General features: G+C 42.6%; 1 protein-coding gene and 1 long non-coding RNA gene across 4 annotated transcripts in view; one reads left to right on the forward strand and one right to left on the reverse strand.

Annotated features, from left to right (window-relative positions):
* LOC115074408 overlaps window positions 1-2,541 on the forward strand; it is a 9,576-nt gene extending 7,035 nt beyond the window's left edge. Inside the window, exon 2 of the long non-coding RNA XR_003852237.1 lies at window positions 1,921-2,541. This is a non-coding gene — a long non-coding RNA (uncharacterized LOC115074408). The remainder of the gene's footprint in view (window positions 1-1,920) is intronic.
* A 14,753-nt stretch (window positions 2,542-17,294) lies between these two features.
* Window positions 17,295-112,758, reverse strand: ST14 (suppression of tumorigenicity 14). Of its 3 annotated transcripts, none has more exons than XM_029572791.1 (19): window positions 112,339-112,758; window positions 73,297-73,456; window positions 66,747-66,874; window positions 65,044-65,114; window positions 62,490-62,644; window positions 57,068-57,103; window positions 55,913-56,153; window positions 54,291-54,430; window positions 49,079-49,176; window positions 46,440-46,549; window positions 43,216-43,346; window positions 42,959-43,063; window positions 41,625-41,735; window positions 40,425-40,538; window positions 38,692-38,814; window positions 31,718-31,907; window positions 27,092-27,366; window positions 23,345-23,481; window positions 17,295-22,412 (listed from the first exon to the last, which is right to left on the reverse strand). In XM_029572791.1, exons 1-19 carry the CDS (start codon window positions 112,381-112,383, stop codon window positions 22,251-22,253), a joined length of 2,532 nt encoding a protein of 843 aa, XP_029428651.1. In that variant the 5' UTR covers window positions 112,384-112,758; the 3' UTR covers window positions 17,295-22,250. The 3 variants fall into 3 exon arrangements, with proteins under 3 accessions (XP_029428651.1, XP_029428652.1, XP_029428653.1); XM_029572792.1 differs by lacking the exon at window positions 112,339-112,758 and adding an exon at window positions 111,709-111,791; XM_029572793.1 differs by lacking the exon at window positions 112,339-112,758 and adding an exon at window positions 111,468-111,597.
* Between the last annotated feature and the right edge of the window lie 17,389 nt (window positions 112,759-130,147).

Genomic DNA, 130,147 nt, shown 5'->3' on the forward strand with positions numbered 1-130,147 from the left:
TGGCAGAAGGAGCATGGCATGCATAACATAATAAATGACAGCATTTGTGATACTTGCAGATATTTAAGTCTGTATAGAAACATGACAGCAGAAAAAGACCATACAATGCAACTTGTCTGCTCAGGATTACAATCCTTACCATCATCTCGGAGATCCCCTGTGTTGTCCCATGCTTGCTTGAATTCACATAAGACCTCCTCACCACCACCACCACCTCCACAGAAAGGCTGTTCCATGCATCTTCTACCTCCCCTTTGGCACAGAAATACTTCCTGGGATTGCTCCTGAGCCTGCCTCCTTTCACTCTCATCCCATGACCCCTTGTTCCAGAGTCTCCTTTCCCATGAAAGAATCCTGCCTCCAGTACATTGATATCTCAGAGGTATTTAAATGGCCCTACCCTATCTCCCCTATGCTACTTTTCCTCTAAGGGAAGGTATGGGCAGCCTTTCACACATCAAGAGCCACAAAACCAGAATTCATAGTAACCGAGATTCTCCATATCTTTCACAAATGGGAGAGGGGTGTGTGTGAAGCTGCCTCAACGATCCTCTGAAAGGAAAGAGCAACTATCTCCCAGAAACACATACACACCCCACTTTTTTTCTCTCTCTCTCTCCCAAATACACACATACAACCTCCCTCTCTTTCTCTCCCAGACAGAGAGATGCACACAGCCCCTTCTCCTGTCTTTCTCTCTGACACACATGTACCCCTCCCTCTGCCCAGACACACACGCACTCCTCCCTCTTTGCCCTTACATGCACAGCCTCTCTCATACGAACACACACATACATAATTCTAGAGATGTGAATCGGGACCGGAATCTGTTCCAATTCAGATCGTGACTTTTTTTTTGTGCGGTCCGATCTTTTTTTTTTTTTATCGGCTGCGCCCAAGCCGATAAACAAAAAACCCACCCGACCCTTTAAAACAGATCCCTTAGCTTCCCCCACCCTCCTGACCCCCCCCCAAAAACTTTTTAAAGTTACCTGGTGGTCCAGTGGGGGTCCTGGGAGCGATCTCCTGCTCTCGGGCCGTCGGCTGCCACTAATCAAAATGGTGCCGATGGCCCTTTGCCCTTACTATGTGACAGGGTATCCGTGCCATTGGCCGGCCCCTGTCACATGGTAGGAGCACTGGATGACCCGTGCTATTTTTTAAAGATCATTTAATTATAGAAGCCCCTGAGGCAGCTCAGTTTTGGCATATGTTTTTTTTTTTTTTTTCGTTCTGTCCTACTACAAAATTCTTCTTGTTTCAGTAAGGTCTTATAGTACACATCCCATTCTCTCACTATACATGTTCCAATTTGACTTTCAAAATAGTACCAGAAAGTTGGCCATCCTAGCATAGAAGGATAAGTGGATTGACTATTGGGTCTTTTATGCACATAAAATGTCATGCCTAGCGTAATTGTTTCAGTTGATCTTCGGTTAATTAAGTACTGATATTTCATAGCTTTTTTTTTTTTTAAAGTAAATATAAGCTAATTATGATTGCTTATTCATTTGCAAGAGGCTTAACATTTACTGATTCAACATCAAAGGTTGCAGTAAACTCCCTAATCCCCTTCCTCAGAAACTCTTTAACCTACATGGGACCTTCCAACTTTCTCCTGGAGACTGATTACATTTGGGTGGGAAGTGAGTGACCGGAACCTCCTAGGCAGAGATCTCACCATTTATTGCCCCAGCCCTAGAGGGGACGGGAGGGAGGAGGCTGAAAGAGGAAGCAGAGCAACAGTTATCTGCATGGCTATGTCCACTCTAGCCCCGTCCCTCCCTTGTTACCCAGATAGCGGGTAGAGAGAAGCAGGAGAAGGGAGCAGAGTAATCTCAGGGTGATCACAACTCAACATTTCCCAGGTATGCTCTTTATTGCTGACTCACCTGTCCTCCCCCCATTATCTATTTACAGGTGGAAGAGCGCTTGGCTAAAAGGGACATCGAAGGAGCTAAGAGCGCCTCACTGACCGCAAAATCATTCAACTTCATTGCCTTGCTGATTGGGTTGGCAATCTATGGCTGGCTTATTTACTATATTGTCCAGACCACTGTGTCTGTCGAATCAAAGGAAAATCAACCATCTCCCTCTTTTGGTGGATGATATTACAGTGGAGGTAGAAGGTTCAGAAAGATGACAAAAAAAAAGTGACTTCCTCAGTATTGCCATTTTTCTTTCCTTGGTGCACCATCCTTCCTAACTCATCTGCTGCAGGAAAACATATTACAGCATTTAGTTTTGTTTGCTTAAAAATAAAAATGAAATTTAATGTAAATATGCCACCTATTTAGCAGGAGGGACAGATTTAAAGATCAGGCAAAGTACATAGAGAAGGCTTGGAAGTCTCTTTGCATGCACAGTTTGAAAGTGTGCCATCCTGTAACTTCTGAAAGGCTGTTCTAGTTTGATTGTAACTGGCAGGGTGCTTTTGTGATAGCAATAGATATTGCAAAAAAATTCTGATTGGCCAGATATGGCCAATTCTAGAACCCTAGTTACAGTTCTAAAAGAAAATAAAAACAGTTAAATAGTGCACTAAGTTTGAGTGGTTATTCCAGCAAAGTTTTTCATGTGATGGTTATTGAGTCGCCTATCTGTACTATTAAATGGATTCCCCCTGCCACGTAATTTCATAGCCTTCCCTACCCACTCCCCAGGTAAGGGGCCGGTCTTAGGGGTGGTGGTAACAAGTGGCAGGAACTGAGGCAAGGTGTGATCGCAGGCCCCAGTGCGTACACGTCAGGAGGGTGCGGAGCCACTGGGGGAGCTATGAGCACACCTTGGCTCAATCCCTGTGTGCATTCCTGCCTTATTGTCACTGCCGTCAGAAACCTCCATACCAGCCCCTGCAGTTTCCTCTGAGCTGCCCATGAAATTGTCTAATTCGTCCCAGACCGAATGCACATCCCTAATACACTTCAGCTAAAATAAAACTAAAACATGGATCAAAATTCTGCACCCATAATTAAAACGCTCACGCTCTCAATTATTTTATCTGCTTGCCTAACAACCTAGCTTAGTCCCTTCAGTATACTTCTACTGCTCTGCTCAACCTCTTATAGCCCCTGTCCTACAATTTAATTAATGCTGCTGCTCATCAGCCACGTTTTCAGCCCTCTTTCAGGCCGATACAGTAAAGTGTGCTCCAGTGTTTAGAAGCGCATTTTCGACACGCTATTTTTACCCCTTATACAGTAAGGGGTAATAGCGTGTCGAAAATGTGCGGCCAACCCCCCCCCCGAAACTAATAGTGCAAAACGGACCACCTATTCATTCTTCACAGTGGGAAGAAACAAGGGGAAGTGGTCACGCGGGCGATCATAGCCCGCTGGATTAAAGAAGTAATCAAGGTGGCCTCCATAGAGGCAGGAAAGCCCTTACCTCTACAGGTTAAGGGTCATTCTACGAGGGCCCAGGTAATCTCCTAGGCGGAAACCAAACTGCTGTCGCCCGCCGAGATCTGTCGGGCGGTGATGTGGTCCTCCATACACATCTTTTGCAGGGTCTACCACCTGGATGTTCAGACCCAGGAGGACACAGCCTTTGCAAGGGCAGCACTAAGTGGGCCACAGGCAGCCTCCCACCCTATCTGGGAGTAGCTTTTGTACATCTCATTAGTCCTGAGTCCATCTGGCTACACGCTAGGAAATGGAGAAATTACTTACCTGATAATTTCGTTTTCCTTAGTGTAGACAGATGGACTCAGCATCCTGCTGTCCCAGAATTTGAGAACCTCTGGTAACAAACCTTGAGACTAAGCAAATACGGGTATGCCATGGCCTATCCCTAGTTCAAGACACCTACAGTTTGTCTGGTGTCGGCATTAATTGGTTGAGTGCACTGTCCAGTGTGAAAATCAGTGCAAACCAGTTCAAGTTTAATCAAGTTACTTAAGCAATCATATATCCACAATGGCTTTTCGAGGAGAATGCTGAAAAGCTAAGCTCGCTGCATGGGTATATATAGAGTGACGTCAGCTTTGAAATCTGACTCAGTCTCCCATCTGCTATCAGGAGAGCACAATACCATTGGTCCTGAGTCCATCTGTCTACACCAGGGGTGGGCAATTCCAGTCCTCGAGGGCTGCAAACCAGTCGGGTTTTCAGGATATCCTTAATGAATATGCATGAGAGAGACCTGCATACACACTGCCTCAGTTGTATGCAAATCTATTTCAAGCATATTCATTAGGGTTATCCTGAAAACCCAACTGGTTTGCTGCCCTCGAGGACCGGACTTGCCCACCCCTGGTCTACACTAAGGAAAATGAAATTATCAGGTAAGTAATTTCTCCATTACAACTATCACCTAATATTTTAGTGTGAGGGCCAGATTTAAGGATGATAAAGGACATGAACTACTGCTGGAAGTGAATATGCTTGCTTAACTTTGCAAGTCCTAGGGGTGTGTTCCAAAGATTGGATTGAGAATCAATGGGTTAAGCAGAGGTGGCAACTCTGCTCCTTGAAGAGTATCAAATGGCCACATTTTCCACAATACCCTAATGAATATACCTAAAATAAATTAGCATAGATTGGAGGCAGTGCATGTAAATCTATCTCATGCATATTAATTTCTACGGTTAGTATTAGTCTAACTTTACTCCAGTTCTGACCCAGGAGATACATTTCCAGTACTTTAATGTACCTTCCTGCAATTGGGGGAGTAATCACTAATCCCTTCATTAATATGGGATTTGCACTGAGATGCATTAATTTGTGCGCACATTTGACTAAATCATGAGTAAAGCTATGTGCACACAAATGTGACTGAAACTGTGAACTCAGACCAGTGCACTTTATTATATCAGTCCCACCCTGCCTATTCGCTCTGGAAGAAATCCACTGCCTCAATAACAGACACACACCCACAGCATATGGCTTCACTCTCTGCCCCCGCTTCAAACATTAAGATTCACACACTCTCTCCTCTTCATATCTCTCCACTCCTTCCCCAGCTCATGCAAGGGATTAATGAAACCCCCCCCCCCCCCCCCACCGAAGAGATTCCAGTAACAGGCTTCAAGAACGCCTCACTTAAGTACAAAGGATCCATAGCTGTGAAAGAGAAGCCAAAGAGCAGCTGGGGTTTCTGGATCAGTTCTGGATGCGGGCAGGTCTTGCACCAGCGGCCTAATTGGCTGGAAGGCTGGTGCTCTGAGCCACTGAGGAAATGAAGCTAATGCCAAGGTAGAGACCTTGGTGTATTCTGGGAGAAGCAGCAATTCCACCCCCAGGCTTGGTACACAGGACTAGAAAAGAGCTTGCTGGGAACAGAGGAGCTGTTCTTAGCAACTGGCAAGCTGCTTAGGTATGCTGTTGAACCCAGATCCAGACAGCTGTGATAAATGAAGTTGTAATTGGAGTTCATCAAATTGCAAGAACCAGTTTTCTTATGTGAATTACCTGAGGTTAGAACTGAAGGTACTTGGAACTGTTTTTAGACTTGTATATATTATAACATACAGTTTCCACCTCAATTGAATCCTTGCAATAAAGAGAATCTGTATGCTTGTGATATTATTCCTGTGTTTAAATAAAGCCAGGCTTTGAATCTGAAAGAGATTGTGTTTCACTGTACTGTGGCTGAGAACCAAGCACACTAGCAATGCAGCAGGAATCAAAATGGGCAGACTTTATGTACCTAATGCTCCTTATCTGCCATCATATTCTATGTTTAATTATATTGCTCGTTTAAAGGTCCTGCCAGAATCTCCTTAATTAAAAGTGCCTGTTGGCAATCCTATCCTGGTCCTCTCCAGCCAGTGGTGAGACACTTGGCAGATATGTGGTTCCCCTCTTGACTTTAGGACTAGACCTGTACCTAGTTTGCCTATGAGTTAATCTGGCCCTGTATGGAATGACTAGTAATGTATAGCCTCAGTCCCCGGCCCTTGACACCACGCACAAATCCTAAAACTAGAATTGGAGATATATATCAGCTGCTTGTGTTAGTTTCAATTCATATGCAATGGTCAATGTGCTACCGAAAAGGCCGAATTAATATTATTTACACAGAGCTAGTTACACATTATCCAGTAAGTCCCGAACATTATTGATGAAAACGGAGGCAGCCGTTATTCCAAGCAATGCCCTGGAATACCAAGAGCAAACCTCACATCGATTGCAAAAGATTGCAACATTCTTCCTGGAAATTGTTGGTATGGTGAAATTATATTCATTGTAAGCATACTTTTGTACTGTGTGCTGGATACGTTATATAGGTCCAGGGCAGAAGAAGACTGGTTGACCAAGAGTTGTACTCCATGGCTCAGAAGCACCCTAGCCAATCGGCTTTTTTGATTATTGTGAGAACATTTGTCTCAAGCATATTTATTATTAATAATCATTTGTATAGTGCATACCAGATGTACACAGTGCTGTACAGAGACACACAAAATACAGTCCCTGTTTCTTAGAGGGTACAAGGCACATAGAACAAAATACAAGCCCGGTTTTAAATTAAGAGAGAAGCTGCGTGATTGCATTTGCTTGTAACTTGTCCAGTTTTCTTTCATTGTGTTACATCAGCTTCAATGGTTCATGGGATCCTTATGGGTTTAGAGGGAAATACTGTGAAAATTTGTTCCTAGTTTGAATTGTAGTTTGTTTTGCTTTCATGTATTCACTGTTGCTTTATCTCTCAGGTTTCTACTTGATGGAGTATCATATAAAATATAATAAAGTTCCCTTAACGTGTGCAGGGTTGGTACCCTAATTAAGCAGAAAAAAAAATGTGCAGATTGGTGGTTTTCAATCACTTAAATAAATAACATTTAAATTCCCTGGAGACAGGGGGTCATGATTTCTCTTTTGCAGAAGATGCATGTTTCTGATCACAATAAATTGCTAAGGGAATGGGTGGGACAAGTATTCTTTTAACTCTAAAAGCAGGGAAGTATGAATCCTTGTACATAAAAATTGCCCACTCAATGCTGCTAAGTCCCTATCAGACCCAGAGGGACATTTTATTGCTATTGAATGCTCGCTCTATGACAAAACAGTTTGTATTAGTTAATGTCTATAGGCCAAATAATGAGCAGAAGCTCCCGGGATTTTTCAAAACCAGCCCATGGGGACTATGTCTGACTTCTTTGCGTGTTCCATGCAATGTCTGTTTCAACAGTTCCCAAAAGCATGACAAACTGACCTTTCAGAGGTATATCATGTGACCTGGAGCCTGACAGAACTAAAGCAAAATATCTTCAACATATATTTCACATTTTTTCCTAACTAATGGTGCACACCCAAGACCAACGGTGAGCTGCAGGCCCCTTCCATCCATTCAATCAGTTCCACCCCCCAAATTTGATCACATCTCATATATATATATATCCTGGTTTCCTAATCTATTATTAGAGACTCTTGCCAACCAATCAGCTCTTGAACCAGTTGCCAAGTAATGCTAGCCAGTGTCAGTCTCAAACACAGTCTTTCAGATAAAAACACCCACATACACTCTTTTAAACACCCACTTTGAGCTTGAGAAAGTGTGTGGGAATGTCTCTCTGACACAGACACCCAATACACATTTTCTGTGTCTTGTCCAAGAGAGAGAGTGTGAGTGTGTGTGTCTTTCTGTGTCAGAGAAAAAAAAAAGTCACACTCAGATACAAAGGGCCGGATATTTAAATCACGTTTAGTGCTAGATAGCTAGATAAATAGGACTTAACCAGCGATATAGCAGCCACTGAATATCTGGTTTTCTGTGCGGCTAACTTAGAAAAATGGTTAGCTTTCAAATATCTACCCCAAAGTGGGGCAGATTTTCAAAGCCTAGGCATGTAAATCCAGGTGGATTTACACGCGCCGGGCCTATTTTCAAAAGGCCCGGCGGTTCGCATAAAGCCCCAGGACGCAAGCAAGTCCCGAGGCTTGAAAAATGGGCGGGGCAAGAGGCCTCTCCACTGCTGCTGGGCCAGGATGCAGGCACAACTTATGAAATAAAGGTTGGGGGGGGGGGGGGGGCAGAAGGAAAGTTCCCTCCGAGGCTGCTCCGAGTTCCCCTGCTCTGGTACCACCGCATCCTTATGTAAAGTTTTTTTAGCTTGCTGCCAGCCCTTCTCCAGCCTGCCCTTTCCCATTCCCACCCCTTCTTGGCACCCCCACTCTCCAGAAGACTCACTGGTTCCTTAGCCAGCCACCCCTTTCAGAGGTGAACCTAGCAGACAGTAGCCTCCCCAACAGTGTACAGGCACTTCCCCTTGGCTCACTCCATCCTTTTCTGTATCTTGCTTTCATTGCATTCCCATTGACTATGTGTTACAGAGTCTGCTCTACCTACTCTAGGGGAGGGAGGGGACAATCCTACGCTAATATTCTCTATCAAATTTCTTTTGCATCCAACAGTTCAAGTAACAGTTTCTGAGATACAGGGTAAAGAGGCAGATGAGAGAATAGTTATGTTTTTTGTATTTGTTTTATTTTATACAGTTTTATTTCTGTTTTTGTTGTACATCACTTTGGGTGATTTTTAATCTGTAATGTGATTTATAAATACTGTTAATAAAAACAAGCTGGACGGGGGAACCAAGATGGCCACACGTATTGAGCCCTAAGCAGGAGCGCTCTGTCGTTTCACTTTTCCTGCGGAAAAGTGCCTGCCAAGAGGAAGGTTTCCATTCATGCCAGCTAATCCTTGCTCTACCTTAACAGTGGCTCTTTACGGTCTCTTCTGCCATCAATATATACGGTTGGGTTTCTGGGCCCCCTCCCCCCCTACCATGGCTCTATTGGCCTGCCTCCTTGCCCCCCCCCCCCTCCCAACACCCTTCAGGCAATATAGGACTGATCCCCTCCTCTCCTCATCACCGTGGAGGCGGGAAACATTCCTGCCATCTCTTTTCACACCAGTCCTGGCATCCTGCCAATGTCTCGGTCACGGACGTTTTCTCCTCTGTTTGTATTTGACTATGAGAAACATTTTCCTGCATCCCCCACTTACACTCCTTTCTCGTGGCTGTTAACTCCCTGTGACTTTTCAAGTTTAAAACTTTAACACTATTAATTGCTGCTACAGCAACTAAATCATCAATATCCCCAATAGAGGAGTCCCTGGGTTCCCCCGTGACCCAATTCTGAATCCCTACACACTTGTGCAAGTCTATTACAAGTGTAAATTGAGACTGTGCTGCAATTCCTGGATCTGAAGAAGTTCCCTGCTTCTGGAATTAGGCAGACAGCAGTTCTTCACTGCAAGGGCAATCAGACAAAAGCAAACAGTTCCTGACATTTGCCAACCTTCTCTGGAAGAGACAGCTAATCCCTGAAAATCAAATCAGAATTTTGGCCTAATGCTATAAACGTGCAGTGTCTATTTGATTCAGTAATTGTTCTGGAACATTAAACTGTTTATAACTAGTCCAGCCAGACATACTGTCAAAAACTTGGACACCAGGAGTAGCACTAGACTTACAAAGGACACATTATTTTTGTCACTTTCTGAATATAACTAACACTCTGGAAAACAATCAATCACTAGTGCAGTCCTCAATATTGTGTTACCATGATATAATATGAACATAATCCTGTTCATGATGCCAAATGGGCACAGTGGCTGTGTGAAGGTATATTTTATATTATGTCATAGAACACTCTACACACAATCTGGTAGAGCAAAATGTAGTTTACTAAATTTTGTAAATACATGGATAATAAATCAGCAAAGTAATATAAACATTGAACAGTATCACAGTAAGCTGAACATAACTCAAAGGTAAATAAGAGACAGACTGATTAATGTTCTAGCTTTATTTCCAAGAACAGAAGACCTGAACACTTCCCTTATACACCCTCCTCTATATAAGCCAGCATTCATAGGAAATCTGGATGACTGCAATCCGGGGTTTCTGAAAGAACTACTTGCTCTGTGTTCTTCTCAGCTCATCCAAATAAAATAAGTAAATGCTATGCTTTATATATCCCTCTCTGCAACTTAGGTGCTTCAATTTGCACTTTTACCCAGGAAGGAATTTTAATACCAATCTTTTGATCTCCCATTTGGTAAGACATCAATTGTTTAACTTATCAGCTTATTGGTATAAGTACTAGTCTTTAGTATTTGATCTTCCCAGGTGATAAAGAAATACCAAATGGCATAGCCTTTGATGTCCCCAGAGTTACCAGATGTTCCTTGGGGCTATCCCAGCTCTTTATCAGCTCATTGTTGCCAGACTGTCTCAGGAATGAAGGGAATAGTGATAGTGTCATGCCTTTGTACAATCTTTGTACTTAAATCACATGCAATGTATTGATTCACACTCAGCCATTAGAACCTGTTTTGATCCATAGCTGTCTATTTGCGGTACAAAGTCCTCCAGAGATCTGTCTGTCTATAATGATCTTTCCACACCCGGCCACAAAGGACAAGGGCTAAAGACCTGCGATCCCCACTCTATTTCCTAAATGGGGCAAGCACCAGTGATAGTGAAGCAGCAGTCACCAAGAGATTTTTCAGAGAGCCAGTATTTGTATATTGTTTGTAGGGAGGTTTTTTGATTCACCTCTTCCCACCGCAATCCCATGTTCTAAAGACTTTTCCTGGCAGAGAAGTCACCTGTACCAACAGCGAGAAGGACCAAGATCTTGGAGTTTCCCAGTTCAAATTCCACCCCCAAGGGACTAAGACAGGCTGAGCAAGTGTGAATAAATTGAACTCAAGTAGGACTTGTTGTGTTGGAAGATTTCCATTTGGGCTGCTGGGAAAGCTTTGTGCACTTTAACATCACCATGGGAAGCTTTACCCTGATACCCGAGATAAAGGACACCTACCCCGGAGAGACAAACATCTCTGTACATCAGTCAGCTGTAAATTCACCTTCATGAAAAATGGACTTTAATGGTTAAAGAATCAGTAAACATTTAACTTAACATCCAGTGCCTTGTCCCAGCATCTAACACCACACAGAGAGAGGGAGAGAGAAAAACACACCATCACCTAGGCCATAAGCGAGAGCTTCCTCCCCACAAAAAGGATTCCAGCCTTAGGACAGAGAGTAAAGTTGTGTGAGAAGTTACATTGATTTTTGCAATTGTGAAATCTGTAGTATTATTGTTGCACCATTTGAATAAGCTAGTACAAAATGGGGAACTGTCAGTCAGTCTGTCTTCAAAACACAGCTCAGGTGGAGTTATTTATGTAAACCTGTCCTGCCAAGGGATCACTGGCAAATATAGGTGGTTTTAAAATATCATTCCTTAGCTTAGCCCAGGGCAGGCCAACTTTTCATATATACCAAGAGTCAAAAAGATCAGCCTACACAGTGGCAGAAAGCAGAGCAGGAGGGCGGGGGATCTCCCTTTTCACTGGCATTCAAGAGAACTAGGTCTTTCTACCCCCTCCTTGCCTCCACCAGTTTCTCCCTCTAACCCCACCAGTCTCTTTCTTTATCTAGATCTGCCTGCCCTGGCCCCACCAGTCACCCACTCTATTCTCTAAATCCCCCATCTTTAGAAAGGTATGCTATGTCATTGTGCTTGGGTAGGTTTTTTGTTTGGGTTTTTTTGTTTTTTAATGTTTTTTTTTTTTGTTTTATTTTGATTTTGGAAAATAGTACATGCGATTTGCAAATAGTCCACACTATTTGTTATTACCACATTGTTGCAAGGCTCCCCAAAGCACAGGACCCACTCATGCATCTGTTTTTCAGGATATCCACAATGAAGATCCATGGGAAAAGATTTGCATACAATGAAATCACAGCATGTAGATCTCTCTCATACATATTTATTGTTGCAAGCCACATGAGACTGTTGCCTGAAATTATTCACAGTCTTTATTAAATAGGAGAGTTAAAAACATCCTTCAGTAAATGGTTCAACTCCTGGTCAAAACCTAATTAAAACCCTTAATCTGGTCAGGAAGTACCCCCAGAAGTTACAAGAGGTGGTGACAAAAAAAAAAAAAGTAGTGCCTGTACACCACACCAACCCTTCAAAGAGATGCTTGAACCATCCAAAAACACATACTGACTGGAAAAAAAAGAGGGGATGAGAGAAAAGCATTCAAATATTTGACAGGCTTCAATATAATCCCAGGAAATGGAAATTCTCCATAGAAAAGGATTTTGAACAACAAGGGCTCATCATATGGCCTTAGCAGGGAAGATAGTTAAGAGGAAACATGAAAAAAAAAAATTCTACTTAACTAAGAGCAGGGCTTTATTTACCGCACAGGCAGCAGTAGATATAGGAGTGATGTGCCCCCAGAGAAATGGGAGGGAAATCCCTTCCAAAAAGGTGACCCAGCAAAAGAGGCACCACCTCATTTGTCCCTGCAGTTCTCTCCCCCAAGCACCACTCACAGCCTGAGTGGTAGTGTCCCATCAAACTCCCCACCCCAACCCCTTAAAGTCACAGGGGTGGCCGAGCCTCAATTCTATTTTAGTGCTTCGCCTTTAAGGGGATGTTTTTGATTGGTCCCTGCTGCTCAGGCTGAAGAGGGCTTGAAAGAGGAAGTGCCCCTTTCATCATCCATATTAGGAACTACCACCCAGGAAAAAGATCTAGGCATCATAGTGGATAATACTTTGAAATCGTTGGCTCAGTGTGCTGCAGCAGTCAAAAAAGCAAACAATGTTAGGAATTATTAGGAAGGGAATGGTTAATAAAAGGGAAAATGTCACAATCCTCTATAATCGCTCCATGGTGAGACCGCACTTTGAATTCTGTGTACAATTCTGGTCACCACATCTCAAAAGATATAGTTGCAATGGAGAAGGTACAGAGAAGGGCAACCAAAATGATAAAGGGGATGGAACAGCTCCCCTATGAGGAAAGGCTGAAGAGGTTAGGGATGTTCAGCTTGGAGAAGAGACGGCTGAGGGGGGATAAGATAGAGATCTTTAAGATCATGAGAGGTCTTGAACGAGTAGATGTGAATCGGTTATTTACACTTTTGAATAATAGAAGGACTAGGGGGCATTTCATGAAGTTAGCAAGTAGCACATTTAAGACTAATCAGAGAAAATTCTTTTTCACTCAACGCACAATAAAGCTCTGGAATTTGTTGCCAGAGGATGTGGTTAGTGCAGTTAGTGTAGCTGGGTTCAAAAAAGGTTTGGATAAGTTCTTGGAGGAGAAGTCCATTAACTGCTATTAATCAAGTTTACTTAGGGAATAGCCACTGCCATTAATTGCATCAGTAGCATGGGATCTTCTTAGTGTTTGGCCTTTGTTAGAAACAGGATGCTGGGCTTGATGGACCCTTGGTCTGACCCAGCATGGCAATTTCTTATGTTCTTATGTGGCATCTTTAGACAGGTATCTGTTCTACTTAATTAGAAATCCTGGCCAGTGTGAGAGGCAGGTGATGCATTGAACATTGCAACCCACAAACAGTTGTAGTGGAATCAGTACTGTGACAGAATTCAAGCATGCACATGGGAGGTAGCAGCTATGTTCATCCTAACTACTGTCTGTCATGGACTAGAGGGTGGACTCACAGCAGCTGACACCAGGACCAAGGCACCAGAACAGAATCAGGAGGCAAAAGTGTGGTCTGACAGGCAGGGTAAAGGCAGGCAAGAGTTCGTGCAACATCAGGAGGCAGGCTAAGGTCAGAGCAGGTGGAGTTCAATTACAGTCAAAAAGCAACAGGTTGGGGCAGGCAGGGTATGCACAAAGTTGAAGGCAAGCAATGGTCAGGGTAGGCAGCAGACAAAGCAGTCAGGAATCAAGCCAGATCACAGAAGACAGACAGTAAAAGAACAGGAAGGCATAGAACAACCACCTGTTGCTCAGGCATTAGCTTCAAGGACACAGCTTCCTTTTATAAGAGAGATGTAATACTGTCATTAGGGGACACCAACAGGAATTTCTGTGCACTGGGCCTATATAACTGAGTTGGTGAGGCCTGACAGAGCTTCAGGATACATCAGAGGGTCAATATGCTGGGGACCATGCTGGACTCAGGACCTAGAGGTACGGGACACTGACCACTGTGCAGCACCCCATGGTCAGCAGTGTCTTACAGCAGTATTGTGAACAATCCACTCCCCAATCCCTTGAGAACAAAGACAAGGGAAGAGCCAATAAGGAGAAAATAAGGGACTGAAAGAAAAGCCCACAATGTCCTCATGTTGGAACCAGCATTCTCAGAAAGCAACCTCATTGGTGCCAGCAGGTAGATGGTGGCAGAGTATTGTTCAGCAAGGCCACAGGGACCTACAGTGATCAAGCCACAACCTCATTCGTATTCTGGTGTTGGTAGCTGATCAGATTATTACAAAAGCTTGCTAATATAAAAGTTTTTAGATGTGGGAGGGGGGGGGTGGAATTTAAAAGCAGGGAGTCACACCCATTCAGAAACAGCAGTGATTTATAACCCTAAAGCCCACAGAGAAAGAACAAGCTTGGTTTTTAGGATATACATAATGAATATGAACAATGCAATTAGATCAAATGGGCATATTTTGGTTACCCTGAAAACAAGACCCAATTGGGGGTGCCACGAGGACGAAATTGAAAACCTTAGAGATATGTTTACCAGGAGCTGGACATGGGATAGGCCTCTGTAGGGAACAAGTGAATGAATGCATCTAGTTCAAGCAATTAGATTCAACTAAACAGCCATACTCACATTAATTTATTTTTATTACCCAAAATTAAACAAAACAGGATTAATCTAAACAAATGAACAGAACATTTTCACAAATCATCATGGTCACTTTTGCTTTTTTAAATAAAAAAAATAGGAAAATCCAAATATTTAGCAAATTTTATCCCAGATTTGCTCAATATAACAGTATCTTTCCTATATTAGGAATCTAAATTGTAGGGATCTCAAATCAATGTATACACCTTAAAAGACACATGATAAATTAGCATCAGTGCTAAGGAGCTCGTCTGAGAATTCTGTCAGAGAATACATTTGGCAAGGAAAAGGCAAAGTTATCCTACTATAATTACCATTATCCTATGCTAGAAATAAAACATTTTCTGCTTTGTGGACTTCCTGTGGACACAAATTTCATCAATTCAGTTTCATTTAATTACTTCTTAAGTTCTTATTGTTATAGAGGATGACTGTAATGGCCAACCATTCAAATTGCTGAAGACATACTAACCACAATAATGGAAACTCAAGGAAACTACTAGGTTAACAATCCTGTCTTGCAATCAGTTTAAATAGTATGGATTTCTTTACCAATCTTTTCACACAAATCGCAGATGGAGCTGTCCGGGCAGCCCGTACATTGAAAGACACACCATCAGGCTTCCTGATGCGTGACAAGATTAGTAAAGAAATCCATGCTGTTTAAACTGATTGCAAGACAGGATTGTTAACTTAGTTTTCTTTATTGTGGTTTGTATCATTTTATATGGAAATTCTTGGTGCTTTTATTAGATATTTTGACAACATACTAAGAACATGCCATACTGGGTCAGACCAAGGGTCCATCAAGCCCAGCATCCTGTTTCCAACAGTGCCCAATCCAGGCCATAAGAACCTGGCAAGTACCCAAAAACTAAGTCTATTCCATGTTACCGTTGCTAGTAATAGCAGTGGCTATTATCTAAGTCAACTTAATTAATAGCAGGTAATGGACTTCTCCAAGAACTTATCCAAACCTTTTTTAAACCCAGCTATACTAACTGCACTAACCACATCTTCTGGCAACAAATTCCAGAGTTTAATTGTGCGTTGAGTGAAAAAGAACTTTCTCCGATTAGTTTTAAATGTGCCACATGCTAACTTCATGGAGTGCCCCCTAGTACTTCTATTATCTATTTGAAATGAGATCAACTTCTGCATTCTAAAATGGGGCACACAGTCCACTATAAGTTCTAAAATAAATACATTAAAAATATGTATCAAGTATATTTCTCATGGGCACAAAATGGGGAAAGCCTTTTGGTACATCTGGCCCTAAATTTTGTATCCATGATATCTAATGCACAATCAGCCACACAACAGAAAAATATATATTCTCATTGAGGCTACCGACTTTTAAGCAAACCAAAATGATCTTCCTCTTAGTATGGGAAGGAAAGTCTAAAAATTAAGTCTAACAGGTTGATTTCCCTGTTAACCACTACAGAAATATATGCATAAATATATGCCACCAACTTGAATTTCAGTAGAAAAGTGTGGCTGTCCTTATAGTATATATTATACACAATAGCTTCTGAAAGATGAGTCCCTTTCAGAAGAGACAGCTATGAAGCACGAGCGTGGCATGAAATGCAAATCTACAGCAGGCTAATCCCTAGATTCATCATTCTGCTGTATTTATAGGAGAATGATGTGTCACGAAAAAAAAAAGGGGCGATGCAGTTTCGCCCGCTGCAGTGCAGCCACACTGCACGCTGTCGCCCCCATAGGCCACGGGAAAAGGTGTAGTTATTAGAGATGTGAATCGGAACCAGAATCGGGTCGAATTTCAGTTCTGATTCACATCTCTAGTAGTTATTTCCCAGCGGTGCTGCCAGCGATATTGGGAAACACATTATTGCCCGCAGCACTGCTGGGAGATAACTCTGCCCAAACCCCACCCATACTCCTCCCCTTCCCCTGATTTTAATACCACTGCGATACGGATGGTATCGCGTGCGATACCGGCACATCACACAATAAAGAATGACCCTATAAGACTGTTACACTATAATACGTACAAACATTGTATTTACATTTAATGCTTTCAGGAGGAAAAATTGATTGTCCATCTAAACTAAACTTTATTAAAATGCATCTTGAGCAGGTCCCATATTGCATTTACTGTCTTTGGTACCAGCATAACAGGTATTTCTATGTTCCCTGTTGGAGATCCCTAGTGGGCCTTTATTAAGAGCCAGACACCACAATAGGGATGCAAAATGAAAGCTCAGAAGCTGCTGTGCATCAATACAATGTACATGAAAAAATGAGAACAATGAGCGTATTCTGCTGTTTGTTCTCAAGCTCTACAAAATCACTAATATCTACCCCCTCCTTTGCATAGAAGCGTTATAGTAAATAAAGCCCATACTGCTCATCTACTCTGCCCATCCACACAAACCACGCCGCTTTACAATTCCTTTCACTCCCTCAGAGATCCTCTGTGCTTATCCCATACATTCACATACTTTCCTTATCTCCACCTCCTCCATCTACCACTCTTTCTGTAAAGATAGTTTACTCCCAAGTCTATCCCCTTTCACACTCAGTCCATGACCTCTCATTCCAGAGCTTCTTTTCTGTTGAAAGAGACCCATCTCCCAAGCATGGAAACCTACACATATAAATCAACTCCAATGATATTGGCCTAATTATATTAAATGTAAGACAGGAATAAACAACTTATTTCCATGTGGGTCAGAAACCAGGTGGGAATTTAATAATGAATAATAAAAGTTACATGCAAGGAATGTCCATGAACCATTTTCAGTTTACTGGGATTCAGACTTAACATGGAGAACTACTTCAAGCTGAATTGTATCATATCCGCGGATATAGTCAGCAAGACAAATTATGGTAGCCATGCTTATTCCACGGAGAGTCTTGGTGAGAATTCTTCTGAAAACGTTTTATTGTAGTTTTAAAAAAAGAGTGAATAAAAAGCAGATTTGTAATTAAATGCAGATAAGACCTGCATGCAAGTGCAAGGTATTAACATTTGGCTGTAGTACAGTGGTTGCCAAATATGTCCTATTGATTTCACAACCAGTCAGATTTTCAAGATATTCACAAAGATTATACATGAAGCAAATTTACATATACTCAGTGCTGAATATTTCATATTCATTCTGGATATCCTGAAAATCCAACTGGCAGGGTGCTGAACGATGCAGGTTTGGGAACTGCAGCTGTAGTGTTAAGCCTTGGGTTTCATATTCTCAGGACCCCATAGTACACTGTGCTTCCCTACATTATCTAATCTGAGCCTGGCCTCAGACAAGCAAGTTTTAGAAAACAGCCTTGGAATTTCAAGGAGTTCCTTTAAAGTGCTTACTCTTCTACACAAGTGTCCCATTTCTATCAAACATAATGTATCGGTGCAGAGCTTTAGCATGAAGCCGACAGGCGTACAGAAAATCACAAACACTGTACACACCATCTAAAAGTTACTGTGCCCTTAAAATTACAAAAAAAAAAAAAAAAGAAAAAAGTAGAACCCAATATCATACCCTGCTTTCAAATAATCAAGTCTCAGTACTCTAAATTACACCCTTTACATATTTGGGGGAGTAATTTTGTAACAGCTGCATAAGTTTGCAGGCTGCTGCATGCATAAATTACACCAATTTTCAAAACAAAATTATATGCATAAGTTCATTTAGAAAATTAACCCAGCAAAACTCCCTGTGCAAGTTACATCTGCTAATTTGAGAGTGTGTGTGTGTGTGGGGGGGGGGGGGGGGGCCTGAGAAAACGTATGCGCACACTTTTCAAAACCAAACAGTATGCGTAGAAACCCAGACTCCGCCCCCAGAACACCTGCCCACTGTGAGCATAAAGTTACGCACATGCAGGCTGCTTGCACATAAATTTTGTGCACATATCGGGCGGACAATTTTCAAAAGGGCCTGTGGGTAAAGCACAGTTTTACCCCCAGACCTCTCTTTGAATAGGAGTCCCTCTAGGTAGGAAAAGACAGCAACGTTCAAATTCCATCGTTCGCTAGCGTATTCACAGAACCGCATGATTATAATTTACAGAAAGACACCAGTAACTGATTGCCAATAAGACAGCTTCTCAAATTCACATTTGCAGAAAAGGCCTGGGATTGCAGTTTTCCCAGAGAGCAGGAAAAGAAACATACCATTTAGAGGTTTTCGACTTTATACAGACTTGACACCAAGTTGAAAGCCAGAGAATAGACCGTATCTATTACCAGCTGTGCTGCTTCTTACAGCAATAATACTGGCCAAAAAGGATTTTTGCTGGTCTGGCAAGTGGAGAAATGTATTCCCATTATGCCATTGTCCATTACATTTTAACAGAAAGCCTATCAACCAAACCAAGAAGGCACTAACATTATCAAAAAGACTGAAATCAGAATTTAACACACTTTTCACATAGTTAAGAAGTTCCTTTTTTTTCCCTACTAAGGCACATATTGGCAATGCCAATTCAGCCTAACACTAGGCTGAAATAAAAATGATTTCATATATATATATATTTGTATGTTATCTATATACATATGTACACAGCAGAGTAGTGAGCAGTAAATGACTGTTTCCTCCAGACCTTGTCAAGGCTATAATGTGTCCTATCTTATACTGTCTTCACAACTCAAAGAAAGGATTGAGGAGATGATTATGGCGTGGTAACAATGCAAATGGATTGACTTTTCTCATTTAGAGTAGTAAACCCTGTGCGGTACGTTCTTGCTAATTCACATACTAACGTTAAGAGGCAACCAAAGAGTACAAGACGACTTTTGTTTGCTGCTGTTTTTCAAACATAGGCAGTTTATTCCTCCCAGTCTGACCAGGGTCCTGAACAGCTTCATGCATCGTTACCTCTCCTCCTTGCTGCACATCACATACAGTTAACATAGTAATGACAGAGAAAGTCCAACTGGTCCATCCAGACTGCCCAGCTAGCTTCTCATCACTGTCTCAGCCAAAAGACCAAGAAGGGACCTTCCTGCATTCATGACTCAGACCTTGAACTTTTTTTTTTTTTTTTAATAAAATCAAAAGGGCCAAGAACATCCTATGGTCCCGCATTCACATTTGAACTGAGGAGAGACCATGTAGTGTTTTACTACCTCTGCGTTTAGAGCAGATATTGTTAGCCACAAGAAAGTCCATGGTGATTATTTATTCTCACGGTTAATCTTTATAAGCATGGGGTAATATGGAAGGAAAGGGGAAAAAAGTGCACAGATGATACCATTATAGGAGCCGCCTTCTTCACCTTTCATACATTATTGCCCAACCTGGCTGTGTTTCTTGCCAGGCACAAACCACCACAGGGAAGTAAATATAAACTCTAATGAGCTTACCCCACGCCCACACTCTCTCATATCTTTTGTTTTGTTTTTTAATATGTTTAAGGTTTATGCATTTCATCTTCCATATACATTTAAAACTTTTCTATATTTAATATTAAAATTTTAGAGTTCTTCTCTCTCTTTTCACAAGCATTGATGTTAGTCCTTTACTTGTTGCCATTGTTACTGCTTGTTGCCATAGTTACTGCTAACCTACAAGCCATTCTAAACCAGGCCCTTTAAAATTTCTCATTGCTTTCGTCCTGCAGTTAAACTTTCTTTCTGCTCCCTCTATAATCACATGGAAACACTTATCTGCAGTTACAAGGGTGTGATGTGTAAAGACCTCAACTCCCAAGGCTATGCCAGTCCTAGGCAGGGCCTATCAGGCCATCCTTCCTCTTCCCATCTCAAGGCTATGCCAGCCTAGAAACTCTTAAGAGGAATGTCAAGACTGAACTAGGAGTTGCCATTAATGAACAAACTGGCCCCTACCCCATACTGGTTTTAATAACTGGCACAGTTGTCTTAAGAAAATTGAAACCAAACCATTCATCTTGGATGTAAACAAGAAAAAATTTAGATCCATAAACAAGACCTTTAGGAAGATTATGTTAAAATATAAATAGATGCCACTGCAAGGATCACCTGAACTGTAAAATAGTGATTTCTTATTTTCATTACCAAAACATTCATAATTAAAAAGAAAATGTATGTTCTCCTCAACTATGAAGTGTATCCCTTGTGCAGTACTTTTGCATTGCTAGGGAAAAAATAAACCCTCATACCTCTAGATCCAGTGACATCATGCCAGTCAGACTAAAGTGGGAAACAGCAGCATATTGTATCCTCTGTGAAAATAAGATTAATGCAATATTCACGATAGTTTGTTATAGGCCTGAGGGGAGAAAAACTGAGCTAAACCTTAGAAAACATTCCATTATTCAGTTCTGTGGTTCTATTAAGAGGGGATGTAGAAGAGGAATTTAAAAAAAAAAAATAAATAAATTCACAACAGCCTTAAGTAGGCATACGTTCCATATACCCTTTTCTTGTGTATGGATTAATAATATGTATGATTGCCCAGGGTGAGCACCAACACAGGCAGAGGTGGCTGAAGACGCTGCTTGCACAACCCTGCTCTGTACCATGCAATGGGGGCCATGGATTGTCACAAAAGGAAAATAATTAGGCACTCTGTCTCTCCTGTGTGTGAGGCTAACAAGCTGATATTCACTCCAAGGGCCTCAGCGACCTCACCCTGTTCAATATCAAAATCAATCCAGGACTACCAAAAGCTACACAAAAATCCCTCTCCGACTCAGCAGGTCGAGAGGGGTATGGGAAAAGGACAAGGGGAGGAGAGACATAACATGACCCGATAAACTGGGGATTTCCTGTTCTCCCATGCTTAACGAGAGAATAAAATCTTTGGACAATGCGTACCTTGCCCAGTGTAAATGTACCGAGGCCTTCCATCACAATTCTCAAATAGCTCGGCATCATTACTGGGTCCCGCCGAGTTCAGCTAATGCACTGCTGACTAGATCATTAACAGTATCTCCTGCCACCGTCCTCATTAACCGTTGTTAGAGAGATCCAATCATTCCTGCAAACACAATAGCTACCCACAACTCCCACACTCTACAAAAAATAAAAAATTCTGGTATACAAAATTTTAATATCAAATTAAAATAAAAATAATAATTCCCAAAGCTTTTTGTTATTATTTTGATTATAAAGAACTGCGTTTATGCTAATCTTAAAAGCATCAGATCTGTGTGGTGATCCTTATAAGGAAGACATGGTTAAATCAACCCTCCTGTAGCTGAAGGCGAACTTTTACTTCCAAATCTCCCTATTTTAAAAATGCCTCAAAATGTTTGGTACCTCAATTATACCCAGCTCTCCAGTCTCTGTTAGGTTTACATACATATTTAATAAAGACCATTCTCAATGTTTTTTTTGTCTAAAATGTCCGCTGAGATCTGTCCATAATGAGGTAAAGGTTCAGTTCTTGCCAGCAATTTGCGACTTCACACGAGGTTCTCTGTGCTCTTCACCTGTAGAATCAGGCTTGCGCAGGGTAGCCCCGTTAAGGAGAGTTCAAGAAATGTACTTTGCTGAGAGTTCAGCCATCTCTTCTCAGCCACCTTTGAAACAAAGTGGCACATTTCATTGCTTCAAATAGGAAGGGAAGAAACGTAATCCCCTGTTTGTCCTCGCATTGGAAGGAAGTCACTTGACCAAGCGGCTTTTAAAATCTGACAATGACATAACAAAACCAGCTACACACACACACGAGGTTTACACGCAGTTCCAGGACCTACAATCCTGTCTGGTCTGTTATCCATTTCCTCAGTGTGGTGACCAAGGTGTAGAGGCCCGGCTTGTCCCGTCTGGCACAACCTTCTCCCCAGCTGACCACTCCAGTCAAGTACAAGCGATTATTTGCTTCCACGCTTGACAGAGGTCCACCAGAATCTCCCTGAAAGACATGCCAGTAATAAGATGATTAGAATTATATTAAAACCAACCTTGCCGAGCTCAATGTAAATGCAAGTCAGCTTGTGATTACACTTCTTTCATGTCTGTTCAGTGTCTCCCCCTGTCTGCCACCTTTTCCTGTTTTTTGGCCTGCAGTTTGTTTTTGTTCCTTTGAGTTTCCAGCTCAGATTAGAACTACTGGAGCTACAGGGTCATGAGCCTTCAAATCATGGATTTTTTTTTTTAACCTCCTGTTTTTACTCATCTCTCCACTCCTATTTAGACCAGTTATCACTGCAATAGCCTGTGGCCACAGACTGCAGCTCCTCAACTTCAACCAGTCTGAGGAGAAGTCGGGGTTTGGGAATCACACCTAGTCTTCCCATACGGCAACATGCAGCAATGCCATGGAACAATCAGGCCAGCCTATACCAAACAAGATAATGTCACTATACTAACTGGAATCCAGGGACAATTTGATAAATTTCATGTGAAGGACATTTTTATAAATGAATAGTGATGTGTACATGTAAATAGGCTGTCGAAAATTGCCCTCCCTCAAAATGGCTAAGAGCCACACATTCTGGAGCATCTTATGTTATTTTTGCAGCTTTTATGGGCGGTGCTCCTGGAGCAGGACTGAAAAATAATGCATGTAGATTGCTTTCTTCAAGTTTACAAGCATTATTTTCCAAAGAAAAGATAGTTACACAAGAAGCAAGTACAAATGTCAGCTGGTACAAAGTTTCAAAGCAAAGGCATGCACAAAATTTCTCTTTGAAAATCAGTGCAAAGCCCAGAGTTAAAATTAACCAAAAAAAAAAAAGTGGCCTCTGTCCCAATGTAAGCAGTTTGCAAATTGCTCCCCTCAGCATCAGTTTAAAGCAACAGGCTACAGAACAAAGGGAAGTGTGAAGGCAAAAAGCTCCTTACCTGACAGGCATCAATGCCTCCACTGAGGTATCCAGCGCAAATCATCCGGGGAGTCACCGCACCGCTCAGGATTTTGTTGCATTCAGTCTGATTGATTATACGAATTTCTGCCTTCTGCAGCACTGCAGCCCCAGGACCTGTCATGAGCACAACATTGAGACGAACATAAGCAATTGCACAGATTGCACATTAGAATTAGAGGACAGTTAAAAGCTAAAGTGTGCATCGACAGAAGTCCTGAAGCACAAGTTCCAATCTCAGTTCTGTCAAGTAACTGTAATTGGGTAACAAGAATAGTGGCTCTTTCTATACTGCTCCATTTTAGAAGCATTGCAAACCCAGCATCTATGGAAGGACACGTTTCCCTTAGATATAAATCTGTTATCGTCATGGCAAACATTTTACTTTTTTAATTTTATTGTTTGATGTTTTATGAAGAACAGTGATGTTTGTTTTTCTGTTCTTGTACTGCAACAGTGTCTGGCATATTGTGGTTTCCAGTTCATTTTTTATCTGCATATTTCTAGTTATATTCTATGGTTTCTTTATTCTGTATTGGGTGAGGGTCGGTCTGTGTTCTGCATGTGTGACCGAATTGAGGTATTCTGCTAGCATGTAGTTTCTATTTAGGAATCTATAGCAGAATGGTTTGTTTTGCTTTACTAATTTGAGCTGCATTGGTATTTCATAGGGATATGCAAACGTTATATCTGTTTGGTGGATACGCATGCAGCTTGCCAACTTTCTAGTACATGCGGAAAAATTAATAGTATGTATGTATCTCATTATTAAAAATATTCACATACTCTCCATTTCCTGCATGTTCTAGAAAGTCTGAAGTACACATGTGAAATGCATATCCCTAGTATTTTAGGGCCCGATATAATATTTGCAGTGGTGCCTTTTGATAAGTAGGCTTGTTACTATTTGAGAGCTGGCATTTAGTGCTATTTTGGTATGGGAGACTTCCTATATTCCAATTGCAATTCCATTTACTCATGGCTTTCTGAGGGCCAAGCCCACACCCAATAGGCATTACAATAGGCTTAATTCTACATGGGCTCCAAGTATCTGTTTTGCAGGGCTTTGCAGTTGCCACCACAACAGTGCATTTAAATATAATGTACATAATGTTGTGATAATTTTACCTCCGAGGACTATTTTGAATGTTATTTTTCATGTAAAATCTATTATAAATACATAACTTAATTGCCTATGGAGAGGGCTGTGGGGCACAAGGCTATAAGATTTGTCTGGGGCACCCAATACTCTTGCACTAGCCCTGTACCCACCCATCCTCGTCCCCCAAACCCATCTTATCCCGTTCTTGAGTCCAAAATGTCTGACTGGGTTAAGAGTGATCCCTAGGAGTTCTTGCTCCATCTGTTGATATGTAAATGTGCTTCTGTTCAACAAAATGGTACTGGTCACGGTCACAGGGTTTAGTGGGCACCATTTTACATACCAGCAGATGGGGCAGGAATGCTGGGGGATTGTTCCTGACCCACTTAGGCTTTTTGGACCTACCGATGGGGATAAGATGGGTTCAGAGGGGGGTGTCAATTTTTAAACTTTGGATCACCACAAGAAGTTGGTCTTTTTTTTTGGCAGAGAAATGGGGCCCATGACAGAGACTGAGATGGACTTTTTATTGCATGTTGGTTATTGAACAAAGAATTAAGCATTTAAAAAAACCAAAAGGCAGAACAAGAGGGCTGCACAGTCGTTGTCCACACAGGAGAATAAATCTAATGCCAGCCCTACAGCCCATTGCAGGATGAATGCCAAATGTTTGTCATCTCCCAATAACACATAGAAGATGCCATGGCCACAGAAATGCTTGGGGGTAATTTTGAAATGACAAAGAAAGTCAGCAAACACACATGCAAGTGAACTTAATTTTTAAAGCAGACCTGCACTTAAGTTCAATTATCCCAGCAAAACTACACACACAAAATTATACCTATTATTTGGTGCCTCGAGTTTTGTCAAAATAATGTGTGCATACTTTTTAAAATAAATTATGCATGCAAGTCCTGAAATGCTTCTGCCCTGTAGTACGTGCTTAGGGAGCCCAATTTTATAACAGACATAGCGCTCAGACTTAAGCCATAATTTTCAAAGCGGACATATGCACACAAATGCACTTTGAAGACTAGTTGGCATGTATTATGAACCCTTGTGCAGCATGCACATGCATGGGAGCAAGTGGAAACGCACGGAAATGGTTTGTCCCGCCCTAACGCCGCCCTGGGAATGGCTCTTTCAAGTATACGTAAAAGTACACAAGAAATGGCTGCTGTGCATAAACTCCTGGGGTGTGTAATTTTACGCATCTATCAGTAGTGCAATTATCTAAAGGGCCATTTCTGTGGGGAAAGCACTACTTATCTAGAAAGATTCCTTTGAAAATTACCCTTTTGCCATCACAGTATATAATATTCTTAATAACCAAATACCTTCTTACCCTTACTACAGCAGCCCCATAAACTGAAAACCCAAGAATGCCAACAGCAGTTTCATTGGTCTGTTCACTCGTTAACAACCTGGATTCATGTTACTGCCTCAATGCAAGGCTTGGAACTTCTTTACATTAAACAGGGGTCCCCAAACCTGTCCTGGAGGGCCACCAGCCAGTCGGGTTTTTGGGATATCCTCAATGAATATGCATGAGAGAAAATTTGCATAACATGCAAATTTTCTCTCATGCATATTCATTGAGGATATCCCAAAAACCCGACTGGCTGGTGGCCCTCCAGGACAGGTTTGGGGACCACTGCATTAGTAGGTGTCTCCTGAAAACACATCCAACAGTTCTTCTAGAAATGAAGAAGCCTACCAAGGGGATGCTTTTGTTATCTGGTACATGAGGGATTTGGCACTATAGAAGCATCTTATGATTACAAGACCGTAAGACTGCAAAATGGTGTTTTAAGGGCCAAGCTTTGGAGCTATCCAGGTAGAGCAGAATGTGTTTCTCAACATGAGGAAACTAGAGTAATTTACTAAAGAAAGTGGTTGAAGCTGACTCAGCGTCCTTCATTCAACAACGGCCAAAACCATAAGAAATAATCAGAGTTATCTGTGAGGTTCCCAGGTGCCATAACATTAGTGCAGAAACTCATACTCTAATCTGTTTGCTACTTATTAGTTTATATTCACTGTGAAAAGAAAATTCAGTGAAACTGTTACATCGTGTCTAGATGCAGCAGTTTGCCTTGCAGCGCTATAGATTAGATGGTACATTTGCATTCTAGGGGGGTAATTTTATAACTGCCTGAATTGCTGCAAAGTCAATTACCTGCAGATTTTGCACCCACTTTCTCTTTGCAAACCATCCCAGGAAAAAACCATCCCATACACATCTACAGCTAATTCATACAGGTAGTTTTTCCAAGAAAACATGTGTACAATTTGGAAAATTCAGAAGCCTGCACCTAAGTGCAAGACCCTTCCCCAGCCTCTCTCCCGGGGATGAAGTTAAGTTGTGTGTGTAGTACACGCGCAAGTTTTACCCGCGCACAGGGAAGGAAATTTCCTTAAAATCCACTTCTGCCGATAAGGCAGGTCTTACCCACAGACATGGATTTTAAAATTAGCCTCAATAAGCTTACTCAGCTAGGACACATCCAAATATTACACTGAAATGTTTGCTAATAGACAGATTTGGTTACAAGCTGTGCCGGGGCTTCACCCTCCTCTCTCGGGTAAAGGGTACGGTTTTTGGTGACGATTTCTTCCTCTTACCGCCTTCCTTGGTTGCACCCCATCCGGTCACCCAAAGAGATTTCCCCACAGGGAAGTTATGGGTGGCATCGGGTAGGCAGATCGGCTGGATGGTGTTACTGAACTGGATGGCGTTCTCCAGCTCCAGCACTGCAATGTCATAGTCATAGCTATAGTCGTTAAAGTCACGGTGAGCAATGATGCGCTTAATTTTCACTGCCACGACATTTTTGCTGTTCAGGCTGTTCTGGTCATGAAGTCCAAGGTAAGCTGTCCACTTGGAGGGATCAGAGTATCTGCACAAAGAATATAGAAAGTATACCATTAACTCAGTTTCACATGGTACAAAATAGGTTTTGTGGTATTCTGACATACAACCTTCCACTTGGTTTGAAATCAATTATCTAGCCCATCCTGCTGCATATTTTTGCCTCTCCATATGGCAATAGCTACTTAACCCAGGTTTCTGTTCCATTACGGAAGGAAACTGGAGCTTAGGAGGGCACTGCCCAATGTTTTCTCATTTTAAACTTAAAATGCAAACTTTAGTTATATTTTCTTCTGTATTGTTCTAAGGTTTGCTTGGAAAGGAGGCACATTAAGGGCACTGGTTTAGATGTTAAGACATCATTATTGTGAACTTTGCTGTTGATGATCTAGAATACCCAAACAATAAAAAGGGTACATTTAAGGCAGACAAAAGGCTGCTGATTTACTAGAAAAAGCCAAAAGCATATCACGATTGGCAAGCCATACAGGTGCCAAGAGGAAAACAAAAATAAGTAATTTAAAAGAATGGCTTTACATCATATTTTTCAGTATGGCAAGAGCTGCATGATGGATTATTAGCCAATTAATTTTATTCTCAATGGTTTAGATTAACTTAATATATATATATATTTTTTTTTTTTAACTACTGCAAATACTGGGATTTTAATAAATAACTGCTGTAAAAAGATTTTTTTCAGATATTTTGATAAAAAAAAATTGTCATGATTTGAAAGAAAAGGATATTTAGGGTGTGCAGTAGGGATGTGCAGAGCAAAAGTTTAAGTTCATATGTCCATATGTCCAAAGGGGGTCCCATTTGTGGTCAATATGGACATAAACAGAATTCAATGAGTTGAGTATATGTCCATATGTGCAAATAAAAATTTAAACCCCTCACCCTCCTTAATCCCCCCCCCCCCCAAGACTTACCACAACTCCCTGGTGGTCCAGCGGGGTGAGGACGCCATTTCTGACCAACTTTGCAAGGAGCACGTGACGTCGGCGTCACGTCGGAGTGACGCGGCGTCACGTGATTCCCCGCGGGGTCGCTTCCGGGATCCTCGTTCGGCCCAAAAGGAACTTTTGGCCAGCTTGGGGGGGCCTCCTGACCCCCCCAAGCTGGCCAAAAGTTCCTTTTGGGCCGAACGAGCGTTCCGGCGCGAACCCGCGGGGAATCACGTGACGCCGCATCACTACGACGTGGCGCCGACGTCACGTGCTCCTCGGAAAGGATTTCAGAAATGGCGTCCTCACTCCTCGCTGGATCACCAGGGAGTTGTGGTAAGTCTTTGGGGGGGGATTAAGGAAGGTGAGGGGTTTAAATTTTTATTTTGGATCAACAATCGCGATTTCCAACTTATTCAACATAGCTATGTTGAATAAGTTGGAAATCAGATCGTTTATGTCTCATCACTTTTTTAAGTTAAAAAAAAAAAAGTAGCGTTTTACATTTATGTTCAATACGAATGCACATCCCTAGTGTGCAGACAGTTCACTAATGCTCTCAACTTTGCCCACAGACTGCACACAAAGACCGAGTCACCCAAGTACACGAATGCCACGTATTCAGCTCTGGGAGCTCTCAGACCATGAACTTCTGCAACCAGGAATTTGCCATTCATTTCCAACAGCACGGTTTTTACTCCCAATGGCATGCCGGGGTGGCTTACTCACCCTCAGTGGCTGCCAGGCTTTCGGAGGTGGGCAGGGGAGTGTCCTCAAAGACTGGCCCTCAGTGCAGTGCTGTGGCCAGCAAGAGTCACCACTGGATGAGTTCTTATCTTCCCTCCTTCCTCTGGCTCAAGAACGCCACCCTCCTCAGATCTCTTTTAGCCCCATGGTTTATCACTTCATAAAGCTTTCTTTGATTTTTAATGAAGGCATATTCTTGCTCTAATCACAATCTCTAACCCATCTAAAAATGATACAAGCTGCTCACACATTTAAAAGCCTTCCTGTTTCTGGCCTGCCCAAGCAGCTTTTAAAGGGGGCAGTGCTATTTCATGCCATTTTGGGGATTCTTGCCTTTTTAATTTGGGACTGGTAATTTCCTTCCACTCCTGATTCAGCTGGAAGTATGAAGAACTAGGGGTGGGATCTGGATCATTTGCAAATTCCCAGAGTAATTTCCCCCAGTTTTATATTCCTTTCCATCAGCTATGGCAGCAACAAACCTTAGCCAGAGTTCATACAACCACTCTCCATTTAGTGCATGCAACTGTGGTCATCCAATATGGCCGTCAAGAGACACTGCTGAACAGCAGCAATGGTTTCCTTCAGCCTGGGCGCTGTGAATGCTCTCTCTGAGGTATCCCCAACCCTGGCTGACCTAGGGAGCAGAGTTTTATTCTGGGACATGAACCTAGGTCTTCTGCATAACAGTACTGTCGCTGAGCCACTGGTCTGTCCCTGGGATACTTAAAAGGTTTTAAAGCCGGTCAGAAGCTCAAAACCACCTCTTACCTTCCTCAAACTCTCCTAGAAAATTTTCCTAAGACAAGCCCCTATATTTTGAGTCACACATCACCACAAAAGCATTTAATCATACTTTTATGAGCACATTTTCTATAGTAGCCCAATCTTACCCTTGCTAGCTATCCAGTGGTAAGGTATAAAAGTATTTGTGTATTACAAATACACCCATCACAAAGGTTTCCGTCCTTTCTGTACTGTTCATAATCAGATATTTATGATAAAACAATATCAATCATTTCATGCAGGAGACACAAGAGCTACATAGGGGCTGTGATGAAATGGGAATCTTTGTGCCTGTTGAGATTTCTTATTTTTGTTTCTGTGAAAAGGCCTCCTTTCCCTTGCAATCCTTGAACTGACAGACAGGTAAGCAACCTAACCCCTACGGGGCTCTAGGGTTTATGGCAGCTAAGAGTGAGCAGCTTAACCTGCTTTATACCCAGTGAAGCTTGGAATGCACATTCCCCTAATAATGTTGATCAGGAAGCTTGTGCCTTGGGCTTTCACTAGTTGTACAGTACCAGGCCCAGGGTGACCCAGCCCACAATTTGACAGAACTCTCCAGTCTTGGCTGGGCACCCAGAAAGACCAGATCTGTGGTCCTGTCCCAGCTCTACACATCCTTGCGAGGACGGCCTTTCCTGAAACTTCCCAGGGACTGGCTAAGTATAGTAAAACATGTCCTGTTAGTATTAACTGTACGAATCCATGCTATGTTTTCAAATTAGGTCTTTTTTTTCCATTCCCTATTCTGGCTATTTGTTAATAAACTCTTTAGTTTGCTCTGTCCTGTTACTGTTTATTGATCCCAGGATTTTTTTTATATTTGGTCTGTATGTGCATTTCTAGGAACTGCATGACCCTTGAGTTATGTGGTGTTTCACGGTCCCTAGAAACCAGCAGGGCATAGTTTATGGGCGAGAAGCTGCCAGGTCAGGTACACATACACAGATGCACGCAGGCCTGGGCAGTGTGTGGCAGTGTGTGGGTACTATGAGTAGTGCCACGACATTACATGAAAGGGGATTCTGTGACAAGTTAGTTTAAAAGAGTTTCAAAAGGGTAAGTTTAACATTTGGATTGGATTTCCTCCATGCTGATGTCAATGCAATTCCTCTATCCCTATTTCAGATGTTGCCAATGTCATCTAGGGGAAACACATATTGCATAAGAGATAATGAGGCCCATATATGATGAAACGGATGGTGTATTACACTATTCAGAGGGGATGGATACATCCTGAAAAGCTGCATAAAGGTAGTTTACAGGACTCTTCCTAAGATATGCACAGCCTCGGAGCAGCATTCTGTTTACTGAAGTTGGCAAATATCTTTCTGCTGGAAGAATTTTTAGGCCCTGAAAGTAGATTGAGCCATCATTGCTCAGATTAAGTGTATCTCCTTCCTGTACGGCTTACTCACATGATACAAGCCTAAACAGGAGAAGTCTTACTGATCTTTCAAGAGGTGTCCCTACAGGGCACAGGAGAACAATCTTTACATCACTGCTACAGAGTCAGAGCCCAGGATGTTATCTGTTGACTTTCGTCTCTGGCCCTCTTCTACGATATAAAAGGATTGCCGTTCCTTAGTGAATATCATTCTCCTTTGCTAGGTCCTGATAGTCTAAATAGAGAGAGAATGGAGAACCATCTCCCACAAACCTGAAGTTTAATCCATGCTAAACAAATCCAAAAGGATGCCATAAACTGTCCCAATCTGTGAAAGGTTCTCTATCTGCCATTTTGGAGACCAGCTGAATTACAAAAAATGAGCTTCTCAACAAAGGTAAAAAAATAAATAGCAGAAACTATGGGAATCTCTAGCTCCGTATTTGAATTGATTGATAAAAACTATCCTTCCCACCCCCATCCCTCTTATTTCACATTTATCCAACACCCACCTTGCTCCTGCAGCATTTTGAAAACAATGTGCCGCTGACACCAGCCACTTGTTTGAGACCACGGAAGCACCACAGATGTGTTTTCCATCTATCGAGGTGTGCAGACTGACCTGCCACGGCCACTCTCCTACATATGCATTGACACCACCTACAATGCGACCTTTCGTGGTGATAGGTCGGGTCCCACAGCCTGTTGGGGGTGGGGAGAGAAGAAGAGGCAAATGCAAATGAGGAGGCAGAGCTTGTTATTCACTGCATGTACATAATAGCGAGGAACTGTTCCTCTAGCACTCTTCATGATATTCTCAAATAAGCTGCAAGTGTCTCTTGATTTGGACTCCCACTAGTACTTATCTTGGCATCAGTTATACGCTTTTTATCAAGGTGCTGTACATGACACAACCAAATTAAAAGGGCATGAACAACACACCTTAAATTCAAAGGCAAGTTAATCAAAAAGGGTACAAGAGAAACCAAACAATAAAACTAAGACAATAGCAAGCTTTCTTACCGGTAAACAGGGTTCTCCATAGTTCACAGGATAATTTGTCATAATGGTGGACGAGGTCATCAGATGGATCCAGTTCTCAAAGCTCAGTAAAGTCTTTGAGCTTGTGTGGTAACAAGGCTGGCTGCTAGGTGGCTCCCTGCCTGCAGGGGTCCTCAGTGGGCCACTTGGACCCACCTCCACCTTGAAGGCCAGCCCTATTTAAACCCTCCCTGACAGTTTACTCCCCATCTCAGCGTGGAGTTTCTTCTCTGACTTTGGCCCCTAATCCATGTATTCTTTGTCTGGTATTCTTATACCTTACACCTGTGTATACTTTGCCTTGATCTTGCTCTGTTTAGGCCGCCTGGTGGCCTTCCTTGCCTTGTGTTCCTTGTCTTGCTCTGTTTAGGTCTCCAGGTGCTTTCCTTGCTTTGCTCTGGATTAGGCCTCCCAGGGGCCTATATCACCAATGTGTTCTAGCTTGCCCTTGTCCTGTGTTTGGGTCACCCAGTGGCTTTCCTTGGCCTGCTAGTGGTCCCCTTGTGCCATCTGTTGTGCCTGCATTGTCTAGTCCTCATCTGATTGTGGTCCTATGTTGCTCTGTACTTGCCTGTCCGCCCCTACCTTGTTGGTGCACATCCTGTTTGTTGTCCGTGTGACCGGGGCATTTTCGTGTCCCGTACCTCTCCTGCTTGCAGTTTCCAATTGGAGTCCTCTCCCTGATCCTGTGCACTGCCCTCCATAAGACATGCCAGCCACTAGCACCGGAGGGCTCAGCCCACAGGGAAGGTGGTTGGTCAGGCAAAAGATCCCACACCTGACCTGCCTGCTCATGACCCCTGCATTTTCCCACCTAGGGAGCATCACCAAATCTGCCAGCATGGCCCTGACAGTGTGGGAGTTCTGCACATTGCTTCATGAGTCCCTCAGTCTCTTCTACAGCTTAAGCTTTAGTGAGGTAGTCAAACTCCCAGGGAGGCAGGTGGGTTTAAGTATGGCTACTTTATCCTGCTGTCTACAGAGAACCCTATTTACAGGTAAGTAAACTTGCTTTTTCCATCAACAAACAGAAATGAATTAGCCATAAAGTATTGGGAGTCCCAAACTGAGCACTGCAGAGCAATTACTTAGAAAGGGAGAGTGAATACGCTGCGCAGAACTGCTTGTCCAAAGTTACTGTCTCCTCAGGATATGTTGTCCAGATGACCAAGTAGCAGCTCTGCAAATTTCGTCAGTAGAAATGGTCCCAAGATGAGCCACTGACCGCCATAGCTCTCACTGGATGTGCCCTGTAAGGGGAATTGGGGAACCATCTCACACTTAGGTTCCTCCTTATTCTATGTGCCCAAAAGCTGCAGGATCAGCAACCACAGACTAGGAAGTGAAAGGCAGAGGTGGCTGTTGACTCTGAGGGGCATAGAGGCATTCATCTGCCAACCAGAGATGCTGTCCTGGAAGGAGTGCTGTCTGCCAGGTGCCAAGATCTGAGACATCAGAGAGACTGCCAAAATCATCAAGCCTAATGACTATTATCCAACGCTGCTCATCCATGTTGGCATGAATGAAACTGTTAAGTATCCCCTGGAACATATCAAAAGTGACTTCTTGAGAGCGAGTGAGAGCGAGAGCGCGAGACTGAAGCAGATAGGTGCACAGATAGTTTTCTCCTCCATTCTGCCAATAGAGGATAAAGGCAGAGGAAAAAAATTAGCATTCTGGAGATGAATGAATGATTGCGTAGTTGTTAAAGAGTGCATTTTAGCTTCCTGAACCATGGGATGGTATTCTAAGTATTGCTGATCAGAGATGGTGTCCACCTATTACAGAAGGGATGAAGTGTCTTCCAGCACAGACTGGCAAATCTACTGAGGGCGGCTTTAAACTAGGATTGTCGGGGATGGGAAAAAAAAAAAAAAGCAAGCATTCAAGTAAGTAAAACATTAAATACTTGTATAGTAGCCAGAAGAAAAGTCAACATCTGGAAAGCTATATACTAATACCCATAATATGGAAAATAAAGTCCTAGATTTAGAGGGGGTCATGGAAGAGGCTGACTTGGATGTAGTGGTTGTCACAGAGACTTCGTACACAGAAAACCACAATTGGATTATAGTTATTCCTGACTACAACCTATTCAGGAAGAACAGGATAGGAAGAAAAGGAGGTGGAATGGCACTATATATAAAAATATTAAAGCAACAGAACTGCAGAGTTTATGAGGTAAGAAAGAGGCTCTGAGACTTAATCAGGAAAGACAGACTGGAACATCAATCTATGCTGGTGTGATATACAGACCTCCTTCGCAGGCTGAAGAAATATATAGAGATTAAATGAGGATATTAAAGTTGCTATGCAGGGGGGAGGAGTTATTGCTAGGGGATTTCAAACTGCCAGATGTTGATTGGGACATCCTGGCTAAGGTGTCTTCTAGAAGCATGGAGATCCTTAATTCTCTGGATCATAAACTTAGAGAGAACTCTTTCGTCAACTAGTAACACAACCCACATGGGAGGGGGGGGGGGGGTGTTACTGGATCTGGTGCCAGGCCCCATTTTAGGTATAGGCAACATAGGCAATTGCCTAGGGTGTCAAATACCCAAGGCAGCTATGCCAAGGAGGAGTCTGTTCCGGTCATCCACTTCAAAGTGATGCTATGGCACTCTGGGAGCTCTATCTCCCCCCCCCCCCCCAACTGCCCATTCCCACTCTCCAATTCTACCTATGGGCACCCAAATCCTAAATCCAGTTCTGCCTGGTGTTTACCAATGGGGACAGTGCTCCTGATGTCATAGTGGATGATCATCTAGGATCCAGTGATCACTGAATGGTGTGGTTCAGTATTAGAATGCAGGCATTGAAGGTTCATTCTAAGATGAGGGTCCTACACTTCAGTAATTTGAGGGTGTATTGAAAGCAGAAGATTTTGCTGGTGGTGAAGAGGATCGGTGAGTATTGCTTTGCTGGATAATTTTGGTTCTTAAAGTTTGGAGGAGAGGTGAAATTGTGAGGTAAATTAATCTTTAGTTTGTGTGCTTAATTAAAAAGGAAAAGTGGGTCATTTTTCAGTGTATGTGCCTGACTAAAAGAAAGGAAAGGTAGATAATTTTTAGTGCTTCTTTCTTTACTTCCCACTCACCCCAAAGCACATTCTTTGATTTATAGACTCTTATCCCATATAAGACAAGTGGAGGAGTAGCCTAGTGGTTAGAGCAGTGGGCTACGAACCAGGAGACCAGGGTTCGAGTCCTGCTGTCGCTCCTTGTAACCTTGGGCAAGTCACTTTTTACCCTCCATTGCCTCAGGTACAAACTTACAGGCCAATACAGTAAAGTTTGCGGGCCTACGGTAAAAGGAGGCGTTAGGGACACTAGCGCATCCCTAGCTCCTCTTTTTGGACATGAGCAGCAGCTGTCAGTGAGTTTGACAGCCGCTGTTCTCAAACCCGCGGCTGTCAGCGGGTTCTCAAACCCGCTGACAGGCACGGGTTTGGAAACCGGCAAAATTGAGCGTCCGACTTAATATCGGCAGAAATTAACGCCTACCTTTGGGTAGGCGCTAATTTCTGAAAGTAAAATGTGCGGCTTGGCTATACATTTTACTTAGTGAATCGCGGGGGAATAATTAATAGGGCCATCAACATGCATGTTGCGGGCACTATTAGTTTCGGGGGGTTTGAAGGCGCGCGTTTTCGACATACTATTACCCCTTACTGAATATGGGGTAAAGCTAACGACGGAGGAGAAGAATCCGGAGCGCACTGTACTATATCAGCCTGTGAGATTGTAAACCCTCTGGGGATAGGGAAATACCTACAGTACCTGAATATAATCCACTTTGAAGCGCTGAAAAAAAAAAAGTGTGAAAAGCGGAATATAAATCTAAAATTAAAAAAGACATTTTCACACCAAAAATTAATCAGGGATTTATCTAAAATAAAGGAGCGACCCAGCCCTTATCAATAGATTAATTTTGCAGGTCATTGCCAAATTGACATTAAATACACTACATACATTTTAATTTATGCATCCCTACTCTTTTAGCAAACTAAACTAAGTACTCAACAATATGAAGATGCAGACAGTAGTCCAGCATGAGATGGAGGCCTTTCAGTCTTTTGCTCAGAATGCTACTTGTATGATTATCTACAAGTTGGCGAGAGGTTGTATGTATGTGTGTACCCAGTGCAGTGTAGCCCACTAGCAAGAAGAAGAGGAATGGGAGATTTCAATTACCCCAATACTGACTGAGTAAATGTCACATCAGGGATATGCTAGGGAGGTAAAGTTTCAGATGAAATAATTGACTGCTTCATGGAGCAGCTAGTTCAGGAACCAACGAGCTGGGCATCCATTTTAGGCATCTGGAGGAAAGGTATGCTGAGGTAATCAAGGGATCTGAAGGAATCCTTGTGGAAACTTCTCCTCACCCAGAGTGGAACACTGAGCCTTGATCCTGACAATGAGATCTCTGCCAATCCTAGAGGGAAATGTCAGGCAGGAACTCAGAATGAACCGATTCTACTTCTTCCCCTTCCAATTTGTGAAAGGACCTGAGAAGAATCCACAATGTCAGTGCAAGAACTTACTTCCAGTGCTAGAAGCTCTTGAGGAGAGGTATGCACAAGTGTGGGACTTTGGAAAGCCCCACTATGTAGGAAAGTTTCCTCCATCTTGGAGAGCTGAGGTTCTAATCTCCCTCTAATCTTCAGGGCTTAAGGAAGCAAATACATTTCTTCACTAGCTCTGACAGCTGGGTTCCCTCTGCACTGCAGCTGGAGAAGAGAGATATCTTCAGAAACCCAGACTGACTCATCCTCGCAAAGGGCTGCTGGTAAACCCCCAGGGGGAGGGGACTAGGGCCAGTACTATGGAAGCAGCATCTGCTGTGGTGTTCTATGCCAGTTGTGTTGATAACTCTATCGAATGTCATCAGTCAATGGATAGCACAGGCATTACCTCCTTCCATGCTATAGTGCCCATAGCACGACTCGGGTTTATGGGTATACGTACTCTGCTCTGGCACAATTTATGGCATGTTAGTATGCAGCACCAAGACTTTGCCTTAAATGTAAGTTCCATGCAATGACAGAGATGGTATTTTACCCAGACTCTGATCAGTCCCCAGTCTGGGTAAAACAAATGGCTCAGCACCATGGAGATCTTCCATGCCATAAAGAATGATTGGATTTACTCCAATGAGGATATCTCCCACTTTGGTGTCAAGGAGGGGCCCGCTCCGGTGGAGTCTTGTGTGAATGGTACCGATGTTTTCTTCAGTTCCAAGAGGGAAGGCCCATTTTGTCATTTAAGTGCTCTTCTCCCAGTGCCACAGGCTTCTACACCACACTCAACCTCTGACCTGAGAACTGGCACTATGGGGGAAGTTTTCCTATCTTAAGTTTCTTCACAGAGAATGTGATGCCACTTTGTTCTTGAATAAAGAGCAGCTCTACTGCTCAGCCTCATGTGGAGGCTTCGAGCTCTTACCCACCTGTGCCTTTAAGGCCTCCATCTTCTAGATTTGTTGTTGCTACACCCTAAAAACATCCAACCACAGCTGTAGCAGATGTAGTGCATATCTATGATGAACATCTTGCACCAACAGATGTAGGCCTTGATGCTAACCATGGGTTTTCTTGGTCTTGCCCATTCTCTAATTTTTCTTTTTTTCCAAGAACTTAAAAGTTCTGTTTGAGGGGTTGCCAAAGCAGAGACAGAAAAAATAGGAAATGAGGCAATAAACTTACTAAGATGAAAATATTTGTAAGAGACATTGGAATACATTTGTATGGTAGCTCAGACTAAGACAGACTGAGGGGCTCAGAAAGCAATGTGCATCTAAGAACTGGGTCCATGTCAGTGCTGTCAGATGACATCATCCACACATTATGACTAATTTATACATGTTTGTCAATGGAAAAGAGGAATATTTCTGTAATTTTTATGAAGGACTTCTATACTCTTGTGCTCTTCCATCGTACCAATGTTTTCTGAAAGTACCACTCCCAAAATGCATTATATCCACGTATCACATCATAGTACAAGGCAATGCTGAGAGACTGACAGTTTGCCAAGAGGACCCATGAACAGGTCAGATATATGGCTTTCTTCACCCAGTCTCTAAACGGACATTGCCAACTCTGTTCGGCTTCTTATAATTCCTTGGAAACTGTTGATGGTCTCAAGAAGATGGAACCATCAAGAAACTATTCAAATACGGTCATTGGCCTTCCTCTCTTGTTCATGTTATCATCAAGTCCCAGTTGTTTGCACTGGAATTTGTTTAAACCTTTCTCTGGATGCCATTCAAGCAATAGGCAAACCCTGTTAAGATTACTATATGATATAAAACACACACGATGGTTTGGGGGTTTATATTAGAAAACCTACACTTTCTATCTCTTAGCCAACCAGCCTCCCCAATGCACAGATACCAGCACCTATAGCCCTTTCAAGCACTCTTATAGCAATATATCACCACTTACTGCAGTTTTCTTCATCTGAGCCATCCGTACAGTCCTTCTTTCCATCACACTCTGGGTTGTTCTTGTTAATGCATTGGTTGTTCTTGCATTTGTAAGTATAATCCTTGCAGTTCACTGGGGCCACTGGGGCAGATCAATGCAAGCATTGAGAAAACAAGGTAAGGCAAATTACACAGAGCAGTCCAGCTTAGGAGGCATAGCACAGACTGTGAAACCAGGTAAACAATTAGAATCCCAATGCCAACACTTTGTGCACAACCTTGAGCAAGCGGGTCAGTCTTTTTCCCCAGGCTTCTCCTCAAAGACCTCCATCCCGCTCCACTGCAGAGCAATTTTCTCACAAAATTAAATGCACCCGAAAAAGTGGTCCACTGTCTTTATGCTTCTAAAGCTCTTTCTAGCACAGATTGCGTGAATACTGCCACACTAGTGAACTGCTTTGCCTGCACATAGATTAAGGAGGCAGGTAGCTGCCAATGTGTTTCCATTTAAAAGTGTTTCCTGAGCTTTCAAATGCCAAGAAATGCTTAGGTAGCTAAAGGCTGGAAAGGAATCTCTCTCAGATGGTGAAACCTGTAATTTCTCATTTTATACTTTTCCACCTTCTCTCCCCACTAGGGTTGCCAAGTGGCTCCATTTCTGCTGATCAATTCTGATCGTATTCACTGTATGCATGGACTTGTAGCTCTGATTTCCATAAGTAAAGCAGGACTATAAGTCCATGCAGGCATGTGATAGCATAAAACTAGTGAAACACCAATATCATATGCAAACTAGTCCTGTGATCGACGAACAAAATATGTGAAACACGTTGTATCAAAGATTATCCTTTCAATATACCAGAACGTTTTCTTTCATACCTAATTCTTATATTTTGTTTTTTATATTTTATAATAAATACTTTGGACCTTCATAAAACCCCACAGTTTACAAGCTTTAAATTTTGCTTGTGTTTTCACCGCTCGGGTCATCTTTGATCATTGGTCCTTTTTGACATATCATCTCATTTCGCGTGCTGCTGCCTCTGGGACTCTCCAACCTTTTTTTTCACGTCCTGCTACTTCAAAGATTCTCCAGATATTTTCAATCATTCCAAGAAGGGTCCATTAATTTTGTTCAGACATTGCCCCCATTTTGAATCTTCTTCATTGCTTAGGCGAAACATGATATCATGTCAAAAAGGACCAATGATTAAAGATAACCCCGAGCAGTGAAAACACAAGCAAAATTTAAAGCTTGTAAACCGCGAGGTGTTATGAAGTTCCAAAGTATTTATTATAAAATATAAAAACCAAAATATAAGTATAAGGTACGAAAGAAAACTTTCTGGTATACTGAAATGGTAATCTTTGATACAACGTGTTTCACATAGTATAAAACTAGGAGAGGATCAGCCATTTGGCATTCCTGCTCCCTACCTCCCAAGGACATTTTGAACAGACAGCTATAGATCCATCAAGGACTGGAAAGGAAGCCTCATATCCAAGATTTAACTGGTCAGTAGCCCTCCTACGCTAGCAGAGGGCACCATTACAGGAACAATCTTCCTCTATCAACCCCCCCCCCTTCTACATTTTCTACTCCCTACCATTTCCATTCTCCAAAGGGAACAGGAACTTTACCCCTACAATATGATCAAAATGCCATTGGCACCAGATGCTACCCAGGCCCCGGTGACTGACAAGCCATGGACACGAAACATCAATATCAAGATATTCTTTTATTTTACTTACCAGCACCACAGTTGAACTCATCAGTGCCATCTCCACAGTTGTCAATGCTGTTACATTTCTGGGCTAGAGGAATACATTTCCCATTGCCACACTTTAGCATCTCTGCTGCGCATTCTGAAAATGAAATGACAGCACTTCAGTGACGTTCTGCTCTGCCTCAGACTGAAGGAGATGTGAAAAACCAGGCAATACTGTCTACTATGAATGTGGTTCAGTTCTGTACTGCTGTTGCTGCTCTGGGACCTTCACTGGGACCATATGGATGGACACTGCTGCCAAGGTAACATTATGGGGTGCCAGCCAGTTGAAACTATCTTAGTTCTATACAAGCTTTTAAATACCAGGACTTCTGCAGAACAAAAAAAAATGGTGACACACTTGGGTCATTTTAATAAGAAAATAAAAATAATATCTACTTTCATGGAAATCAAAATTAACTCTTTGTGCAAAGAGCTTGCAAACTTTGCAGACTGCACTACAGATGCTGGTGCATGAGTAGAGGGACTGAAAGGTGATGGAGGGTGAGTTGATAATGGAGGGAATACTCCATGAAAGCAGCATTTAAGGAATATTCAAGAATAAGATGCATGACATATTGATGTAAAATGAGCTGTTTAATCAATTAGGATTTATACAGAAACAAAAACAAAACACAATATCAATCTGCAGAAGTCCTCAGAAGCAACTCTGTGACCCAGCAAGACAGAAGTAACTTGAGTGGGATAGGGGGTGCTGACAACTAAGGAACTCCTTGAACACTATGCAAAGTGACCATGAAATGGCTAAATACTGAAAGACAGCTGAAGAGACAAGGATGGGTTGAAGGTATGAGAAAAGCAAGGGTTTCAAAGTATCAGACAGAGACCAGAGGAGTCATTGTTACCATGCATACACCACAGAAGTAGTAATCACTCAGTTATTATTGCAAACATAGATCCAAAGTGCTCTACAAACATATGCAAAGGATTTCCAGGCATATTAGTAGTCTCTGAGACTAGAAAAGGAAACAGTGAACAAACACAGTGTATCTGACCCCATTCCAAGATCACAGTGTTCAGCAGGAATTGGCAACAAGCTAACAGAAACCCAGCTGCTGAATCCAGGGGAGGGAGCAGCAGGAAAGATGGCCGTCCAATTATGTTAACAAAGAATGACAGTGGGAGTAGAGGGGGAGGAGTTTGCAAAAAGTGTTTCACTCACCACAGCCAAGTTCATCACTGTTGTCTCCACAGTCGTTCACGGTATCACACACCCAGAACTTTGGCTGACAGATCTTGCTTTCCTTGCACTGGAACTGGTCTTCTGTGCATGCTGGAGAGGAAGAGAAGAAGCAGAACTTATCTCTCTCTCTCTCATATACAGAGTCAATTCTTCCACTAGGAAAACTAAAATGGTCGCCTAAGGCACAAATGGTTTTGTTTTGTTTTTTTTTGGGGGGGGAGGGGTAAGCAGCAATCTCCCCCTCCCAGAAACTTCCAGGTGGTACCTAATCCCTTTTAAGGTCCATCACTACAAGAGAAGACAATGGATGCTAGCTAGCTGTGGAGGGGAGAGCAGGTGGAAAGACAGGAAACTAGAGGAGGGTGCTAAGCAGGTGAGAGTGGGGGTGGGGAAATAGAGGATTCTGGGCAGTGCAAAAAAGGGGGCAAAGAAACTGGGGTAATGTTGGTGTGCTGGATAGGCAGGGGAAAAGGAGGAGGATGGTGGTGAGAAGAGAGGATGTATGCCGGACAGGGGGATAAAGAAAAGGGATACTGGGTACCATGGACATGGGGCAAATGGAGGGGGAATACAGGACTTGGCAGAAAGTGAGAGACAGAGAGCAAGGTGGATGCTGAGAGGGGCAAGAAAAGAGGACTCCGTGCCTGACCTGTCACAGACAGGCAGGTGCGCAAGGGGCGCTTAATACCCTTTCATCACATACTTACACTGTCTTATATATTTAAACTTTATGGGGTAATAAACAGAGTTTGCACCTTGTACTCTGATCACAGCACTACATTCCAGAACTCCCTCCAGAATTCCCATTTTTGTTGTTCAAGCCATCATTCGGCTTCCCACATACCAGTGTGACCCGATGAGGCTCAGCACAGCCGTGCCCTTGATACTTAGATTCAGAATGGTGAGGAGGTAGTAAGTAAGCACAGGAAGCAGCTTTCAAGAAATGTAATACATGCATAAAAAGCAGGAACACAAAAAGGTACCTTTGAGGAGATCTTAAAAAATAAACCCAAGACTTTTTCCCAAAGGTACCTTTGTGTTTATGATTTTTATGTTTTGGTTTTTTGTAATATAATTTGTTTAAGAAAGTCTCTTATTGATAACGCAATCTCGGTTTTCATAGTTAATATACTACATTCACATTTCCACCACTCTCTGTTTTGTCTTTGCTCACTATGTGGTGGGTGCGTCATTTTTTAAATAATGCAAACAGCTACTAAACCTAGTAAGGCTACTGTTCAACATTCAGGTTGCCTAACCTGCTTTCAAAATAAAATATAAAACTGTGATTTTAAGAACTCCTGAAGACTCACTGCATGATAACTCATCACTGAAATCTCCACAGTCATTCCAGCCATCACACTGCAGTGCTTTGGATATGCATTGTCCTGTCTTGCAGGTGAACTGGTTGGGGCAGGCTAGGAAGAAGAAACAAACATGATCAGTCATGGGGTTACATTTCATATCCACATGGTCTCTAGTTCTTGCAAACATATTATAGTTGAAATACTCAGCCAGACCAGTGTAAACAAGCTGCCCAATCTCGTATTACCCCATGCTGATTACTTACGGTTGCTGGCCTCATAGGACAGATACTCCGCCAGGAAACCGGTGTCAGAGTACGATTTGTCAGAGTGGAACCGGACTTCAATTTTATTGGTGTTGCTTGCCACCACAAACTGGGGGAGTTCTCCACAGTACCTGAACACAGAACAGAGGCAGCAGAGTATGTTAAACTGGCCAGGGAAGGCTGAGTGGCAAGTGCTGTACACTGTCAAAGAGTACCTGGGTTTGGATTCCCAGGTGCAGCTTCTACTCCTTGAGCTGGCCGGGGATGCTATAGAGAACTAGCAGTCTCCAGGGAGGAGGAATGTTTCTGTTCTTGTGCAATGGTGACACCTACTGGCCAGAATCAGCAGACTCAAGTTTGTGACCACTTGCCAAGAACTATCATTGTGATGGGTGGGCAGAGATGGGAGGACATACAATACAGGGAAAGTCCGCAGGTGGGTGTAAATGAAAGCTCATGGCACTGTAGCCCAATAAAGGCCAGTTCAGAATGAGCTGAAAGTCCAAATGAGCAAGCAAAACCTTCCAATTAAAAAAAAAAAAGAAAGGTGCATGGGTAACAATATCTTAGTTGCAAGAGGAAAGAAACTTAGGAGGAATCACACTGCTATGAAATGGAAGCCTTTAAAAGTTTCCTGATAACAAAGATGTATAAACACAACATGTACAGACAATTCCCGTAAATGCTGATAAATCCACTGAAGAAGGTTCCGCACAATTTGTGATGAATGAATCACAAAAGATAATGTCTGCATCAAAAAAGGAGGAGCTTGAAAGTGTTGGGCTTGATGAGCAAGTTTGCTTACCAGTAATGGGGTTTTCTGTTGCTAGCAGGATGAATTAGCCATGATCATGTGACTTCATCCAGCAACACTGTACAGAACTCTCGCCCCAAACTAATGGAGCTTTGAACTCTACTGAGCATGTGCGGGAGCTCCCTCACGTGCATTGCCTCAGTCTTCTCAGTCCATATCAAAGCTGGAAGATTAGTCTACTCTTTAGGGAGGAGGGTGGGCATCTCATGGCTAATTCATCCTGCTATCTACAGAACACATAGCTTACTGTAAGAAAACTTGCACTCTTCTGTCAATAACAGGGCTGAATTAGCCATAATCTGTGGGGAGTCCCAAGCTGAGGGTTGCAGCACAGCATTTACTGGTAAGCAACCTTGATTCCACTGTGAACAGCAGACTATCTTCTTAGCATATGGTGCAGCACTGCCTGCCCAACCGCACTGTCTGGCTATCCAGGCAGTAATGTGATGTAAAAGTATGCACAGACGACCAAGTAGCGGTTTTTATATGAGTAAGTTGACTGCTTTACACCAAGGTTCCTTATCTTTCTTTTTGGCAGTATAGGAACCATACATGATTTCATGTAATAACTATTAACTGAACTTCTTATATCTGAATTTTTTATGCACCAGACTCAACAATAATAATATTGTTTGCAGTTGTTTGGGGCGATAGGGTGGGAGGGGGGCTTGAAGGTGGAAACAAACATTTTTGTAAACCGTATATTTGGAAACATTGTATTCATACACTGTTCAGTGTACCATATACTTCCTTTGATGTTGTAATTCGTTATGGTCAGTTCAATAAAAGTTGCATTTAAAAAAAATTGTGCACATATATTTTACATGCATAGTAACCCAGAATTAAACGCAAAGGCTGGTATTTTATAAAGTAGGTATGTACAGCGCTTTTGAAGACACCCACTGTATGTACTTGCATATAACCCTAGAATTCAGCATAACACTCTGCTTCAACAGCAGGGGGAATGAAGAAAAGTGGATCTATATATAGACAAACAACAAGGACTGAATTACATAGTCTGGGTAAACAAATAAGCATGGGTGTAACTTGCTCATTGCGGCGGTTACTACCCCTAATTAATTAAGCTAGATATTTCACTTAGATGCAGCTCCAACTCTGCTCTCTACATTAATGGTGGGGGTGGAAGGGAAATAGAACCAAAAGGTTACTAAGAGCCAAGAGTAACATAAGTATGAGAAAAAAAAAATTGTGCAAAACTTGCTGGGCAGACTGGATGGGCATTTGGTCTTCTTCTGCTGTCATTTCTATGTTTCTATAATTTTATGCTCCAAAATATGCCTGAAAAGCTGAGTTAGGCCAATGTGCAGATCACAGCCAAATTTTAGACTAAAAGTATGGTTGCTACACATTGAGGCCAATGTGGACATGCCACGTTAGGCTACCTATTAGTACATTAGCAAAAATATAAACTAGGTATTATGCTAATTATTTAAAATGATTGATTTTTAATACAATATTCATGCACTATGTTCTGTTTTAAATAATTTAAATTATTTTACGAACTGAGAATTGTCATGCCTTGTTTGTCTATATTTAAGGAAACACGGTCAACATCCAAATTTATGCATGCTAGGAACCAACATAAAATGTTGCTTCAGTGAGTAAGATCAACTGATAAAAAACGCCAGCTTTGTTTTTAAATGAAATTTACCTTACTACAATAAGGCATTGAGATGTTTGCAAAGCAAATAAGCTAGATCTGAAAGTATATCATTAGGGTGAAGTTAAGTGGCAAGGATACATACTTGGCCTATTTCTGACAGTTCGTTGTAAGCACCACTGTAGGCCATCACATTTTTAACCTTGGCCTATATGCAGGTTTCACATGTTCCTGGTTTAGGAGGTTAAAAAAATGATGGTTGGCTTATAATGGAAAGGCCTGTATGCAAGTATATACGGGTACTTTGAATCTCTAGTTTGCCAGTACCTCCACCAGTTCATCTAGATCCTCCAGCATTTCACCTTGAATCCCTAAAAACAACAACTACAGACAAAAGACAAATGCAATTTCAAGTGCATGAGTCCATTAGGAGGTGTGAAAGTGTACGGACAAGTTTATAATGTATGCGTATGTACCGCTTACAAACCAGCAATTTGTGCGCGCAGTGGCAAACCACACCCTTAAACTGCCCCCTTTTTAACCTGTTCACATTTACGCATGGCACTGCAAGTACACACAGCCTTCTCAAGGTTTATTAAATAGCATATGCGCACATACACGCTGCTCACATGCAAATGTGCTAATTTTAAACCAGCAGAACTCTCTGAAAACTGCCTCCTAAAAAGCACCACATGCACAAGATCTGAGATGTAACAGCAAAACACCAAGTCACATCAGCTGTAGGGGCTCTTCTAAAGCCAAGTGGAGGTTCCCAAGGCATCTCCTCACCTTTGCTTGTTGATCTCCACGTAGTCTTTGGTGCAGGAGCTCACAGAAACTCCAGGCTCTGCTATGTAGAACATATTGAAGCGTATCTTCACATTCTTGTCACTGGGAACCTATACAGAGGTGGTGCAGGGAGAGAAAAACAAAAGTCAGGTCGTCTACTGAACAGCTAGGGGCAAAGAAGGGTACCCCTAAAGGGAAAGCTGGAAGATGAAGGGGGTTCTCTTTAAGGGTGGTCCTTTCCAAGACTTTATGTTCTCCTAAAGTCTAAAGGAACGATGGAATTGTAAAGCTAAATTAGTTGGGCGGAGACTAAATAGGCCATCCGGTTTAAAAAAAATAAAATCCTTCTGAACGGTATCAAACCCAAGAGTGAGCTCTTCACAGCACCAGCATGCAGAGGTCCACATCCAAAGGCTTTGTGCAGGTAAAGTATGGTGTTATCTGCACAAAAATCAAGATTTGCATATCTCTCCCCTCACCAAACGCATGCAGTACATTTTGCACGTACTAAATTTATCCAGATAAAACTGGACATTGCTGGAGACATTCCAGAAGCAAAGTTAAACTTTAGCCAGGGAGCGCATATACTGAGCATTCTCTGGGCTAAATTTACCATATGAGTCTGGTTGGAAAAACAGCTGTCCCATCGTTATCCAATAAACTTATGAGCATAACTATCTGCGTGTAGTCAGCAGCAGACTTATCTGGGTAAGTCCTGCTTATATGAACCTTTAGGCAGCTTGCTCGCAACATAAAAGAATTTGAGGACCAGCCAACTGCCATGCAGAGGACCTGGGTTCGAGTCCTTGGCCCAGCTTCTGCCTCCTGGACCTCAAGATGGTTTGAGGCAGCATTCGCAGGTTGGGTGGAGGCAGAGTGTCTCAGCCATTGCTCAATGGAGATATCTACTGGCCAGACGTAGGGTCCATGTTAGCTGGGTACCAAGGTTTGTGGCCTCTGGCTCAGGACTGTGTCATTGTAATGGTAAGGCAGAGTTGGGAGTGGCGGGGAGGGGAGGGGGAATATAAAAATAGAATAAAAATTTTGGGTAATTACGAATGAAGATGCATGGTACCATATATCAATAAAGGTGAGATCTGATTGAGCCGGAAGCCCAACGAAAGAAGAGGAAAGTGCTGGGCCGAAAATAATCATATTTTGGATTTATACAGGGCCACGGTGTGCTTTGCATATTTTTCTACAGTACAGCCAACCACCTCCTGAGCTGGATGGTCTTTAAGGCACATTTTTGGCACCAGAAATGCATGTAAGTTGCCAAACAAGAGAAGGCACAAACTTGTTCTAATAACTTAGGGGCCAATGCAAAAAATATGCACCAAAAGCGGGCGCAGAGTGTTCAGCACCCGCTTTCCTAATGTGTCCCCAGGCACTTCTCCTGGGGGCGCCATGCAATATTTAAATTAGGGGTTGCACTGCCAAAGAGGTGTTAGGGTCGATTACACGCCCCTAGTGCCTCCTTGGCAGCAGGCGTCCAGGAGAGGTTGGCTGTCCACGGGTTAAGATAACGGACGCTGAATTTATCAGCATCCATTTTCCTAACCAATGCGCAGCCACGGGTTAGGGAAACAGACGCTGGTGAACTGAGCATCCGTTTCCCTAACCTGACCACTGGCACTCTTTTCATTCCTCAGACTTAAGATGGCCACGATATTCAGTCTGAGGATATACAGAAAAGCAGTATTTTCTGCTTTTCTGTACAACTTTTTGGGGTGCTCAGAAATTAACGCCTGCTCTGGGCAGGCGTTAATTTCTGAGTGTAAAAATGCATGGATTGGACGCTTTTTTTTTTTGCATGTGGGGTGACTAATAACCTTATCTTCATGCATTTACATGTAATGAGTGCCATTAGTTTTGTGGCGCACTGGATGTGTGTTGTGAACGCGCTAATCCTTTTATAGCATAAGGGGCTGTGGACGTGTGTCCAAAACGTGCGCCTGACCGCGGGTTAAACAGTGCACACGACTGAGCACTGTCTCTAAATCAGTTAGGTAAAATAAGGTCCCCATCTTCTTGTGTCCATCCACCAAATTCACATTTCTTTCCACAGACTAGCTCAATTCAGTGCACGAGAGCTGGCCTCAGCACAGTACAAAAAAGAAAGAAAGTGAATAACTCAGTTTCACTGATAATGTGTTAGACTACTCTAATTTTGTTTAGATTTATAAAGGCAAAGAAAGTTTTGTCTGTTTCTAAACACTGACTTCCATCATCTTATCTGCAAGCACAGATGGCCATGTAACCCTTGAACTGGTTAAGAAAGAGCTGGACAATTTCATGAACACTGCTTAACGGCCATGACAAGATACCATAACACCAAGCAGAAGAGATGGCTTAACCCAGTGGAAAGCTAAGTCACCACATGCCTACACTATCGTGCAGACGAGATCTCATTTAAACTTCCTTATCAGTTGTAAAGCTGCCAAATGAAAGTGTCTTCAGCAGTCATGCAATGCATTAAAACGTGATTCCAGATCCAAAAGGTAATAAAGTTGCAAGAAGTATAAAATCATAAATCGCCTGCCTCCAGGAGATGATATCAGTCAGTCTGTTTATCTGCTTAAATAACATAAGAATAAATCAGGGTGTGGGCTTGGGGATTTGCTCCATTGCCACTATACCTGTATGTCCCATATGCAATCTATGTCGGGAGGGTAGTGTGCCGGGTAATATGGAGTGGTAATAATCCCACTTGCGTTTCGGAATGTCCCACCACATACTAGAAGAGAAAGAAAAATGGCTTAAGGGAATCCAGGCATTGCATTTGTTCTTTCATAATAGCAGCAGATAAAGGTCAAACTAGGCCATCCAGTCTGCCCAGTTGAGACTGTTCCATTTGAGGTAGACAAGCATGTAAAATTCCCACATGTAATACCCTTAGCTCCACTCCGCCTCCCCCCAGAGCTACAATCATACCACTGCTGTGTTTGGGTTGTAACCACTGCTCTGTGCAGGTTACCCCAGTGTTTTATGCTCATCTGTGTAGATGAGCATACAAAAGTCCATACAATGTCTTACCACCAAGCTTAGAAATAATCCAAATAGCTACCAAAACCAGCATGTGCTGCCCAAACATCCAGCCCCCGGTACACGTGAACCTACTGAACTAGCCACCACCTATCTGGCTAGCCACCACCAATCTGGCTTGTACCGATGGGTTGGTTTCTGGGGAGCTGTAGCCTGTTAGTAGCAATCCAGCTACCCTGAGGCCTGCAGTATCAATTAGGTCGCATGTCTAATCTTTGCCTTTTTTATCATCACCTCTCACCTTACCTCTGCATTTGAGGATCCAAAGGGTAGTTTATTTGCAATATTTCCCCTCCTTACCCTGTTCCTACCAAAACTATAGAATATGACAGCATATAAGGACCATTTAGGTCCATCTAGTTTACCAACACCATCCTAGTCTAATGCCACAGACCATCAACTATTTCAGTCTTTTTTTCTTACCTCTTTGCCACTAGGCATATTCTATGTTTATCCTATGCTTTTTTAAAATTCTGTTATTGTTTTTGTCACCTTTTCTTCTACACATTACACCTTTCCCTATGTATCCTAGCAACCCTCTGGCCTTGGCTATCATCTTATCACACTGTTTTTCTGCCTTGAGACCATCAGACATGATCACCCCAAGGTCTCTCCCTGGTCAATGCACACAAGTTTCTCATCCCTCTCATCTCCACCAAATCATATAATCACTCCCTTGGATTTCTGCACAAATGTACAACTCTGCACTTTCTTGCACTGAATCTTAACTGCCAAGCACTCAACCACTCCTCATTCTGTTTACTTCCTCGGGGATGTCCACACTGCTGCAGATCTTAGTACCATCAGCAAATCTTTTCTACTAATCCCTGCACAATATCGCTAACAAAGATGCTTAGCAAAACGGGTCCCAGGAACAATCCCTGAGGCACTTCACTAAGTCACCCTTCTTTCTTCAGAGTGAATTCCATTTATTAAGGATAACTTTCAAACAACTCTGCCCCATATACACTTGTATACTGACAGATTATAAAGTATGCATATATCTGCTACCCCAACGTACACATGTATATTTCAGTACATGCAAATATTTTGCAATGCAATGAAAGCAAAGCACACACTTTATTTTATAAACATACATGCATTTATTTTATGCACGAAGAAAAAAAACATGCGTAAAACTGATTTATACATGGAAGGAGGGATATTTTAGAATATGCACACATCCTTGAAAACACCAGTTCACCCACTCCTTCCTAGCACTTCATCCTGAATTCCCTCCCTGTTCATCCAGACCTCCCACCCCAAAACAGAAGACAGACAAGTCTATCAATTGCAATTATTAATTATCAGGTGTAAAATTGTGCAAATAAGTTGCCTAAACGTATTTGCATAAATCTCTTATAAAATGGCAACTTCTGCGCTTTAAACTTGGCCCTGCCCCCGATTGCCCCTAGACTATTGTTTTTGTGTGAAACAAAAGATATGTACAAACTTTTGATATTTATAAAATAGCAGGTTTGCGAACATAAGCTATGTATGCGTATATGCACTAATTTTACATGCAACTCCTTTGAAAGTGTACTCGTGTTGTCTATCACTCAACCAGTTTCTAACCTAGTCTACCACCATGGGGCCCACATCCAGACTGATCAGTTTATTTATGAGCCTCCTATGTGGGACTGTATCACAAGCTTTGCTGAAATACAGATAAACCACCTTCATCACAAGCCCTTGATCTAATTATAAGAAATTGATCAGATTTTGTAGACACGACCTCCCTTTGATAAAACCACGCTGCTTCGGATTCTACAACTCGCTGAATTCTAGACACTCAGTTATCCTTTCTTTCAGTAGAGTCTCTATTAAATGTTCCTACCCACTGAGGTTAGGCTAACCAGCCTGTCGTTCCCAACCTCCTTCATGAAGGAGGTACAACATCCACCCTTCTCCAGTCCCACAGGATCGCAACCATCTCTAAAAATCTACTGAACAGATTCTTCAGCAGTCCTCCTAGAACCTCTCAGGGCTTCCTTACTATCCTAGGATCCCCATGGCTTTGTATCCTTGCAGTTTTGCTAGGTCTGCATAAACCCTCTCTTACGTAAAATGATGCTTCTATCCCTTCTATCATATATACTCCTGCAACAACCTGCAGTCCATCTCCAATCCTTTCATCAGTAAACAATTATCAAAAGTCTGTATCATACGTGCTTTGTATGACCTCTTCTTCCCCTCTCACGCTAACAATTCCACCTTTGCATTTCTTCCTTTCACTGACATACCTGAAAAAACTCAATCAACTCTCTTTACGTACATAAGAACATAAGGCTTGCCATACTGGGTCAGACCAAGAGTCCATCAAGCCAGGTATCCTATTTCCATCGGCGGCCAATCCAAGTCACAAGTACCTTGCAGAATCCTAATGGTTAGATAGATTCCAAGCTGCTTATCCCAAGAATAAGCAGTGGATTTCTGCAACTCTACAATAATAATGGTTAATGGACTTTTCCTTCAGGAACTTGTCCAAACCTAATAGCTTTCACCACATCCTCTGGCAACAAATTTCGGAGCTTAATTATTTATCGAGTAAATAACTATTTTCTTTTATTAGTTTTAAATGTATTACCCAGTAACTTCATTGTGACACCCCTGATCTTTGTACTCTTTGGAAGAGTAAACAACTGATTAATGTTTACTTGTTCCATTCCACTCATTATTTTATAGTCCTCTATCATATCTCCCCTCAGCCATCTCTTCTCCAAGCTTAAGAGTACTAACCTCTTTAACCTATTTTCATAGGAGAATTGTTCCATCCCCTTTATCATTTTGGTCACCCTTCTCTATCTCTTTTCTAATTCTGTTATATCTTTGAGATATGGTGACCAGAAGTGCACACAATACTCAAGATGAGGTCACACAATGGAGTGATACAGAGGCATTATTATATTTTCTGTTTTATTCTCCATTCCCTTCCTAAAAATCCCTAGCATTCTATTTGCTTTCTTGGTTGCCATTGCACACTGAGCAGAAGATTTAAACGTATTTTCAATGATGACACCTAGATCCTTATCCTGAGAGGTGACTCCTAATGTGAAGCCTTGCATTGTGTAGCTATAGTTTGGGTTACTATTCCCTAATTGCATCACTTTACACTTGTCCACATTAAAATTCATTTGCAATTTGAATGCCCAGTCTCCCAGTTTTGCAATGTCCTCTTGCAATTTGATAACTTTGAAAAATTGTGTCATCAGCAAATCTGATCACCTCACTTGCTGTTCCTATTTCCAGGAGATTTATAAAAATATTAAAAAAGTATTGGTCCCAGAACAGATCCCTGGGATTCTCCACTATTCACCATCTCCATTGGGAAATTTTACCATTTAGCCCTACTCTCTGTTTTCTATTATTCAACCAGTTGGCAATCCACAATAGGACACTGCCACCTATCCCATGACTTTCTAATTTCCTAAGGACACCCACACAGGCTCTCTCACTTTCACATGTGCCTCTCTGAACATGCAGGCTCTCAAACGCACACTCTCAACTCACTCATACACACAAATACTCTACAGGGCCTCAGCCTCTCTCTCGCCTCTGGGCCTCCTCTTCAGAGGTTGCCGCAGGAAGGGCTCCGCAGCAGCCCTGATCTTCTCTGGACACCGTGAGGTGGGATCCACAGCTGGCAGGCCTCCTTTTCTAGGGCCACCACGATTTAGGATCTGCAGCGACCCTGCAGCAAATGCTGCTCCTCTTCTGCACGAGGGCCGATGCTCCTCTCCTTCCTGCCCGTGTGGCTCCAGCAACGTTTTTCTTCCATTGCCACGCGGGCAGGAAGGAGAAGCAGCACTTGGGAGTATTGGAGGTGATTTGTTTACTTCGGGCTGTGGTGGATGAGCTCCATCCCGCCCCGCTCTTCCTGCTGTGTGTGGCTGCGAGCAAAGTTGTGCGCGTGCAGCTTAGAGAGAACACCGGCCGGCACTCAGCACAGGAACAGCACACTTCTCTGCTTAGCTGCTGGTGGGATGAGGTCCACCAGTGGCCGCATGGGCCTCCCTATGTCAGCTATCAGTGCCCCCCCCCATGGCCCTGCACCCGGGGGCATTGTCCCCATCCCACCCCACCTCCCCCTCAGAACACCATTCTTAAACGTCCCAGAGGTGAGCAGTACTTCAGTTCATGAATTTAATTCACTTAAAGTATCTGAAAAGCAGAATATAAATCAAATAAATAAAACACAACAGGGCTCAGGAGGTGCTGGCATCATCAGGTTATACATCAGGCACAGATATCATCATTTCTAGACAGGGCCATCTTTAGCTTCCTATTCCGTTCATGCTTTTGTAGTAATTAAGAATACATTTCTGGCTTATAATTTGGAGAAAGATGGCCTGGCTGTCAAAGGCAGGCAAAATATCATATGGACTACGCCTGCACTAAAGCTAGTTTTTCAGCTAAACAGATGACTCGCTTGGATACAGATTATTAAAATGCTTTGAGTCAGATGGCACTACTGGTATGATCTGTTAGAAAGATACTTGTTTGAAACTAACTTTTGTAAACTGAGCAAAGCTAGCCACAGGGATGTGCTAGAAGGGGCTCACATTATTGTATAATAATAGATTCTCTCACCAAGTGGAACAGAGCTGGTGAGTTTCTTGGTGAGAAATGAGCTATCACCAAAAAAAGCAGCCACTTCTGCCCTGATAATCAATGGAACTAGAAACAGTGAACTTAGTTTGGAAATTGGATCACTCTAGGATTAATAAAGACCTTCCTCACCAGAGCCCTCTGCAAATGAAAAGAAAAAAACAAAAAACACACACTGATGGCTTTCTCTAGACTTACACGTCGTCTTGGGCAGCTGGAAGAATTCTGCTCTGAATCCAGGATAGCGCCCTGTGGCATCAGAGATGAGGGAGACGAGCATGACGTTTTGAGAGGACAGGAAGGTGAGGTTGTACGATGGAGGATAGCTCCCACAGAGCCTGAAAGAAAAGACAAAAAAAAAAAACTCACCCAAGCGAAAGATTTTTCACCTCCACCACCTTCCTCCATCAAGCAAAGAGGGGCAAAAGGATTAACAAAAATGTCAACATTTTAGATGTATGCAGCGCCTGTCATACAGACCAAGCGCTTTTCACTGCAGAAACAACAAAAAAACAGTGTCCGCAGCTGTGGTGGATGGGCCCTAGAAGCACATTTCTGGCACCCAGGCTGAGATAGGAAGCTCAGAGACAAAAGGCAAAAGGAAAAATTAAATGATGAGCCTATAGTCATGCAGTCACTGGGAAGGACACGATTCATCCCATGTGCTCCGATTCACCAGAATACCTCCCCTCACAAAAGACAGGCAGGCATTCCTGTTTAACAGGCTCTACACCCGGCTAGTGATTTCTTACACCGTAAGAGGCATCCCATTTGCATGGAGTACTGTGACGCAAAGAACGATGAGACCATAGGTGCACTATCAATAGAAGTATTAATTATATGGCAGCAGGTGCAGACACAGCGCTTTATAAACAATTAGCATGAGTAAGATTTGCCTAAGTGTCCTCCGACAGGGGACTCAGCAGGGAGAAGTCTGTTTAAACAGCAACAACTGAAAAAAGGTCTTTAAAAAAAGTGGAACCACAGTATTAAGGTAACTGATGTTTTCCAGATTTTGCTTCCTAAATACCAGAGCCCCCTTGATAGAGGAAGGGGGCTCTGGTTATATCCTGGGCTTCTCAGGACAGCAGGTTTCCAGTGAGAAAGCCCTGTAGCTTAAAACATCCATTGGCTTCTCAATGAAGGAATTAGAGAGAAGTTGGAGGCAAAGCAGCGATTGGCCATCATAAGAAAAAAAAATGGAGAAAAGATAACCATCCAGTTATCATTACCATATAAGCAATCTGATACAAACATGGCTAGCTGCCCAAGAGCCATGGGGAAAACTTGTCATCTTATATCCTGCTGCATGAGGAAGAAATAAAACCCTGACTTAATCCAGGTTTAGATTTTGCTGTCCGACAGGCCCAGGGATGGAAGGTAAAACTGCTGCTGCTACAGTGGTGGCCCCTAACAGCCAACCAACGGTGCTAAGGGCATCCCCTCCAGACCCAGGTGACACCTGGCAAAGTCCTTTCCAGGGAGGGACAGAAGCAACTGTCAAAAGGGGAACATTTTAAATTTAAAAAAAACCCCACAACAACCCCTCCCCCTCCATCCTGGCCATATTAAATAGGGATCTTTGTTTTCAGTTTTTATATTTTGCTTGGGAATTTCAATGTTAGAACAGAAACAAAATCAACACAAGAATGACTTTTTCTCCGATTTTTCTCCTGCGTGTCCTATCAAGGTCATTTTTCCCCACGGAATTTGTGTTACAACATTGAAATTCCCTGGCAAAATAAAATAAACCCTGAAAACAAAAGGTCCCTACATTTGAATTAAGAAGTTCAAAGGCTGGAGATGCACAGTAAACTTACTGCACCAATGCGTAGGGCTCAACAGGGCTGAGCGAATTGTACACCTTTACAAAGTCCTGAGGGGGCTGCCGGCAGGGCTGTATGGCAAAGGTCTTGAAGTTGAGGCTGATGACGTGGCCAGCATCTGCCCGCAGAACCCATTGGCAATGGGCATTGTTGGGGTACTGGCTGTTGGGAAACCCTGGTGTAGAAAAGCTGGTCTTCACACCCGGACTGGTATGCAGCGAAAAGTAGCAGCTTTCTGTTTAGGAGAGAAATTAAATTGTATTAGTCCCATTAAAGATGCTGTTTTCGTTAAACAGGAGGGCACGTCCCGGTCCCTGCCTCTCTGCAGAGACTTCCAATAAAATGGAGATCAGGGCCCAATCGCGATGGCATTTACACTGTTGGTAACGTGGACAAAAAGTTCACCAACTCATTTCACTTAGGTCAGGGAAGAGTCCTCAGATGGCAATGACTTGAACCTGTGCCCATCCCTGTGTCACCCCCAGTCTGCATCCTTATGTCCATCCCCCCATAACCATTCAGTTCTAGAGTTGAGAGGGAAATGGCCTTGGGGTGGGGGGGGGGGGGGGAGGAAGAAGCATCTAAGATATTCAGTCCCTTTATAAACAAATGAACAAAAACACAAATTGTAACAAAAAGGGATTTTTTTTTTTTGGGACTGAGTTTCCTTCTGCTCCTTTTTGTTTCCAGCTCAAATATGGTGCCATGCGCCTTCATTCACATCCTGTGGACCCCCCCCCAGCTTATTTCAGTCCCATCATTGCTATGCGCTAGAGCTCCTTCCGGAAGCCTGTAATCATAAGCCCCTATGTAACCCATGCATGAACACTCGGGCTCCCTTCTCTCCTGCCCCTGCCAATCCAGGGAACAGGAGTCAGAGCAGTGAGCTACAAACCAGGGAGACCAGGGCTCAAATCCTACTGCCCTACATTGCCTCAGACCATTAGGGATAGTGAAATACCTGCAATACCTGAAGGTAATCCACTTTGAATATGTGGAAAAGCAGAATATAGATATAAAAACAAGCTGGGAATCAAAGTCACGTCTCTTCTGCATAGCAGTGCTGCCACAGAGCCACCAGGCCAGCCCCAAAACAATTTAATAAAAGAAAATGCAAAACAAACAAAAAAAAAACCACCCTCAACTTACTGTCCCTGGAGTCTTTAGCCATTTTGGGATCTGCCGCTGTAAAGATAAAAACACAAACATGATTTTAATCACAGAAAACCACAACATGGACACAAAACTTTGCCAGATAGTCAGAAAAAAAAAAAGATTAGACTGCTGTTACCTTGTGCTGGAACTTGGACAGAAATTATTTTCAGCTGGATGATTTACTATTTTAAATTACACTGAAAAGGGGATGACAGGTGGCAGAAACTAATAATGACATATGCAAGTCACACTAGAGGAGGCCAATACCCTATCTCAGACAACAGGCACTAAAGCAGGTCCATACTGAGGGAAGGGGTGAATGAGTCAAAGTGGCTGACAGGGGTGCGGGAATAAATGTATTTGTTTCATTCGGTTCAGTTTCCAATTTCATTTATGATGTTGTTTCATTCATTTCCATTAAAGTCAGTGGGGGAAGCAATGCATCCTATTTTGGACTCTTAATATTGGGGTTTTCCAGCCGTTTAAATGAAACTTGCAGGCAGGTATCAGTAGCAGAGGGAAAGCACTCCAAGGTATCAAGAGTGAGTAATAGTGGCACCAAAGTGGCATGAACACCCCAAGGCACCATGAGAAGGGCAAGAGGGCATACTAGACCAGATCAAGGGTCCATCAACCCCAGTATCCCGTTTCTGTGTCCAATCCAGGTCACGAATACCTGGTGAGATCCCAAATATACATAATATCCCATGCTGCTAATGCCCAGGGATAAGCAGTGGTTTTCCCCCAAATCTACCTGGTGAATAACCATTTCTGGATTTTTCCTCCAAAGCTTTTAAGTCTAGCTGTGCTAACTACCTTTACCACATCTTCTGGCAATGAACTGCAGAGCATAATTGCACATTGAACGAAAAATTATTTTCTCAAATGTGTTTTAATTGTGCTGCTTAGTAACGGAGTGTCCCCTAGTCTTTTTATTTTTTTGAAATAACTGATTCGCATACACTAGAGATGTGCATTTGTTTGAAAAGTGTAAAATGTAACAAATGAGCCCATTTTCGTTTTGCTTCAAATATCCCATTAAACCAGGTCACAGCACTGATGTCCGGCTCATTGGTTTATAGTCTCCCACATCTCACTTGGAGCCCTTTTTAAAAACATTGCCGTTACATTGGCCACTCTCCAACCTTCTGGTACAATAGATAATTTTAATGCTAGGTTACAAATTACTAGTAATAACTAGCAATTTCATTGTTTAGTTTTTTCAGGACTTTGTATTGCATCTTGTCCAGGCGATTTCCTACTCTTTAGTTTGCCAGTTTGTCTATTGCATCTTCCCGGTTCACTGTGTTTTGTATCATTTCCTGCAAATCACCACCATTAAATACTGTTTCCAGCAAGGGTATCTTCCCAACATCTTTCTCAAACAATGAAGCAAAGAATTAATTTATTCTTTGAATTAGGGCCTTGTCTTACCTAAGTATCCATTTATCCCCTTGATCATCTAGCAGTCCAACTGATTTCCTCAGTCTTCCTGCTTCGAATGTATTTGAAAAAAGGTTTTATGAGTTTTTGCCTTCATGGCCAGCTTCTTTCACCTTATCTTTTAACCATGTCGGCATTTGTTTGGCTTTCCTTCTACCTTTTTTAAAGCATTGAATACATCTGGTCAGGCTTCCAATATAGTATTTCTAAACAATGTTCATACTTGATATCAACTCTTGATTTGTTGAGCAGCACCTTTCAGGTTTTTTTTTCTAAACTATTTTCCTCGTTTTATCAAAATCACTCTTTTGAAAGTTAAATGCTAGAGCAGTAGTTTTCCTTAATGTCCTCCTTCTAGTTATGTCAAATTTGACCATGTTATGATCACTGTTGCCAAAGGGCCCACTGCTATTAGTTCTTGCACCAAATCCTACATTCCACTAAGAATTAATTTTATTTAAAAGATTTGTATATACCTCGTATACACATACAGCGGAACTAAGCGGTTTACAAAATTTAAAATATATATAATTTTAAAAACAGAAGAGGTAACATACATTAAAGAAAATAAACAATCATGAAAAATGAGATTTATTTGTTTTATTTATTGCAAATCTGGGAAAGCTTGTGAGAAAAAGTAAGTTTTTACTGCTTTCTTGAAGTCATGTTTTGTGGTGAGCTGATGAATGTAATTGGGAAGATAATTTCATAGGTTGGGACCTGCAACCAAAAAAGCACGGTTGCGAGTTAGATTTAACCTTGCGGTTTTTACAGTGGGTACTTGGAGATAGTTTTTGTCTGAGGAGTGTAAGTGATGGGGTAGATTGGTAAATTCTAAAATAGCTCCCACTCAGTTCCTGTACTAGCTGCTCCATGGACGGTTATTTATTTCATTTAGAAACTTTACTTTCCTAGCATATCCTGAAGTGACTTTTACCCCTTTATTCCCTTATGGGGAAGCTAACACTCCAAGGTACCATGAGAGGGGAAAAGCTGCCAACAGCAGCATGAACACGCCAAGCCACCACGAGAAGGACTTGAGAGTGACATCTATCACTTCATTGAATATTAGTGTTAATTTGGTGATCTAGCTAGGTGAGTGTCCCCTTCCTTCTTCACTATTCTATGTTCATCCTTCCCAAAGCTATGCACTTGATTGAAGAGGATGACCTTTCCTAAACAAAGTATCAATCTTCATTAAGGATATACGAGTAACTGCACTCTATCTAGAACCTCCAAGGAAATATGAGGAGCAAAACAGCAGGAAGGCATCAATAAAAGGGCAAAGGGCACAAACAGTGGCATGAAAACCCCAACATACTTCGAAAGGGGAAAAATACCAACAGTGACCTGAAAACAAAGAAGAATCTGGATAAGGTTTATAGCAGTCCTAACATGCAGATCAATTCTCAGACCTGAGTATAGGCAAAATAATCGAGCCATCTAGAAGCTGGTGAAAGTATTATCCCTGAGCAGGACAAAGTCAGAGGAAATCTCTGGATAAAGTTTGTAGTGGTCCTGGTGTAGCTTCCCCTTTGCTATGCCTCTGCAGAGGTAAAAATACCCCAATGCAACAAAACAACTGAGCACCAATTTCCCTCCTATTTGATGGATGCAGGAACTGTGGCATACAGGAAACTGCCTTCAATACCACTTGTGTGCTCAAGCTTTCAGACTGAGGCTCAAATCTTGGATGATGTTAGTGGTCCATGACTTGCAAGGATTAGGCCTTCTCTTAGTTGGTTTGTTGGGAATGAGGTCTAAAGTGGGTGGTACAAAACATGGAGTAAAAATATTTTAACTAAATAAGTGGAGAGAGAAAGGGCAGGAGGAGCAGGCCAGGCAACAAAAGAGGCCCAACACAGCAGTGAGGTGCTGAACTAGAAGGCAAGGCATAAGGAGCAGGGTTATGGGCAGCAGCAAGGCTTCAAGATCCCAAGGCATCCAGAGAAGGACAAGGGTTCTCTCTCATGATATTTATGAGGGGGGCCAAAACATCTCAGTATAACCAGCAGAGAGGTAGGGCAGTAGCAGCCAGAGTGGCATCAATATAGCAAAGCATAGAAGCCAAAAAGCATGGGCATTGTTCATGGCTAGCACTGAAGCAGTGTGGATTCATGATATACCCTGCCAATAAGAAAATACATTTAATAGGTACACTGATTGGTGGGTAAGAAAATAAATGCTAGGCAGCCTTGGCAAGGTCCAACAGACAATGGTCTTATGTACCTGGTATAACACAGGTCTGTGACCATGATTTTGATGGGTTCTCCAAGGTACTGTGTGAATACAATTTATGCAAAGGTCTCCTTTGCTTGGGGTGAGGGGGCTAACTACTGAAGCTTTGGCCTGTGGGAGGTGGTGGAGGAAGGTGGGGAAGAAAATGATAGCTTTCAGGGTGCTGTTGATGCCAATGGTACTGTGTTACCATTGGTGATTCCACTCTTTCCTCTGCTGAATCTCCACAGCCCCTTTTTGCCTCTGGTGCTCCCAATTCTTGCATCCTAACCACCAATCTCGCCTACCAATAAGTTATATTTTTGGACTAGATGGCAATACTCCCTTTCACCTGTGTGTCACACAGTGTGGGCAGCATGTAATGATTCAGCTGGATGAGAGATTTAAGAAAATTTTACAGCTGCAACTGTAGGAGTCCATGATCATCAACACTTCTGGTGCCAGTCAAAGACAATTCATGAAGAGGTGTTTGTTGCTCCACTAACTTGTCAACAAATAAGTGAAAATACACTTGGTACTTACATCCTCAAACTGGTACATAGGTGTGCCGACTGCTTTCTGCTTCTCATGAAGCTGTAGCCTGCCCTTCCTGCTCTGATGAAAATACCCTATTTTTTGTACCTATCTATCAGTTCCTGCAGGACAAAAAATTGCCAGGGGTGGGTATACGCAGACACCTGCTGATTGGCTGAAGGACAACCCTTATAACGGTCTGCATAGACGTCAGAACAATGGGCAGAGACTGAGCTTACACTGCTTGATTGTAACTCTCACTGCTCCTAAAGAAACCACGCCTTTCTTTATAATAAATTTCTTAGATTGACTCTTAGAGCTGGTCTTTACTAGTCTTTCTTTACCGAGGTTTTTAAACAGCCCTCAGGGAGTCCCTTCTTCCAGGTGCTGCAAATGTTCAAAGCATCAGATCTCCTGGTAGCCCCCATTGCTCACAACCCTGGCCATGTTCCTGCTACTATCTGTAATAAAAAGTGAAATACACCCTCAGGAACATTCATGTGTTTCCAGCCTAGTCACCAGCCCTTCATCATCCCCTTTATCATTGCTAAAACATGGGCTAAGATATGGCTTTGGTCCATTGCAGCCCATCTGTATTCTGCTGGTGCACTCCCACTAGAGCTGTTGCCTACCCCTGCCTCGTTCAGATGTCAGGAGAGGTAGGCATATTAGCGTTTTGGCTGAGCCAGACGTCACCAGTGAAATGGATTCTGGTACTCTTTTCCACTTTGCCAAGCTGTACACCTGCATCTGGATATGGTAGTGAACTTACAGGACAGACATCTGTAGGGAGGGAGCTCTGTAATCTGAGGCTAAGATGTGCAGCAGTCTCTTAAATCCCACAATCTCAACCAGCTGCAGGTTCTAGTCATGCAGGGCAATCATTTCCTTGATGGTCCCTGTCACCACCTTCTATGCTGTCTCCAGGACGGTGATGAAGGCCACCACATCTGCTACATGGTACCTTGCTGCTGGCACAGAAATGGGAGACTGCTGACCTACCACCTTATTTGGCATTCCACACACTCCCCCCACCCCCCCAGATTTATTTTCTATGCAACCTCAGACTAAGATCCAGAAAACCCTCCTGACCAGCAGCATCCAAAACAGGGGGCTAATTTACCAAATCGCAGCCAAATCACCACAAGTTTTTATCCCATCTCAGAATCCAGCAATTTGGCAAATGAGAGGACAAGAGACCTTAGGTAAAATAAGAACTTACGGTATGCTACAAGTGAATCAATGTTGAGAAGATGGGACCTTCTCCCTATCACGTTCTCAGTTGGCATCCCTTGGCTTATAGCTTTTTCCATAGCTTCTTCCCGGTACTTAGGAACACTGAACTCTGCCCAGTAATAGGCAAGGACACTACCCTCGCTGCAGGAAGAAGAAAAAAAAAATCTATTAGCATCACCAAACAGTAGCATGAGAAGAATATGACAGACACAGGAAAACTGGAGATTTTCTACTGTGTTGGAATGAACATAGAATTAGGTAGCCTTTGTAGGCAGGCCTGGATTTATGTACAAACTTACTAAAGCCTGTTCTTAGAGTGGCACTGCTCCTACCCCATACTATTCCCACAGACCTCTAAATCCTCTGGACCACCAACTCATTCGATTCAATTCCCATTGCTATTCTGGTTCAGAACTCCAATCATTTCCCTCCCACTGATCTTTCAGGTTCTCAGGGCTCTGGCAGTGTTATCAGAAGGCACTGAGCACAGGGACTCTCAGGAACTGAGAGGTGGTGTAGGAGGTGGTGCCTGTGAGCAGAGGGGTCACAAGCTCAGGCCCTGCACTCATTACCTTTTCATGACAATTCTACCAGACCTGGAGCCAGAGCACTGAGGTATGCAAGGAGAGATGGGAAAGGAAGGATTGGAGGTCCATGTCGAAGTGGAATATGAATCAAACAGGAGGCCTGTGAAATACTTGCAGTTCCACAAGGGGATGAATTCAGAAACCAAGTAAACTGAGATAAACTGGAGGACAGCGGGGTAGCGAGGCATCACTACTGACAGTGCCTAGAGGTGGTAAAAGCCAAAATCCATTACTATTAGTAGACTGTGAACTTTTTAAAAAGATCAATTAAAAAAAAGAAGTTACAGTACATGAGCTTTCAAGACTGCACAGATTCCTTCTTCAGATGTCAAGTTCTAGTGGCCAAACTAATCCTGAAGAAAACAAGATTCTTTATGGGTCATATCAGTAAAGACTGATATTTTTGCCCATCCCTAGGTGCCGTCAGTGTCCCCTCTCCTTCCTAATGGTAGTGGCTAACCTGAGGCAAAAACCTATAGTAGAGTCTTTTGCATTCTAGCCTTTAAGTTGCAGCCTTTGCTGCATAGTGAAAGTTGCAGAAATGAAGGGTGGGCTGACATTACCAAGACACTCTCGCCCCCCTCCCCAGCTCCATGTGGACTGTTGGGTCCATTAAACTCTGCTTCCCTTAATATGCACATAACTACATTATCTAACCAGGCTGAACCCTGGACCTGCTCAAACATTTTCCAACCCTTGGAACTCTATTGCCATAGGAATAGGCCCTAGCAGGCCCGCGTGGAAATCTAGAGCTGGTCATGATACCTTTCACCAAACTCATGAAAGAATTGGCCAGGGATGATTATGTTCATGAGTTTCATGAGCTTTCAAGAACACATTGATTCCTTGGTCACATCTTGAGAAGAGGCCTATGTTCTTCAGATCTCAGACACATCACAGTTGGTAACATCTATCAGCCTGGTAGGCTTGAGGAACACATTTTATTCCCTGATGTAAACAGGGAATGGATTTCCTCATTAGGGTCTGCTGGGCACTTCTTTCAAGCTGTGTGGAAGACCCATCTCAGGGACTAAACTGGGGGCTTACTATACAACAATGCATAGCACTATCAGTGAGCCAGGCATGGAATTGCATTTCCTATATTAATCCTTGTGTTAGAACTGACTTTGGTGGGTCATAATGCATTTTAAAAATAAATAAAATTGATGCTATAAAATACAACTGAACAAACCTTTTTAGTGGAAAGACTAGCTAAAATAAAAGTAATAAACCTGAGCAAATCAGTGTGAAACCAAAGATGCCTTACATTTATCAGTTTCACCTCATCACAGATAGGAAATTCTCTCACTTGGTCCCACAACACACATTTTTAGCCACCTTAAGTGTTTTGGTTAGGGGAAGAAAATAATATGCATGGACCGCATTGTCAAAATCAAACATTTTTCATGCAAAAAGTATCTATACAAAAAGCAAATGTCTGCATGTACTTTGTACCTGATGCAGTTTTCAATGAGAAAGTATGCACATACTTTTGCTTTGAAACTTGAAGCATAGCCCATAGGCAGCGACGGATTTACGATGTCGGACCGGCCCGGGTATTCGCCGCCCAGGCCGGCCCAGGACATATCACGTGGTCTGCAGAGCACGGCTCTGTCACGGCCGCGCATGGCAGGCCATGTGACTGGAGCGATCGGCCCACCGGGGGATGCCCGATCCCGATAGGCCAATCCGCCCCTGCCCATAGGTAAAAAGTATCTGCAGCCTTTGTCCCAAAATGGATATTTTGAAAATACAAAGTGCACAGTTACTATAAAAAAAAAAAAAAAAAAAGAAAGTTCTATTTTAGCACCAGAGCCAGGACCTGGCCTGCCTTACATCCGCTGGTACCTCACCTATTACCTCTTCCAATTGCTCTAGCTGTTCCAGCACATCTCTTGTGGAACTCTTTAGCTTCCCTGTTTACAATGAGCAGCATCCCGGGTCAATACTTACCTAAAAGCAGTAACTTCACATTGTTTGAAGTAAGGTCCAATATCAGAGTTTCCCAAATACAAGGTCTTAAGCTAAAAGAAAGAAAAATTATGTTCAAAGAGTAAACCCAAAACAGAAAAGGTTGCATCTTACTGTGTTGGATTTAATCACTTCAAAGCCCTTTGGCATATATGCTGGCTGGCGTTAGGTGCAGAAGAGATGGGAACAAGATATAACCATTGATAGCTAAAGCTAGAATGATTTGGTGCCAACAAAGCAGAGAATGAAGAGTAGCAACAGTAACATGGAATAGACTTAGTATTTGGGTACTTGCCCGGTTCTTGTGGCCTGGATTGGCCACTGTTGGAAACAGGATGCCGGGCTTGATGGACCCTTGGTCTGACCCAGTATGGCATGTTCTTAAGAGCTCTTGCAATTGGACACACACCTTTTGCCTACATGTATCAAGATCTGAAACTTAATGTGGAAAACTAAAAAAAGGGGAACTAAACTGAGCTACCATGCAGTTGGTGCCAGATTTCCGCCATGGATGCCCAACATGGTCACAGGTTAAATTCACCGTGGATATGTTTAATTGGTCAGTGGTGCCAAGATAAGAGAGCAGCTCCTGTGGTTCTGCTTAGGAGGCTAAGTGTGCTCAGCTCAGTCCTTCTCAAGAAAAATATACGACAGCAAGATGACTTCATACCAGAGGATCCTGGCAGAACTTCAACCACACATTCTAAAATCAGAAAACGCTGAAAGTACAGCCAGCTCCTGTGCTTTGACTTAGGATATATTAGTTTAAAAGCTACCCACATCTTTCAGCATGAATTTTTATTTTTTTGGCCCAGCAGTTTCCTCATGCTCTTTCATGCTTCCAGCTCAGATGGAACCATCCTTCATTCTCCACCACCCAGGAATTTTCCCCTCTGTCTTATTTGCCCATCCCCAGCCTACTTACTCTGCTCATTGCCCTGATGGCCCTGGGCTGGAGAATCATGCACCAGGGCTCCTTCCTTAACCCTGCAATCCTGGGCCATGAATCTGGCCACTAGATATCACCCTTGGACGATGACCATGACTCTGTCCCCTCCCCTGAGGGCTGCGAATGCTGGCTCCACAGCATCCTAAGCCCCAGCTGAGCGATCAGACTGGGGACCTTCAGCATGGCAGTGCAGAGCGCTCATTACCTGGGTTACCAGGCCAGTGTGTGCATCTATTATTTATTTATTTATTTTCAATACCCTGTTTGCGCTATAGGGAAACCTTTTTTTCACTGCAGGCACTGTCGCTTGTATACAATTGAGATATTTTCCATTTCTCAGCTTGGTATTTCCACACCTGATCCATTTTATTTTGATTGGGCATGCATCACATCTGTTCTGTAATGGTCATGTCTAATTAATATAATCTAAAAGCAAGAGCTATTGTAAATACTAATACTGTGTCATTAGGGTGCATGGCTCTATACAAATGTTATTTCTCTTACTTGGTATCAATTCAGACACTGCTCTTAGTATAATGGTCAAACTCAAAGTCCCTTCCAGTTTTACTCTTGCTCCACAAGGCAGCATGGAAAACCCCCCAAACTTTCCTAAATTCCATGCCGACTGGACATAGCAAGGTCTGTCATCTGAAATTAAGGGAGGAAGCAACCTAAAGAGAAGAGGCTATGCAAACAGTTCTTTAAATCCATTGTTCTAAGGCTCTTTTGTACTTACCAGGTCTTTAACCTTTTCAGCAAGGATGGAAAACTCTGGTGAACTGGAATTTTCATAAGCATCGATGAAGTTGACATTAGTGATCCTGAGGTAACCCGTGTAGCTCTTCTGGACGCGTACATCCCGGTCTGAGAAGTGGCATTTAAAAAGCAAGAGACGGTAAGTCAGTACCAAACTTGTCTTATAGACATGCTACAACAGAGGATAGGTTCTACAGTAGAGACATGCATGTGTTTCAATCCGAATAAAAAAATGACACAAAGAATCAATTTTTAGTTCAGAGCAAGACCAATGATCTTTCAAGCACTTTTTCAACTAGCTTGTCACAGCTGGCAGCTGCATGTCATGGATTTCTTTTTTTAAGTAAACATGAAATTAAGAACGCTTTGAGCAGTGACTATTATGTTCAGTCATTCCTCTGTTGAACCTCAGAGAGAAAGAAGAGATTCCGTGGCTCCTTGTTTCAAAACAGCATGTAAACAATTAGAAAAAATATATAGTTTACAGAAAAAGCAAAATGTGCTTTTTGTCTAACTATGGTTTGGGGTGCTATCTAACAGCAGGAGAGCATCTGCAATCTCTGCAAGACACTTATAGTGTGTGTGTACCATCAGGGTAAGACTACCACAACGATGGACACTATGCCAGTGGCTGCAGGAAGGATACAGAGAGATGTTCATTTCTTGCAGCATGTGCATTGCAGTGACTTAGAGGCAGCCTGCTTTTTTTCTTTGTGTAAAACAGGAATCTGTGCCCTTTCACAATGAGTGTATGTGTGATTCTTCCATTGTATGACACTTTCTCCAAATAAATATCCAAATAAATTTTATTCTGCCATGTCGTTAACTAGATAAAATTTATCTGGATAAATTGGAAGATTTCATTTAGCCAGCTAGCTGAAAAATTTATTAGTGGAGTAAGTTAAGTCTAGACCTTTGAACATGTCCTTGGATAATTTGAATCTTAATCTTCTCATTCACTAGGCGATCTGAAACCCTTCTGCCACCTCCTAAGCTACCAGGAGCTCAATAGGATCATTACTGTCAAAGCAATTCTAGTCATCACTGGGAACATAATGATCCTACTGTGCTTCTGGTAGTATTTTCAAGATAGCTGGTTAAGGTTAAAGTTATCCAGGGACACATTTTCAGATTACTTGAAACCTAACAGTCTTGATTCAAACATAGCCAATTAGGTTTGAAAGTTATCTGGGTAGGCATACCTAGATAATTTTGTGTACTTTCAGTGGACTGTTTATCCCAATAAATATCCTAGACAACTTTAGCTGGATAACTTATCCATTAGATGCTTTTATTTTAACTTTTTTCTATACCGATGTTCAGATGGGTATCGTCACAACGGTTTACAGTAAGGCACATAAAAATGATGCTAAAATATATCAACTTACACAGGTGCCATTAAGGTTCGGTAACAGTTTGTAAACAATATTAATTGGTAAGTGTGATAAATCATGTCCATTTCTCATTGTTTCAGTTTTGGATACGAGATTAGCTTTATCATTGTACTTTTATCCTTTATTGATGAACAAAAAAAAGATGAAGATTAAACAAACAAATAAAAACTACACACATATTGATTTTAGTTATGTGTGTGGGCCTCTTAATGTACATAGGAAGCATCATCAGTTCACTCACTATGCTTAATTTGTGACAAAAGTGACCGACCGATCTACTTTCTATGTGTGTCCACACTAGGGTGTACAAACATTGCAACACTAAAAATCCCTACCCACGAATGATACCTATTCACATTTATAAGCATGATGGTGACTGCGATTATTGTACTGTTTAATATTTTTACTGATTTTTAATATATTTTGCTAGTTTTTAGATAATTTTAGTTTACCTTCATCTTTGATGAAGTTTTTAATATAACTATTTGTATTGTAAGGATTGTCTTAACATATTTTTATGTATGAATGCTGTAGAGATTATAAACCGATGTGAAGGTCCTGGTTCCAAACACTGGTATAGAAAAGTCTATAAATAATAATAATAAATAATATATTTCATTATGTCACTGGCATCAAGAGGCAGACATGGCAATGGGAGAGGAAGAAGGGCAAGCTATTTTTACTCCAGAAGGACCCGAGTCCAGCCCAAGTAGCAGTAGTAATGAGAGATACAGGATGAAGACTTGGAGCCCTTCTACCAACCTCAGACAGGATGTTTTGGGTTTTTTTAAAAAGGGGAAACCAGCTAGAGATGCGGAACTTGGCTGAGAAGTTGGAAAAAGTAGCTTCCTGCTCCCATCCCCACTGCTGGTATGGTGCAGCGGCAGAAGGTGACAGACTCTGTGGAGTGCGACAGCAACAGTAGGGGAGGACAAGGAAGGCATCAGCTACATTCAGCACAGCGCTTCTTGCTCTGTTCTGACCAATGCCTGCAGCAGATCTTTGTAGAACCAACAGATTCAGACGAATCATGTGGTATTCAAAGTCCAGCAGCTAAGGAAGGTTTGGAGAACCTAGTTACCAGTGTAATGTCCAGGGAACACCCACAGGCAGTGGGGTCAAGATAACCCTCCTGGAACAGCAGACAGTCGAGAGCATAGAGATACCCCTGGCTTTTACCTCCTGATCTACCCACAACTTCATTCCCAGCATCAACCCCCAAGGATCCAGAGAGATCCCACAAGACATCAAAGGTGTGCTGGCACTTGAAATTTTTGGAGGAACAATATTTTACAGCATGCATTCACTGTTGAAAGGCCATCAGTAGAAGGTACTAGCCAACCTTTCAAACTGTGGTATGGTCTATCATTTCCAAAACTACCACCTGTTAGTGTGTTTCAGGGGAGGCCAGTGCTAGTCTGAGAAACCATTCTCCATGCAAAGCAGCAGCAGCAGGAAACCCACAGCAAAGGAGATGTCCAATTCACAAGCTGACCCATCCCCCTAAGATCTTCCTACTGTGAGGTAGCAGACCAGTAGCCCCCACCCCTATGTCAGTGGCAATCCACCATGGAGCAGATGGCGTAGTGTACCCCATCATTGTCCTGGGGCAAGAGGCAGGCAGCATTGAAGGTTGTAATACAGACTATGAGGGAAATGACTGCCCTGGATGACCAGCCCTTGCAGGTGAGATTGAGGAATTTAAGTGGCTGCTGCACATCTTAGTCCCAAATTACAAAGTTTCCTCCAGAACAACATTTAGTAGGTAGGTGATCCCTATACTGTGCACTCAGCTCCATGCCTGGATGCAGGCACAGCCAGCCAAGGCAGAAGGGAGTAGCGACAACCATGTCATCAGTGATATCTGACAGCACACTAGTGTCAACTGGATGGGGCAGGAGCAGCTCTAGTGAGGGCTCACCGGGAGGGTACAGAGGAACTGTGGCCTTGGCCCATATCTTAACAGTGATAAGGGAGATGACAAAGAGCTAGTGGCTAGGCTATAAACGGATTACCATTCCTGTTTTCTTTTTTTTTTTTTTTATTGTTTTATAATAGATGGTGGCAAGAACATGACCACATCACTCTTGCTGCCGCTGTCCAACCTGCTCCTCATACCATGCCTCTCTTCAGGTTCAGTGTTTCGCAGTGTTGTTGGGCTGTTCTTGCTGCCTGACTGTTCCCCCTGTCCTGCCTCTTCTAGTTATATTGGGGTAATTTGGCCTCAAAAAAGAAACAAGAAAAGCCCTCCTCCTCTTCTGGAAGCCTTTGCTGCTACCGCCCATCACCCAGCCTGCACCTCATGCTCTGCCTCTCTTCTGAGTCAGACCTTTGCTATGTTGATGCCACTCCTCCTGTTTCTTTACCCCTCACTTGGTGTTCTCTTCTAGGAGATCAATGCCACTGTGCTTGCTGCCCTACTCCTCACTCTGTGTCATCAGGGTCCATGCCACTGTGTTCTGCTTTGTTGCTCTCTTTGTGCTCATACCATTGTTACTGATGCTCCTTGCCCCTATTTTGGCACTTTGGGATGCTTGTGCCACAGTTAGTGCTACTTACCCTCCCCTCCCCCCACACTCACACACTCTCTCTCTTGGTGTTTCAGGACTGCTGTTCTCTCTGCTGCTGCTTACTTCAATTTTTATTAAACTTGAACAGAAGACCCCATTTTTAGAGTCCAACATAAAACATATTGCTTCCCCCACTGATTTTAATGGAAATGAATGAAATAAATGCATGAACTTGGGAACTGAAAATGAAACAAAACAAAAACAAAAAATGTTTCTGTGCACATCCCTATTTATACAGCACTAGATGGTATGAAGGCGTTGGGTTTATAACCACACTAACATCTCCAAATGATAACAGATTGCCTGTGATGGACGGATAATAAATTGATGTAAAGATGTGCAATTAGTCTCAAACCACGGCTCACATTTGAGGACTTCTGTCAAATAGATTGATGCATGGATAGGCAAAGAGCTGGCAGTCACACTCAAGTTGGCATTAATGGGTTCAGTGTCAGGGGAAGCTCTCCGTGCCACCTGAGGGTTTGGTGGGGACAGCAAGACCATACTGAGAGAGGAATGGTGATAAATTATGAGGATGTGAATTACATGATTGAAAGCAATAGTATGCAGTCAAAAAGTTGTAAGGAGGCACTTTCTCCCTTAAGTTTTGATCTACCTAGCTCACTGAATTTACAAGACTGAAGAAATTCCTTGTGCATAATCTTTGGGATGTTTAGCTGGCAAACCAATAATAAAACTTGTAGCACTTTCCCTCAATGTTACGTAGAATGAGCAGATGAAGCCAAGGGCCAAATATATATTCTCGGTCAGCACAACCCCTGAATAAGTTTGTGATTCAGCCTGAGACTCAGTGGTATGCATATCTGGTGTTGTACGTGTTTGGTAAAACTGGATCCTTTGGACACCAGAAAGACATCATTCAATTTTCAGCCACACTGGATGTAGCTATAGCTTCTGAACTTATTACTACCATTCAAGAGACCTAGTTATTTCCTTTTTAGGTGAGGGAGCGGGTGAAGAAAAACATTTTATGATTTCCAACCACATGCATTAGTAGTCTGGGTTGTTTTTGTTTTTTTTTTTTTTAATTAGAATTACTTACTTCCAGGAAAGTTTAAAGAAAAGGACTACTCAGAACATCTTAATGCAATGGTTAAGACGAAGCAATGAGTAAATATAAAGTAATTCTTTTTGGACTTTATGCCCTTAGAAGTTCTTTGTTGGCAGTTGAAGAAGACATGGAGAGCAATTGGAGAATTATCGCCTTAAACCTCCAGCATTCTTTGCATATGGGATCAACGGAAGGTTCGTGTTGTGGGACGGAAAGAATATTTTTTTCGCTCGGCTCCTTTTCACAATATGGACTTTACTCCAGGAGTTACCTCTGGGATGGCTAATGGATGGAGATCTAGAGAGATCACAGTTTTGCGCATTTGTTTCAGGCTGGTGAATTTGTCACCTTTGAACAATTAATGAAGGCAAATGGTTTACCTAATGCAAATTGTTTCTCTTATGTACAAGTGAAATTTTATCTCTCAGAGAAAAGTTATACCTGTTTTAAAAATGGGCAAATTCTTCTTTGAGAGGATCTGCGATCAAGCAGATAAAAGTAAAAGGGTTATATCAAAGATTTGTTCTATACTTAATTGTGAGCTTACAGAGAAACTTAAGCATATTGTTGCGTGGGAGGAGGATTTAGGGATGACATTATCTGATTCTGAATGCACTCTTTCGTTTTTACAAGAGGGGAAGAGTTTGATATCTGCTTTTTTGATGGAGAATGGATACAAAGTTTTAACTAGATAGTATCTTACTTCTGTTCAGCTACAAAAAGTGTTTCCACATGCAGGTGTTAAATGTTGGAGGAATTGTGAGTGTCTGGGAACTTTATCATTTTTGGTGGGAATGCCTATATATATATATATATATATATATATATATATATAGGCATTCATTTGAAATATATTAGGTGTGATCATGGAGAAATATCCCAAATATGCTCTACTGAGTATTTCAGTGCCAGACACTTCACCTTTGATCCAAAAGTTGATCCCACTAATGTTTCTAGCTGTATGATGTAAGATAGCCAGGCATTGGAAAAATGAGCTGTTCCTTCTTTCGACTTAGCAAAGGGTCGATTAGGCCAAATATAAAACATATACATACTGACGGCTATCAGACAGTGGACAAATCTGAAAAGATATGGCTCCCAGTTACCAATTGAATGTCATCCTGAGATGGATACCTTGTAACAGTGGAACTTTGAGCTTTGATATGTGGACCTAGTTGGCCTGCTTTTTTCACAGGCTTGCATGAGGCCTTACACACATTTATGCCTTCTATGTGTGTTTATGCTTTTGTTTACATGGGACATTCCTGGTCTTGCTATATTATCTGTTTTCTTTTTCCTTTTCTTCTCTTACCTTGTTTGCTCATTTGGGGTGGGAGGGAGGAAAGTTCTCTCTTTATATTTTGTATGTCAAGATAAAGAAAATTGTTACTTGTGTTTGTTCCATGATGTACTATCAATAAAAATTTCAAATTACAAAAAAAAAAAAATCTTAATCCAGACTCTGTATGACTACCCATTCCACCCCATACTCACATTTAAAGTGCCAAACCAGCAAACTGATCATGACCGACAAGAGCAAGGCACCGATCACTACAGCCAGAATTACGATCCATCTCTTTGGACCTCTCTTCTCCATCTTCTTACTGTTCATGGCGGGTAGAAACTCTACCCCTTCTTCAAACCCGTTCATTTTCTGTCCAGAAACATACAAAATCCGCATCAGTTAGAAAACCTATTTCAACATCTCAGATTAAAAAAAAAAAAAAAAAAAAAGTAATTTCAGATTTCAGTGTTATGTTAAGTATATAATGCAGAATGCTCTCTCTTTGTGCGTGTGTTACACTGTTTTAATTATGTATGTAATCCACCTAGTGTGGATGATAGTGTAGAATATAAATGTCTGACAAATAAATAATGCATACATTCACACAAAATCAAAAGGCAGGTAAGACTGGGCCACATTCTTAGGCTATATATCAAAAGCACATAAAACTAAAACTATATAAAAAAAAACCTCTCCATATAAAACAGTAACTGTTGGTTTTGCAACAGAAAGAGTATTCTTCATGTTTCAAAGTCAGGTACATAATGTACCCAAGAGGATCAGCACATCCTGTATTTGGATAGTAAGGAGGTATGGGGAATGCCTAACATAACCTGCCCAGGGAGCATGCCATCTCGTTACCTTTACTATCACTGAAGTGTGGAAGCAGCAGCAAAACACCAGCCTGAAACACACCCATTAGATATGGGAGGGGAGAGAGTGAGACAGGCAGACTCACCAGTCTGCTAGAAAACTCAAAGCAAGAGAACATGTAAACCAGTGGTACTGTAGTAGGAAGAGAGAACAGAAAGTTGAGAAGGGCCTTGCAGTCATCAAATTATAACTATACTGATAAACATGAGATATAAGATTAGCCTGTTCATTAGCATCAATTCCCAACTTTTTCAAAGCCAAAGCATACCTACATTAACAAAAAACAAGCAATGTGGACAAAGAGGATTCATATGGCCAAAAGGAGAATTAGGGAAGCATTGAAAGCTCCATCAGTCATTTTAAAACAATGGGAAAGAGGGGACAGACACACGAGGTCCTGTAACAATGGGGCAGCATTCCAGCTTTTTGGTTCGAGCAGCTGGCTGAGATCCAGGAAGCCAGGGCTCAAATCCTGCTTCTCCCAACGATACTTCTCGTCACCTTGGGCAAGTCCCTGCACACTCCTCTTCCTCCATGGGTGCTTCTGTCATTAGGTAGAGTGATGTCACCGCCTCAGGTGACAATATTTTGGGGTGACAATTGCCCCCCCCCAAAAAAAAAAAAAAAACCTCCTGCAGCGGCCGCCTCACCCTACATACAAACCCAAGATGTGACATGGGTTCTGATGACATGGCCGTGAAGTTCCCACTCTCCATGAGCACAGAGTCAAGAATTGTGTCCTTCTCTCCCCACTAATCCATGACAATCTCAGGGTAACTGGAAATCAAAGGTCCCATGTGTGGAGCGTGGGAAATATTCTATCCTCATTAGTTGTAATTATTGGGCCTTATTTGAGGCAACTGCTCTTTTGAAATATTTTATAGATTTTTGGGAACTGTTTTTTTTTTTTTTTAAATGTATAAAAGTTTAATTATTGAATGTTAATCTATTTGTTGGAGGTTTTGAAATATGTATTCTTTGTATGGTTGATTGCAATGTTTTATGAGGAATGATGGAAGTTTCTGTTTTTCCATTGCTGCTCTGCATTCAGAGTCTGGCTTGTTGTGGCCTCCAGTTTAGTTTTTGTCTGTACATTTCTATTTGTACTTTATGATCACTTTATTCTGTGTTTGGCAAGGGTCTGTCTGTGTTCAGCATGAATGACCAAGATGAGGTATTCTGCTATCGTGTAGTTTCTGATTAGGAGTCCATAGCAGCCTGGCTTGTTCTGATTTCTTAACAGGAGGTATATTGGTGTTTTAGGGGGCTGGTGTAATATTTGCAGTATTCTCTTCAAAGGTAGGGCTATTGCTGTTTGAGTGCTGGCAGTTAGTGCTATTTTGGTATGGAACATTTACTATATTGCAATTGTAATTCAGTTTACTCATGGATTTCTGAGGACCAAGCTCACATCTAATATTCTTTACAACAGGCCTAACTAATACCATATGGTTCTTAAGTGTCTTTTTTTTTTTTGCAGTTCTGATTGTCACTACAGCAGTATATGTAAACATAATATACATGGTGTAGCGACATTTTTACCTCAGAAGACTGTACTTTGAATGTCCTTTTTCATGTAAAATCTATTATAAATGCATACATTTTTAATTGTATGTGTTGAAGGCCAGGGGTTGGGTGGGGAAGGGGGAGGGGAAGAGTATATAGCTGTTAAAGTTCACTTAAAGCGCCTAATACCCATTGCACAATCCCGGAGTGAGTGCACCACACACAGACCTCCATCTCTCACATCCCCGGGGAGAAAAGGCATTAGGATTCCTGGAAATGCGATAACGTTGACAGCTTCCTAGATGTGTCCTGATTATGCTTTGTATTTTGTTTTTAAATTTGACTATGGTACTTTATTTGTATTTTATATTTTATTTTGTTGTAAATCGCTTAGCACAGTTCATCTGCTATAGGCAATATAAAAATCTGTAAATAAATATCACCATTTCTCTGTGATCAATGACGCCCTGCCTCCCCCTTCCCCAGCATTTCAAGATCACCAAGGGGAACCTCCAACTTTCATTGCCTACTCCACCATCTCTTTCCTTACCTCAGACAGCAGATTGCCTTGAGCCATCCCTGACTGCCTCAGGTACAAACTTTTGGGGTCAGTTTTTAAAAAGGGGACCCAAAGACAGATGAGCCAGACATCAATGCTGCAAAAAATGTTTGAACTATTACAAAGAACAAAATTACTAAAGATTTAGATAGTCATAGTTTAACAGGACAAAGCCAGCATGGATTTAGCCAAGGGAAGTCTTGTCTCACCAATCTGCTACATTTTTTTTTTGAAGGGGTGAACAAACATGTGGCTAAAGGTGAACCAGTTGATCAAATGTATCTGGATTTTCAGAAAGTATTTGTTAAAGTCCCTCATGAGAGTCTCCTGAGGAAATGGAATAGTCATGGGATAGGAGGCAATGATCTATTGTGGATTGAGAACTGGTTAAAAGATAGAAAACAGAGAAAATAGTGCTAAATGGTCAATTTTCTCAATGGAATGCTTCAGGGATCTGTTCTGGGACTACCACTTTTTTTTTTTTTTTAACATTTTAAAAAATGACCTAGAGATGGGAGCAAAAAGTGATGATCAAATTTACTGCTACAAAATTATTCAACAAGAAGATTGTGAGAAATTGCAAGAGGACCTTGCGAGACTGGGAATGCAAATAGCAGATAACATTTAATGTGGACAAGTACAAAGTGATGCATGTAGGGTAGAGCAAGCCAAATTATAACTTCATAATGCAAGGTTTCACATTAGAATTCCCCATCCAGTAAAAAGGATCTGGGTGCCATTGTGGAAAATGTGTTTAAATCCTTTGCTCAGGTGTAGCAATGGCTAGAGACTTTAACAAAAGGGCAGGAATCCAAGATATATATGCATGAGGGAGACTCTCTTAAAAGAGATAGAGACAGGATAGAAGCAGCCCAGAGAAAGGCAATCAAAATAGTGGAGGGGTCTGCATCAAAAGTCATATGAAATGAGACTGAAGGAGCTGAATATGTATACCCCGGAAGATCAGAGAAATAGGGGAGATATGAAGCAGACATTTACATTCCTGAAAGGCATTAATGATGCAGAAGAATAAAACCTTTTCCAATGGAAAGAGATCTGTAGAACTAGGGGCCATCATATGAAACTCAGAGGGGACAGGAACAGCGTTAGGAAATATTTCTTCAGAGAAAAGATGGATGCATGGAAGGCCTTCCCAGAAGAGCCAGTGAAGACAAGAACGGTAATGAAATTCAAACGGGTGTGGGATAAACACAGAGGATCCATAGTAACTAAAGGTCAGAAATGAAGAAAAGAGGTAACCTGCATGGAGAAAAGTTATTTTTACTTATTTTATTTCTTTTAGAGTAATAAAATAAATAAAAATAAACTTGCTGAGCAGACTGGATAGACCATTTGGGTCTTTTTCTGCGGTAACCAGATGTGTATTGGGCAGCTGACTGGATGGAAGGGGGATTGCAGTTCAGTTTGCTCATCCCTGGTCTAGGGTGTGTTCTTAGTTATTTAGGAAACATGGAATTTGGTTAGAGATCTTTTGGCTCCAGTTTACATGGACCTGTCAACGGTCAGCTTGGCATGCTTTAGGGAGCTCTTGAACTTTGAAACATGTGCTGCACCGACATCACAAGGGTGTCGAACATATAAACTGTGGACCTATTTTGAAAACGTCCCCCAGGCTGATATTTTCTTATAATCTGCCCCTGGGTATCTCGTGTTGCTGCAAGATGCTGACAATCAAGCTCAGGTGCTGGTCAGCATCAGCAGCGGTGACTTTTCCATGGCACACCTGATCTGACAGCACATTAGTTGGGAAACACTGGCTTATGGGGAAGTCGCTAAGCAGGGCATAAGTTAGTTTCACTGCTCAGAATAATTATGTACTGCTAGCAGAACAGAACGCTGTTACATTTATACACAGACACAAACATCTATTCCCCCTCTTCCCTTACATTGAAATGTTTCAATTCACAATAAAAAAAAATCTTAATGGAGACTGAAATCCACAGAATGATCCCTATTCCAGTCACCCAAGAGAACAGGGACTGTGTTCCCAAAACTTAGACCAGTCCATCTCTAGGCACAGTTCATGGAGAACTTAAGACCAAGCAAGTGAAACTGTGACCAATCCTCTCTGGGGAAAACAAAAATTGTTTAAAATACAATGACGAGAGGCAGAGTTTGTAATCCTTAGGCTCCCATTGTCCTCAACCCCCTCACACCCCCCCCCCCCCCCCAACTTCACTGGAAATTTAAGATTGTTCTGTTTGGGTCTATGCGGCTACTACAAGACAGAAAATGCCAGTGAAGAGGTGTCATCAAAATTCACAAGGAGATGCCCCTCAGGTCTCACTTTTTCTTTTTTTAGTGTCAGGGTTTGGGCATCTTCCCAGAGGCTCTGATAACCCTGAGTCAGTGTCACAACAGATCATGAACGCAATGAGAGAGAAAGTCAGTACTGCTGGATCACTAGCGGAAGAACAGTTTCTGCGAAACACGAGTTTCACTGTGACACTCTTCCCTTCATTGTCTGTGCCTCCACCCACATTCCTCCAGGCAGGAGCAAAACAGCAAGATAGCAACTGGATTAAACAAGAGCACTTTCATTTCCTTAAAGTAACAGTGCTTTCCACGGGCCTAGCCAAAAAAATGTCTTTCCTGTATGTCTTCCCCTATCCACCACACACAGTCCCACCTATATTTTAAAGCAATTTTCTTTTCCTGGCTGGTCCTGCTACGATTAGGGCTAACATGCTCTCTTGTCTCTGACCATATTTAAACTGGATCCTCCAAAATTCCCCCTAAAATTATTTGTACAGCAATACTGAGAAGTAGGCAAGTAAAAGTTTCATCATCAACTGGGTTATTGAATTGAAGGGAAAGCTATCGCTATCCCAGACAACACTGGTGCATCAACACAATGCTTCATAGCAAAGGCAAACAGGTTTGTTGTGAGAAGGATGAATTACAACTCCAATTAACACTAAATCAGCTTTAATATTTTGGGAGTAAGATTTCCTCATGCTATGTGTAGAAAACCTAAAGGATCTTTACCAGCAGTATGATCCATTTGGTGGGTGGGTGTGTGTATGTGGGGGGGGGGGGGGGGGGCAGAAATAGTTTAATGTGGGATTTATCCACCAACCCCCCCCCTCCCCGGCCCGGGGGAGTTTAAGATGGTGCCCTCCCCTAGTATATAAACCCCTACCACCATTTTAAGTTGTGGAATTTTTAGTTGACCCTTCTAGGGAAAACATGTTCCTTTAGCTATATTTTCCCAGCGAAAAGACATTGGATCTCTGGGTACAGTAACAGGGCACTCTCTCCTGTTTTTTGCCATGACATTTTGATGTTTTCTGTGGAGAGAAGGAAGTTGTTATCACCCTTCCTGCCTCTTCCTTGGTTGAACATTTTTGTTTTCTGTGTATTTGAGTGTCCTAGGAGAAAGAGACTCAATTTTTCCACCATTCCAGGAGGGGTGTCTTTAAAAGAGAAAGGCCCAAAGGTTCGTCAGGGGAAAAGAGGAAAAACTCAGTGGCCAAGATCACCTCAGGGAGATCAAGAGGAGAGAAAGGAGTCTGGAGAGTATCTTTCAGGTACAAAAAAAGGATGAGAAAGTTCTGCTGATCAACAGGAGTCAAAGATATGGAATTGGAATTTGGACATTATACTTAATATTGGAATGTCCATCCAGATATCAAGTGGAAAAGAAACAAACTACCTCCAATATGAAATGGAATAGACTAAACTAGGCTGATACAGAAAACAGGTGCAGAGTGTTGAGTGCCTGCTTTCCTAACGCAAGCCCAGCACCTCTCCTGGGCCCGAGATTGAATATTTAAATGGGGGGGGGGAGGGGTGGGAGGTCATCCTGCCAAGAAGACAATTGCGCACCCCAAATGCCTTCTTGGCAGCAGAAGCCCAGGAGAGGCGGCTGTCTGTGGGTTAGGAAAACGGGCGCTCAATTTTATGAGCTTCCCTTTTCCTAATATCTGTGCATAGCCATGGGTTAGGGAAATGGACGCTCGATAACTGAGCTTCCCTTTTCCTGACTGCCGGCAGACTTTTTTATTTGTATTTTTTTTTTAAACTTTTGGTTCTTCAGACTTAATATCGCCACGATATTAAGTCTGAGGATGTACAGAAAAGCAGTATTTTCTGCTTTTCTGTACACTTTTTCGGGCTGCTCAGAAATTAACACCTGCTCTTGGGCAGGCATTAATTTCTGAGCATAAAATGTGGAGATTGCCCCAGATACAAAAAAAAAATGTGCGCCCAAATAGCCAATAGCCTCATCAACAAGCATTGGCATGTGATGAGTGCTACTAGTTTGGGGGGGAGATGGACGCATGTTTTGGACACGCTAAATCTCTTATGGTATAAGGGGGTTGTGGTCGTGTCCAAAATGCACATCCAATCGTGGGCTAAACAGTGCGCTCAGCTGACCGCACTGTATTGCATCAGCCTGAATGGATGGTAGTTGCTTTTAAATCATCTATTCAATTGATTTAGTGCTTATGTCACAAATTTATTGAAGACAAACTATGAACTGTGAATCCCAAAAGATGTAAACTAAACATTATCAATTTCCATCAAGCAATCAAAGTTGGGTTGGAAACCAATATTTGCTGCCAGCCTGATTATTACGGCTGTTTCCAAGAGTCTTTTCAATGTGTGATTTAACTCTAAACAATGCTAAAGGCCTAGGAAGAGATCTCCATCTCCTCCCCATCAGGGGAATCATGGGCACTCAGATGTTAGTCTTTTACTGAAGTTAATTTACTCTAAAACTGGATTTGAGGTGTGGCCCTTGGAGATAGAGTTCATTGACTAGCTCTACTTCATTTGGGTTTTCTGCACTAGATCCAATTAAGCCAGGCAGGGCAAATGCCAAACCTTCAGGCCGATACAGTAAAGAGTACTCAGCTGAGCGCATCCAACCCCGCAAAAAACTAATAGCGCTCATCACATGAAAATGGATGTTGATGAGGCTATTAGTCATTCACCCTAGATACAGAGAAAAAAAAATAAAAAAAATGTGCCCGATCTGCACATTTTACACTCAGACATTAATGCTTGCCCAAGAGCAGGCGTTAATTTCTGAGCAGCCCAAAAAAAAAGTGTACAGAAAATACTAGCTCTGTTTCATTTAGTGAGATACTCTACTACCTCTCTCCATATAACAAAAAAATAAATTTGCACATAGAACATACAATAACTCCTCTAAAAATTACATTCCAATCATGGGATGCTTGGCAGATTCTGTAAACTTTTACTGGATTAGCATACAAATTATCTAAAAGTATTGTAAATGAGCTTTTGAAACCACATAAGTCCCTTCTAAAGATGTCGCATCAGAGACATTATTCACATTTAAAGAGACGACCCATCAAGACCACACAGCTCATGTATAATATATTTGGATAACACTTTGATTTAATAAAGCCATCTCACAGTATGCAGAGTATCCTGTTTACTCCAAAAGCCATACATCCATTGATCAGTGGTTCTCAACCTTGTTTCTGTCAGGACCCATCTGACATGTGTGACACTGAACACATGACCATCACGGGGCTAAATGTAAACATACACTCTAAATCCACAGGAACCCCCCCTTACCCTCAACAATAGGTGCAGAGCAGAACTAGGACATTCCCCATACAATTCACCATGCCAAAAAAAAAGATATTCTGGTTCTGGTGCCATCTCAGTAACAGCAAAACAAACTCCCTCTACTGCCAGGCGCAATAGCCCTCCTTATGAAAAGGCAGTAATTTATCACCATTACATGCCCTATTGAAAAATCACAACAAATGCCTACATGCTAATAAAATACCTCACCTTGGTCACACACACATACAAAACCAACCTTCACCAAGTACAAAAAGACCACAAATTAAAAATATGGAGACAAACTGGAATGGAAACATAAAAAAGCCACTCTGGAGAAATGGAAACAGAAATATAGCACCTAACACTCACACAAATTAATCCATAGAAGTTATACCTGTATTATGGCATGCACTCAAACGGTAACCACCCTATTTATGAAAAGGCAACACTACAAAGGAAAACAGAACAAGCCAAGCTGCTATAGATCCACACAGAAATAATTGTAAAATTATGCTAATAAATGTTTCAAAACAGCTGATAAACAGAACATCCAACAATTAAAAAATTAAAAATTCTCCAAATACGAATAAAATATTTCAAAACAGCAGACATTACATAATACTCAATTAAAATGGCAATCAAGAAAAATAAACTTAAGAAGCCACCATTACTTACCCTCTCCAGCAACTCTCCTACTCCTTTCTCTTGCAGGCCAATCGCGCACACACCAGAAGGAGCAGTGGATGCAAAAACTCTGTCCTCACAGGGTCCACGACCAGTCTCTGTCTCTCACACACCAGCGACCTCCCTCTATTCTTCACACACACTAGTCACCTCTCTCACCAGTCTCTGTCCTTCATACACACCAGTCACCTCCCAGACCAGTCTGTGTCCCTCATACACAGTTACCTCCTTGACCAGTCTCTCTCTCTTACACATACTGTCAATCACACTTATTTACATACATGCTCTCCCCCCCCTTTGGCTCACTTTCACTCACGCCTCCCCCCTCCTCCCCAGCATAAATGGCTGCTGCAGTAGCCTCCTCCTCTAGCCCCCATGGCCCAAGAACGAAGAATCCCCATCAGCTGCGGAGGTCAATGCTGCTCTTCCCCCCCCCCCCCCCCGTTGCTGATGGCCAACTGTGCTTCATTTTGATCCAGGTCTGCACTGCTGCTGCTACTTTATGCAGCAAGGTCCTCCCTTCTTCCTGAATGCCCCACTGCATATCACTTCCTCTTCCGGGCCATGGGAGCAGGAAGAAGAAAGGGCCATTGTTGCCAGCTTCTACTAACACTGCTGCCCTTCCTGCCCGGTTACTGGAAGAATGTCTGCATCTCGCTGTGAAGAGGAGAGCGAGGGAACTGCAACCGGGGCAGCAGGAGACCCCGTGCCGGTGCTTGGCGACATTAGTGTGTCACGACACACTGGTTGAGAATCACTGCATTACATATTCCATTCACTAAACTGAAAATAAAATGACTTTCTACCTTTGTTATCCAGGTAGGATTCCTTTTGCACTGATCTCAATCTCTTTTTCCTGATTTCTTCCGGTCTGTCTTCTAATTTTTTCCAGGCTCTTTCCATTTTACTGTCACTTGCCTTTATCACTTCCTCTCCTCCCCGACATCCGTCTTTTCCTTCAGTTCTCTCTTTTCTGTTTTTAAATCTCTCACATCTCCATCATATCATGCTTATCCTCTCACACCTGGATCTCAGCTCTTCTCCTTCACTCCTCTTCTATACATCTCCAACCTCCCAGTTCTCACTGTCCCAACACTTCCCTTTCCCTATTCTTCTATCCATTGTTTCTCTCACCCTCCATCTTCCCCTTGCTGGACCTCTCCTCCAGTTAATCTCCTATCTAGCTTTCTTCTCTCCCAAAAGCCACCTCAACTCCTATAATCCCCATATTGACTGACTTTCTCACCTCCTCTCAAACTATTTAATTTCACTCACATTTTCCCATCCTCTCCAGTTTATCTCTCCTACATCATGTTTGTTCTACCTCTCTCACCCCCAATTATTCCCTCTTATACTTCTCCCCCAACAGATAGATTCACTCTGAGCCCCCGGCATACTCTTGTATACTCTTCCCTTCCCTCTCCATCCCTCCCCACCCAATGCAATATTCTCTCTGGTTCTCCTACACCCATCACTATCTCTGGCTCTTCCACCCTCCCATCACCACCTTTAGCTCTCCATCACATCCCCCTTCACTACCTCTGGTTCTATTACCCTCCCTCCCCTCCGGCTCTCTGTTATACACCCTCCATCGTCACTTCTGGCTTACACCCAGCCTACATTATCTCTCACTCTCTTTACCCCCATAACAACCACTATCTCTTTTTGACATAGCAACATAGAAATGAAGGCAGAAAAAGACCAAATGGTCCATCCATTCTGCCCAGCAAGTTTCTTATGGTAGTAACTGCTGCTCCGTGGAGGTTACCCCCAAGCCTTATGTGAAGGGTAGTAATTTTAACAAACGTCAGGGCCCAGTGTTAGTTGTCCAATTCTAGTCTTCCCCCCCCCCCCCCCCCCCTGCTGAAAAGGAAAGCAATGTTGTAATTGCATCAAAATTATGAAAGCTAATTGGTTAAGGTAGCAATCCCCATGCAGGTTACCCCCATGCACCCTTTCCTTCATTTCACCTTTTAGCCTTTAGGGATTCACAGTGTTTATCCCAAGCATTTTTTAATTTATTTACTGTTTTCGTCTTTACCATCTCTTCCTGAAGGGTATTCCAGGCATCCACAACCCTCTTTGTGAAAAAATATGTCCTGATATTGATTCTGATTCATTCCCCTCCCTGAGTTTCATTTCATGACTCCTAGTTCTAGACCTTCCTTCTCCAGCACTCTTACACCCCTGCCCCAGATATTGTCTCCCTAAACTCTCCCAAACGGTTCTCTTGCATTCATACCCTGGCTCTCTCTATCATCTCAGACAGTCCAAGTATGCACTTCTGACTTTTGGGAGAAGAAGAAAGAAATTACATCCACCTCCCTTTCTAGTACTCCCCCCCCCCCCCCGCCCCGCATTCAACCAACTTCCTACCTCACCAACATTATTTATTTAGGACTTTTATATACTGACTTTCGTGTAGAAAATTTACATATCATATCGGTTTACAGTGAAAACACAAAAGTTGCAAATAGCGTTACATAGAACAGCATTACATAGAACATTCAACACAGGGGAAGTGAAACACCTTTTTAATTGGAGGTGAGGCCCAAATCAACCTAACTCCATCCATCCCTCTATTTGTCTTCTTGCCCCCAACCCATCATTAGAACATAAGATATGCCATACTGGGTCAGACCAATGGTCCATGAAACCCAGAATCCTGTCTCCAACAGTACCTGGCAAATACCCAAACATTAAATAGATCCCATGCTACTAATGGCGGCAGTAAGCAGTGGCTATTCCCTATTGATTGATAGCAACTTATGGACTTCTCCTCCGGAGCTTAGCCAAACCTTTTTTTAAACCCAGCTACACTAACTTTCCTAACCACATCCCCTCTCTCTGTCCCCCAATCACCCAGCCCCTCTTCCCCTGCTTTTCTTTCTCTCTCAGTTCCCCTAACCTAGGATCCTAGCAGCAGCAGTTACAAAACCCCCATCTCCCGTCAGCCCCATTTCAGCTTGGCGATCATCCTTCCTCATCCTTTCCTCCTGCCGTGCTGACTCATCAGCTGCAGTTCCATTCTCAACCTCTTTTGTGCCTGTCACAGCATGTGGCCTGGATCAGCTCAACCTGTTTGTTGAGAATACCATGACGTCTTCAACTGTTAATTACATGCTTCGCTGTTCAAGCCTCCTAGCCAGGAATAATTTGTTTGTTAGCAGTGTGGGTGCTCCATAGAGAACTCCAGAAGGGATTTTTATCTGCGAGGCACAATCTAGCTCTTGGGTGACCCTACACCCATCAAAAAATACAGATCTAGTTTCTTTTTTAAAAAAAGCAGAGGCAGTGGAAACCGTGGCACAGATTCCTAGCATGCAATCAAAGGCTTTTTTTTTTTTTTTTTATTTTGCTAACCCCACATCAATTCTCCTTTTCACCAGGGTAATTGCTTGGCTGAGCCACCTCTCCATTGCTGGATGGGAATTCTCCTCCGAGACTCAACTTTTAAGGGCCATTTTAGAGGTAGCAGGGTTTGCTCCATACAATGGCAATTGTCCATCTTCCTACACTTCCTCCTAGCACCCCTAAGGTCAGAATGCACTACCTCCTTGATAATACCAGTCTCATCAGATCTTTAAAAACATCTCCACAAAGCCACTTCAACCACTTAGAAGTGAAGAGTATTTTTTTCTTGTTTTATAGTAACGGAACAACAGATAAGTACCTTACATGGGCAATAAACACCACATCAGTGTTTGCCACCCCAGAAGATATGTCCATCTCAGAGTCATTAAGTCTTATGCTACATCTGTGGCACACATACCATATGGATAAAGAAAATCATAGCCAAAAAAATCCTGACTTATTCGGTGCCAGCAGGATGCATTCCAGCTTTTCCTGTGAGTTTGATCAGATACACAGGTAAGAATCCCAAAGTTGCTAACTGCATATGCATGAGGGTTGCCAATTAAGTCCAAAGTAAAACCTGAAATGGCATAGACAGCACTAGAATGGGAGACTTAGAATTTTACCTGAAGATCGCTATGGGCCCGCTCATCCAGTCAATTACAGTATTCTTCCTTACGTAACAAGGACATGCTTTGTGTTAATCTGCCGAATGCCTCAGGTATGCTACACTGTCTACTGCACTTAGGCAATAAAAATGCATGCACACAAAAGGTGCTATAGTATAGACAGAGAGGATGCAGAGAGATCAACAATGAATGTACCTAGGTGTGCCAAGTAGCACAGGAAGATCATAGAGTGCCTTACTGCACATAAGTGAGAAGGCATGGGGAAAAAATTATCTTGACTAACCCAGGCATATTATCTCAGGACCATCCCCCACGCCACTACTCTTCCATGAAATATGTTGTTTTTTTACTGTGAAAGTACACACCAACGTTATAGGTAGTCAACTCTCCAGGGAGGCAGGTAGGTATTAAGTATGGCTGATTCATAGTGCTGTCTACAGAGAACTCTTTATAGGTAAGCAGACTTGCTTTTTCCATTCACAAAAAGGCATAAATTAGCCACTATGTATAGGACACCAAGCTGAGGGTTGTACAGCTGAAGCACTTATGTAAGAAAATCTGGCCCCACCAAGTGATGTGGACAAATGGGAGAAAGGGCTGAGCAGAATTGCTTGCCCAAATTACTGTCACCTTGGGACATGATGTCCAGACAGTAGTAGGATGTGAAGGTGTGCACAGATGACTAAGTAGTAACTTTGTAAATGTCTTCAATGGAAATGGATCAAAAGATAAGCCACTGAAATTACCATGGTTCTCAATTGATCAGCTTTGACAGAGTCTGAAATCTGTAGCCATCGAGCACATACCAGAGAATAATACAGTCCATTAGCCAAATGGACAGAGTTCATTTGGCCACTGCCTTTCCCAATCTATTGGGATCAAAGGACACAAACAGTTGAGTAGCTTGATGAGATTGTAAGCCCTCTGGGGATAGAAAAATACCTACAGTATCTGAATGTAAACTGATGTGATATCTCAGATTCAATGTCGATATATAAAAATAAATACATACATAAATAGAATTAAAACAGGTATGAATCCCCTATCTGTTGTGTTTAGTGTTTCCTGATGGCTCTACTGATAGGGGCCGACATCAACGTGTGTCTCAACACGACAGTCTGTGGGTTCAAAACCCGCTCAGATGTTTTCTTGCCAGGTTCTTATGGCCTGGATTGGCCACTGTTGGAAACAAGATGCTGGGCTTGATGAACCCTTGGTCTGACCCAGTATGGCATGTTCTTATGAGGCTGAGCCTCTCTCAAATATGCTAGGGCTCTCTTACAGTCCAAAGCATGAGGAGCCCTTTCTCCTCTGTGCATATGTAGTCACAAACCAAAAAACGGAATAGAGACATTTTCAGAAAGAATATAGGGCAGAATGCTCTGTTGTGAAAAAACTACAGGTAAGGTGAATGGGCAACCAGAGCTTGCAATTCACTCACTCAACAGAAAGACATAGCTATAAGGAACACTAGGTGAGAAACTTCAAGTCCATCTACTTGAGATGTTCTTTCAGAAGGAGCAAAGAGACAACTACTGTGCACTCAACATCCATCCACAGAACATCTTCTGCCTCTGCCTGTCTGGACTGCTCCCCTTCAGCCACCAAAGGAACCCGGATTACTTGCTATTTCCATTGCTGGATTTCACCCACTGCCTGTTCCATTGGCAGCCCCTTGCCATTCAGGCTTGTTCCCCCCCCTGACGTCATCTAGAAGTGCCAGATAAAGGGCCCAGCACGTTGCAGGAGGCACCATGCACCAAAGGAGCATGACAAAGGGGCAGACCCCTTTGTGCGACCCTTCATGCCTTCTTCATTCTTAACCAGGACTGTTCTGACTGATATTGCCCCCACATCTAAGATACATGTCATGAAAAAAAACTTATCTGCTCTCTTTAATACCACAGAAAATAGTACTAATTGTTGGAAATGGCCGCTATGGACAACTAAATACATGCCCTCGCAAACATCAACGCTATAGATCATTTTTAATATCTCCAAAATCAACTACTGTGTTTACTACTATCTCCATCTTAATTTTTAATGCACAATCCATTAGGAAAAAAGTACCACTTGTCCACAATTTAATTCTCTCTCACACTCTCCTGATGCTGTCATCACAGAACCTTGGCTCTGACTATGACAACATAATCCTAAACAACATATGCCTGAATGATTGTCTTTGATTTTCAGAGCCCTGACCAAACAGACGCGGAGGAGATTTGCTTGTGATTAACAAGGCCTCCTTCTACCCCAGCAAAAAGGCCTTGATATCCAACAGTCTTCTTGAAATAATGCTCGTTACTACCTTAATTTCAAATTTTTGCATTGTATACTGCCCCCCTGGCTTACTCAATCATGATTCATCTACCTTGCTTGAAACTCTGACTACTCTGCCTGTCGACTTAACAAAAACCATAACTGGCGATTTTAATATACACTACAACAATGACTCATGCCCTGCAATAGTATCGCACCTCTCTGAAGCATAATCTGGGTTACGATTGTCACAACTAATTAGACAACCCACTCACAGATTAGGTCAAACCCTTATCCTACTATTTTATAACCCTGATAATGCATCTCTAACTACTCAAAATGATGTACAGAAAATACTGCTTTTCTGTACATCCTCCTACTTAATATTGTTGCAATATTAAGTAGGAGGAGCAAAGCGATATTAAGTAGGAGGAACAAAATCTTAAACAAGCTAAAAAATAAAAAAAAAGTACCGGTCAGGTTCAGGATACAGACGCTCAGTTAACAAGCGTCCATTTCCTGAACCCCTGGCTGTGCACAGATTAGGAAAATGGAAGCCGATAAATTTGGCATCCTTTTTCTAAACCAGAAAGCTGACCACTCGTGGGTTCCCATTGACAAGGAGGCGCTAGGGGCGTGCAAGTGACCCTAGCGCTTCCTTGACAATGCGACCCCTAATTTAAATACTGCATGGTACCCCCAGGAGTGGTGCGTTAGGAAATCGGGTGCTGAACACACAGCGCCCACTTTCAGCGCATTTTTATTGCATCGGCCCCTTTGTTATTCAAGTAGCTGGTAAATTCAAATTAAAAAAAGATTCTCCCAAGACTGCTCCCAAAAAAGTTTATAAAAGGAAAACAGTTGATCCAGAATTGTTTCATAACTTACTTCTTCCTTAAATCTCCACAATTTTCAATACCAACACTATTGCAGATATTGACTCCATAACTGAGAAATGGAATTACTCAAGCTCTAGTTTTCTAGATAAACTTGTCTGAGAAAACTTTGTACTAAGTGCCCCATGGTATTCTCCACTTCAACACAATATGAAAGTTAAATTTGTGTCACTTGGAATGACGCTGGTGAAAAAACCCTCTCCTTGAAAGAAAAAAAATGCTTATTTTTCATACCTACATAAATATAAAAAGGTACGGTTCTCCAATGGTTTAAATCTTTCTTATTTCATAGACCACAACAAGTTAACTTGGGACACGGTCAATCCAACTGGTACTACACCAACAAGGGTCAGCCTTGTCTGCTATTTTATTTAAAATGTATCTGTTACCTCTCTGCCATTTACTCTCTGGTCTCAATATAAAATTTAAAATATATGCAGACGACATTCAATTCATCTTGCCATATAACACCTCCTGGAGTAATATTTTCTCCAGTAAACCTTTATCTAAAATCAATAAAAACATGGCTGCCTCACAATCGACTTTCACAATGCCGCAAAAACAGAAATATACTTATCGACTATTCCCAATTCAACTTGTGCTCCCCCTTTGGAATTTACATTTAATAATATCACTATCCCCATTTCTAGAAGGGTACAATCTAATCTATCCATGACTGCCAATATTTCGTCAGTAACAAAAAAATTCCTTCTATAAAATACATTTGTTAAAAGAACTAAAACCCCTCCTATATCTGAAAGTTTTCCGTTCTGTACTACAAGCTTTAATACTGACTGGTTTAGATTATTGCAACTCATTCTATTTAGGCCTCCTTGACGAGACACTACATCCCCTTTAATTAGTCCAGAACACTGCAGCCCATTTACTCACCAATATAAACCACGGTTTTACAACTTCACTGGTTATCAATAAGTCAGTCAATGTATTCAATACAAGATACTATCCATCATCCATAAATTTAACACATAGTGCATCGATCATATGATTATGTTCCTCCTTACATCTAAAATCAACCTCCATGCCACTTACGATCAATCGAAAAAAGTTATCTGCAGGTTCCAAATATCAAAACAGCCAGGCTAGATCTAACCCAAAAATGTGCCTTCTCCGTAGCAGGCTCTATATTATGGAACTTGTTACCAAATTCAATTTGACTCCTTACAAATACAAGAGAATTTAAAAAGGCTGTAAAAAAAAAAAAAAAAAAAAACACTTATCTATGTTCACTAGTGTTTACTGATTATTGGGCACGAAGGCTTTTCCTGTCTTATTTGATTTTTATGCTTTTCTATTGTGTGTTTGTTTTAATTTTATTTAATAGCTACATGTTTTTTGTAATTCTATTAACATTTTTATTTGTTAAAACTTGATTATGAACATTATATTTTGTAAACCGCTTTAGACCTATAATTTGTATAGGCAGTATAGGAAAGATTTTAAATAAATAAATCAATGCCTTGAGGGCCAGATATGTCAGATTCAGATGACAGAGTGTCTCTCTTTTGTGTGACAAGTCAAAGACATCTATAATGGGACTGGAGACTACATTGATAACCAGATGAGATATGGTAGCCACACTTGCAGTGACAAGGCTGGTGCAAGGAGGATCATCCTTACTCTGTTCTGCAGGACTTTCTGGACATCCCTGGCAATTAGAGAGTTTGGAGGATATGCATAAAGTAGACCAATGTTTCAGCTTAGCAGAAAGGTTTCGGGAGATGAACTAAATATCACTGGTACTGAAAATTGCAATTTTAAAAATGTTTTGATAAATCACTGCTCCAGTTCAACTAAAACTGTTTGAAGTGATATACAATACATGCATAATTAATCCATCTAAAATTTTAAGAAATATAACAAATCAGAAAAATTAAAATAATCTAGCCAAACAAATTAAAAACAGAAAAAAAAACCACAGAAAAATACCAGAGCTCTGAACCCATATTTGCAGCCATCTTACCATAAAAAAATACCTTTCCTGTTATCCTAAACTAGATTATTACTGATCCTTGAGAGAAAAGCCCATCATAAATCCAGTCCAAAATTAGGCCAGTTATTTACAATTATGGGCTCTGATATTTGCAAGTTTTCCCAGACCAAATGAGCAAAGATTTATTTACATAGCACCATTAAAAATGCTCAAAGCAGTGCAAATTCCAGAAAAAACAAATATTTAATAGTAGAAAAGAAGAACATAACAAAACAATACAAAAAACCCCAAAACACAGCAATCCAGTAACTAATTCTAAATCTTGAACATGTAACCCTTAATTATTAAAACAATCGTGGCTAATTAGAAAATATAATTTACAGTCTGCCTAGTAATTAGTCAATGGCCAACATGAATAATCAGGCTTTGCACTGTGATTAGGGAAACCCCTATCTTCCAAGAAACATCTGGATTGAGGCATTAATTTGTGATCATGATCAAATCACTTTTCAACCTCTCACTGCCCACTGAAGCTACTTTCTTGATATCCTGCCTCCGTTGTAACTGCCAGGCATGTATAATTTTAAAAAGTCAAGAAAACATAATACACAGGGACAAAAAAAAAAAAAGGTGCCCTAAAATGAGGAAGGAACAGAGTCAAGAAAAAGAAAGCTGAATTTTGGAACCTATGTATTAAACATATTTCTACAGACTTACAGGCCGATATAGTACAGTGCGCTCCGCCGGAGCGATTGGACACGCGTTTCGACGAGCTAGCTTTACCCCTTATTCAGTAAGGGGTAATAGTGCGCCCAAAACGTGCGTCCAACCCCCCTGAACCTAATAGCGCCCGCAACATGCAAATGCATGATGATAGCCCTATTAGTCATTCTCACGCGATTCAGTAAGTAAAATGTGCAGCCAAGCCGCACATTTTACTTTCAGAAATTAGCGCCTCCCCAAAGGCAACATTAAGTCGGAGGTCCCAAAAGTTTAAAAAAGTAAAAAAAAAATAAATTTTGAAATCTGCCTGCGGGTTGAAAACTGGACACTCAAACCCGCTGACAGCTGCTGCCTCTTTTTGCCACAGACCCTAATTTTAATAAATTTATTTACTGTATCGCACGCACAGGAGAGAGTGTCCTGTGCACATGCTGGGAGAGCGGGCGCTCGCCCGCTCTCCCGCGATTTTTACTGTATCGGCCCATTTGTAAATCTGGTCTCATGTACCGTGTCACTAACCTAGGGTCTTATCTGAAACCAATGGGAGGGCCACCACCCTTTATCTCCAATGATTTCCAGTATCATGCAGACCTTTTTCCTGCTAAAAGCTTGACCTGGCAGGGGGCAGATCAACAATGACACAGATTCTACCCAGCCTCCTGACCTGGCTGGAATAATGAGCAATAAGGGATTATACAGGAAAGGCTACATCAGCTCTCAGTGCAGAGAAGGTAGAGGAGGCAGCTGTTCCTGACATAACCTCATACTCCCAGGAGTGAATCCTTCCCGATTTCATGTGTCACTTGAAAAGAATGTGAAGAAAAAAAAAAGATGCACAGAGATCCATATATCCAGAATCAATCAAAAAGGGCAGTTCTGCCTCAGTTAAATATAAAGTACTGTTTCACAACGTGCACAAGAAGCGGTCAACTGCAGAAATGAAGCAGTCAAAGGAAAGAGACACCCAATTCCCCCAGTTTCTCAGTTAATGTGTTTCAGAAGTGTTATACTGCAGCACTATACAACCCTGGATGGCATTTCAACTATTTGGAGCCTGCCTAGCTAAGATGATATTTTAAAAGAAAGAAGCTTTTGTTCAGCACAAGTCACTTCTCTAACGAAAGGGCCTGATGTAATAAGATAGGAGTAAAAAGTTATGCTGAGCTTCAGTGCACATTTTCTGTAATCAGGTGACAATAATAGTTAATGCCCAATGCAGTTCAGTTAATACATTGGGTGTGGCTCGAGGACTGGGTTGAGAACAGGCAGTCAGGCTTTCAGGAAATTCACCAAGAATATGCATGAAATAGTTCTGCATACAATGGAGGCAGGGCCTGCACATCTACCTCATGCATATTCATAGTGGATATCCTGAAAACCTGACTGACTAGGTGTGTCCCAAGGACTGGGTTAAGAACCCCTAGCCTGCACTAAATGTATGTACGAAAATATGCTTAGCACACAAACCATGTTTTCTGCACAGAAAGCTTGTTAGGTATACAGGCTGTGTTTTCAGCACATAAAAAACATGGATTTATGTGACAAATCCCAAGCACTGCATCCCCACAAAGTCCAGGTTCAGCCCCATCGATTAACACAAGTCTCATCTCTGACCAGGAGTTACATTTCCAGCATTAAAACAGGAGTTGAGCCTATGCACCTTTCTGCATTGGGGCTTAATAGCCAATGCCTTGACTGACATGGGATCTGCATGCAGGAGCCCCTGCTTTCTTTGCACAAACATGAGTGAAAATCTGCACATGTTTTTGGGGTGATAAACTCCTTGTTAAGTTGTGTGCACTGCCCACACCTTATTACATTGGCTTAAATATTTGCAAGGAGTACTTTCCAAGGTCGACATTTGACCAGATGCACTCTCTGCTCCCCTCCCCATCTATCTTCCTCCACTAAGGAGGGCTGAATAAATTTTATCAGGTAAGAAAAAAAAAATTCTGACATGCATTCTGAACTTAACTGTCAAGTCTTCCCTTCATTTTCAGAAACCTCTTCCATTTATCCTGCATTTCTTTTTCAACATCAGGAATTAATAGCAATTGGATTCCCTAAAAAGGATCTATTCTTGAGGCTAATACAAAAAAAAAAAAAAAAAAAAAAAAAGAGCTGAATTGTCCAATCCTTATCAGACTCCCTTGAAAAAGTAACAAGTAACATGGACTTTTCCATATTTTTGGAGCTAGATAGGTTCCAAAAATTGGTTAAGGTCCATATCAGTAGAAGTAGAAACATCAGAATTAGGAGGATGTAAAACTTCCTTAGAGACTTTTTAAAAGTCTAAAGTAGAAGCCTTGCCTTAATTGTAACTCAAGGTTTATTTAAAATGTGGAGTTTTTTGTTTTTAAACCTCTGTTTGGTTGAAAACTGGTATTTCAGCTCTTCAAAGCAAGTTTTGGCTTGTTTAACTGCTCCACCAAGAATGTCAGATGCACCCAGAGAAAGCAAGCAAGAAAAACAGCAAAGTAAAATTGCAAAAAACAAGACCAGGGGACAAAACTACCACCGTCACCACTTCTGGAGAAATCCTCCAAATCCAGCCAAGTGAAGCCACTCATTACACTAATACTGACATTTCCCCCCACCCCAGATATAGTTGTAAATATTGATAGGGCTTAATTTGTGGAGGGAAGGGCCAGGAATGCAGTTCCACCCCTTCTTTTCAGATTTAAGAGGCAGAGCAGCAGAGGTGCTCTGCTCAGCCCCCTCTCCTTCAGGCAGCCTGCAGGGAAGAGGAGAAGAGGGAGAGACTGGAGCGGACAGAGCAGAAAGCAGCCACTCTATTCCCTAAGCCAGCCTTTCCCCTCCTGCTCCCCCTCCTAAGGGAAACAGGAGGAGGAGGAGAGATACTGAAGAAGATGCTACAGAGCAAAAAACAGACACAAAAAGGGGTTGAATTAGCACAAGTCTGAAACCTATGGGCAATAGCGCCAGTTGTCAAGGCTTCAACGCTGGTCTTGATAAGCATTACAGTTCGTAAGTTTCAAACTTTTGCGTGCTGTTGCCCAGGGCTTAGTTTCGGGTGGAACAATCCAGAAGGGCACTCTGCTTTCCAAGAGACACAAGCAGCCGCAAGGCCTTGATTTTTGTGCAGTTTCCTGGCACAGCTGAAAGGCAGAGCACGAGAGAGGATGGAAAGGGTCAATGAGACAGAAGGTGAATGTCTGTCAGTCCCACTCCTTCTGCATGTGTTCACGTGTAAGGGGGTGTGTAAAAGAGTTCACACCTGGCCCCCAACCCTATTCCCTCTCATTTTGCCTCCCCTCACTTCCTTTTTCTCTACAAAAGAAGCCCTGATCATTGCATGGTCCCTACAAGCTCAGAAAATGTGGTCAACGTACTCCAATATGGTCCTCTTTTCATTGGCTTCCAATTCAATATCGCACACACTATAAAATATTAACTTTGATCCATGGGATTCTCTCTAACAATAATATGGTTTGGCTGGGTGCAGCCTTGCATTTTTATGCTCCACAAAGAGCACCAAGATTAGCAAATAAAGGTTTGCTGGATGCGTCCTTGGTTCACCACACCCATTGTCAGTGAAGTTCGCAATGGGCCGGCTATAGAGATCGCTCTAAGATTGAGGGACTCAATGACAATAAACATGAGAATGACTAATATTAAAGCTCTTAAGAAAAAAAAGCCAAGTTTTTAAGGCTATTAGCTTTTGAGATCAAGTAACCAAGCTTTTTTCCTATGTTGTATGTTGAGAAGTATGTGTTGCTTAGTGTTAGTTTTTATTAATTGTTCTGCAGTACTGCATATATTATACAAATTTTGAAACTTTGTAAACTGCCCTGATCTCCCCAAGAAGGCCAGTATATAAACATCTGTAAATAAGATAAAGGAAGACAATATAGAGCAGTCGTATTATAGCAGTAAATAGTTCTAGTTCAGCAATGGCAAACTCCAATCCTGAAGAGCTGTAAATAAACTGTTGAAACCTGGACTATGCAAACTGGATGAAATGTATTGCAAATTGACTGCATGATTATCCATGCAGGAAGTCCTGATAGTGAGATCCACTGGAATTTGCCATGTCTGTTCTAGTTGCTATTGAAAAAGGCCAAAAACCAGAATATACATATTTTTAGTCTATCCACAGACAATTAAAACATGACTGTGAAACCATAGTACAACTGCAGCCATAGAACAGCTCCCCTATGAGGAAAGGCTAAAGAGATTAAGGCTATTCAGCCTGGAGAAGAGACAGCTGAGGGGGGAATATGATAGAAGTCCATAAAATCAAGAAAGGACTTTAATAGGAAACATGAATCAGTTACTACCTCTTTCAGATAATAAAAGGACTAGAGGGCACACCATAAAGTTAGCAGATAGCACATTTAAAACAATTCGAAGATAATTGTGCCTTGAGTGTGTGAGAATTAAGTTCTGGAATTCATTGCCAGAGGAAGTGTTTAAGGCAGTTAGGGTAGCTGGGTTTAAAAAGGTTTGGATAAGTTCCTGGAAGAGAAGTCCATAAACTGCTATTAATCATGTTGAGTTAGGGAATAGCCACTGCTATTACTGGCATTAGTAGTATGGGATCTAATTGGGTACTTGCCAGGTACTTGTAACCTGGATTAGCCACTGTTGAAAATAGTATGCTTGGCTTGATGGACCCTTCTTCTGACCCTGTAAGGCAACTTCTTAAAGTTTTTATGAATATGAATAAGATTTGCATACAGTGGAGGCAGTACATGCAAATCATCTCTCATGCATATTCATTGTGGAGATCCTGAAAATCTGGCCTGTTTGTGGTTCCCAAGGACCAAAGGTTGACCATCCCTGCTCTAAGCAAAAGGCAGAAAAATTAGCAGGCACACTTAGTATGAGAACTTGACTCTGAAACGATAAGGCCCATCTCATCAACTGCTGAAGGGAAAAACCTGCATTTTAAATGGGGAACACAAACCAGAACCAGAGTTTTAAATGGTTGTTAAAAATGACAGCATTAAAAAAAAGGGGGAATTAATTTGAATCCAATGGCACTGAATAATAGGCAGACCAAGGTGGTCCTTAGTTTTGTTCCCAAATTGGGACTTCTGTAAGCAGCCTTCGCAACTTCTTGGGTGGTGTTGGGGGTGGGGAATAACATGGTCATCATTAAGAGCGACACCTGGTGGTCAGAATCAGAGCCCAAACTACAGGGCCCTGAAAGAAGTCCTGGTGCATGACTCCCAGCCCCAGGACCATTACTGCAATGACCAGACTAAGAACAGTGAGGGCCTACTAAAATAGGGGAAGAATCCCAGGTGGATGCGAATGAAGAAGTTTCGTGGTGCCAGAACCCCAGCACTGGATCCCATTGAGCTGGAAGAAAAAGGAGAAAGGAGGAACCCCCTGGCACTGAACAAAGCGCCAACGCATAAACACTAATTGGCTCCAATTCATGAATTCATTTGGCCTTTTATATTTCTGTGGTCTCAATAACCATCTAAAATCCTTTGAATAATCTCTACATAAAACTTCCTTGGTACGCTGCAAAAGCTTCTTAAATTTCCTGGTAGAACTGGTCTAGGATTGGGATGAGTCATGCTGGAGACCATCTCAGGTCAATCGGAGGAGACAGATGTCACAGAGACCAGTGCCACACTGATAATTACGGTCAAACCAAACACAAATATCTTGAGCAAATGCCACTTCTCTAGGGGATAAACTAATGGCGATTCATTAAGGGCACAATTATTTACGAAGAGTTAAGCCTTGCTTGTGAGAGTACGTCCATTCACTGTCATATAGCATAGAACCTACCAGAAATTTTGTTATAAAAATTAAAATTTTCCCATCACAGTTTTTGGATTATTGTGACCCCTTTTATTGTTCTTGTTTAAGGACTACAAGTTGCACATATTTTGGTATTTCTGGTGTCAATAAAAATAATGCTCAGGAATAGTCTAAATATAGTGGCAGCAACAGATTTGATGAATTCTGTGGTCATTACACCCCCAGTTCTTCTACTAGGTTGGTGAGATTTTGGCCAGTTTTACAACCAGTGCAAGCAGTAGCAACAATGTTCCTTAATACCTGCTCCTGTTATACAGCTCATGCCTCTTCATACTGAATTACTTCCATAATGCAAATTATGATAATTTTTACATCTTTTCCAATATGGCAGTTTTAATAATGAAATAAAAAATTACAACGAGAAAGGTTGCTGCATTCAAGTGCTCAGGCCTTTGGCAGTAACATGTATTGAAGAAACTCAAAAACATCTACCTGTAAAGAGATGCTAAAGGTGCACAGGAAATTTACAGTCTAGGAATTAATGCCCAGAACTAGATAGGGAGGGAAACTAAAAACCAAGTAGTTATTGTGTGGGAAAATGCCCCAATCTCCACTTTTGTACTTTGGGCTGGATGGGAGTTTGCACTAACTATATTCTTCCCAGAGGTCTGGCGGCCCGGATTGAAATATGTTCATGACCACTCACCCTCTTCTGCAGCATCAGCCCTGCATCTGCACACTGACTTATTTCCGTTTTGTCAGACACGTTGCACATACATTGGCTGAGACAGAAAGGTACAGACTGGAAAACAAACTAAACTGCACTGCTATTATTCCTTACATAGAACCTGCAGGCTAGCAGGATACTTGGCCCCTGTCATAACACAGACCATCACCAAATAGAGAATAAGCAACTACAAAATTAGAAGCAGATGCATGCAGGAAAAAAAAACTGAACTGGAAACACCAAGAAATCAGATGCTGCATGCAGCACGACACTGGAGCAATGGAAACAGAAAAAAAAAAGGCAAAAGAATGAATAGGAACAAAAAAACAACACTATAATCCTGTGAGAAACACAGAACAGCAGATATGGCAGCAAAGCATGTCATAGCCTGTCACCAGTTGAGAAACCTAATATGGTCAGAGACCATATTAAATGTCACAAGAATCGTGAAATTGTCCACGCTTAGTTTGCAATTGCTTTTCTTCTATTTTTTAACCACAGATGTACAAACTGTCACACCAGTAGTTTCCCCGAAGAGACACTCTCAGAGAACCTGCATTTGGATGCAGTCAGAAAAGACATGACAGATAAATGACTCTGTTAGAGGAAGCATCCATGTCACAAATGAGAGAACTGTTTTTGAAGTATTCACAGCGAATACCATTTAAAAATTCTATAGCAAAATGCTGGATCAGCTTTTCAAACGCATGCCATGAAAAGTAATTATTTCCAAGGTGACGCTGCACACAGGTTTCACTTCATTTGGGCCTGGCAGTTTCTTCCTGCTCCTTTGGGCTTCCAAGTTCAGTCGGAACCAGCCTTCACAACTATCCCCGTCCCTCCTTAAGACCAGCTAGCGTGGAAATGGCTCACCAGATCCCAACTAACATGGACCCTAGAGGACAGAAGAACTGGCAAATTACAGACCAAAAATAGCCAAACCAGCAAAAACTAATAGAGCAATTTTCAAAAAGCCTATTTAAGCTGGGCAAATCAGTTTTAAAAACTGCCCACCCTCCGTGCAGCTACAAGTATGCACGCTCTTCTGAGGGGTAGGGAAGGGGAGACAACTGCATGCATTATTTAATATTTTGTACAGAAAAGGCACCTTCAGAGACAGCAGGTTGCAAAGCTCTGTGGATATTTTACTTTTGAAAATTATCCAGGGAAAAAAAAAAAGTATGTTTGTACTTTCCCTTTGAGAACTGGTGGAACTGTACGAACAGAAGAAAACTGCCGCCCCCCTCTCCAAATCTTTTTCTCCCAAGCACATCAAAAGCAAACAGCTTGCAAGGGAGTCAGCTGGACTATTAGATGAGGGGGGAGGGGAGTGTTTTACAAGAGGCAGCAGTAAAACCCCATGAATTCTTTGCTTCTGGTTTCCCTGCAGAGGATGTTGGGGAGGAAGCCACATCAGAATTAGCCTTTGAAAGTGATGAGTCAGAGGAAGGAAAGCAAATGATTGGGAAAGTGGGAAATGGGTACAAATAATCTGAACTATGCAAGCATACATGATGCAGAGCTGCACATTACGAGTTACAGTTCAGGAAGAAGAATCTTTGGGTGGCTGTGGGTCGATGCAGTGAGTTCTGCAGAATAAAGGCCAGTGGTGAGACTCCCAGTGTGGCTGAAGAATTCTCTCTCTCTGCGTCTCCATTTGCCTCTTCTCCAATAAAATACCATATATCAGAGACATATTTAGGTTTTTTTGCCATATAAAAGCGTTGGGAAGTGGGGAGTCGTAGCTTTTTCCTCGGAGAGAAGCAGGTTTCGGCAACTACAATAGGAACCGGGATATTTCAGGGAGTTTGTTCACCCCCTCTCAGTAGTCCCCCCACAAATCCAAAGCCAGTCACTGACAGCAGCATCAGTAATGGGTTTTAAGGTTTTGGCACTGCTGGCGCGACTTCCTGTCAGCTTCCTTTTATGGAAGACTAGACATAGTCCCAGCCAGGAGCGTCTCACCTGCCCAATCCGGGCATCACAATCTGTTGCCCAGGTCAAGCTGCGCTTATTTATTTAAAAGTATTTGATACCCACCCTTCCTATGTTCAGGGTGGGGTACAATAAACACATAAAAATTGAAAAGAACAATAAAATAAAATAAAAATGTTAATGCAAGATTAATAAGGACCCATTGCAAAAACAAATCAAAGCACATAAGTACATAGCCAATACCTCTGTCACATGGGATGATTCATGGAGGGACAGAGGGGGATTGCGAGAGTCTCACTCAAAGACAGGAACTCCAGGGAACTATAAATGGCTGCTTACATTTGGGAATGCTTTTTTAAAGAGATGGGTCTGCAGAGGTAGAAGGCAGGCAGGCTGGCCCCACGTGGAATGCTGGAAACCACGATGGAAACCATGAAACTCTGCTTCGCATAATGGGACACATAATAAGGCATCTGATGGGGTACCATGGCTCAGATCTTCTGCAATACTTTGCAACCCTAGCAAATAGGCTGCTCCCAGAATTCTGCCATCCTACATATAGACTGGTCTATCTCAGAAAACCAGATGTGAAAAATGGAAAGCTGTTGTAATATCGAGTCAACTTTAGATTTTTAATTACATTTTCTCTTTATAAAATTTATAGAATTTTTGTCCTGTTATATAGAAGTTGGGGACTCTCTCAATAATACAACAGCTTTCCATTTTTCACATCTGGTTTTCTGAGATAGACATTGTGTAAGCAGACTGGTCTGTTTTTGTGCTTGGGTTATATGTTACAATGCAACAGTTATTTGTGATATATCTGTCTGTTTACAAGTTATTGGTTTCATTGTTAGGATTAAATGTTACATGGTAATTCTTATTGTAATTGAGCACATTATAATCACTAGGTGTATTGGATGAATGAAGACCTTCATAGGCAATAGTGAGATAGGATCTAGTGGTATGAACGAGTGAGTCGTAGGTTTGGTAGATATTCCATCATATGCCATATGTTATAAAAAGCGTATCTATATGTGATGTTCCACAAAAGTGTCATTATACTTTTGTATGATACCAAGTGTTACCTGCAGTAAATTTTAAAATTATTCGTTTCTTAAAGATTTTTTTAAATTCTTTTTGAAACATATATGATTCCTTCATGTTCTATAAGTCTTATTATGCTCCTATTTGTCACTCAAAAATCAGCTGCTTTCTGATTGTGAATAGGCAGTAGTCAGCTAAAAGCATTCAATATAGTTTTCAATTCTCTCTTCTCCCTTTCATGTAAGGCTAGGCAAAGGTACCAGTTACATGGTACTTCAGCACCCCCAATACTGAAGAAATCTTCTTCACCAAGTGCTAGCAGTTCTGGGATTTCCCACTGCAGCAAAAGAGCCGAGTGCAGAGACAATAGATATAAATGTTCTCACTTCCTTTAAAAAGTGTTATGTAATATACACGAGACATCAGGATGCATACGCATGCATGTAGTACAAGATACACAACTCTTTATAAGGAAGTAAGAGCACAAACTATGTCTAGGTTCAGTTTTTAGATTACTTGACAACTCCCTACTCATCGCTCTGCTGTTTCTTTTGGACATCGCACACCCTTTACAATAATCACTCGCAAAACATTACAAAATTTAGTATCTGACTAATGAAGGAGGCCAGCCTGCTGTGCAAACTATGAAACATGATGCAATACATGGACACATGTATTTCATGCACAGATATGATACTGTGATCAAACTGGCAGATAAAGAGTGGCAAAATAGTGGTTATGGACCGCCAGATGTACCTCACTGAGATATCCAGGCAACTATCAGATACCACCTATTACCAGTTTTTACCCGGTCATCCTACTCAGGCCTTGCAGCTTGCTATTGAAAAAGTGAAAATGGCCTTACTGTTGGTTTCCTCACTAAAAGGGAAGCTTTGTTCCTGTCATCTAATCACCCCAGTGGTACCGGTTTTCTACTTATTGCCTAAGATTCACAAACTAGCCAATCCGCCGGGAAGACTGAATGAGAGAGGGGCTCTAACAGGGACCCTCGACCAGAAACAATTTGTGGACAGATTTCTTGCTCCAAAGGTTCTGCTGATCCTATCATTCATGAGAGGCTCTCAATTTTTGATCAACCAGCTGAATGATTTCACGAACCTTGCTGATGTCACTCATTTGGTCACTCTTGATGTGGAATCACTATACTTGAATATCCCGCAACATTGAGCTTCGAAGATCATTGGACAGGCATTGGACACGAGGACATGTCCCTACCGCATCCCAACTCTGTTTTTGTGCAGTTTGGCTGAGTTTGCACTCACGCAGAATTACTTTGCGTTTGATGGTCAATATTACCAACAGATCTGTGGCACAGTAGTGGGTGCCACTATGGCTCCAGATGTGACCAATTTATATATAGGGGTTGACTTCTTGCACTTGTTTTCCAGCTTGCTGACACCCTTACATATTGTTAAGTGCTTTTTGGCTGTGAAGCACATATGATTCTTTTGGGCCCCTATTTGATTTTTGATATTTTGCTGTGGGATAGGTACCTGCGGGTTCTTTTTTTTTTTTTTTTCCTTCAATGCATACACACCAGGCTTGATGATTTGTGTATTATGTGATTTCAGTTCATTTTCATGTAACATATCCAATTCACAACAGTTAATGTCATAAACCAAAACTAAGCTGTTCATGCATTATTCAGCCCACGTTTTTGGCATTAGTCAATAGCAGCGGAGCCCTTTTCACAGGGACTGATCACCTCACAAATCTGAAACCTGCCCTTAGCCTCTGCTAGCCTTTTAGTACATTAGGAGATTTAGGGAAGGGAGAGAATGAGGTTGTTCACTTAATGTCAGCAGACAAAACAGGTTTAATAGCATCAGAGAAAAGATTTCAAAAGCCTGACTTTTTTAAAAAACGTTATCCCTACACTGATACAGCCTACTACTACTACGGAGGTTAAAGAATTAAAATAGCGCTCCTCTTCTGAGACTCTACATATATTATCCACAGGTGCACATTCTGAGAGTTGGCTCTATCGTTTGTCATATATTTATGGTGCCACACAAACTCACTAAAATGCATTTCGCAACAGACTGAGGCGCACATAGAAGAACATACGAAAGATCTGAGTGACATGACCGGCTGCTCAAAACGTTTTGGAGTAATTTAAACTGTGAGGGGTAAGGACCTGAGGAAAAAGGAAGGGAAAAAATACTGGGGCGTGGTAAATGACAGCAGCACCGCTACAACCTTTTGTCTGTCTCTTTCCTTTCACACAATACGGCTCCCCTTCGGGAAACATCTCCAGCAACCTCTGGAAAGGTCACAATAGAAAGCCGGAGAAAGGGAGCAACCGAATTGCATGAAATTACTTGTAAAGTTCCCAGGCATCGACAGACAAAAGACGAGGAGGTACGGTCGCTACAGATTGCCCTTAGTCCAGGATGCAACCTTTTGTTTAGCCGTTTTACCAGCACTGGTGGGAGAAGGAGACTCTTGGGGGGATGGACTGCATCGAGAGATTTTCCCACCCCTTGAGCTTTCGGAAAACATGGCCCTAGACTTTGCAGGCCCTCAATATGGAGCAGTGTAAAGGCTGCGTTTACCCCCCCCCCCCCCCCTTCCCAAATACTGCACAAGTTACATAACTTCTTCCGAAAAGCAGATTTTATTGATTGGACAAAGATGGCCGCAGCCCATAGACATTGAATAATCAGCAGTTAGCAAACATATCAATATCATCATCATAACTGTACAAAACTCCATAACAACTCGTAACTAAATTAGTGACCAGCGAGCCCCCCCCGCTTCTATGTGGTAAGTATAAAAGTCAGCTGAGGCGGGCGCACACCCCTTGGCCGTATAAGCTGTGGAGCTGTCCTTTGACACCTGGCCGTTAAAGCCATAGCGTCCGGCGACCCGACCGTGGAAGTCGGGAACATTTGTTCTAATCGCCCCAGCATTTCCTTCTTCTTCCCTCTTGGCCGTTGAAGCGTCGAGGGACTGCGCCGGATCTGTTAGGCCGCTTGCCCAGTCTGAACCGCCTGTTTGATCCTCCTAAATGCAGGGGGGGGGGGTTGTCGCTTCTGCCAGTCACCATGCCACGGTTCCCCGGTAGCGACACTGCTTACCGGGGACCCCCCAACCCACCCAGGCTGCGGCCATAAGGTGCAACACCACTTGAACCTGCAGATCAGAATTAAAATGTCCAAGCAGACGTCCGATAGATGTACACCATCAGGCCGAAAAAATCCCCTGGACTCATTTATAAATTCATGTGTAACAGACAAACCAAAGACACGCATTAATTTTCCCATCCCTTTGTTAATCTTTTCCTAACCTTTTCCATCGCTGAATGAGAGCGCTCACCTCTCCATATTCTGTGGGGGTGATGCAGGACCAGACCATCACAGACTGCGGGAACATATTATGGAATACCATTAAATCTTTCTGCATTTTTTGGGTGAGAGCGACGCTTTTGGTACGGGGCATATCATTACCGCCGAGATGTATGCAGACTGCCGAAGGAGTGTCAGGGTTGCGATTGCGTAGCTCCAACACAGTCGGTAATAACTGGTCCCACAACATCCCTTTCCAAATCAAAAACAGTTGCTGAGGTGCCATCCCTAGGTGCTCCCCTGTCAGGCATTGCAGGGCCCTCCTATATGCCCACCGCACATAAGAGTGCCCAATTATCCACGCAAATGACATCCTCCACCCACGATCTGTGCAAATTAAAGCAAGAGAAAAGAAACACATGAAGCGGGGAGGGTCGATAATCCCGGCTACTCGCTACCTGTAAAATAACCCGGCGGCCTCACATATCTCCTGAACCTTCCAGAGCGCCAACTGCCAATTGCCATGACCTCACCAAACTAGCTGCTGCTGTCGCCACCCCTATGCGGAAGGAGTGCGACGAATAGCCCTCTGTGCCCAGACCCAAGGATTTTAAAGCCATTGCAATCCCGACATAACTGGTATCTCGTTAATGGTACCCCAGACGCGTGTACCAACAGAGGACCTCCGTATGTTGTACACCGTATCTGCCAATATGCTATCGAACAACAAACTGGGCAAGTGGGCTCGCCATACCATTCACGGAGGGTGATATTCGCTCCTTTTATCAATTGATCTGTTTTGGACCTGTGAATGCGAGGGGTCAGTTTTCCCTCTTCAAGTCTTGTATCTAGCATCTCCCGAAACGCTAGGAGGTAGCTCTTCCGTGTGTTCACTGACAAGGACCCCAAAATCATGCTCCAAAGTTCGGAGGGTCAAGTAGCCACACCACCTCGGGTGTGGGGGTCGGGTAACGGTCTGCCATTGGTGCTAGGCTGTGAAATGTTGTGAATTGCAAGAGGGAGAGAGAGTCAGCAATGTTATTGAGTCTACCTGGGACATGGGCTGCTCTAAAGGTGATATTGAAGCGCAAGCACGTGAGCATCAAATGCCGGATGAGAACATTCGATTCAAAAGTGCGTGCAGACAGTGCATTAATCACTTGCACCGCAGCCATGTTGTCAGATCTGAACACAATGTGAGACCCCACAAGTGACTCTCCACAGATAAGAAGGGCAACCACAATTGGGAATAACTCGAGGAATGTTAAGTCCTTGGTGACTTTGTGCCGGCACCACAGATGTGGCCACCGCTCAGCACACCAAGTTCCCTGGAAATAAATCCCGAATCAAATGCCTCCTGCCGCATCTGTGAATAACTCCAGCTCACTGTTCTACCTAGGGGTCCTGCCACAATGCAACGCCATTGAAGTCCTTTCCAAAGGTCTCCCACACAACCAGGTCACTCTTAATTGCACTGGAAACCCTTAGACGGTGGTGTTTTTTCACGCACCCCAGCCATAGCAAGTGATAACCTGTGTAAAAAAGGCCCTGCCCATAGGAATCACCCTTGAAGCGAAGGTAAGTAACCCGATCAGGGACTGGAACTGCCTCAAGGTGGCCTTCTTAAGGCAGCGCATTTCAGAGATTGCCTCCCTAAGCTTAAACACTTTATCCTCAGGCAACCTGGACCGCTGGGCCACCGCATCCAGCTCAATCCCGAGGGAGGTAATTGTGGTAGCTGGTCCCTCCGTTTTCTCTTCAGCTAACGGGACACCGAAGTGACTTTTTTGCAATGACCAGTAGGTTAAAGCAGTCAGCGCCATTCCTCCCCACCAAAAGGAAATCGAGGTAGTGCACTATCTGCATGCTGTTCAATTACCCAATGCAAAATGAACTGAATAATTCAAACAATGCGCCAGAGATTGAACAGCCCATCGGTATGCAGCTGTCAATATAAAACTGCCCCTTGAAATGAAAACCCAGCAAGTGGGAGGAGTCCGGGTGCACCGGCAGAAGGCGAAATGCAGACTCTATGTCTACCTTAGCCATGTGCACGCTGGATCCTGCCTCCTTGATCATCTGAATTGCCGCGTCAGATGAGGAGTACAACACCGCACATAATGAGGGACAATTTGGTTGATGCCCGAATTACCAGGCGGGAAGACAGGTTATGTATCAGCCGGAAGCGTCCCGGCTCTTTTTAGGGAACCATACCCAGGGGGATAATACCAAATTTGGCGAAGGGGGATAATACCAAATTTGGCGAAGGCGGATAAGGGAAGGGGCCCGCTATCCTGCCTAAAGCTAATTCAGCTTGCACTTTTTTCCTTGCCTGCTCCTCATGCATCGCTATTGAACGGGCATTGCTTGGAGGGGGTTCCAGCATAATAGGGGCTATAATTTGACTAGGGATCCATGAAGCCGTGCATGAAGCCAAAATAAATCCGCTCAGCCTCGTCCTGGTAAGGATAGCGATCAAGCCATGGGCGCATTGCCTCAACGCTGACCGGGGTTGGGGCCTGTGAACTCAGCCGGGCGTCCCCCCTGCTGCTGCTGAAAATTGTCTGTGATCTCTGGAGGTGCGACACTGAATGGCCGGGTATGAACTGAAACCGCAGGTGGAGCAAATGTGTTTGAACTTACAGTTTTCCACGTGCAGTGACCAGCGTTGAACTGTTTGCATGTGTCTCGCCTCCCCGCACCCTGAAATGAACCTCTCTCTCATGAATGAGCCCCTCTCTCTCAAATAACTGTATTGATGGAACCACTCTATCCGCCCATGAGGACTTCTGTAAAGTCATCTCATCCAACTACAGGTCATTCAATCTGTGCTGCCAAGAGACGGCGGGGTTTTGGGCCATGTTTTTCCGAAAACAAATGTCGTAGTTCAGCCAAGTCCAACCTCCCCGCCTCTGTGCTATCATGATGGTGTCCATGTATCTTATGAGGAAAGGGGAATGTTCAGGCTCGCGTTCCACAATCCCGGTCATGAAAATGTGGAAAGCCCTGATCCAATTCTGAATGTTCTTGCCCACTTTGGGTCTCTTTTCTTTCACCTCACTTGATCCCCCTTTCTCTGGCTCAACTTCCATATCAGTAATAAGGAGTGAAAAATATATCAATATAATCCCGCTTCCATATTTTTTCTTTAATTGATGCTGGCACACTGTGGGCTAAGGATGTGACCCCACATAAAACAAACACCGCTCGCTACTTGTGGCGCTGGATTTTGAGAAGCCAAACTGGCGGGGGGCTAAGGGAAGGATTGACGTCTACTGGCGACCTGAGGAGTGTGAACTAAGGCTGGCAAACTGTTAACTGTTGATTGCAGCACCGGAGTCGAGGGTAGGGTTGACAGGCAAGGGGTAGCCTGAGTAGTAGGGATCCTTTCTGCCTCAGTAACCACTTGCCCACTACTCTCATGCTCATCCACAGGATGAGAACCCCAGACTACTGCTGCTGAACCTCTTTGCCTCACATTCTTCCCTCTTATGAGGAACAGAACAAAAGCAAAGCGACTCGGCTAACACCCTATTGGTATCACTGCAATCAGATGACTATAAAGTATCACAATTCGAAGGCTTACCTCGTCCCCTGTCATATGAAGTAGCCTCTGTGCTAGGAGCCGTGGAAGCTGTAGCCAATGGGTCGGGGGCCGGCAAAGCTTCCCCGCAACCTAAGACAGTCATGGAAGCCCCAGTGACGCATCAGGGCCAATTAATAGCTTTTCTGGGGCCCACAGGACGCCTTTCCTTGTCCGCTAATGCCCCTAGCTGCTGTGATTTGGCATTCCTCTTGCGTAACGCTGACCACCGACCCTGCGGAGCTGAGGAGAGCGCTGTTATATCCTGCACTAGGTCGTCTCCTGGTGAGCACTCGGGCTCTCCTGATGAAGCACCTTTGCCCCGTCCGTGAGACGATGAAGGGGGAGACCCCACCATGCGCTGCCTTACCCACTCCATTCCATGCGCAGCTGCGTGCTCTTTAATTTCTAACAGGCACTGATCCGTGTCACAGCTGGTGCTGCAGTATTTGATACCCCCTGCTTTTTGCGCCTGCACTGCCCTGCGGTCTGCTTGCTCGCTTTTGGCTTGATGATCCTGTTCTTAACCTCGGTCTCTCTCACCGCTGAACCTTTTGAGCCTGCTACCCCGAGGAGGGCCTGTTGATGTGCCGAGGACCCTTCTGCCGCTGCTGACTTGTAGACACCATCCCCAACTGACAATTACTGCATTGCAAAGCTACAATTAATCGATAAACCTTTTTTTTTTTTTAAACCCCTGCTGTTTGTATCCTCGGTAATATGGCCGCAGCCATGTGGCCCAGATGACTTAAATGGCAGCCGACAAACCCTGCTCCCCAACCTGGCTGCCACCCTGTGTTCCAAGTGCAGTCCCCAAAATGATCACCGGCATAATGGCTGTTGCCATGTGCTGCCCCCCCCCCCCAAAAAAAACAATGGCTGCTGCCATGTGCTGGCACCCCAGCATACAAAGACATGCACTGCAAACAGGCCGCTAGCCCTTTAAACACATAATGTGCACTGCACTGCTGTGGCCTTTGTTCTTTTAGGACGCTAGTAATTATAATACCTTGTGCAACTAAATTCAAAAAGAAACTAAAAACACTTCTGTTCAACCATGCCTACACAGAATAACTTTTTTCCCTTCCCCCCCCCCCCCCCCCCCCCCCCCCCCCCCCCGTAGTCCCCCCCCCCCCCATTCAGGTGACCGCCCTCTCCTTATTTTAAGGAGACATTCATTGTAAATTGTTTTCTCTGGTTATGACTTTCTTGTTTTCTCTATCCTTCCTACTGCCTTTTGGTTTTACCCCCCCCCCCTGCCCTAAATAAATAAATAAATAAATAATATAAATGATACCTCATACAACAGGGGGGGGGGGGGGAAATCGGTATATGCTATACATGCGATATGAGATGGCTATTTAATAATACCAGATGGCTATTTAATAATACCTTTAAACATATATACCTATGTATTGCTAATCCTTGAAATACCAAACCCATATCTAAGAATGCAAATACCCATTACACCAGGGCCCTTGGCCTTAAAAGAATAAACAGGCCACTAGCCTTTTTAGCTGCCCTAAATACTAATTAGTAATGTAACAGGGGACATTACCATGGGGCTGCTGGCCCTATAACAAAACACTTCTAGCTGAAATAAATTTAAGTACATATGGCCTTTTGCAAGGGGCAACAGCAATTTAAAATTACCTGGATTTAACAAACTGGGTGAATGGTGGACATATATTGCCGCTAGTCTTTAATTACCCGATTATTTATATATAAATATATAAGTTTATATCTTCTAGATGCAATAAATTAATTAGAACTGTAGTGAATTTAACATTACACCAGGGCCTCTGGCCCTATAGTATGGCAGGCTGCCAGCCTTTTAGATGCCATAAATAGTAATAAATAAGCGGAAAAGACAATTACCATGGGGCCGCTGGCCCTATAAGCAAATACTTTAGATGCAATAAAAGTTACACAGATGAGGGCCGCTGGCCCTTAAACATAAGCAATAATAATACAATTAAATGTATAATAATAAATACAGGACCGCTGGCCCTTTAAGGATATAGAATTAAATGCCTTTGCTTAACTGTTCAGCTCGGTTCACCAGCAAGCTGCAGGCTCCAGCTAAAGCTGGAAGATATTAATGAAAAATGTACAGTAATGGGAAAAAGAAATTCACTGAGCAGCAAAGTAACAAAAGAACAAATATAAATGATCCATATATTCAGAATTGGGAAAAGGTTGAAAATATCTGAAGGAATTATTTTTCTGGCGTAATTTAATTTACTGCTATATAAGGTAAAACCTGAGTATGAACAAGACTTCACGCATTGCTGTGGTCATGTATGTAAGGTATGAGTGAGGGTTGAATTCAGTTGAATGAGTGATTGTGAGAATAAAAAGAGGAAAAATGTGTTAGATTGTTGTGTTTGGGTAACACGATATAGAACATCTGGGTTCAGAATAATGTACTATTTTCTGTACTTTAAGATAATGATATATAGTTATGTTTATACTTCTGGAAATGTGTGAGTTGTACCAACTGAGACAATCTTAATAAACAAATTAAAAAAAAAAAATTCTCAAAGTTCTCCTCTGCAATTTCTGACTCCATAGGAGCAGCTGCTACACGCTAGGAAAAAAAAATAAATATATATATATATATATATATATATATATATAGTAAATGTATAGCCATTGTAAATTGCCATCAAACCTGTAAATTGTTACTCTATTTCTGTATTAGTTGTAAGTTCTTGTATATATAGTTATTGTGCCCTGTAAAGTTTTAAGTTACTTGTAAACCAAAACGATGTGCAAATGGTTGTCAGTATATAAAAAAAAAAATTCTAAATAAATAAATAAATAAATAAAGCAAGCAAGGAGGAAAGAACACCATGCCTGGCTACCTGATTTCCAAAGTGAAACTAAAGGGAAAAATTCTGCCGGCTGTGCTAGTGGACTGGCTGCACCCCATGCTGTGCCGAGCAGAAAGAAAGGGGAGTGCCCTGTTTTTCCCGAGGCTGATTCAGGAAAGACTAAGCCCCCACACAAAAGTTAAAAGCTGAAATGCTGTACCGGTTGCTCCCAGCCCTGCCATGCCTGGCAGGAACATTAACCACTGCGCTCCTCAAATGTATTCAATGTTGCTTCTGCCGAACTCCCCCCTCCCCCTCCTGAGTCTTAAGCTTCCTCCTCTTAAGCTTCCTCCTTCACATGAACTGCAAAACGCTACAATTGTTTCTAAATGCTGCCCCAGCCTGGCAGAAAAGTGCAGAGCCCCAGCATGGGCCTGGCCAGAACAGAACCTTAAACTTACTCAGCCACCTGAACCGCAAAACGCTACTATGTTTTCAATGCTGCACAAGGGAAGATGAAGCTGCTCTGTGCCTGGCAGAAAAGGAAGGGCCGCCCACCCTTTTCTACCTGCCCCTCCCCTGGCCCCTGCCTACCTTGCCTTCCACGCCCCCATTGTGTCCTGCTTCCTTAGCTGAGTCGCAGGCTCTTAAGATTTAAATTCCTTGAGGCTTTACTTGGAAGTCTTTACCAGTTAAGAGACGATTGCCCCGGAACTTTATTTCACCAAAACAAAGCTTGTAGGAAAAAAAAAAAACGAGACAAAAAGTAATCCATTCCCTCTCACCACCGGCCCCAGCAAACCGCCTTATGGGCCGGAAAGCCAGCAGTAAGCAGCGAGCGCTGGTGAGATCGGGAAACCTGCGCAAAGTCCAGCTGGGAGCGCGCACTCCTGCTCCAGCGGGTCCCCCCGCCGGTGCCGATCTCCTGCCACCTGCCAGATGGCTCTAGGTGGCGATCTTTTTCGGGCTGGCCAATACTTCCTGCAATTTGCTGCCCTAATATTTCTGCCCAGCCAAGAAGCCCGCCCTCCCTGCCTCTCCCGATTCCGGCCTCCGAACCCCGCTGGGGGGGCTGGAAGGGAGCCGCTCACCTCAGTCCTGGAGTTGTATTTCAGGCCCGAGTCAGAGTTCTTCATCCTTTTCCTTCCCCCCCCAACTCGGTAGGGCGTTGAAGTTCGCGGGGACGGGACTTTTTCTCTCCGGCTGCTGACGGCTCTGCTTCTGTTGGCAAGGATCCGGCCTCTGCTTCTGCTTTCAGCTCGCCTTCACCTTCCGGCTTCCTCCATCGCGCCGAGCCAGGTGAAACTTAAGGGAACAAACTCCTCAGGTGGCGCCAGCACGCTCTCTCCCCTCCTCTCGATCTCCGGACCGGGACACTGCTTTCCTCTGCAGGCTCGACCCTTTTCTGCCTCTTTGTTGTGGCTGTTTTCCTCCTCCCTCTCTCTCTCTCAGGTAGTTTCAAGGTGTGGCTCTCGCCTCCCGATCACACGAGATTAGCCCCTACGTGAAGTCCCTCCCCTTCCCCCGTGTGACAGGTAAAGGCTGGAGCCCCAAGCAGGAAAAGAAACCGAACTGCAGCACCCAGGGGGGGAGGAGGGAGTGAAACTCTGACACACACACACACCTACCAGGGTCACTGGTGAAGGCGGGCTGGGAGGGTTCCCAGGTTGGCCGAACAAGCTGAGCCAGACTTGACTTTGCCCCACTGCATGCATGGAGTTGTAGTTCTGATATTTCTATTGCCCATCAGGCCTATGACAGGTACTGCCTGGCAACTCCCTGTCGGGTTTAAACCCTCGTTTGGGGGGGGGGGGGGTGTCTGTTTTTTAATGGATCACAAAGCAAGTATCATTAGCGGAGGGCTGCCTTCCGCAGCCACTTGCTACATTTAGATTAGGTTTAAACAGTCCCTAAGAAAATCTGAACCAGATACCATCCTTCCCTGGTGGGACTGGCCCCAGGGTAGGGAAGAGGGAGAATGGGGTTCATGAGGTGGTGAGTTACTCTTCCATGGACTTGGTTCATGAGTCTGTTGTTCCTGGGCCAGACCCTCTCTAGCCCACTCCTAGGCAGAGGAGATGGAAGAGAGCGGAGAGCATCCCGAGTCAGGAGTTAGATGGCCTGGGAGGAGGGATTTTGTGATGGGATGGGCTTGGACCTAGGAGTACTCCAAGAGTCATCTGTAGGGCATCCCAAGTTGCTTCCTGTTTCATGCTGTTTGGGGCCAGGTTCACTGCCCTTTCTTGACAGGGGCAGAGATGATCAGATCACTGGCGTAGCCAGAATTTAATTTTTGGGTGGGCACAAGGTGAACATGGGTAGGCTGTAGGCATGCAGGTCTGAGACCTATTAGTTGTTTTCTTATTGATATTTAATGCCATATACTGCACACTAGAATGGCTTTCTAAGCAATTTGCAACAGCCATTATGCCTCATGCGTGAAACTTTAAAACATTATACCTCAATTATTTCAAGCACTTACCAGCATTAAAAATTCCTGCAGGGGTACTTTGGGGGAGGGGGGGAGCATTGCTGCTATGCACAGGGCCGGTGCAAGGTTATTAGGCACCCTAGGCAAACCTTACAGCCTGGTGCCCTCCCCCCACCTCCCCATACGCAATTTTAAATTATGCATTTATAACATATTTACATGAAAAGTGACATTCTGAGGTAAAATTAATATACACATTGTGATAATTTCATGCACTGTTGTGATGCCAACAAGAAAACTTTGCATCTTGGAATTCATATGGCATCATACCTATTGTGATATATTTTGGCATGGTCCTCCCGTATCAGCACAGTACTATCTGCCAACACTCAAAGAATAACAACCCTACCTATGAAAAAGGATACCACAAATATTACACCCCTTAAACCTGTGGCACCCTAGTGCTTCCAACGGCCCTATCCTGCTCATGCTGCAGAGCTCGTCACTGCGAAACAGCCACGCGGCACCCTCCATGTGAGCAGTAGCAGAGGAGGCCACGTGATCAGCTAGACCGGCCCACCAGGGGAAGCCCGATAGGCCAATCCACCCCTGGATCCTGCTACGGCCTTGCAGGTCCAGTGCTCCACTTCTGGTTCCAGTTGGGTGGGCCTGGGTCCAAATTGGGAGGGCAGCTGCCCACTCGTGGCTATGCCACTGGATCAGATCATTGCCTGATTGCATATTAGCACAGAAGTACATGCATTGTGTACATGTTTTGTATAAGTGTGCTTATGTACTTTTTTGTAATGATGATTCCCCCCACCCCACCAAGAAGACACAGGGAGCTAGTGGATGCATCTATGTATTAGTTGCTTTTTGTGGCATTAAGGAGCTGTTTCTGTTGGAGCTTGCTTAAAATGGACCTCAAACATAAACCTAAAGGCAACAAGGTCCTGCCGCATCACCCCTTGTCATGGGTGTCAACAAGTGAAAGCTGCATCCCCCGGTGTGACCAAACAGAAAATCCTGGCCTAGAATAACATCACTCAAATAAGTTACAATGTACTGACAGATACCTTGAATGAAGGGAGATATTCCTCTCTGCACTGCCCTGTGCAGGATCTCAAGAACTGTGATCTACCTTGCAATGCCCTATCCCTGATACCGGGAGTGTTGGATCCTCCTGCATGCAGTGCCCTATCTCTGATACCGAGAGTGTTGTGATCTTCCTGTACTCAGTGCCCTATCCCTGATACCGGGAGTGTTGTGATCTTCCTGCACACAGTGCCCTATCCCTGATACCAGGGGTGTTGTGATCTTCCTGCATGCAGTGCCCTATCCCTGATACCGGGAGTGTTGTGATCTTCCTGCACACAGTGCCCTATCCCTGATACCAGGGGTGTTGTGATCTTCCTGCACACAGTGCCCTATCCCTGATACCGGGAGTGTTGTGATCTTCCTGCACACAGTGCCCTATCCCTGATACCGGGAGTGTTGTGATCTTCCTGCATGCAGTGCCCTATCCCTGATACCAGGGGTGTTGTGATCTTCCTGCACACAGTGCCCTAACACTGATACCGGGAGTGTTGTGATCTTCCTGCACACAGTGCCCTATCCCTGATACCGGGAGTGTTGTGATCTTCCTGCATGCAGTGCCCTATCCCTGATACCAGGGGTGTTGTGATCTTCCTGCACACAGTGCCCTAACACTGATACTGGGATGTGTGCAGGAAGATCACAACACCCCCTGTAACCGGGATAGGGCACTGTGTGCAGGAAGATCACAACACTCCCGGTATCAGGGTTAGGGCACAAGTTCTAGTCACATTGACTGATCACATTAATTTTTTTGTCAAGCTACCAACCGTTTCCATTTCCCATCCCCCATATATTAAACCATCACATCAGTGGAAACCTTGGTAACATGAATAAATAAGAGGGCAGCCAATAGGAATACATATTCATTCCTAAACTGACCTTAACTGCCCTGAAAAGTGTCAAATTGTATCATTTTCTGTTAGTGCGCACTAACCGAAAAACCGATTTTTTTACAAAAAAAAACAAAACATGCCGATCAGATTTCCCCCCCCCCCAGCCGAAATTGATCGTTAAAACGATTGGGCACACGATTCACATCCCTAATAAAATCAGAACCAGATCCCCTCTTCCCCTGGTGGGATTGGACACAGGGTGGGGAAGAGGCAGAATAAGACAAGTAGTGGTGTGCTGCACTGTGGTGGAGGTGGCACATGAGCCCACCATGGACCCTCTCTGTCCCATTGTACAGCAGGGGAGGGGGTGAGAGCACTCTAAGTAAAGAGAACCAGCTCCTAACCTTCTGGCAAGATCGGGGTTTCTGTGGTAGGGTGAGCCTGGAAGAAGGAGTGCCCCAGCGTCCATGTGTTGGGGACCACCAAAAAGCATGGCTCACGCTCCACATTTTTGTTTAGGACCAGGACCACTGCCCCCGTTTGACTGAGACAAGGAGAGTTAGGGTGCTTAAAATCACAACCCAGATGTAAATATGAGCACAGAAGTGTATGTAGTACATTGACTGAGAATGGGTCGACCCCCCCCCCCCCCCAGCTAATGATATAAGAACCAGAATAAAACTGAAAGCGGTTAGTTATACCCAGATAAGATCTATGAATGTGCACTTGTATGTATGCTGATACAAATATGCAGGGGTAAGTATGTACATATGTGTCTCTCCACAGTTGTTCACATTTGCAAGTATGTGTAGATATGGGTTTAGGGATGGGCAGTGGGGGATGTAGTCTGCTTTTCACCCCCACCTTTTTTTTTTCCTAAGGCCCACTGAAAGGGGGAAGTACTCACTTCATGGGATTTTTGGCAAGTCTGAGTGAGGAATTGCCAGCACACAGACTCAGTCTGCCACATAAATGTTCACCCATCAACATATTGTTTTGCCCTGTGTGTCCTGCTGAAAAGCACCAGGCTCTGGCATTTCTGACAGGTGGGCTCTACCTGTTAGATATTACTTTGAGACAGAATCGTGTAGCTGCCTCAGGGTATGTGGGGTCCACTTGTTAATGCCCATGGCAGCCCTTGCAATACTGACATTCCAGATTAAGGTGGTCCCTAAGAAAATCAGAACCAGATACAGTTTTGCACTGGTGGGATTCAACCCAGGATGGAGAAGAGGGAGAACTAGGCTCAAGGATTGGTATGTTGCACTGTAGTGGATGTAGCTCAAGCCCACCATGTTGGCTCTGAACCCCTCCCTTCCAGTTCCAAAGTAGAGAAGAGAGAGCATCCTAAATTAGGTGCTGGATCTGCTCCATGCCTTTGGGCAAGATAAAGGTTTTTGTGGTGAGACAGACTTGGATTTAGGAATGCCGCTATAGTCAGGGGCAGGGCCACCAAGGTTGGTTCCTGCTTCCCGTTCCTCAGGGATGGGACCTCTGCACCCTCTTGAAAGGGTTAAAGATGTTTGGGCTGCTGAACACCAGAGTGCAAGATGACTATCCACACACAGAAGCATAAATTAGTTAATCTGCTTTGTACATGTAACTATAGAAGCGTCAGTCCTTGAGTATTTATGGATGGTTGTGTAGGATCTGTTTTCCCCCTTCCATCCTTTACCAGGGCTTCATGTGTCTGCCTTAATGACACAGTTAAGTAAAAATAAAGAGGCACTCTGACTTCCCCCCCCCCCCCTTGCTCTTGAAAGGAATATCACCCTAGAGGGCGGGGAATATTGATATTTTCCAAAAGGAGAGACGTGAGTGAAGGATGGTTAATGCAGAAGGTAGGAGTCCTCATAAGAATTTTCTTCCTCTTTCAGTCGGTCAGCTAGATTCCAGCTCACAGTTATTTCAGAATGTGATTTGTTGTGGTTATCACCTAATTAAGCTCTGGCCTCAGTAGTGGAGGAGGTGGTAAAAGCTGTTAGTGGATCTGGGTTTAAAAGAGGTTTAAGTTCAATTTTTTTTAAAATTATATTAACAATATAATAAAAAAATTACATGGTTAAAATAAAATACAGAATACAAATGCCAATATTCTTATGTCAAATTTAAAATGAATTGACTCCTGACTAGAACTATGCATTAAGTTGGAGACCAAGATGGCCGTGGTGTAGGAGTACACGCGTCTGAGGTATCCCTGGGCTTTGGTTGTAACTACTCTGGAAAGTTTCCTCTCTCGAATATTGTTACTCTGGAAATGCCTCATACAAAGAGGAAAGCCAGAGTAAGAGAACTTACCTCTACCCCAACTGCAATATCAACTCAGTCACGATTGAAGCCTGTTGCGCGAGGACACCACCAGTACCGCCAGGAAGAGGGGTCGCAGGGGAAGCCAGTAAGGAGCAGATGCCGAGCCCCCAGCCCCTCAAAACATCTTTGAGCCCCGGTGCACCAGCAACACCTGAGCCACCATCCTGTATGAGAGAGTTGGAGCTCTTACCTGAAGTTTTCAGAGAAAGATTAGCCTCGACAACATTGGGTGACCAGAGAGGAGCGGAGGGAATATCCAGCTCCTCGGTGAACCTGGAAATGCAGGGTTCCAGGAGCCAAAATGGAGAGGCTTTACAATGCCGAGAAGATATTGGAAAGGCTCCAGTGGAGGAAGGATCACAAAGTAAGAGTTTTATGTTATTTTCCATTAATAATGCCACAAAAAATAACTCTGGAAGAAATCAGGACTTTGTTAATTGCTATGCAGAAATCTATAAATAATTTAACATCTACAGTCCAAGAAGCTTTGAATAAAACTGTGATACTGGAAAATAAAGTGGGAAAAATGGATAAAGTAATGAATGTGACTGAGGGGAAAATAGATAATATGGAAAAAATACAAGTCAATTTAATCAAATCTGAAAAAATGGAAATATTAGAAAATCAATTGAGAAGACCAAATATCAGGATATTAAATTTTCCCAGGATAAAGTTGATTTCAGCAAATGATTTATTTAAAAGCTATCTTATGAATATTCTGAAATATCCTGAAACTGCATTGCCTGCAATATCCAAAATATATTATCTACCTCAACCTCCTGAAGAAAATCATTTAGGGCAAGAAAAGCAGCCAGATTTAAACCTGAACCTATCTGAGATGTTGGAAAAATCCTATGAAATGGCCATTGAAACAAGGGCTACTCTTCTACTACAGTTTGCTTTTTCAACAGAAAGAGACTCTGTTCTTAGACTGTTCTTTCGTTATCAAAATTTAAATTTTTATGGTCACCCGATCAGAATATTTCCTGATATAGCTAGGAATACACAATTCAGAAGGAGAAAGTTTATGTCAATGAGGAGAGAGGTAATTGCCCCTCACTCTAAGTTTCTATTATGATTTCCATGTCGTTGCCTGATTATATATCAAGACTCTAAATATGTATTTAATCAACCTGAGCAATTACACTCTTATTTAGATTCCCACTCCTAGAACCTCCACTGTGCTGGTATGTTTAGGTTTTTTTGGTGGAGTTAAATACACTGCAATTGAATATTGATTTGTTTAATGTGCCTTTATATATCTGCTTCTTCTACATCTTGGTCTCCTCTAATTTCCTTTAATATAATGATCAATATTTTGTTTGGAAAATTGCAAGTATGTAGAAATCTTTATTTCTGAATATACTGTATAATTTAATATGTTAAAATTCAATAAAAATAAAATAAAAAACCTATGCATTAAGTCAAAGATTTCCAAATAGGGTAGATACTTTTTCTGATACAATTTAACTGCTACAACAACTTCATATCTATACACTGATACTTCACTTTCAATGCATAGCCAGCATGGCTCTCTGCTTCAACAGCAGGGGGGAATGAAGAAAGGTGGATCTATATTCAGGCAACAATCAACAAGGACTGAATTACATAGTCTGAATAAACAGATAAGCATGGGTGTAGCTTGCTTATTGCGGTGGTTAATACCCCTAACTAAATTAAGCTATTTCACTTAGATGCAGGTCCAACACTGCTCTCTACATTAATGGCGGGGGTGGAAGGGAAATAGAATAAAAAAAGGTTACTAAGAGCCAAGAGAAACAGATAAGTATGTGAGAGAAAAAAAGTGCGAAAGCTTGCTGGGCAGACTGGATGGGCCGTTTGGTCTTCATCTGCCGTCGTTTCTATGTTTCTATATAAATTGTTCCAAGAAGTACAATTCAGCAGACTACAATCTTTCCAATTGCTAAGTTCCATTTGCAAGACATATGCTAAAAGAATATCCAATAACTTGCATTGATTAGAAGCAAGCATGTCATGAAGGACATGTGAGTGTAAGATAATTATTTTATAGGCAGTGGGCTGCCAAATGGGTAAAATTCTGGGAACAAATGCCCAGATTTGAACCCAAAAGGGTTGCATCTTTGAGCAATTATATATAACATACGTAGTAATGTACCATCAACTAGTTCACAATATCAGCATATGCTAGAAGCTCTACCCAGTCTAACCGATGTCCATATTACCTGCTGCAGTAAAAAATATGAAGTCTGAGTGAGACTTGCCGAAAGCAAGATTCATCGACTGCCCAAAACCTCTTCCAATTAATGAGCCTTGCTTCTATCATTAATTCCTTCTCCCAAACAGCTGACACAAATGAAAAACATAGTACAAAGCTGTGACCCTGTGTATAAAACTTAAGACATAACGTAAAGCTCTGGCTAATCAGCCAAAGTATTCATGAAAGGAATAACTTTTATGCAATGAATTTTTGTATTTTTGTATTTATTAATCACTTGTACCAAGGCCCTAAGCGATATACATAAAAACATAGTTAACACAATAACACAAATTTTAAAACATTAAAAAAAAAAACCACTTATGCAAAAACTATGACAATTACTATCAATGATGGTAATAGTCAATGTCAAGTTTACATTCCAGGTGCCTGCAGAATCAGTAATAGAATAAAAGCAACAAGTCAAATGAAAGCTATGCCTAGCAAAAATGACTTTAGAAGTGCCTTGAAAATTTTTGTGTACTCTAAGTCTTAGGGCTTCAGGCATTGTATTCCTTTGCAGTGGCGCAGCGATAGAGAATGCAGAGTCCCTTGTCACAAACAAACAATCTTGCTGCTCTTACTGAGGGAACTTCGAAGAGGCCTCTCTGCTGAGATCAAAGAGCTCTTGTGGGTAAGTAAATTTGTAGCTGAAGCAACTAATGTTGAGACAGTGGCAACTGATAAATTTGGACCATCTCCTCAAAGGTTAACAATCGCTTACAGAGGGGGAAGTGACGTCACCAGCACGAATGGCAGCATAGCAGAGGAGCTCCCGATCCCCTGCTGAGAAAACTAAAAAGATTACAGACCCATTACACAGCGAAAAATAACCTGTTTTGGAAGGAGGCGAAACGCTATCATCCCAGATGGCAAATAAGAGCAAAACATTAGATTTGCAGCAAGATTCGTATGCGGCAGCTCATTTTCAAGATAACAATGACACCCAGGACAAAATGACCTCTGGACTCAATTCGAAGCCAACAGAAAGGGATGGCGTACCGCCGGTAACGAAAACTTCACTGACCCATTATGATACCATCTCAAAATCGGACTTCATTAATTGGTTTGAAGAGCTCAATAACAACATAGGAGGTATTAAAACGGAACTCTCTCAAATAGTTGCTGAGCTCCGCCATGATATAGGAGCTATTGGACAACATGTTGACGACATAGAGAATCAGATGGAGGAGCAAATGGTAACAGCAGACAAGCTCTCGAAAAAAAGTCAAAGAACTGGAAAAAGTACACAGTCTGACACAAGAAAAAAAATAGAGGATCTAGAGAATAGATCCCACTGCTGTAATCTCCCCTTTTGGGGGATACCAGAACTTGGTGAATAACATAAGAACATAAGAAATTGCCATGCTGGGTCAGACCAAGGGTCCATCAAGCCCAGCATCCTGTTTCCAACAGAGGCCAAACCAGGCCACAAGAACCTGGCAATTACCCAAACACCTAGAAGATCCCATGCTACTGATGCAATTAATAGCAGTGACTATTCCCTAAGTAAACTTGATTAATAGCAGTTAATGGACTTCTCTTCCAAGAACTTATCCAAACCTTTTTTGAACCCAGCTACACTAACTGCACTAACCACATCCTCTGGCAACAAATTCCAGAGATTTATTGTGCGTTGAGTGAAAAAGAATTTTCTCCGATTAGTCTTAAATGTGCTACTTGCTAACTTCATGGAATGCCCCCTAGTCCTTCTATTATTCGAAAGTGTAAATAACCGAGTCACATCTACTCGTTCAAGACCTCTCATGATCTTAAAGACCTCTATGATATCCCCCCTCAGCCGTCTCTTCTCCAAGCTGAACAGCCCTAACCTCTTCAGCCTTTCCTCATAGGGGAGCTGTTCCATCCCCTTTATCATTTTGGTTGCCCTTCTCTGTACCTTCTCCATTGCAACTATATCTTTTTTGAGATACGGCGACCAGAATTGTACACAGTATTCAAGGTGTGGTCTCACCATGGAGCGATATAGAGGCATTATGACATTTTCCGTTTTATTAACCATTCCCTTCCTAATAATTCCTAACATTTTATTTGCTTTTTTGACTGCTGCAGCACACTGAGCTGACGATTTCAATGTATTATCTACTATGACGCCTAGATCTCTTTCTTGGGTGGTAGCTCCTAATATGGAACCTAACATCGTGTAACTACAGCTAGGGTTATTTTTCCCTATATGCAACACCTTGCACTTGTCCACATTAAATTTCATCTGCCATTTGGATGCCCAATCTTCCAGTCTTGCAAGGTCCTCCTGTAATGTATCACAGTCTGCTTGTGATTTAACTACTCTGAATAATTTTGTATCATCTGCAAATTTGATAACGTCACTCATCGTATTCCTTTCCAGATCATTGATATATATATTGAAAAGCACCGGTCCAAGTACAGATCCCTGAGGCACTCCACTGTTTACCCTTTTCCACTGAGAAAATTGACCATTTAGTCCTACTCTCTGTTTCCTGTCTTTTAACCAGTTTGTAATCCACGAAAGGACATCGCCTCCTATCCCATGACTTTTTAGTTTTCGTAGAAGCCTCTCATGAGGGACTTTGTCAAACGCCTTCTGAAAATCCAAATAGACTACATCTACCGGTTCACCTTTATCCACATGTTTATTAACCCCTTCAAAAAATGAAGCAGGTTTGTTAGGCAAGACTTCCCTTGGGTAAATCCATGTTGACTGTGTCCCATTAAATCATGTCTTTCTATATGCTCTACAATTTTGATCTTGAGGATAGTTTCCACTATTTTTCCCGGCACTGAAGTTAGGCTCACTGGTCTATAGTTACCCGGATCACCCCTGGAGCCTTTTTTAAATATTGGGGTTACATTGGCCACCCTCCAGTCTTCAGGTACAATGGATGATTTTAATGATAGGTTACAAATTTTAACTAATAGGTCAGAAATTTCATTTTTGAGTTCCTTTAGTACCCTGGGATGCATACCATCCGGTCCAGGTGACTTGCTACTCTTTAGTTTGTCAATCTGGCCTACTACATCTTCCAGGTTGACAGTGATTTCGTTCAGTTCGTCTGACTCATCACCCCTGAAAACCAACTCCGGAACTGGTATCTCCCCAACATCCTCACTAGTAAACACGGAAGCAAAGAATTCATTTAGTCTTTCTGCAATGGCCTTATCTTCCCTAAGAGCCCCTTTAACCCCTCGGTCATCTAATGGTCCAACCGACTCCCTCACAGGTTTCTTGCTTTGGATATATTTAAAAAAGTTTTTATTATGAGTTTTTGCCTCTATGGCCAACTTCATTTCAAATTCTCTCTTCGCTTGTTTTATCAATGTTTTACACTTAACTTGACAATGCTTATGTTTTATCCTATTTTCTTCAGATGGATCTTTCTTCCAATTTTTGAAGGATGATTTTTTGGCTAAAATAGCCTCTTTCACCTCACCTTTTAACCATGACGGTAATCGTTTTGCCTTCCTTCCACCTTTCTTAATGCGTGGAATACATATGGACTGCGCCTCTAGGATTGTATTTTTAAACAATGTCCAAGCCTGTTGAACACTTTTAACCTTTGCAGCTGCACCTTTCAGTTTTTTTCTGACTATTTTCCTCATTTTATCAAAGTTTCCCTTTTGAAAGTTTAGTGTTAGAGCTGCAGATTTACTTATTGTCCCCCTACCAGTTATTAGTTTAAATTTGATCATGTTATGATCACTGTTGCCAAGTGGCCCCACCACCGTTACCTCTCTCACCAAATCCTGTGTTCCACTAAGAATTAAATCTAAAATAGCTCCCTCTCTTGTTGGTTCCTGAACCAATTGCTCCATGAAACAATCATTTATTACATCCAGGAACTTTATATCTCTAGCAAGTCTTGATGTTACATTTACCCAGTCAATATTGGGGTAATTGAAATCTCCCATTATTATTGCACTGCCAAATTGGTTTGCTTCCCTGATTTCTCTTAGCATTTCATCATCTGTCTGACCATTTTGTCCAGGTGGACGGTAGTATACTCCTATCACTATACTCTTACCCAACACACATGGGATTTCTACCCATATAGATTCTACTGAGCATTTAGTCTCTTGTATGATCTTTAGCCTGTTGGACTCTATACCCTCCCGGACATAAAGTGCCACACCCCCACCAAGTTGATCCTCCCTATCATTGCGATATAATTTGTACCCTGATATAGCACTGTCCCATTGGTTATCCTCCTTCCACCAAGTTTCTGTGATGCCAATTATGTCAATCTCATCATTTGCTGCTATACACTCTAACTCTCCCATCTTACTTCTTAGACTTCTGGCATTGGCATATAGACATTTCAAAGTGTGTTTTTTGTTTGTTTTAACAACCTGCTTTTCAGTTGTTTGGGATAATTCGGAAATCATTAGTTTTGGTGATTTTTTACATATAGGCATATGGACTATATTTGCTTTTAATGGAACCTCTCTGTTGGGATGCCCTAACTCTCCTGTTTCATTAGTATCCTTCAAGGATACATTTCTCCGAACCATGCACTGCTGAGTGACTGTCGGCTTTCCCCTTTGTTCTAGTTTAAAAGCTGCTCTATCTCCTTTTTGAAAGTTAGTGCCAGCAGCTTGGTTCCACTCTGGTTAAGATGGAGCCCATCCTTTCGGAAAAGTCTCCCCTTTCCCCAAAAGTTTCCCCAGTTCCTTACAAAGCTGAATCCCTCTTCCCTACACCATCGTCTCATCCACGCATTGAAACTCTGGAGCTCTGCCTGCCTCTGGGGTCCTGCACGTGGAACAGGAAGCATTTCAGAGAATGCCACCCTGGAGGTTCTGGATTTTAGCTTCCGACCTAATATCCTAAATTTGGCTTCCAGAACCTCTCTCCCACACTTTCCTATGTCGTTGGTGCCCACATGTACCACGACAGCCGGCTCCTCCCCAGCACTGTCTATAATCCTATCTAGGTGGCGCGTGAGGTCTGCCACCTTCGCACCAGGCAGGCAAGTTACCAGGCGGTCCTCACGTCCACCAGCCACCCTGCTATCTACATTTCTAATAATTGAATCGCCAACTATGATGGCAGGCCTAACCCTTCCCTCCTGGGCAGTAGCCCTGGGAGACTTGTCCTCGGTGCGAGAGGACAATACATCACCTGGAGAGCAGGTCCTTGCTACAGGATCACTTCCTGCTACACCAGGGTGATGTTCTCCTCCTGGGAGACCTTTCTGATCCAAAGTGGAGTTTCAACAAATTAGCAACTTCATTCTCCTCAAACTCAGAGAGGGCAGCAACATAGGTGATATACACCTGGAAAGAGCACATAGAGCCTTGGGCGCTAGAAAAAACAATCTACCGAGAGGCAAAATTGCATGCTACAGGGAATTTCAACTGAAGGAAGACATCTTCCAGGCTGCCAGGAAATATAACCAATTACAGTGGCAAGGACATAAGATTTCCATATACACAGACCTCTCCACTAACATTACAGAAACAGAGGAGTTTCCAAGGCATAACTGAGGCTTTACACAGGGAAAATATAAGATATAAATGGTTATTTCCATTCGGGTTGGCATTCACGCTGGGAGGCACCATGTCACGAGTTAAAACGCACATAGAAGCTGCACGCATTCTCAAGGAGGCCAGGATACCTATATCTGCGCCAACAGAACACAAAGACCAGTCTTCTGAATATGTAAAAGAAACACCTCGCTGGCAAAGGGCAACATCAGGAAGGAGACGGCTGAGGAGAAACTCAGGAAGCTCAACTTCTTCCAGGAATGTGGAATCATGACCACATTTGATATGGTATGGCCAAGGGAGCACTTTTGCCTCTTTGGGAGGCCAAAGGGATTTATAGCTAGCGCATCCGCTAACTTTTTTTTTTCTTTTACCATCACTACGATACACCTTTATTGCTGGACGAAATCATTGGTTGGTGTTCGCAATAAGTGCTTTGGGGAGATGCACTCCTGAAAAAAGGCTTTATAATAAGCAGGACTGGAATTCACATGTGTTCTGGAGAGCGAGGCAGCCTCCTCTAGACCTGGGAAGCTAGCACTGAGTTCTCTATTTGGTTATCAATAGTTTCACATCATTATAATGAAAAATTGGGTCTGTATAATCATTATTTAAAGCGATTGGTTTAAGATGGGGCGGTGGGATGGTGGAGGGCCGGGCTGGGGCCCACTTTCACTGTTCACTTTTCAGGCTGTTCTTGCATCAGCCTGATATGACCTGCAGGATTAGAGAGGTGGGGGGTATTCGGGGGAATCTGGGTTGTACTAAGATTGTTAATAATTGTCCATAGCCCCCATATTGGGGGAACAAATAGGGTCACATTGGGTGACCAGCAAGATAGAATTCTGGATGATGATGGTTTACCTCCATCTTCGATTTCCACTTTTTTTTTGAATGCCTCTGCTTTGACTTTTCAAGATGAGGGCATGGCTCAGGGGTTGCATGATAGAAAATACTTAGACTGGGTAAGTTCCAAATAGTATCTATTAACGCAAAAGGCTTGAATTCGCCATTCAAGAGGAGCATGCTCTTTAAAGAAGCTAGATGTCTCCATGCAGATATTCTTTTTGTATAAGAGACACATTTAAAGAGTAGAGATGGAAGGCTTTTGCGCGGAAACCGTCAAAAGTATTTCTCACCCCTAGTAGGGCTTCTAACAAGTATGGGGGAGGGGGTATTCTGGTTGCTAGTCATGTTGGTGCAGATTTCCAGTTAATATATCAAGACCCAGAAGGAAGGCTCCTGATTTTATATATGACCACACCCCAAGGAAAGTATAAATGGCTAAATATGTATAGTCCCACACACAATCAGGCCTCATTTTATCACAATCTGCAACATCACTTAAACCTGACTCAGGGGGATTACTTGAGATTAGCAGGTGATTTTAATAGTACCTTGAACCCCATAATAGACACATCGAAGGGCAAAAAGTTCAACATCCCATAAGCACAGTAAAAGCTTGAAATGCTTTGTGACTCATTTTGGGCTTATTGATATATGGCGCTTTATGCACATTAACACAAAAGACTTCACTTTCTACTCCGCTGCTCACGACTCCTTTTCTAGAATTGACATGTTTTTAATAGATAAATTACTTCCAGAACTGGGTAATATTGGTACCCCTTTCCCAGAGAGAGAAAGATTGAATGAAATGGCTGAGACTTTGTCTTTATTGTGCTGACCCTGGACAGTTAGTTAGGAATTGCCTGCATAAACCAGGTCTGTTTCACCTTCAGCACCAGTTTCATTGGAGCAGATGCCCTTGGACCTTGTGGAGGTATTCCTCAGTGATGTGGCTTAGTATACTCGAATTGGTCCTCAGGATCAGCAGACCCTCACCCTTATTGATGCCAACACAGTGGGTAATTTCATTAGCCTGGATTTTGTCGTCATCCTCCCCCCCCCCCCCCCCCAACATAAAATTCCCAACCAGCCCAATCCTGCACCAGTCTCAATTGTTGCCATTGATGAACAGCCCCTGAATCAAGGAAGAGCACAACAGGTCACAGTTGATCTGAATCGTGTAGTGGGTACTTGGTACTCTGAAACCATTTCCTTTTGGATTCTTGAATCACCTTCCTGTAAGTTGTTCTGGTTGCCATTACATAACCCACTCATCCATTGGTGTTCAGAACAGATTCTCTTGATCTCCTTCCTGTTTCTCTTCTTTCGGCCTGGATCTGAAGCCTATAACCCACTCTGGTCTCTTGTAACAGCCCCGCAACCGGCCCACTCACCCCCCCGCCGCCGCACCGATAAGATACCTTTCTGCCCTCTGCATGCCAGAGTACACGCTGCTTCGAATAAAGGCCCTGTGGTAGAAACAGCACATGGCAGCAACTGATACCATCAGCACGACTGGACATTTAAACACTAGCCACATATTCCTCTGATCCCTCAGCGGGCCTCAGGAGAATAGAGTTTATGTGGGAGGCCTGATAATACTTTGGTAGCATTAGGAGGTGTTTCTTTGCCTGGGGGAAGGGTGGGCTGTAAGGCTGACACTTTAGATAAACTAGTTTGTGTGGTGGAGAACAGAAAAGCCTCAGAGACAGTGAATGGAGGCAGGCTGGGTGTTTGCTGCTGCTATTGAAAGCAGGGCATAAGCATAACCACATAAGAACTGCTGCCATTGCAAGAGGAGCCACTGCTGGTACAGAGGAGTGACTGCCACTGAAATGGGCCAAGAGAAGCCACCATAGGATACAAGTTGCAAGCATGATGTGGAGTCTGACATGACAGAAGGCAAACATCTTTTTTTTTTTTTTGCTACTGGAGGCAGGATTTTTCTCTTCCTGCTGCTCCCCAGATAACTGCCACCCTAGGCACAGTCATGGTGTGCCTAGTGACCAATCCAGGCCTGGAGACACTCCAATAAACCTGGGTACATAGCTCTCACCAGTCCAATCCACCTCAAAGATAGCAAAAAGAGAGAAAAATGATTCAATTAAACTAAAAATGTAGAAACAAACTACAAGAGCGTGCAGATAAACATTGTATATATCTATTTCAGGTTGAAAAGTTCAGTTCAGTTACTTACCTTGGAAAGGTGTTGAGGTAGTGTGATTTGGGACCAACATTTGTTAATCAAGAGAGCAGTGAGTCACTCTGGCTGACTAACTTAAGTTAGACTGTTTGTATCTTAAAAACAAACACCTGAAAATTCTTAATTTTCTATTATTTCAGATGACTCTGTTCCTCTTCATTATAAATGTTACAAGCAACAAGGACAGAAGGTGTCTATTCACCATAAAAGTCACATGGTTCCCAATTTTATGGTGAATAGATACCCTCTGTCCTTGTTGCTTGTAACATCTATAATGAAGAGGAACAGAGTCCTCTGAAATAGAGAATTATTTTTTTATTTTTTATTTAATGGTTTTATATGCCGACATTCAATGATATCACATCGGTTAACAGTAAACAAACTACGCTTAAGTTGCGTTTGACATGAAACAGGAGAACAAATATATGCAATGCCATGAACAATATATATCAGAACAAAATATATGTCAGAAAGATTAACTATATATGGATATATGAGGGTTCAAGTTCACTATATGTGGAAATATAATGGTTCGAGGAAACCTTCAGTCAGTAAGATTAATTATATGTATGAGGTGAAAGAAGTGGAGAGAAACAGTAAGGGAACTATATACACTGCACTACAATTACTAACAATACATTTTCAGGTGTCTGTTTTTAAGATGATGGGGGGTGTATTGTGGGTTTGGTATGAATGGGGGATGGATGCATGTGGGTAGAAGGTTACTTTAAAATGAAGTGAGCAGCTCTGGCATGTCCAATAGATAAAATTGTGACCCCTTTATATATGTGAATATTATTGGGAATAGGGGAACATGATATCTCTCCCTTGGTTAGACCATATAACTGTTACTTATGGCCAGATTGCTGGATATATCAGTATTTATCCAGCTAAGTGGTGGAGGCAGCTGCTGCCACTTACCCAAATGACCTGTCAAGGATGCCTCCCCCTCCTTCCCAAGTTAAAATGTGTGTTTGGTCTGTAATGTCATCATTAAGTTAGCGTCATGCTGTCCATATTTATTTGGAAAGCTAAAGCATGGCTATGTGTCCTTGATGAACGATAACATTTTCAGGGAGGTTTGAATTTACCTGATTTTAGATTTTATAATGTGTGTCAGATAAGATTTGGCTCACAAATTATAAATTTTATACATCGGTACTTTCCACAATTCAATTGTTCTCTGCTTGGGGTGTGTTACACTCTTTGGATTATAGGATACCTAGTTTCCTAAAATCTTGCGCTTTATTAGCTGTGGTTGAAAAGGCCTGGAAATATTTATGTGCTTGGGGAGGTGTTTCTTGTGAATATTCAGATTTTGTTTTTACATTTATAGGCATTTGTGATTTCACACTAGGTGTGAACAAGGGTATTTTTCATGTTTGGTATAGAGTGTGTGAAAAGTGTTTTATTGTACTGTATTTTATGTTGTCTATGTACACTGATTGAATTTTCTGAA

The sequence above is a fragment of the Rhinatrema bivittatum genome, chromosome 12 (genome assembly GCF_901001135.1).
Source record: "Rhinatrema bivittatum chromosome 12, aRhiBiv1.1, whole genome shotgun sequence".
NCBI classification, from domain to species: Eukaryota; Metazoa; Chordata; class Amphibia; order Gymnophiona; family Rhinatrematidae; genus Rhinatrema; species Rhinatrema bivittatum.

What these genes read in the sequence shown, in the direction of transcription:
- ST14 (XM_029572791.1), bottom strand. Translation starts at nt 112,383, where the DNA reads ATGAAGAACTCTGACTCGGGCCTGAAATACAACTCCAGGACTGAG. An exon ending in GAGCCCTACGCATTGGTGCA is followed by an intron (nt 54,431 to 55,912) that starts GTAAGTTTACTG and finishes CTTTTCTTTCAG; the next exon opens with GCTCTGTGGGAGCTATCCTC. An exon ending in CAGTGATGAGTTATCATGCA is followed by an intron (nt 41,736 to 42,958) that starts GTGAGTCTTCAG and finishes CTTCCTCTCCAG; the next exon opens with CATGCACAGAAGACCAGTTC.